The sequence below is a fragment of the Nuphar pumila genome, chromosome 5 (genome assembly GCF_984573655.1).
Source record: "Nuphar pumila chromosome 5, dmNupPumi1.hap1.1, whole genome shotgun sequence".
In the NCBI taxonomy this organism is placed as follows: domain Eukaryota; kingdom Viridiplantae; phylum Streptophyta; class Magnoliopsida; order Nymphaeales; family Nymphaeaceae; genus Nuphar; species Nuphar pumila.
This window is the reverse complement of record NC_143253.1, coordinates 47861413-48005591: the sequence shown is the minus strand read 5'-3', so window position 1 is coordinate 48005591 and position 144179 is coordinate 47861413. Positions and strand designations below refer to the sequence as shown.

Below are 144179 nucleotides of genomic sequence, written 5' to 3'. Positions count from 1 at the left end.
GGATTATTCTACTTGGGGTGATGCTCTTCAAGTATTGGTCTTCTTTCAACTCTTCTACTCAAAATTCTTGTAATCATTATGAAAGAAAGAAACTCTTCCTTCGTCATCTCCTACAAACTCAATGAAAACAATTATTTGATGTGGGCGATGACAATGGGGAATCACATCAAAGGTAAAAAGCTATAAGCTTTTGTTAGTAGTATCACAAATGAACCGCAACTCAAATTGACAAGAAGAGAAGAAGATCAAGTCAAAGCTTTATCCTAAGAAGAAAAAGAAAAAACTTTGCAAGAATATCAAAACACGTTGGAGGATTGAAAAGCGAGCAATGCTCAAATTCTCTCATGATTTATAAATACCATAGAATTCAAGTTTAAAAAAGCATGTAATGCATGAATTTTTCTAAAGAGTACTTTCATCAAAAAAGACATTGCTAGGCTATATTATCTTCAAGACAAGGTACGTAATGCAAAATAATGAGATAAAAGTGTAAGAGATTTTTACGGTATTTTATCTCCTATTTGGGATGAACTGGCCATATAAAACCAAAATGAGAATGTTCAGCTATTGAAATGAGAAGATCTCAAATAGAAAGAGAAAATCTTTTTTCTTTTCTTTATGGCCTCTGGCCAAAATTTGAGCAAATGAGGTCCTCTTTGCTTCATAGGACCTTGACTCCTATAAGTGAGGCTCTTACTCAAATTTGTTAAGAGAAAACAAAACTTGAAATACACAAGTCTAATAATGAGGCTCTTGCCATGGCAAGACGCAAAAATTTTGTAAAAATGTATAAAATACCTCACTTTGAGAGAAAATTCAATGAAGAAGGACAAAATGGAGGAGGATACAAAGGCAAAATCATTTGTCATCATTATAAGGAACGAGGGCATATAAGATCGAATTGTTTCCAATTTAAGAAAGTGGTTGCCTTAAGTAAAGAACCTCAAAAATTAAAGAAAGAGGACAACTTCAATAATTTGACCATTGCCTAAATAGCAGAGGTCGTCGTCTCATAAATTCTTAAAGACACTCCTTTTATATCTGGCATTGTCATCTCCTCTTCTTCTCTTCTAGGTAAGTCTTCTTGGATTTTAGATTCGGGTGCCTCTTTTCACATGACTCGTAATGAGTCTCTTTTATCTGATTGCACTAATTCATATTTTTTATGTGTATCAACCGCCAATGGTACTTTCTTAAAAGTTAAAAGTATAGAAAACCTCAACAATATCTCAAAAAAATTCTTTGTTCCAAAAGTGTGGGTTATTCCAAAATTGGATTTAAATCTTTTTTTAGTTTATCAAATTTTTTATTATAGATGTAATGTATTCTTTTCATGTAAGGCTTGTTAGGTGTAGGATCTTTAGTCAGGAAAGCTGATTAGGCAAGGCCATAGAAGAGAAGATTTTTACTATATGAATTCCTTGTGTTTACCTAAAAACTCATTTTATAATCATGTCAAAGACATTAATATAGATCTTTGGCATAAAATATTAGGACACCCAAGTATATCTAAATTATCTCTTTTTCTATTTTTGAAAAAAAATTGTAAAGATAAAAATTTTGTACGTGAAGATTGTATACTTGAAAAAATGCAAATGACACCTTTTGGATCTAGAACCTTCGTGTCTAATAAAAATTTTGAATTAGTGCATTTAGATGTATGGGGTCTTGCTCCTATTATGTCAAAAGGTAGTTATTTATATTATGTTACATTCATAGATGATTTTAGTAGACATACTTGAATATACTTTCTTAAACTCAAATCCAAAGTTTTTTGTGTTTTAAAAACTTTCATAATCTTGTTAAAAATCAATTTAAAACAAATATTAAAGTCTTTCACTCTGACACTAGGAGAGAGTTTCTTTCAAATGAATTTTAATTGTATCTAAAAACACATGAAATTGTACACCAAAAATCTTGTCCTAGGACCTCTCAACAAAATAACATTTTCAAAAGAAAGCATCATCTCACATTATTGAAACTAGTAGGACCTTACTTATTTCAAAAGAAATTCCAAAAAAAAACTTGGACCGAAGTTGCCCTAACCGCAGTATATCTAATAAATAGAATGCCTTCTTAAACATTGAAAAACAAATCTCCTATTGAAAAACTTTTTAAAATTTCTTCTGACTTGAAGAGTCTAATGGTATTTAGATATAAATGTTTTGTGCTTCTTGAAAAATATAACGAACTCTCTCCTAAAGCTATAAAATGTGTCTTTTTTGGACATACTGAAAATTAAAAAGGCTATTGATGTTATGATCAAACAAATGATAAGCTTTATGTTTTTAAAAATATCACTTTTCTTGAAAATGAAAATGGATTTGCTTTTGAAAAACCTAAGGAAGAAACCGAGTATGCCTTCTTATTTGATTTGTTACCTAAATCAAATAATGAAATTATTGATAATGACATTGGTAATTTCAAGTCTATCAATGACTCAAGTGAAGAAAAAGAATCATCTCATAATCTCCTATAATACTCTAGACAAGATAATGGAGAGCATCCATGTGCGCTTGAAAGATATAATCAATCAACAAACGTTAAAAAAGCTAGTGTTAGAAGATTTGAACGAATACATAGGCCTCCAAATAGATTTGTCTCTTATGAATCATTTTCTCCAAACTATAGGGCTTGTCTTCTAGCCATTTAATCATATCATAAACCATCTAACTACAATGAAGCTAAAAACATAAAAGAATGGGTTGAAGCCATGAAAATAGAATTAAATGCATTACATAAGGCTTATACTTGGGCAATTCAATATTTCTTCAAAGGAAAGAAGACAATATGGTTTAGATGAGTCTTTAAAATCAAAACAAAAAGTGACGGGTCCTTAGAAAGATATAAAGAAAGATTAGTTGCAAAATGGTACTCTTAAGAATATGAAATAGATTATGAGAAAATATTTGCCCCAGTAGCTCGTATGACCATAGTTAGGGCTTTAGTTGCAGTAGCATTCATTAGAAAATGACTTATATATCAGTTAGATATTAAGAATGCATTCTTAAATGAAAACTTAAATGAAGAAGTATATATGGATCCTCCCCTTGGTTTGATTATTGAAAATGATATGATTCTTCATCTTCAAAAAGCTTTATATGTGCTTAAACAAGCCCCCTAAAGCATGGTATGATCAGTTTAGTGGTACTGTGTTGAATCTTAGATTTAGATCTTGTTACATCGACGTTGTCCTTTTTGTAAGATCTACAAGTACCTCACTTATCATTCTCCTTTTATATGTTGAAGATATGATCATCACTGGGAATGATAAGAAGGAAATTGAAGAAATTAAATTATGCTTAAAAAAATCTTTGACCTTGGTTTTCTGAGATACTTTTTAGGAATTGAAGTAGCCTACTCGTCAAGATGGTACATTTTATCTCAAATCAAGTTTGTAACCGATATTGTTGCACATTCGGGAATCACTGACATAAATTATGTCGATACTCCTGAAGTGATAAATGCAAAAATGAGAGTTGAAGACGAGGTGCTATTAGATGATCTAACTCCTTATACACAACTTATCGGATCATTAATGTACCTATCCATTATCAGGCCAAACATTGCGTATATTGTGCACACTGCAAGTCAATTTCAATATGCACCCACATCGGTTCACATGAGTGCAGTATTAAGAATAGTTTGATACATCAAAAAAACTATATCTAAAGGGCTATTTTTATCCTCTTCATCATCTTTAAATCTTATTGCTTATACTGATCTCGACTGAGGAGGTGATCCCCATAACTATCACACAAATACAGGTTTTTATGTGTTTGTAGGTGATTATCTCATCTCTTGGTGATGTAAAAAAGCAACAAAAAGTGTCTTTATCTTTCATGAAAGCTGAGTATAGGGTGATAACTACAACAACCACTAAGGTCGTATGTATGAGAGTACTACTTTCATATATGGGTGTTGATGTTTAAGAACCTTCAAAATTATGCTTCGATAACAAAAGCGTTATATATATAGCCAGCAATCACACATTTCATGAGCGAACGAAATATATTGAGATGGTTTGCTACTATGTTTGTAAAATATATTTGAAGGAAACGATTATTTTACCATATGTTCAGTCTGAGTTTCAGATTGCAGACTTTTTCACCAAAGCTCTTTCTCTACCCAGATTTTTGTATCTTCTTAGCAAACTTTCGATGATTTCACCGTAAGTTTGAGAGAGAGTGTTAAAATACTGTATATATACTTGATTGATATACATATATCAATCTGAGATATTTTGGTTATTTTAGAACATGTATTTAGTACAGTTCATTAGGGACTAGGGACTGAAATGTATTTTTGTCTTTTTTTATTTTTACTTTTTATATAAAAGTGTAAACATGACTATTGGGAGTCAGTGCAACTCACTACAAGTGAGGCTCTAGACTCTAGCCTTGTAATGCATGCTTTTAGAAGCATTTGTGTGAGTTTTATAAAATCCTATTTTTTTCTTATAGGTTTTGTGCCTTTGTGTTATTGTAAAGTTCATATTTTCTCTCTTTTATGAGATTGTGATCAGTCCATTAGAGACCACAGTATTGTTGTGTACTTGTGTAGCCCTTTGTCGGCATTGTATTCATGCACCCTTGATTCATTACACAAGTTTCCCAGCTATGGATGAGAATTGAACGAAGGTGGTCAAACTAAGCTGCTGGAGGCTCTTGCTCATTTGAAGACTCTAAAGGCATGCAGCTGTTTTCTTCAAGTATGTTTGAGTTATTTCTTCTTGTTCTTCCTTTTATATCTTCATATATTTAAGAATTGATAGTTAACAAGCCATGTAATCATATAGCAATAAATGGAAAAAGAGTCTAACAGAGACATTTCTTGCCTTATTTGATGAGTTTGATTAAGGAAATGAAAAATATCTTGTGAATTTGTTAATGTGAAATTGAAAAAGCAAATTTGTAGGTTTGGCCTGTTATGTTAGCTTGATATCTGTGCACACTCTTTGGAGTCTTCCCTGTATTCGCTATTATTGCTTCTTCAAATGCTGTTGGTCGAGTTTGATTTCTTAACAGAAGCTAGTAAATGTTTGTGATGCAATTGTTTCTTTCCTCAACTAAACCAGCTTTCCTTCATCTTTTTTTCTCTTACTGTTCTTTGTTCATGAAGGCTCTTGGTAGGTGGGAGGCCAGTATTGAGTGCCACCAATTTAGCAATTTGGAAGAGCTCATCCTCCTTGAATGTGAAAGAAAAGATTTTGTAGCAAAGATTCCATCTTTGCTGCTCAAATGTTCTCCCTGTCTTTGTAGAATCCTTATCAACAGTAAGTTTCAAGAGAACTATCTCTTGTTAGATACATGCATATATTTGAATGCTGTTGCCTGAGTACTGACTGCATCTGACGTGCCATCAGATGAACAATGTTGTGACTTCCTCTCTTGCCACAAGGACTACGCATTGTCTTCACCCTCTGGTTTTCAACTGCCCAACCTTCGAAATGTGAGGATTACTCTTTTTGATGTCACAGAGTCGGAGGTAAAGCTGGTGGAGTATTTTCTCAAGAACGCAGCATTGCTTGAATCTATAAAAATTACTCTCGGTTCAAGAAGCAAGAATATGTGGACCTTTGTTACTAATGAGGTGCTGCGCTTGCAAAGGCATCATCCGGTCCAAAGGATGGAGATTGTTTTCATCTTACAGTAGGGAATGACTGGTAGGAACTTCTGCAAACCAACTAGGCACCTGATTTTAGTTTTAGGACTGCTTTCGTGGGTTCTTTACCCACACATGAAGTTACTTTTTGAACTTGCAAAACTGTGGCACTTTTCATGTTGGACTAAGTACCGTTTTATGGCTAGTTTTGTTTACTTGGATGATCTAGATAATCTATAATTGTAGTAGTTAACTGCATAGTGATGTGTTCGTTTGTACCTTTTGTTGAGGCACGGCACAACACATGACACAGTGTGTGTGTGCATGTTATTTTATTGATTTTTAATAATTTATAATAGTTTTTAACATTATTTTCAATAATAAATATATTTTAGACACTCAAATATCAAATATATTTTTATTAATTAAATAAAAAAATGTGTTCCTCTTGTCCTAGTTTTTTAGAAAATTTGTGTATTCATATGTCATATCGGTGAAAAGATCAGGTGCAATAAGATTGCACAAATATTTGTGCATTAAGCACCTGATCACCCTCCATCTTGGGGACAGGGCCTGTCACGTGTGGGGCCCAAGACCCGATGGAGGGCGATCGCGTGCTTAATGCACAATTTTTGTGCAATCATGTTGCAAGCCCGCCTGACAATTTACATTATTACAAACGCACGCCTATTGTTTGACAATTTATGAATACCCGTCTGGGTTAGAAAAATGCTACTATGAGGATAATGGTATTTCCTGCACTCTTAAAAAATGCGAACTTTAATTCAGAAGGGACGTATTTATCTTGGTAATGAAATGGGTCTGCTCCGCTTGTATGGCAGGTGCAGTTAGTGGCGTTGCAAGTTCGAATCCCAATTGTATGGTTTTATAACTGGTAGTGGTAGGGGTCTGCCTAACCTAGGGGTGGCAATTTCTGGCACGGCCCGCCAACCCGCTTCTTTGCCGGGTTCAGGTTTGGCTTAAACGGGTTTGTGTCGTAAACGGGTTGACCCACCTAACCCGTTTATTAAACGGGTCAGGTTCGTGTTAGGGGTATGCCAACCCATCAACCCGTTTAATAAACAGGTTAGGTGGGTCGGGTCAACCTGTTTACCCGAATCCAACCCGTTTACCCGACCCGTTTATTAAAAGTGTTAACCGTGTTGTGAATGGTTACCCGTTTAATAAATGGGTCGGGTTCGTATTTGCCACAGCCGACCCATTTAATAAACGGGTCGGGTTCGTGTTGAGGTATGCTGACCCACCGACCCGACCCGACCCGACCCGATTGCCACCCCTAGCCTAACCCCAGCTTTCTCTGCTTAAAAAAACAAAAAAAAAATGATATTTAAACATTAGATCCCTTTTGAACATATCAGAATTAACTGCAGGATTTTTCCTTGGAATAAGAAAATGACATCGTGATTTGGATCTCGATTAAACAATACATCAACAAAAAGATAAGTTCAGGTTATGATATAGTTTTATACTACCAAGCGATAGGGTTAAAATCTAAGTCAGCCGGTATGATTCAACAAAAGAACATATAATTTATAGAATTTAAAAAATTGAGTTTTATTAAGATTTTTTGCTTTTACAGGTTAAAAAGGTTGTTTATTTTAAAGGACACTGATTGGTTTAAAACTTTAAAATTCATGATGTGACAAATCAAGCATGAAAATATGTCTAATATGAAACCAGGTCTTGTGTGTATCGAGTTCGAATTCCTGTCAAGTATAAATTGGGTCAGGCATAAAAACATGTCAGATATGAAATGAGTTCCAAATATAAACCTGTTTACGTAGTTCAGGTTGATCCGAGTGCAGATTAGACAGAACAGTATGCTTCAGAATCCATGGGTCTATTAAGATCAGGACTGATTACACCAAATTTGCTTCCAAACATTGGTTCTTGTTGGGTATAGCTACCCTGATTATCCCCAAAATCTATATCTACCTAATCCTTCAATCTCCCAAATCCAGATTGCCATAGACAATAAAGAGTAAGTTCTAATATATTTGGAGAGTAAAAAAAGGTAATATCCTTGTGGTAACCCAAAAATAGGTTAGTAATAATAGTAACTAGTCTGGCTCGGGCTTGTCCGCTTCCTAAATGAGCCGAGCTTGAACCGGTGTATGAAGCTCGGATGAGCTATCGAGCCAAGCTTGAACAACGTATCGAGCCTACAGGCTCGACAAACTCGATAAGGCTTGGTTCATTGCAATTCCCATATATATAATATCTTTGCAAAAAAAATCAGAACTGCATTGTTACTGTAATGGGTAGGGCATTAGTCTTTATTAAGAACCTGTTGGGTTTGAATCTTGTTTTTTGTGCCTTTTTTCGCTGAGAATTTTTAGTATGTATTTCAGTAATAATAATCAAAAGACATGTTTTGGCTCAATGGTAAGTCCAAGTGTAATTTTTGTTGTATAACTGGTTGGGGTTGCAACCCAGGAGAAAAAAAAAAAGGCAATACCATAAACAAAACTTCGTCGCTTTTTGAAGATTTTTAAAAAGTTAGGTGCATTTTTGAATTATGACAATAGTTAGGTGATATTCTGAAAGTTTCCAAGATATATTTGGGGAGTCCAATGGTTGCAACCAGGGACTTTTTTATACCTCTTTTTGGAGATGAGGCTGTCGAAAAAATGGTGCCAAAGTGCCCTACGTACGTGATCCAAGGGCCCCTATACTCCTTTCCTATTCTGGCTATGGCTACCCACTTGCCTGGAGGTGGCAGGATTGGTAGTTCTGTCCCCCTGGGTCCGAACACAAAAAACCAGTATTTGTGACTCTTCCCATTTCCCCCGGGTCAGGTTTGTAGTGGGTACCGAACCTGAATGCTAGAGTATGGGCATAAAAATTGTCAAGCTGAATATTATCCAGATTCACCAAACCCCATTCGAGTAATATATAGGCTGGGTTTGGGTTATAATATCTAACTAAACCTTGATTGATCCGAATATCTTATATGTATTGTTAGTGAATATAAACTCTTCAAATTATATAGGTCTAATTCGGGATTTCATTTTTATGACTCAACAAAACCTGACCTGAACCAGGATCTGGCTAGTTATTTGGGTGGGTATGGGTATATACCCTGATGGATCGGATACCTCACCTGTTGACAGCCATATACAGAAAGTGGTGGGTCGAGTGCCATCCCGGCCAGATGTCATGTACCACCTTTTTCTTGACCACCCAAATAACCGGAAGCAGCTGGAAAAGATTGCGGCCACCGTGTTCTCTTTAGAATACCAGAGTTAGAACCTTCTTAGTTTCCAACTTCTGGTGCCCTTCATGTTGGATAAATGGAAATTGTATTGAATGTGAAGTTTAGTTTTTCATTGGCAAACTGGGTCGGGTATACCTGACCTGACCCGACCCGACCCGACCCAACCTCCCAAACCGATTATACCCAGCCCGACCTGATTTTAGTGGACCCATGGGTTTGGGTCGGCTCCAAAATATAGACTTGTAACGAAAACGGGTTGGATCTTGGGTACTGCAAATGAATACCCAAACCTGTTTGGACCTGACCCACTTTTTATACTCCCACCCAAATGGTTCTCCATATTGTAGAACCCAGCCAACCCGATTATGTAGCCGAACCCGTTTCGCTCTTCAACTGACTTGAACCCGAACCTGCTTTGTACCCGAACCGACCCAAACCTTAACCGATAATGTATCCAAACCCATTTTTATAATTGGTAGTACGAGAAAAATAACTAAAATAATTCATAAATATTATGTTATATAATCAATTAAATATATAAAGATTGATAAACTTAGAATTAATATGCATTACCTTTTAGTAATTAGTAATCAAGATTTTAATTCATTTTTTTGCATATACTTCCTATTGCCCTTCTGTTATAGGAATTAATGGGTTGAAGTGAATTTCAATTCTAAAGATTAATACTCACGAATTCATTGAATTTGATGCATTTTAAATATGATATATCATTAATGTCTTTTTATTTCAACTTGAAATCATTGGTTGGCATGAAAATATTCTTAAATTTTGGCATTATTTAAAATAGTTAATAAACTTTTCATTTTTTTAAAGGCAAGTTGGCGTTAATCTGACCCCTACCAGTTATACAATGATACCATTGGGATTTGAACTTGCAATGTCCCAACACAAGGTTCCGTGCACTAGCAACTCCAACCAGACAAGCGAAGCACCATGTAATTCTTAATGAATAGTTGATTCAAATAATTTATATATTTTTTATTGACTGAAAATTATGTCAAGAATACCAATCATATCAATACCTGAGCTGAAACCTGAGCCTGTTAAGACTCGAACTTGATAACCCATACGAGTCTTTTTTTTTCAGCCATAACCATACTTGAACACAACCCGAATCAAAATGGGTCCAAATAACCCCAAGTTCAAATCCTTGTTGGGGTTCAGCAATGAGATGCCTAAAAACCGGTAGCGAGTAAAAATAACATATATAAACCAATAAATACAAAAAAGGGATAAAAATAAACAAATTTAGACTCTTCTTTATGGGAGGGTGTTGTGTGTTCTCCCCCGAAGATGCACTGTTTCTACAGTGCGTGTTCGGGAGTCCGAATGAGCGCCACATATATAAGCACGTGGGGATCATATTCCCATGTGTGTCGGCATCACTTAGCATCGGAGTCCAGTGCAGTTGCAAAGACTTAAGTACTCTTTCTTGCTATTCTTGCCATGAAACGACGGTTCAAGAAAATGACAAAAATGTCCTCCATTCAAAAAATAAGAAAATAACGATTTGAGAAAATGACAAAAATGTCCTCCATCCAGAAAGTCGAGGTTGATGTTAACTCTTCAAAGTCCAAACATTTCATTTTTTCCCTAAGCAATAAACTTTTGCACCATCTGCTGTAACAGGAGCTCCCTTTGACGACTCACCCTTTACCGTCGGAGCAGCCTTTGTCTTCATCTCGAGTCCAGGTTCCCACCTTGGTTTTTAAATTGTGTTACAACACATTGCTGCCTTCTTGTTTCTGCCTTGTGTTGCAAAACATTCCTGGGTTCACGATCGACCGGTTCGATCATTGGTGAGCGTCATAGGGGCATTTTTCGGCCATCTCTTTTTACAATCTTCTCTTCTTTTTCGTTGTCGTTAGGCAGTATGAAAGAAAGCAATAACGCACAAACATTCCAACAAGTGCCATTAAGGCGTCGTGAGTACCTTTTCATGTCATCATGCTATTGTTGAAGAACGTATGTCATCGTGAGTGTCATTAAAGCATTGTTTTGTTATTGCAGGTGGATCTTGTCCTTTCGACGATTGGAAACTTAACGATATTTGTAAGACGTTGGGACTTGTTGACAAGAATGCTTGTTTACAGATGCGAGGAAGGGCCTCTACCCCATCCGGTATCATCCATTCACTCAGTATATGCAATGTATTGCAAATCACGGTTTTAGTAACATACTACCAATTTGTGAGATATTGTTTTGTTTGTTAATATCGATTTGTAAGCTATTATGCTGAATTTCTGTATCGATTTGAAATATATTTTGCGATATATATATCGATTTATAAGATATTATGTGTTTTGTAGTGTCGATTTGTAAGCTATTATGCTAAGTTTTTATATCAATTTATAATATATTTTGCGATATGTATATCAATTTATAAGATATTATGTGTTTTGTAGTGTTGATTTGTAAGTTATTATGCTGAAGTGTCGTATCGATTTGTAATATATTATGTGATATGTATATCGATTTGTAAGATATTATGTGTTTTCTAGTATCGATTTGTAAGATATTTGTAGAAAGAATTTTAAAACGTGTGTGTGTGGAAATACAATGTTGTGCGCTTTTGGTGACGATTTTTGTATTCAAATCGCTGCTCATTTAGCGATTTCTATTGAAATCGCTTCACAACGTTGTAGATATAATTAAATCGCTATCGTCAACACATATACGACAAATCGTTTCTTTTATTGGCATGGTAAGTAACAACTCGATGCATAGTATAAGCAAATAAGAAATCGTTGTTGTTTTTATATTGTAATTCATTCAATCATTTTTTTTACTTGCTTAACCTTATCGGTATCCTTTTAACGCAAAATGGTATCTTGCTTATGACAGTGGTGAGCTTATCACCTGGTTACAATAAAGATGATTTATCTTAATCATTGGAAAGTTATGGAGAAGTGAATATGTGAACTAATGATGCACATGATAAGAAGGGTGCAAGCATTGGATTCACGCTTGACTTGAACGTTCCAGCAGAAGAAATGCAATTCAATAAAAAGGTAGACGATCATGATAGTACACTTGATAAAGGTGCAGGCACTGAGAATGAACATGATAGTACACTTGACTTTGTTTTTGTAGAAGGTACGCAATTTAATAATGAGGAAGCTGCATATAAATTTTACAATGATTATGCCTTAAAACTTGGCTTTAGTGTTAGAAGGTATTCTTGGTCAAAAAATGCATAGGGTGTCATGGTGAGAAAGACATATGTTTGTTCTAAGGAAGGTTGGAAGAAGTCAAGTAGAAATCCAACAAGGAGCAAGCCAGATTCAAGATATGGATGTCCAGCGAGAATGGTGTTAAGAAGACTTTCGAATGAGAAATATGTAATTCATACTTTAATCAGTGATCATAACCATGATTTATCTGCTTCATTTATGACTCCTATGTTAAGGTCACACCGTAAAGTAACTGAAGCGCATGCTGTAATTACTGAAATAGCTGATAGCGCTGGCATTGCACCAAGGAAGACATATAATTTATGCATGCACATAAATGGTGGTCGCGAGAATATGTCATTCACACCTATGGATCTAAGAAACCACTTGAGAAGGAAGAGAACAGATAATATGAAGAATAGAGAAATATGTTCTTTGGTTGATTACTTACAAAAGAAATAAAGCATTGACCTTGGTTTCTTTAGTGCAATGCAACTGGATGAAGATGGATATGCTGTGAATATGTTTTGGGCAGATTTAAAGTCAAGAGTAGATTATGAATGCTTCAATGATATGCATGTTTTTTATACGACAATGAAGATTAATACTGAACAGTGGCCATTTGCACAGTTTTTCAGAGTGAACTATCACTCATAGAGTTGTATATTAGTCGACACTTTTTTGTATGACCAGACCAAGAAAAGCTTTGAGTGGTTGTTCAGAGTATTTACACAGGCAATGAATGAGAAGCAACCTGAAGCTGTACTTACAGATAGTGTTCACGCAATTGCGGCTGTAGTGTCTTATGTATGGTCAGATGCATATCATCGCCTATGTTTGTGGCATATTTTTTAAAATGCAGCAAAGAACATAGGACACATATTTAATCAGAAGACAGGGTTTGACAAAAAGTTTACAAGGTGTGTACTTGAGAGCATAGACGAGGTCACATTTATGTCTGATTGGGAGAAAATGATTCAGATGTACGACCTTGAAGATTGTGTGTGATTACAAAATTTATATGTAGAAAAAGAGAAGTGGGTATTAGCATATGAAAGACAATACTTTTGTGCAGGTATGATAAGCACACAAAGAGCTGAATCTATGCATGCCATACTTAAGAAAACCATGTATTCATGTTTAACAATGTTTCACTTTATGAAACAATATGAATTATTTGTAGACGGTCTTAAACAGAATGAGCTTGAACAAGATGTAAAATGCTTCAATACACGCTCTGTAACTTTGGGCATAAAAATATTGATGCGACCTGCAGATCTGTATACACTAACTGTATTTGAATGGATTAAGAAGGAGGTTATACAGGTCATGAATTATAACATAAAAGGACGCGTGCAAACTGAGAATATGCATAAATACCATATTGTATGGGAGGGCGAAGAGCATCAGAAAAGGCAAGAAGCACATGTCACGTACAATGTTGACAACGAAACAGTTGAATATACGTGCAAAAAGTATGAATTCAAAAGTATTTTATGCCATCATGCATTAAAGACACTTAATCAAGTGAAGATACAATAAATATTTGAGTCATATTTAATGCAAAGATGAAGGAGACAAACAAAGATTGAACTGCTGGATACATATAATGTTAGTCAATCTGGTGTTGATGAGAAGTGTCACATAGCCTTCCGTTACCAACAACTACGTAGGTCACTTATGCATGTTGCAAATTTGGCATCAAAAAGTGAAGAAGCCTATGTATGCATGAGAAAAAACGTCAAGAGAGTTATTTGAAAATGTGCAGTTAATTCACCATTAGTTTGTTGCAGCTCATGAAGACCAGTTAAGAAAATGAGAGCGAACAACAGAGGTAAAAATCATGCTTCCCTTGACACTCATGAGAAGTTACGCTGAAGCGTAAACATCATCTTCAACAAGTCAGAAGTGAACGTTGTAGATTATGATAGAAAAATTCACCTAGCGAAGGGTATTAAAAGAAAACCTGCCTCTGATCGCAGTCGTCGGAGAACAAATGGTGCACTAGAATTGGTTGGCAAGAAAAGGTCTAAGAAACAACCAACCTCTAAGCAAAAGCAACCAAGCCATTTGCATGAACATATATGTAATACATTATATTCCTTCCCATGTAAATTATATTACGTGCAGCTTATCAATATCTAACTTATATAATTTTTAACATGCAGCAATACCCTACAGACGTAATTTCCAACGTTGTAACCTTTAATCTTTATGGCCAGTTTTTCTGGAATGATAGCTTCAGTTTTACAAGTCCTTTGGTATATAATCAATGTTGGGAAGATGTTTGCATTTCTTGTGAAACTTAATGTAGTGTCTTATATTGTTCTGTTTCATGATAGACTCAGATCAATTCGAAAGTGAGCTATGAAACACATGAATCACGTGTGAATTTTGTTTAAGTCTTACCATAAAGTTAGTCGTTCTGCCTCTTTGCATGACCCAATTTTTACATTGTCGGATTTGTTAAGAGTTTAACAAAATAGAGGTGAATATGCTTATACACTGGATGGTCTTATTAAGAAAGAGTCTTTGGATGAAGCCATTTTCATGAATCGTGAGCCACAAAAATATAGTTGTTAATATTTTTATGGATCGTTCATGAAAATGGCTTCATCCAAAAAGCTATGGAACATGTATGTAATATATTATATTGCTTCTCATGTAAATTGCATTACGTGCAGCTTATCAATATCTAACTTGTGTAATTTCCAACACACAGCAACACCCTACAGACGTGCACTACAACGTTGTAACTTTCAATCCTCCTGACCAGTTTTTCTAGAATGATAGCTTTAGTTTTACAAGTCTTTTGGTATGTAATCAATGTTGGGAGGATGTTTGCATTTCTTGTGAAACTTAATATAATGTCTTATATTGTTGTGTTTCATGACAGACTCAGATCAATTCGAAAGCGAGCTATAGAACACAGGAATCGTGTGTGAATTTTGTTTAAGTCTTACCATAAAGTTAGTTGTTATGCCTCTTTGCATGACCCAATTTTCACATTGTCGGATTTGTTAAGAGTTTAACAAAATGGGAAGTGAATAAGCTTATACACTGGATGGTCTTATTAAGAAAGAGTTTTTGGATTAAGCCATTTTCATGAATCGTGAGCCACAAAAATAGAATTGTTAATATTTTTGTGGATCACTGTTCATGAAAATGGCTTCATCCAAAAAGCTATAGAATACAGAAATTGCATGTGAATTATGTTTAATAATGTATCTTTCACATGTATAAATCGTTGTAATATGTATCATTCACATGTATAAATCATTGTCTCCTCTAGCTTTCACATATACAAATCGTTATATATATATATTGTATCGTCCATATTGTATGGGAGGACCTCTACCCCATCCGGTATCGTTCATTCACTCAGTATATGCAATGTATCGCAAATCACAGTTATAGTAACATAATACTGATTTGTGAGATATTGTTTTGTTTGTTAATATCGATTTTAAGTTATTATGTTGTATTTTTATATCGATTTGTAATATATTTTCCATGTGTATATCGATTTGTACAACTGAATGAAAATCACAATGTGCATGAGTATAAATCGCGATAAAATTGTAAGGACAAATCATTGTCTCGTCTACAAATCGACATAAAATTCAATAAAAAAATCGAGGTAAATTCGAAGTGATTTACAACATGATACTGATTTACGTTTTATATAGAAACAATATTTTAGTAACAGTTACAAATTAATGAGTAAATAGCAATATTATATATTGATATTGTTCACAAACACAGACAAAGATATATTGTTGTTGCATAGCTTCTTATAAATCGACATTATTTACAACCACATTCATTTATCAAAACTATTAGTATCTAGTTACAATACATCATGACCAATGGTCGAAATGACTGATCAATAGATGAACGAAAAGAAAAACAATAAACAAAGCTACACGATGTATAGACTTAGTAAAGAACAAATCAAGAATAATTCAACGATACAAATTGAGGTAACTTTATTAATGCAAATCGATTTCATTCACAAAAACTAACAAAAGACTTATTGATTTGTACTTTACTAAGTCTAAACATCGTGTTGATTTGTGTACATGTGCATAAAATCCTATAAAATGTAAAACCCTAATATAGATCTATATATAAAACCCTACCCGACCCGTTGTCCAGGTCTAAAACCCTAATCTATTTAACCTCTCTTTCTCTTTCTTTTATGCGGCAGCGTAGCTTCTTCTTCTTCTTCTTCTTTCTCCTCTGCCTTTGTCTTCTTCTTCTTCTTCTTCTATTTCTTTTTCTTCTTTGTTCTTCTGTGTTCCTTCTACCTATGCTTGATAGATGGGGTTTGATGCTGATAACATAGTTGTTTCACGTCGTGAGAAAAGATTTGTACAACGACCAAAATCATCTTCAATCGTTGCCGCCATACCGAAGCAAGCACATATATTCTGCATGATAGGGGTGATGTTGATGTCCATCTATTTGATCTATTCCTACTACTGGACCCTCCATTGTTCGCAAACCATACTTCATAGTTGGAAAAATATCTACCTAATTTTTGATATACTTCATGACAAATATGGTACAGTGCCTGAGCTGAAGTTTGTGAAGCATATTCTCAAGAGTGCACCATTGCTAGAGTCTCTAAGAATCAGCCTCAATCCGAGAAAAATGATACAGTGGGTTGTCATTACTAATGAGCTCATTTTCTTGGAGAGGATATATCCTTAGCTGCACATAGAATCGCTTTGCAGCAGGAAATGAACTCGACGATGAACAATATGGATGTTTTGGTGATCTCTTCTGTAAAAATGAGAGTCTCTAAAAGATAGACATGCGTTTGACAGAAATGTCTTCTCATAGATATTGTAACTAAATACTAATATTTTTTGTATATGAATGTGGTTGGAAATCATATAGATTTGTAGTTACGAAGTTACAGCGAGAATGATATGTCTTTGTTTATTTTTGTGAATGAAATCGATTTGTATTTAAGAAGTTAACTCATTTTGTATCGTTGAAGTAAAACCCAAAATCCTTAAACCTAAACCCCAAATCCCAAAACCTAAATCCTAAACCCTCAACCCCAATCACCCGTAAAAGCGATTAGAAAATATTGTTGACATAGATGTAGCCTTCATACGTCATTGTGTAAATCGTGATGGTACAACTGGATGAAAATCACACTGTGCATGAATACAAATCATTGTAAAAGTCCACGGTCAATGTTTGTGTAAACTGTTTCAGTCGTTTATCAATGTTTGTGCAAATCATTTCAGACTTATATAAACACTTGTTCGATTTTAATTTATGAAGGCCAATCATTACAATGATTTATTCAGTGACATTTGTGTGCTACACTTATAAAATGTCACGTTACAGAAAATAGCTCGTTTCTACTGTACACAACGCTAATCGCTTTTACAATTTTCATTTATGAAGGGCAAACATAACAACGATTTGCCTTTACTATAAATAACAGACCAACTTATTGGCATATTTAGTAAAATTGAAATTTTATTTATTTTAACCTAGAGAGATTTACATAATTTGTATATATAGTCTTACAAATTTTGTATACAAAATTTGGTTTTACAGTCTATAAAATCTGTTAGAAGTCGATGTACATCATATTACTCCTAGGGGGTCGCATCGTTTTGTTGCCTTTTAGATATTCTTGCTGGTTGAGTTTTTTTCTCTTCTGCAATTAGAAACTCTGTCAATTTTTCGCATAGTTCTGTGCGGAATCCAGGTATATCATCCTGCAACAAAAATATAATGTGACGCCAATATATAAATTGAGTCCCCAATAATAAAGGATAATAAAGAGCATACAATGTTGAAATCAGGTTCTCGTCCATTGTATATTGCTTCAATATACTTCATTACAAATACACTACAATCGATGCCATTATTTTGTAAAGAAGCATCGTGTGCTGAGCGAAACCTTCACTCGCCAATGTCGACACCCAAAACATCTTTGACGAATCCCACTTGTGGTTAATGTAGAAGCAAGTAAATTCCTGACCACCGTACATGATACAATACCCTTATAGATGAAAACTTACAAAATGCAAAATGTCACGTTGTACACCAGTGTGAAAGTCCAATGAGTTGTAGCACCATATTCATTTTTTTTGTAAATCCATCACGTATAAGACCCAATGCTGAGCAGTTTGCCAGAGTGTAGGAATCAATATCTACAAATCGATAAAATATCTTGCAAATCGGTAGTACAAATCGTGTTAGGATTGTTATGTTTAAACCTTGGGCAAGAGGTTTCTTCACTTACCTTTTCACTTGACCAAAAGTCTTCGTAGTGATCATCATTACCTCAGTATGGTAGTTCATCTTGAAATCCAATAAACTATGGCAATCGGCGGACGAAACTCTGTTGAATGTAACCGTGATAATAGTAAGGTTAAAACAGGAAGCAACAAGAGTAAATCAAAAAAGAAAATAAATATATAAGAGAACCGATATACTATGAAAAAAGGGGTGATGATGCGTCTAGTATTGGATGTTACGTTGCTTTGAATATACATGATGAAATCAGATATAGTCTGTTTGCAATAAATATGCACGTGATGACATACATACCCATGGTATAGGTAATATATAACTGATAGTGGTTCCATACGTACAAAATTATTGATAGTGTTTCTTTCTGCAAATTCATTTTGCAGCCGTTTGATGTTATCTTGGAGCTCTTTGCTGAGTTTTCGGGCACCACTTTTTGTGGATGTTCCACTGACATTAGCAGAATATTCAAGAAACAATATTGAAATTCCTTTCTACAGTACACAACACAAATCAAATATATGCCATAAAAGAGACAAATTTTGAAGAAATTCATCACGAGGTTTAGAAAATATATGCCTGATTCGCCATCGCTGGTCATGTAGCTATCGTCTTCTCCTTCCTCGTCTCCTTCCTCGACATCGATACCCCCTTTGCGATGAAGCAGGTTATATGTTTGATTTATGAACAAGTCATTTATAAAGGAAATGTCGGTTTGTTTGTTCCTTATTCACGAAGCAAAGCGAAGCGACACCATCCTGAACTTGTGCGACATGTCATTTATATATAAAGGAAATGTCATTTTACATACCGCGATATGTTAGAAAATACCACCAATTTCAAAAAGCGCAAGCAAATAAATTGCATTGTGCATTAATTAAATTAAAAATTATCATTTTATCTACCATTTACAAAACTAGTCGACGCGATAAGACATATCAAACAAATCATGATAGCGTGTATCATTACAATGAAATCGATTTGCAAATAAGTCTTGATTTATAGTTTACTAAGTCTAAACCTCGTGTCGATTTATTTATTGTTTTTCTTGACATATCGTTCACATTGACAAAGCGCGATAGAAAAATCGTTCACATTACCAATAAATATTGTGTCGATTTATTTTTTCATCCTCTTTTTCGCCTTTTAGCAGTCATTGTGTAAATTATGATAGGATAAATCGCTAACATAGACAAAGCTCGTCAAAGTAAATCGCGATAGGACAAATCGTTGTAGTGAAATCAATTTTCAACTTACTTAAATCGTTATCAAGTTGTAAATCAATTTGTATTTAAGAAGTAACCTCGATTTTTACTTTATCTATTCTAAACATTGTCTTGATTTTTTTATTACTTTAGTTTTTCGCCTTTTATTAATCAGTCATTATGTAAATCACGATAGGATATATCATTCACATAGACAAATCTTGTCAACCCTAAACCTAAACCCCAATCCCTAAAGCCAAAAACCTAAAACACAAAGCTCTTTAATAGCGATATTATATATCGATATCGTTCACAAAGACAAACAAAGACATATCGTTGTCGCAGTAACTTTCTAAACCTTAAACCCTATACCCCTAAAACCCTAAAACCTTAAAACCCTAAAACCCTAAAACTAAATCTTAAAACCTAAACCCTAAACACTACAACCTAAAACCTAAACCCTAAAACCTAAACCCTAAACACTACAACCTAAAACCTAAACCCTAAACCCTACAACCTAAACCATAAACCATAAACCATAAACCATAAACCATAAACCATAAACCATAAACCATAAACTATAAACCATAAACCATAAACCATAAACCATAAACCTAAATCCTAAACCCTAAACCCTAAACCCTACAACCTAAACCCTAAACCTTAAACCCTAAACCCTAAAACCCTAAACCTAAAACACTAAACCCTAAACCCTAAACCCTAAACCCTAAACCCTAAACCCTAAACCCTAAACCCTAAACCTAAATCCTAAACCCTAAACCCTAAACCAAAAACCTAAACCCTAAATCCTAAACCCCAAAAACCTTAAACCTTAAACCCCATTCCCTAAAACATAAAACCCTAAACTCGTAAATCATGATAGAACATCGTTCACATAGACAAAGCTCGTAAACACAAATCGCTATAGGATAAATCATTTCCACTTTATGTCCGTTGTTGTACAGATCGTGATAGATTTATAAAACAGTGATAGCGATTTGCAACTTTTACTTAAATATTTATATCAAGTTGTAATCGATTTATATTTTACTAAGTCTAAACGTCGTGTCGATTTGTGTACATGTGGGTAAAACCCTAATATAGATCTGTATAGAACCCTATTCTATGTAAAACCCTACCCGACCCGTTGTTCAGGTCTAAACTCTAATCTATTTAACCTTTCTTCCTCTTTTTTGTGGCAGCGTAGCTTCTTCTTCTTTTTTCTCCCCTGCCTTCTTCTCCTTCTTCTTCTTTTTTCATATATTTTTCTTTCTTCTATGTTCTTCTGTGTTCCTTCTACATGTGCTTGATAGATGGGGTTTAATGCTGATGATACAGTTGTTTTACGCCATGAGGAAAGATTTGTATAATCTTCGATGATGATTATGGTTGTTATCTTCTGTGTATACATCGATATATTCATGACACATACGACTGTGGCGTAATTGTCGTGAAGTATATCGAAGCTTACATAAAATATAACGACCATAATCATCTTCAATCATTGCCGCCATATCGGAGCAAGCACAAATATTTTGCATGATAGACAGGGGGTGATGATGATGTCCATCGTTGCCGCCATACCGGAGCAAGCACAAATATTCTGCATGATAGACAGTTGCACATATAATCATTTTGAGCTCATTTTCTTTTAGAAGATGTATTCGCAGTTGCACATAATGGTAATTTGGATTTTGATGTTAAGATATTTGGTAAAAGTGGATGTCAAAGGGCAGTTGCATATCTTGGTAAAAGTCTATGCATGGGAAAAGTCAAGCAGCTCTTATACGTTAGGAGGAACACATGGGAACAAATTTATGCATAATCAAGAGGTACAAATGTGCTGCAAAAAAAAACTTGCAAAGAGATAAGGACCTCCATTGGTAGATAGATTTGTCTTCTATCATTCCCAGTGACTAGTGAAAGTCATGTATTGTAACTAAATACTCATATATTTTATAAATGAATGTGGTTGTAATGTATCATTGAAGTTAACTCAATTTGTTTATTGTTTTTCTTTGCCGTCTTTTATGAATCAGTCATTGTATAAATCGCGATGGACATATCGTTCACATAGACATAGCTCATAAAAGCAAATTGCTAGAGGAAAAATATTATTATATTATGATAAAGAATTGTGGTTCTAAATAAATTTATATTTATTCGCCTTTTATTAGTAAGTGTAAATCACGATAAGACAAATCGTTGTACATATAATGTATCTGAATCATTATACCAGATATTGTCTCATCGCGATTTACACAATGACGTTTGTATCTTTGAAGTTAACTCGATTTGTTCTTTACTAAGTCTAAACATTGTGTCGATTCGTGTAAATCGCGATGAAATGTATTGTTCGCTTAAACAAAGCTCATAAAGGCAAATCGCAATAGGATATTCAAACGAATTTGGTTTGATTATTTGATGGGTTTTGGTGGCATGGATGTACAGAACGTGATATAGCAAATCGCGATAGTACATAGTCTTTATACATACAAATCGTTTAATTATTTTATCAATGTTTGTATAAATCGCGATATGAAGAATGCTCGTAAAAGCAATTCATAATTTGCATAGTACACAATACTAAATGCTTCTTCGATTTTTTTTTAATAAAGGCCGAACATTACAATGATTTGTTCAGTGGCACTTGTGTGTTATGCTTATTAAAAAAAGAATTATACATTTATAGAATGTCACTTTATAAAAAAGAATTATAGAATTACAACAAAGAATTATAGAATTACAATAAATAAATATCAGGATAAAAAATCATATAATATTTATTCAGTGGCACTTGACGACTTAGATGGACTTTGACATACTTATCGTCTCTTTCTTTTTCTTAGTGGACTCTCTTTCCTTGGTGGCTTCTTGGTTCCCGCGATCTTATTAAAACCACTAGTAATCAGCTCTACCAGTATCCGCATTTGTCTCTCCAAATTCCTCACTTGCTTTTGTAACTCCTTATTGTCCCTCTCCAGCATCTCAAACCTTGTGGCTGAGTCTACCTTTTTTTTTTATGAGTTGTGTTCGCTCCTCATCGTGTACTGCAACTGAGGGAATCGTTGTTATAGCCGAGGGACACGATAGACATGTTTTCTTTACTGGGAGACGACATGATGGGGGATAGAAGGGACGCATGGGTTCCTAATATTTTTTGAAATAGTTGGGGTCATATTTTCATTTTTTATAATCATACGCTATGGCACGAACACCTCCTTTGTTTCAGCTATCCAATTGTTCCCTGAAGCGATCGTGCAAATTCACGTTTCTGGTCTCACCACTTTTCATCTTCCTTCTCACTTTCACATGCTACTTTGGGGTAGACTATCCCAAGCCAGCTTATAGGAGAACTTGACTACCATGCTGCAACTCAGCTTCATAATTGCTAAACAGCCAAATATTACAGGCAGACAGTCTCGCAACCTCAACAACAACCTCTTGGTCCTCGTCCTCCCCATCTATATACAGTCTCCACATAACTTATACATTGAAGATTATGGTTTAGGTATAGACATAATTATTCATGCTAATGAATGCTAAATATCAAAATAGTTTATAATAACGAGTGCTAAATATATTATGATTGTTACTAATGAGAGTTGTGTATTAAAATGATTTACACTAATGAATGCTACATATTACAATGATTTACAATAACAAATGCTAAATGCTAAAAAGATAACGCTTTGTACTAACGAAGAAATAATCATGTAATGATCATTACTTAAGAAAGCTAACCATTACAATGATTTACACGCGATAATAATTTATACTAAGGAATACAAAATCCTGCAACGATCATTACTTAGGAATGCTAACGATTACAACGATTTACACTAATAAAAGTTAAATGCTAAAGCGATAACAATTTCTACTAAGGAATATAAAATCCTGCAACGATCATTACTTAAGAATGCTAACGATTACAACGATTTACACTAATGAAAGTTAAATGCTAAAGTGATAACGATTTGTACTAAGGAATACAAAATCCTGCAACGATCATTACTTAAGAATGCTAATGATTACAATGATTTATACTAACAAAAGTTAAATGCTAAAGCGATAACAATTTGTACTAAGGAATACAAAATCCTGCAACGATCATTACTGAAGAATGTTAAACATTAAAATGCTTTGTACTAACGAATTGAAAATCCTGTAGTAATGATTACTTAAGAATGTTAAACATTTCAACGATTTATACTAATGAATGATAAATGTTGAAACGATTGTAAACAATTTTAAACCATTTACCTCATTTAATTGCAGACCATCTAAAATGAACTTAGCATTATCTTGCTTTACATTTATTCTAGCCCACCAATCGATCTTTGAAAAACCATAAATCGCAGGGCCACACTAAGGATGCAAGATGATAATATGCTCTCACAATCAGGCCTACAAAGTCATATATATTAGTAAGAATATAACATTCAACTATCTTAGTCTACAACTATAAAATATGTAATAAATAATTACCTAGACAAATGGCCAAAACCCTGCAACAGTTTTTCTACCATTACTCGCACGGTAAAGTTGATTGTACAAGTGTGCGAGCATAGCAGCACCCCATGCATAGTTGTCGACTTTATTTAAGTCTTCCAAGAATTGCAGTCACAAGTAACTTATTCTCGAACCAGACAAATCATAAAATAAAGTAAGTCCAAAAAAATAAAGAAGAAAGTTGCGTAACTCTTTGTCAGCTCTTTCAGATGCACATGTAGCAGACCGACCTTCTTATTTATTATGGAAAGAATAAACTTTCATCAATGTGAAATTGCTTCCACCAGAAATACATTGCCTCCAGTCCTCCATCGACATTCCTAGAAGGGCCATGCACTTATCCCTTGCGATATAGTTTGAATCCCGTAATAGGATAACACTTCCATGACACTTAAAGCTCGTAATCCTTGTCACATGTTCTAGGGTCATGATGATCTCAAAAGAATCAAACTGAAATGTGTTCGTCTTATTATTTCATTTATTTACCAGGTGGGTCATAGTGTTCCAACACATTTTAAAAGAATGCTAGTACAGAAGGCTGCTGAAGTACATATTTCACAATCAATCCTTCTGATATTCACTCAGTTGTCCATACCACGACAAAACTAAAGGTCACTAACACCGCCCTCTGAGCTTTTCACCTGGTGCTCTACTTCTCTTGTGACCTCCCTATAACACAAAATAACATATTATTCATATCAAATAAAAAATTAGTCTCATTTGTACTTCTACAAGCTGTTGTACAGAGTAATCGCTATAAATAATAATCATTGCACACTCACTATACATAGTAATCGCTATCACAGTAATCGCTATACATAATCATACCTATAATAATAAATCGTTTACAGTAATCGCTATCACAGTAAATCATTCATAGTAATCACTATCACAGTAATCGCTAGCATTTTAATTGTTATACATAGTAATAACTATCACAGTAAATCATGACAAACATGATCGATTTACGTACATTGGTCACACTTTTCTCCTCTTCATCCCTTCCCTCCATCCTCTGATTTTCTTCTTCCTTCTTTCGCTCCTTTGGCTCCCTACTCTGCTTTTCAATTACTTCTTTCATTTTCATTTCCTTTTCTTCATCCTCCTGCGTTTTCTTTTTCCTTTTCTTCTCTTCATCCTTCTGCTTCTTCCTTTCCATTTCCTTCTCTTCCTCCTTCTGCTTTTTCCTTTCCCTTTCTTTCTCTTCCTCCTTCTGCTTTTTCCTTTCCCTTTCTTTCTCTTCCTCCTTCTGCTTTTTTCTTTCCCTTTTCTTCTCTTCCTCTGCTTCTTCCTTTCTTTTTCCTTATCTTCCGCATCCTCTTTCTTCTTCCTTTGCCTTTTCTTCTCTTCCCCATCCCCCTTTTTCTTCCTTTGCTTTTCCTTCTCTTCCTCGTCCTCATTCTCCTTCTCCTTCCTTCGCCTTTTCTTCTCTTCCTCATCCTGATGCTTCTTTCTTTGCCTTTCCTCTTCCATCTTCATCATTTGCTTTTCCTTCTCTTCTTCCTTCTTCTTCTTCAATTGTCTTTTCTTCTCTTCCTCCTCCTCCTTATTCTTTCTTTGCCTTTCCCTCTCCTCCTCCTCCTCTTTCTTCTTTTGTCTTTCCCTCTCCCTCTCCTTCTTCTTTTGTCTTTGCTTTTCATTCTCCTCCTTCTTCCTTTGTTTTTCCTTTTCTTCGCCATCCTTCTTCTTCATCATCTTTAGTTCTTCCCCATGCTTCCTTTGCTCTTCAGCCTTAATATTTGATGAATAATCCTTCGTATAATACAAGTTCAATGCTTTGTCACTTTCTTTATCATTCTCAATCTTCATTATATTTTGGTACCCTTCATAACACTCATATAGATGGGAACGACAGATTATTTCATTAAGTCTCATAAAATCGAACGGTAGGAGATTTCTTGTCTGACGAGCTTTAGACATTGCTAACATGCACAACACATAAATTTAACTGCATCATTATATGTTACAATCGTCTCCTCAAGTATGTAATATTAGAAATCATCCCATTCGTTAAACAATCACCAACATTATAAATCGTTGCAATATTTGGCTTCATAAGTAAACATCGTTGTAAGATTTAGCAAACTTAAGTACAAATTGAGGTAACTTCATAAATACACATTGCTACTGCTTTAAATGTATAAATCGTCGTTGCTTCAAACTTACAAATCGTTGTAGCAATCGCAACCTTCATAAGTACATATCGTTGTAACGTTTGGGCTTCATGCATAAACATTGATGTATGATTTATCAAACTTAAGTACAAATCATGGTAATTTTATTAAATCATTATTGTTTCAAACGTATAAATCGTTATAGAAATTGCAACCTTCATAAGTACATATTGTTGTAACATTTGGGCTTCATACATAAACATTGTTGTATAATTTATAAAACTTAAGTACAAATCATGATAATTTCATTAAATCGTTACTGCTTCAAACATATAAATTGTTGTTGCTTCATAAGAACAAATTGTGCTAACTGTTTTTCGATGCTCAGAAGGTAGATATATACAAATCGATTTGTTTTAGTATGAAAATAGGTGTTATTTAGCATAAATAGTAAAACCAGTTGTAAGATTTAGCATTCATATTTACAAATTGATTTGTTTACATAATGAAACCTTATACGAAACTCACCAAAACGATATGAGTTTTGGTAATCCGACAGTAGAGGAGAAACACCCAGAACCAGAAGGTAGACACAGTCAATGGTGGCAACGATGCTGACACTGCGTAGACAATGGCAAAGGATGTTCTGGTGACAGCAGTCGATGATAAAGGGTGCTCCGGCGACAACAGACTATGGCAAAGGGTGCTCCGGCGGCAGCAGACGACAGTGAAGGGTTCTTCGGTGGAAGCAGACGATGACAAAGGAGGGTCTGGAGGCAGCAGACGACGACAAAGGGTGCATCGTCAAAGGGACCTCCTGTTACAACAGATGGTGCAAAAGTTTATTGCTTAGGACTAAAATGAAACGTTTGGACTTTGAAGAGTTAACACCATTCTCGAACCGGTGTTTTACTTTTCTAGATGGAGGATCTCGAACCGTCGTTTCACTTTTTTGGATAGAGGACATTTTAATCCTTTTCTTGAACCGTCGTTTCATGACGAGAATGACGAGAAAGGGTACTTAAGTCTTTGCAACCGCACCGGACTCTGATGCTAAGTGATGCTGACACACACGGGGATACGAGCCCCACGAGCTTATATACGTGGCGCTCATTCGGACCCCCAAATATGATGCACTGTAGCAAACAATGTGTCTTAAGGGGGGGGGGCATATAACCTACTTGGCTTCTTTATTGTCTCCAATAAGTTTTGATATGGGGGGGGGACATATAACCTACTTTGCTTCTTTATTGTCTCCAATAAGTTTTGATATTGACGTCTTTTCTGGCTTTGTCAATCATCGCCCACAAGTGCTCTTCTCTGGTATGGGTGGCTTCAAGTGAATGAGATGTCATGAGTTTGAAACCCACTGAAACATCCTTCTCTACAAGGTCGAAGCTGGTTGTGCTGCCTGGTAGGTAGGGAGAAAAGGGTTTTACCAACCGGAGGAAAGCCAATACACAGTCAGTAAAGAGGAGGTTTTCTTTGGCCTAGGCCAAAAAGAAAAACTGGGTCAATCATCCATTAGAATAGGAGAGAGTCCAAGTTCGGTGTGTTGTTGTGTCTTCTGTATTAGCTGATTCAATCATCCGTTTGAGGAATAGTGTACAAGATGGCTCTATTGTTTTGCTTGCCAAACGGTTCGATTTGACGTTGGGAGGGGCCAAGTTGGATATGCTTTATCCTATGGTGGAGGAGATATGGAGAATAAAAGCTGCATCACCACAGAAAGCAAAATCAATGCATAACCAGATTCAATTCTCAGGGAGATACTCTCCCTCCCATCAGAACAGCAGTAAGCATAAGTATTCTCTCCAAGCGATGGAGGTATCTCGGGACATCCATACCAGATGTATATTTTGATCAGAATGACTTCTCCTTGCATGAGGCAAACAAATCCAAGAAGAATCAGAAGGCCTTAGAAGGAGAAGCAAACAAGAACATGAATTTCATCACAATTGTTGATTTGTTCTTAATGCGCCACGTCGGTAGGCTGAGAAGCTTTCAGCTGTGTTTTGATGTAAAGAGCAGGGATGATTGCAACCATGTCAATGCATGGATTGGTCACCTTGCTTCAGTGAGGAGAGTTGAAGAGATCTGTCTCTACCTTAGTGCAGGAGTTGGAGATCCCCATAAGTTGCAGTTTGATTTGTTTGATTGTAGATCCATATTAAGCTTAGAATTGAGGGCCTGCTATTTTGAGTCTCCATCAAGTAATGGATGGCTCTTCTGCTCCCTCGGGACTCTGTCCCTTGGGTACATGTTCTTACCAGGCAAGCTAATTCAAAGTATGCTTCAGGGTTGTCCACTGCTCGAAAGCTTGACTATTGAATATTGCTATGGCTTGATGGAGGTCCAGATTTTTGGTCAGCGTCTAATGAGTCTGAGCTTGAGAATTTGCGAGGATATACACAAATTAGAGATTGCTGCACCATGTCTGAATTCATTCCAGTTCCAGTGTTGCACACTGATCATGGGAGAAAAATGCTTAAAGCTTGTTGAGGATCTTGCTCGTGTTAAGGTCCTTGAAGTTTGTGGTTGTTTTCTTCAAGACATTTCTTTTTCCTGTCTATGCTTTAGTTTCCCCACAGAGATTCATTCATGTATAGCCATGGGAAAATAGTTCCTGAAAATATAATCGACAGAAGCCTTTTGGCAGGAATCACTCTGTAGGAAAGAGTGAGGTAGCCATGGTAAGCTGAAGCTCACATTTCTACGTGGGTGAGTCCAATGTAAATGAAACTGTCATTATAGAATTATTACTTGTTTGGAAGAAGGTAGGATGATTCATGATTTCCTTATAGACTCTGTTTGGGAGCCTGGAATCGGAGGTGTCTTGCGGTTTCCCCAATACTCTCGGAGCAGTGGTGTCGTCAAAGCAATACATTGGGAATGGAGTTGGCAGCTCCAACACCACATCTCAACACCATCCACAAGCTGATGTTTTTGGCAACTCCATTCTCAATACCACATATATTTTTGCAACACGAAAATGATGTTGCCATCCCAATGCAAGGCTCCCAAAGAGAGCCCTAGGTACCAATAGGAAACTTTCTTAGTACCAGTGTCCCATGCCCAAAACAATCTCACATGGACACTACCAGTGTAGTGTCCCGTGTCTACAATATTCTCCGATGGACACGATGTAGAATTGGCAAATAATGAAATCAGAATTGAATGGAACTCAATAGCATCCTTATTTACATGTTTTTAATTTGTTTGTTTCTTGGTCCTTGTGTACGTGTATGTAGATTCTTGGTTGTTGGAGGTCTGGAATTGAGCTTCATCAAATTAGCAACTTAGAACAGTTCACTCTTCTTGAATGTCATGCAGAAGATATCCCAGCAGCCATTCCTGTTCTACTGCTCAGCAGTTCACCTCGACTTCACGACTTGTCATAGAAAGTGGGTTAATTAGCCAACTCTCTCTCTATATTTCTCTGCATGGTCATGAATATCTATTTATTTTTCAGAATTTGAGTACCACCTTTCTCATGCTTTTTTTTTCATCACTAGATGAAAAATTCTGTGAACTCTTTTCTGCTCAGGAAGACAACGGTTTGCGGACATCTGGTTGCCAACTTCTACATCTTCGACATATTGAGATTATTCTTTTTAATGGGACAGAGTGGGGATTAACTTTATTGGAATATTTTATCAAAAGTTTTCCGCTGTTTGAATATATAATTAATGATAACTCTTGGATCAAGAATGAAGAATGAGTGGACTACCATCAACAATAAAGTGCCGCGTTTGCAAAAGAAATATCATCACCTTGCAATTAAGGTTCTTTTTTTTACCTTGGGAGGAAGATGAGGAAGGATAGAAGCTGTTGCAAACCAACGGAGGGCACATGCTTTTATTGTTATGAACCAAATCTTGGCTTTCTTCCTTTCCAATATTCTGCATTCCTTGTCTCAAGACTAACTGATACTTTTGTAATTTTTATAGCTGAATCTTCTTTTAGTTGCTGTCTTTTTTTTGTTGATTGGATCACCAGGATATTTAAATGGTCCTGCCTTTGTTTTGCCTGGGTATTTGAATGGTCTTAAGAAATATGATACTTTTATTATTATTATTTTTTGAAATTCTTTTGATGATGAGGAACCTGCCAACAGGGTTCTGAACAAAAATGAATCACACGATTTTAACGTGGTTTGGTGTAAAATCACCTACATCCATGATACTCCACTCAACACTTTTACGTGTGGAGTTTTTTACTATTTAAAGATATTACAGGATTGTCGACCACACATAGTTGATCTCCTGGTTTTTTCATTTGTTTACATTTGGTACTCTTAACCGAATTATCCTCTTGTTTAGTATTATCAATAATCTCTAGATTATCACTAGTCTTGATCTCCTCCACATTTGCCTCACACGTGTTCTCTTCTAGAGTGTTCCATTTGACTCTATCGTAATCATCTGCAGGAGTCTCACTATGCTCGTCGGTTGCACATTTGTCTCTACCAGAATCTGGTGTGAGAGTCACATTATCATGAGTCCCATTATCGTGGTCTTGCTTGTAACTACACTTGATCATATCGGCACTTCTTATGAAAGTCTTGTGTCTAATATTATCTCTATTGTTAACAGAACCCCTCAAACTGGTCGCGAGTGGAGCAGAGAGATCCAATTTGACTCGAAGATCAAGGAAGATAGTATGCGGCAGAGGTTTGGTAAAGAGATCGGCAAGCTGCTTGGATGATGGCACATAATGAGTAATAAGTGTCTCAGGAGCAACTTTCTTCTGCCGCATGATAATGTGACTCAGCAAGTTGCTTGGATGATGGATATTTAGGATACAATCAGGTGGTCATTCATCCCGAAGACCAGAAGAAGACAACATTCACTTGTCCTTATGACACGTTTGCTTATAGGAAAATGCCGTTTGGGCTTTGCAATGCCCCGACAACATTTCAGTGGTGCATGATGGCAATTTTCTCACACATGATGGATGACGTCCTTGAGATTTTCATGGACGATTTTTTGGTCTATGGCTCTTCCTTTGATGATTGTCTCCAGAAGCTATCTCATGTACTTCAGCATTATAGGGAGACAAATCTTGTGCTCAATTAAGAGAAGAGCCATTTTATGGTACAACATGGGATTGTTCTTGGGTATATTGTGTCCGAGAAAGGGATTGAGGTCGATAAGGCCAAAGTGGAGACCATTACTAGATTATCTCCGCCGACCTTTATGCGGTAGGTGCGATCATTCTTAGGGCACGTAGGTTTCTATCGATGGTCCATCAAGGATTTCAATAGGATTTCTCGACCGTTGTGCAACCTGCTGTCAAAAGAGCAACCATTTGTTTTTTATGATGCCTGTCTGAAGACATTTATGTCTCTAAAGGAGGCCTTGACCACAACTCCTATTCTTCGGTCTCCTCAATGGTCAGTACATTTTGAGATCATGTGTGATACTTCTGATTACGCAGCTGGAGCTATTCTTGGCCAGAAGATAGAACGATGATCTCACGTCATTCACTACGCTAGTAGGACCCTTTTTGATGCACAAATGCATTATACCACCATAGAAAAGAAATTGCTAGCCATAGTTTTTGCTCTTGAAAAGTTTTGTTCCTATTTGTTAGGCTCCAAGGTCATCATTTACTCAGACCATGCAGCATTACGATATCTGATAAGCAAAAAGGATGTCAAACCATGCCTCATCCGATGGATCCTTCTGCTACAAGAATTCGATCTTGAGATTCGAGACAAGAGTGGATGTAAGAACCTTGTAGAAGATCATCTGTCCAGACTGACAGTGGAGACATCCACTGACCAGGGACAGATTGTTGATTCATTTCTGGATGAGCAACTCTTTTATGTCAAGCGTTTACCCTGGTTTGCGCATATCATCAATTTCTTGGTGATCGGTGAGTACCCTGTGCATTGGAACCGCAATGAGAAAGATTGATTTTTTGCGCAGGTGAAGCACTACTTCTGGGAGGAACCAGAGTTTTTTGTTTATGCCTGGATCAGATGATTCAAAGATGTGTCCCCGAGGAGAAGCATGACTCCATTCTATCTTTTTGTCATTCATTGGCTTGTGGAGGCCATTTTTCCAGCCGAAAGACCGCCGCAAAGGTCCTCGAGTCAGGGTTTTGGTGGCCAAAACTTCATAAAGATGCTCACAAGTTTTGTAAAAGGTGTTTGCGCTGTCAGCAGATAGGACACATCACCAAGCATGACATGATGTCTCTTTTTCCTATTTTGATTATTGAGATTTTTGATGTATGGGGCATTGATTTTATAAGTCCTTTCCCGCTGTCGTTCGGATTTATGTATATTTTAGTGGCAGTTGATTATGTCTCCAAATGGTTTGAGGTTGTGGCCACCCAGACCAATGATCATAAAGAGGTGCTTCGATTTATCAAGCACATCTTTAGTCGGTTCGGAGTCCCGAGAGCGATAATTAATGATGGTGGTACGCACTTCCAAAATATGCAAGTAGCTTCCTTACTTCAGAAATACTCTGCTCATCATCGGATTGCCACACCATACCACCCACAGACTATTGGCCAGGTCGAGGTCTCCAATAGGGAGATCAAATGGATTCTTGAAATAACAGTTCGACCAGACCGCAAGGACTGGTCCCAACGCCTCGATGATGCCCTGTGGGCTTATAGGACTGCTTTCAAGACTCCAATTGGCATGTCCTCATATCGATTGGTCTTTGAAAAACCATGCCATCTCTCTGTTGAGTTAGAGCATAGAGCATATTGGGTTATCAAAAAGATCAATTTTGATATGGCCCAAGCTGGTGCTGAGAAAAAATTACAATTGAGTGAGCTTGAGGAGATGCGAAATGAGGCCTACGATAGTGCCAAGATTTACAAGGCTCGAACCAAGCAGTTCCATGATCAACACATTGTGAGGAAGCAGTTTGGGCCTGGTCAAAAAGTATGGCTTTATCATTCGCGCCTCCATCTTTTTTCTAGGAAAATTGAAGTTTAGATGGGATGGACCGTTTATTGTTCATAGAGTTTTCCCACATGGAGCGATAGATATTTCGAACCCTCGAACGGGCGACATTTTCAAGGTCAAGACATTTCTAATACTGTGGTGAGGCAAGACATCAAGGTTGTTGACCTCGTGGATGAATGAGGTAACACACAAGTTTGTATGTTGTATCTTTAGTAGATTTAGTAGATGTTTCTTTATTTTGTTGTGCTTTCTTGTATCTCATGAGTATATTGTTAGATCAGGTATGCATTTTTATGTAATCATAGGACGTGCATTCATATGTCATATCAGGTGACTTCTACTCTTTTCTCCCAATTATCTTGTTCTTATGTGCATTCACTTAGAACCATTCAAGCATGAGGGAGTGCCACTAGGACAATGTCATTCAAGCATGGGGGAAGGTGTAGTTGCACACCCTGATATTTCTGTCTATGTACTTTCACATTATTACACATCAGTCACAAAAAGTTAATTTTTAAAGAAAGAGTTTGAACTTATATGAATGTTGTGCAAAATCTACTGTTTTTAAAGGATTTTTAAGCCCCACAAAAAAAAAGACACAGATCTAGAAAATCATAGTTGTTTATGTGGATTTCAAGGAAATGATGATAGATGCATGCTAGAATTTAGTTTGAATCACAAATATGAATATTCACAATGTTATTTTTGAAAAGCTAAGCAAATGAACAAAATTGCAAGTATGAGCTCAAAAGTGAAAAAGAGTGTGCATTTGGTTGTTTAGACGTGTTTCACAATCCCTAGTAGTTGGTCTTAGACACAAGTTGAAGTGTTTGAGTTGCATATCGATAAGAAAAACAGAAGTCTTCGTAATCCCCAGTCACTAGGATCATACACAAGTTGAAATATTTGAGTCCCATGTCAAACATGAGAATGAAGGAAATCACTTTTGTGTCCTAGTCAATATCTGTGGCCTATATTGTTCAAGCAAGAAAGCTCGTTACACAAACCTTATAGAAAGCTTAAGAGATATTGGCATTGCACAAGGTAGAAAAGTAGACCATACACAAGCCATAAAAATCAAGAAATAGTGCGTAAAAAGAAAAAGTGTGAAAAGTTGAAAATCAAGAGAAAAAAAGAGCATAAAAAGAAAAAGTCCACTGCTTAGAAGCAAGATTGAGAAAACCTGTACATAAAATATATGAGTGAGGATAAGTAAATAATAACATGTGCTTATTTGATTTTCTGAGAATAAAACATAAATAATTATGATATTTAGAAAAGTAAAAGAAATGCTTTATTCTGTGATGGTATATAAAAGACTCTAATTATGTTTTGATTATGTAATGACAAAAAATATTTGGGAAAACAAAAGCTTTAATTACCTACTACTTGTGAAATTGAGTACTTTTATGCATACATGACAGAGATGTTTGTGGGTAGCATTACTGCAAACCCTCACGAGACCTTACTCGTCCACTGGGGTAACCCAGGGGTTGAAAGAGCTTGTTACATGTGCTAAATGCAACTGTGATTCCTATGAAAGTGAGTTAGTTTGAGTAGTTTATTATTCTTGCATTTTGCTTCAGTTTGCTCGAGGACTAGCAAACAATAAGCATGGGGGTATTTATTCATGCATACAATTTCACATTTAATTCATACTAATTTATGCATGATCCATTAGGAAATCGCATTAAATTCCCAAGTTTATCGCTAGTTTTGAGAAACCACACGAAAAAAGAAAAATATCAAAAAATTGTGAATTTCAAGTTATATTTTGCGCTTTAGGGTTTTTAGTAGTTTAGACTTATAGTGAACTCATACTTCCTTTAAAAAAAATCAAGAATTTCAAGTTCATAAAATATTTCTTTCACTATATACACTCATACTTTGTTTTCTTTTAGAGTTTAAGTAGTTTAGAATAAAAAAATGGTAGGATTATGCATTATAGCGAAAATATCTTTTTAGAAACCCCTCTTTTGTAATTTCTAAAAAATTAAGGGAGTGGATTTGAAAGAAAACAACCTTTAAAGCCTCACGTAATGGGAAGAGGGAGGCATCCTCCCATGCACTTGACGCATTCTCCTCTCTTTTCTCCCCTCTCTCCATCTTCTCAACCGGTTTTCCCCCTTTCCCTTCTTCCCTTCTTCCTCCTCTTCTCCTCCTTCTTATCCCCTTCTTTCTCATCAGTGAGAATTCTCCACAACACCAATGTCTACACGGTGAGGACCAATCTCCTCTCAACCCTCCAGCCATCCGGTAAGTTCTTCTTCCTCCTCTTCTCCCTTTTGCTTTCATGCATTTGTCAATCTGTTAAATAATATATATATATATATATATATATATATATATATATATATATATATATATATACATATATATATATAAGATTATGATTTTTTGTTTCCGTTTTACATTGTTCTGATCCTGCATACTCTGCATTCTATTTGTTTTGATTATGTGTGCGTTTTATTGTTTTCCATCTACAATTTGCTTGTTTTGAATATGCATTTTCATTTGCATCGGCATTTGCATTACATTTTAGTTATGCATTTTCATTTTGCAATTCCACATCTGCATTGCATTTTGTCATCTCTGCATTTTAACTAGTTTCTTGTTTCTCATATCTGCATCCCCACATCCGTTCAACATCGCATATCACTTTGCATCTACATCTTGTTTTTGAATCTTCATCGCATCATATGTTCATCGTATTCTCTAATTTTCATCCGCATATCATTTGCATCTGCATTTTGTCATTGATTTCCATTTTGCAATGTGCATTCAGTTTCCTGCATTTTGCATTTTTAATCCTGCGTATCTGCATTTTGTTTTGATTTTTCAATTGCGTTTCTGTGAATTTGATTTTGATTTTTTTTTCTACATTGCGTTTGTGTGTTTTTTGCATCTTTGTGCATCACCACCTCTGCATTTCTTTCATTTCACCGCATCACATTTTCCCTTTTTAATCTATGCATTTTTTTTTGCATTTTGATTCATTTTACTTCTGTGCATTGCTTCGATTTGCTTGCATTTTTCCTGTTCATCGTTGAGTTTTTTGTTTGTTTCATTCGCATCTCATTGTTGTTTTCATTTTTACAAATCGTTTGTTTCAATCTCATTTCATTTCTTCATTTCAATTCGGGTGTTTCGTTCTGTTGCTCTGCATTTTCATTTATTGCATTTTAGTTCATAGCATATCATTCTGCATTTTTCCTGCGTGTTATGTTGCATCTGCATTTTGTTATTTTCCTGTTGCTTTGCATTCTGGTGTGTCATCTGCATATTCATTTTTAGTTTTTATTCATCATATTTTCTCTATTTCATCTGCATTTGCATCCTCTGTTCAACCCATCTACGCATTCATTTCATTGCATTTTCAATTTCGCAATTTAATTTTCATTCTCATTTAGCGTATTTTACTTTGCTTAGTTGTATTCTGCTTTAGCACTGATTTCATTTTCGCATTTTTGTTTCTATAGTGTAGTGCTATTTGTCTTTTGCTGATGTTTTGCGTTGTTTCATGTTTTGCAGGGGAAGTGTGGAGACGATCAAGCGATACTTTCAAGCATGCCCTTGAGACGGGACAAGAAGATGCAAGCGCTGAAGGCATTTTTTTTTCTTTTTGAATAAGAAGTTTTTAATTTCATTTAAATTTGAGGTTTGTAATAAAACCATTTTAATAATTGTTTAAGCCCTCTGCGTAGGGCGGTACTACTTTAGTTAATTGATTAGATAATTAGTCCTTTTTCATACTTTTTGGCAATAAAGCATAGATTAGTTTGTGTGTTTGAATACAAAGTATCCCCCATTCTCTGAGATCGACCCAGACTCCACCACTCGTGCGAGCCGGTTTTTATTTTTGGTGTCTAGCTTTCATGTTGTTTTTACATAAGAATACCATTTCTAAAATCCTTTCACAAAATTGACATCATCAAATCTTGCCTCCATCATGACCTTGAGAGGGTTCTTCAGACTCATCAAGTACTATAGAAGGTTGGTGTGGAACTACAGAGTCATTGCTGCCCCCTTAACAACAATGTTGAAGAAAACACATTTGTTTGATTGGAAGGAGCCAAACTCGCTTTCAAAAAGCTCAAGCGAGCCATGTGTGAGGCCCAAGTGTTTGCCCTGCTCGAAGTATTCATTATGAAAATTGATGTGTGTGATATCAGAATTGGAGTCATATTAATGAAAGAAGGCCACCCATTGGCTTTCATTAACAAGAGCCTTGCCAACTGTGCCAAGACTCTATCAACATATGAGAAGGAGATGCTCATAATTATACTAGCCCTCAAGAAATGGAAGCCCTACCTACTCGAAAGGCACTTTGTGGTTCACACAGACCACAAAAGCCTTAAGTACCTCATGGAGCAACACATCTCAACCATGTTACAACAAAAGTGGGTCACCAAGATAATGGGGTACGACTTCGAGCTTTAGTACAAGAAAGGCCATGAGAACCGTGAGCTGATGCTCTATCTCGGTGAATGAAAGAAGCAAGAATCAAAGAAGCACCAATGAAGGAGATCTTATAAAGACCCTTGCCTAGTGGACTAGAAAATTCTCAAGAGGAAGGGGATGATGGACCCATTTTCTGCGGACTCAGATTCAAATCCAGTCCACCAAGTGCTGAAGCATGAGGGACCCACCCTTGGGGCACCACCTCATCCTTGCAACATTGAAGAACAAGTGCGGCCCATGTAAGGGATGCCCCATCTAGAAATAGGTCATGTGAGACCCAACTCCTTGGTGTTCCCACCTCTTTTAAAGCCAATAGAAGTTGTGTATCGGGTCTTGAAGTCTCCCTAATAGAAGAAAAAAGAAGTCCAAGGGAAAAACCTATTTCGGGGTTGATCCAAGTAGGCTTACCCAAAGTTATCATAAGCTCTCAAGGCTTTATCTAATTTTTTTTTCTATTTATTTCATATGGTAACTTGTGTAGGCTTTAATAGCCCTCCCTAGGCATATATAGATGCCCTTTTTTAGCTTTGGTATGTTGAATGAATTTAGAACTGGACTCTCTCGCATTCTCTCTAGCTCGAGTCTCTCTCTTGACTCGCATCTCTTTCTCTCTTTAGCGAGTCCCTACCCCTTGACTCATCTCTCTCTATGGGCTAGTCCCTTCTCACATCAGGGTGTTCAGATCCTTATTGGGTCTGAGTCACTCACTAGACCAAGTTGCTGCCTAGTCTTCACTCAGTTCAATGGAGTCAATGACAACCCCTTTGTGGTCTTGACCTTTCCAAGCCCAACTCGTGGAACCTAGGCCTTCTCTAGCTGAACCAACATTGTAACAGACCTCACCCACACCCACTCAACCAAACTTCTGTAAGTTGTTAAAACCTGTCCCTTAGCCAATTCCAAGCTAAAACCTCACATGAATTTAATTATGCCCAAAACCAGATTTTTGACATAACCAATTTCTTGTCAGATTTGCATCGTCACCAGCCCCTATAGTGAAAACTTTGGGTCTGAAATTTTGACCCATCCTATCTTAGGATATCTACTTTCAACCCTCTAAAATTCATGATTTTATGATTTCTCAATTGGGAGAAATTAATTTTTCATTTTGGGTCTCCCCGAACCAAAACATAGTCAGTTTGCAAAAAACCTTAAAAAACCTGCAACTTATCCATGTCATATCTCCATGTTCTTGTGCCTCCTTACTCTCAAATTTTACCTAGACTTAGTCCAAGGTGTCTAGAACCACCTCATAAAATTTAAGATTTTTCTATGATGCCGTTTGAGCGTACTGACTTTGACCTAACCCTTGCCCTAACCGAGCCCACCTAAGCCCCTAAAACCTAATCCCAAACTTACAATACATCACAACACCATGTATGACCTCTCATCCATCCATGGCAGCATGTATGGACAACATGCATGCCTTTCCACACATCATCATCCAATCTAAAAGAAACCCAAAAGAGAGAGTCCCATAGCAGAAACTGTCTATCAAAATAAAACCACGACAAATATCATCCCCACTTTAAATACCACGATAGGTCCCGTAACAGTAAGTGCCTATCAAAACAAAGTCGCGACACATCAATCCCAACCTTAAACACTGCTAATTGGCAAACAATGGAATGACTAAATGATAAAAAAGGTGTCTCACGCACATACCATAGTAACACGGAAGCAGATCAGGTGCGTTTTTGCTCATGCCGACATCGTGGCCATCCGATTTGTATTTTAAAAAGCTAAAAAGTCAATAAAGCAACATGGCATTCATCCAAAATGCGAACAGACGGCCAGTATGTAGGCATGAGCAAAAACACTCATGTTCAGCATGACCTGATCTGCTTCCTAGTAACACCCCTCTCACATATCTATGAGAATGTATGGACGGTATGCAAACCCTTCCTCATATCATCATCCAATCTAAAAGAAATCCAAAACATGATCTTCTACACATCTTTCAATCTAAAACAAACTCAAAACAAAGGACAATAGGTGTCAAAATAAAACCAAAACACATATCACTCTTACTTTAAACACCACGATGAGTCCCACAATGATAAGTATCTATTAAAATAAAACTGCAACACATATGCTCTTCCAATCTAAAAGAAACTCAAAACAAAGGACAGCGGGTGTCAAAATAGAACCATCGCAGATATCACTTTCGCTTCAATGAAAAGTGTCTATTAAAATAAAACTGCTACACATATCAACTACAATCTCAAAAACCTATAATTGGCTAAACAACAAACTAAGATGCCATAACCACGTTTACGACACAAATACAAGATCTGAACCCAATCTCACCCCTCCAAATCCATGTGAGATCGAGATCCTACTTCAGTTATGGTTCCTTTGATGGAAAGTGAAAAGAGTCTCTCTCTCCGTGCGAAACGGATTCAGTCATTCTGAATGCCTCGTCTCAATCAGATTCCATGCAGGATGTTCCCGAGTTTGCTTACGACTTCACCCTCACGTTCTCTTCTTCAAATCCCTTCATTGGAGAGGCATCCATTGAGTCGTCCCGGGCGGTTCAAGCCGGCTTCCTTTAGAGTTTCTGCAGGGTTTCAGGTGGGTTTTAACCCTCCCCATTGCGTAGAAATCTATTTGGCTTTGTGGGTAGACTATTTTCTTTGGAAAAAAAGGGTTTTGGGATGCCTTCCTTTTTGAGTACTAGAACCAGAGGACTCGTTTTAGCTCCTCCCAATGTTTATAAATCAAGTTGTTTATTTGGGAACTTTATACTTAGGAGATATGAGTTCTTTGTGTTTTGGCGTGTGTGGACTGAGTTGAACCTTTCGAGAACTTCTTCAAGTTTCGTGGTTGTTTTACCTCTTCCCATGGCTTTTAATTAAATTTGATTGATTCTTCTGTGGTAGAAATGAATTTAGGGGTTGGTTTTATTTTCTGAAGGGTGGGTACAGAGGGCCCGTTCCGAAGAAGGATTGGATTGCCGAGTGGGCTCTGAGTAACGGGGATGCCGTTCGCAGCCTACCCATATACGTCGGCGGGTTCTCCCTCGTTGCTGTTCTTCTCAATCGCACGCTTTCGTCTGTCGCTCCCGTGATCGACGCTAGCAGGTTGGTTTGGTTCAACTCCCTCCTCTTGTTTCAGCATTTTGATCTCGATGATGCTTTCCTTGTCACTCTTTTCATTCACCTGTTATTTTTCATGAATGATGTTATTGTAGTAACAAACATGTTAGGATAAGTTAAGGTTGGTGCAAGTGTGAGTCATGGCGCACATATTTCCCTTGTTCATCTTGTCATCCTTGATGCTGCCGTTGCGCGGAAATTAGTATGAGAGCCACATTGGCATGCTATCAAGTGCAAATGGCATCACATACCGATCTGGTGTCACCATGCTGTTGCGATTGGAGGAACACCGTCTGCTGCTGTTGATTTGATCAGAAATATTTGTAGTGTTTTTGGGTATGCTACCTTAGTGAATTGTCAAATCCCAAGTTACATCTTCTCTTGTTTTGCTGGCCTAATATCAGTCCCAATTAGGAACAGGTTGAAGACTTAGAGGCCATTTCAATAGCTCTTGGGCTGTGCATACCAAACACTTGGTGTGGAGGAAATAGACTGCAGGTGCACCCTTTTATTTTCTCAAGCAGTTTTCCTTTGAGACCTATGAACAAACACTTTGCATTCAAGATTCCTTCAATACCATTTAACAGCTTACAGAATAGAGTCCTTTGGCCCAAACAATTTGCTTGTTCCTTAACATATAAAACCAAACTGACCTAGTTGACAGTCTATAAAGTAATCTTCTGTGTCACCAGCCGCAAAACCCTTGTAATCCAGCATTGTTCCTTTTCTGTTAGTCAGGCATGTTTTGTGGCGCTACAGGGAGACATCCTGTTCCCTGGTAGTGTTGACCACCCTAGACGGTCACTGTTGTTGAGGAGCTTCTTGGAACTTAATTGATGGTCACCGGCATTGAGAGCTCTTGGCTGCAACTTGCTCGTGGTTGATGCCTTTCTCTTTCTTGTGGATGTGTGCTCGTCAGAATCTGTCATGGCTGATAGGGCTATGCATTGGCATCCCTTCGATGACAAGTGATTGAGCCCATAACTCATCGGAAAATCTTTGGTTCTTGGCTGGATGTGAGCCCGAGCTCACCAGATTTTTTTTCTTTGAATGTAGAAGACTTTGGAATAAATTATAATATTTCAAATTCAGTTTCGTGACGATTATTCTGCAGCATCTCTAAGTATTTGAATTTGCATTGTAGTTGTTTTGTTTGAATATTTGTTATTTCATAATCAATGATTATAGCTTTCCGAAAATATTAAATAGCACCTTTCAACTTTTACATTAGTTTGTGTATTTGGAGAATAGTGAATTAAAGAAAACTAGAAAAGCTATTTTGTTATTCTCAAATTACAGAAAGCTGTTTTACTATTCTGAAATTAAAGAATATCTGTTTTCATATTCTGAAATTGTAGAATAGCATTCAAAACTGTTTGGAATTGCATATAATGTAGCAAAATGTTCTGAAATTGCAGAAAAATAGTCAAAACTTCTTATAACTGTATAAGTTGATATTATTCTTTGAAATTTCATAAAGGCTGTTGAACCTTTTTGAAACTGAAGAAAATTGTAGAGAAACTGCTAGATCATTTTAAAATTGCCAAAAATTATGTGCATTTTTTCTTAACTTCTATTTGTGATCGCATAAGTAGTTATTTCCTTTGTTTGATGAAATAATGAGAACATCCCACGTAATTGTTTGCGAGATCGTCTAAAGTGTGTTTGCACACTAAGGCAAAATGTAGTTCATTTGACTTGCATATAATTTTTTATCCAACGCATGTGATATAAAAATGTTCGTTGGCAAGGCTGTATCTAATGAGCTTGCTAAGACTATCAAATTGGGTAGAACCAGTCATAATATGCAGAGATGAAAATAAGGCACATTCTTGTAGAAGAGAAAGTAGCTCACATTTAAGAAATAGATCCTCACTAAAAAGAGACAAATCATTAGAAGTAGAAAAGGCAGAATAAACAATAAAATTTTAAAGAATGATTTGGTTGCTAGGATGGTTGCTAGGATAACCCTGTTAACCTTCATGTAGGATGATCTAATTAGGGTATTTGAGGATTACCCAAAGGTGAAAACGTAGTCGAGCATGCAAACAAAATGTTGTCATGGTAAAAGACTTAACCACTACAAGAGACACTATTTAAAATACAATGCAAGTGCCAACTATATTAAATATTCTCCTATCATCTTGGAAAGTAGTGGCAATCGTTCTTAGGTTGGCCCAATTCCCATTGCTCTTTAAGACTTGCATTCTAATTGGACATTAGAACAAGAGCATGTGAACATGAATATAAGTATGAACCATAGTTTCCACTGGGAATCGAAAATGAGAAGCAGTATAGGAAACAAAATTGGGAATCAGTCATTTTTTTTAGAGGATTCCGGAAATGGGAAACACGTAGGAAGCAGTATGAAGGATTGCTTAGGAAGCGATAAGTGAAATCATATAAAATGTTGATAACTTGATAGAGATAAGAAGGAAACTTTGAAGAAGGGAAAATCACTGTCAAGAAAGATATCATTCTATTAGAAAGTACAAACTAACATAGAACAAAAGTACAAAATATTTAAAAAGTAACACTTAATAAGCTTACTTCGGACACTATACATTGAAATAATAAAGAGTTCATTTAGTAATTTGTGCATATTTTATTTCATATATTACAAATCTATGAAATTCATTGTTTTTCTTCATTTAAATGACAAACTTATGAAGCAATAACAAAATATATTCATATTATTTCAAAATTTCCAAAAGAAATCTTGCATCCAAATAATGTCATACTTATATCACTAAAATTTTACAGAAATTTCTAACATTCAAATAGTCTTATGATTTGGAATCAAGATAACCATGACTAAGAATCTAGTTTCTCATGATAAAAAATCATGATTATTGTGGAATTGGGATTCCCACTTATCTTAAAGGATTTTGATGATTATGTTCCGAACTACTAGTAACCCAAAATCAGAGTGAATCAAATTGTAGATAATTTGATAAGCATAAGGGTAAAGATTCAGAGGGTTGGACCTAAAATTGAGCTTGTGAATAATAACAACAATAAAAGTATGTTTAAACTTGAGGTTCAACTTAGTAGGTTTCAGAAGAGACAACCACAACTTGTTGCTAATATTAATTGCTTCATTTTTGGCAAGTTGGATCACTTCAAGTAAAATTGTCCAACTCATTGCAACAATGGAAGGCAACAAGATGGTATAGACAAGGAGATATCTTTGCATGGTGACATGATGCTTCGTCGCTGATTAGTAAATCAATAGATGGTGGATTGACTCTGGCTCGACACAATATATAGTGAAGCCTAAGAAATAATGATCAACATGAAAGACTACAAGCCTGTATATTATAATATTTATATGGGGAGTAACACCTACTGTGATATACTAGGTGTATAATCATATAAACTCTTCACCACTCATGAAGGCACAATTTGTTAGGTGTGTTTTCTATTTCTATTATGATGTGTAATATTTTGTAAGTTCTTGTGCTAGTAAACCAAAGTTTTGATGTATGCTTCTGATCTGATTCAATAACCATCAGAAAGCATAGTTATGTACTGTATACATGTACTTTTGTACCTAATCACGGACTTCTCATAGTTGTGATTAATAAGAATATTTGATTTTCTTTTGGTTATGATATATGAGCATCATTATGATTTTAATTTCAACTTAACAAGTATAAAATTTAATATTTGTGAATGTTACCTTTTTCAAAAATGGTATAGAAAACCTTTTCCAAAATGGTGAAAAGAAAGAGACATACACTTCAACAAAATGATGAGTGACACTTTCAAATGGGACCAAGCCTATGATGGTTGATGGCTTATGCAACTCTTATCAATGCAATTTAGGCCGAAACACTTAGTACTATAATATGTATTATAAATAACATTTCAATTGCGACTTTAAATCTTACATATTTGCATAGCACAAATAATGTCGATTCTCTTATAATTTTATAAGTTCAGAAGCTACTGTTGATAGCGGTGAACCACCAATTAAGTCTAGTTATCTTGAATATGTTAAAATAGATTTAAAGCTCCTCTATCTATTGATGATGATTACTATGAATAAATGAATCGTTGTTTATCTATTAATGAATTATATATATGATTTACTATATTATTGAAGCTATTAGTTCTTTTGAAGGGAAAGTTTTATAGGACGACTATTAGGCCCGCTTTACTATATGGTACGGAATGTTGGGCTGCCAAGAGACATCATATTAAAAAAATGAGTGTAGCTGAGATGCGTATGCTTAGATGGATGTATGGAAATACAATAAAAGATAAGATTCGGAACGAGGAGACACGTAAGAAGGTAGGCGTTGCACCCATTGAAAATAAGATGAGAGAGAATCGTTTACGGTGGTTTGGACATATTCGGCGAAGGCCTAATGATGCTCCAGTTAGAAGGATGAAGAAATAGGAAAATATATTAGTTAAAAGAGGTCGGGGTAGGCCTAGGAAGACTTGGATGAAAATGATAGGAAAGGATATGAATGCTTTGAACCTCACCGAGGACATGACATTGGATAGAAATGATTGGAGGAGAAGGATTCATGTGGAAGACCCAGAATGATTTTCTTTGTTGGTTCATATCGCCGACCCCAATTGTTTTGGGATGAAGGCGTAGTTGTTGTTGTTGTATTAGTTCTTTTGAATTTGTTGAAGTGGTTAGAAGTCATGAATCATGGGATGTGATTCATAGTGAAAATCAAAGTATGGATTAACAAAATTGCCACAAGATAGACACTAGGATATCAATGAATCCTTAGAAAGAAATACAAGTTAGATAGAATGATTGGCAAATACAATAATAGTTGAAGATTTTCTTTTTAAATAGAGAAAATTGATAATTTTGACACTTATTCACCTATTATCAAGTTTGCTTACATAGGATCCTACTTGCATTGTTTTCTCATTGAGGGATTTATTTTGAAGAGCATAAATGTCATATGCACAAGTTAAAGAAATCCTTGTTAACTTGAAATAGTCATCTTGAGTATGATTCCTAGTTTTTCATGATGCAATAATGCAAGTTACATAAAAAGTTCATAATTATGACATTTGTATATATGTTTTGAACAGTGGGAGAAAATTAACAATGTCCTTGTATGTTAATAATATTTTAATAAGACTAAAAGCTAGCATAGTATACATTTTAAAATGAAAGGCATGAAAGACACATCATCTGTCATAGATATTTAAATTACAGAGAAGAGTAGCTGAAAATTCATGTTCAAGTCAAGATAGATATATTGATTTAGTCCTCAAAAGGTATGGGATAAAAATTTGCAGGCTAGAATCAAACTCTAGGATCTAAGTTAAGTAAATGTGATTGACTGAATAAATGCCAAAAAAATTAAATATGCCATATGCTCAAATGGTAGGTAGTTTGATGGTATGGAGTATGGATTACTAGACCTGATATAAACTTTGTATGAGCCATGACACACATGCTTCCTAAGTGATCATAGGGGATCACACTAGTGGATCCCATGCAAATTGTATGTAGTGGTTTTTTTTTTTGGGTCAAAACATTTTTTTGATAAAGTCTATCATTTTCTTTTCTATGTGTTTTATAAATGGTCTCTTGGTATCTCCTCATTTTGATAATATAAGTTGAATGAGAGAAAATGGGGGTTGTTTCCATTTCAGTAGGACCACTAATATAAAATGAGAAATGGGTGGCAACAATAATCGTCTCAAGAGAGAAACATTTTTGAAATATTTACCAGTAATCCTCTCTTCTTTTCCAAGTGTATTCTTCCTGTCCATCACCCAACGACCTTTAGATGGCACCATATTTCCCTTGCCCTTGCCATGGTGCGAACACTGATACCATAATCACATTAGCTTGCTATTGACTACAAATAACATCATAGATCATCATAATTTTGGTGTTGCGGCAGCGTTAGTGGTGGAAATTTAAAATAAGAAAAATATGGTGCCATCTAACTGTTGCTGGATTGCTGATTAGGAGGGAGACTACACTTGCAAAATAAGAGATGATTACTAGTAATATTTCAGAGGCATCTTTCATTTGAAATGCCTTACTGTTTTTGCTATCTCTTATCTTATAATAGTGGTTTGTGCTGAAACAAAGATGATCCCTATATTTCTTTCATTCTTTTTATCTTATTCAAGTGAGGAGATATGACACACTACTTGTGAAACATACATTTAGAAAAGAAAAGGATAGGTTTTATAAAAAATTGTTGACTCGATAACAATCTACTAGATATGTGGGATGTGGCCCCACTAGCATGAGGCCTTAATTTTTACCTAAAGTACATGTGTGCCATGGCTTATACATGTGACAACAACTCCCACTTGGCCATGAGAGCCGAATAAATGCACCATGACATGTGTAACTCTCACTATTGGGAACTAAGCTAATTATCATGGTATTATCATGAATCATGATATTATGCATGTACCAATGTCTTCACAGATCATGTCTGCAATCACATTTCATTAGCAAGATTATCATGAGGCTATTCTCTATTATGATGCTTTTTTAGGCTCTCCTAATCCAACATACTTTATAGATGTGAATCTCCTTTTTGAGCTATAATTTGGATATAATGATATTTTAAATTGATAGTATTGCTTTTGCAACAAGTAGTTTCACGTTCGATCAAACTGATTGCATCCTTATTAACACAATAAATATAAGGCAATTCATTGACTACTTCTAGCTTGAAATCTGATTATTGAAGTGACTAATTTAGATGAAATTCATGGCTACTACACTGTATGCAACAAAATTTTCCTTATGTGTCTATCTGACAAGTGCTATATTGGTTCTTAATTATCCAAGAATCAATAACTTCTCCATAAACAAAAAATATTTTCGAAAGTTGACTTACTATTGTCTCTACTTTCTGCAAAGTTGACATCAAAGTAGCTTATGATTTTAAGCTTCTTAGCTTGATAACACAATTTCAAACTCTTAGTCTTACTGCATGACATTGAACTCATTCATGGTTTCTATGAGACCTGTTCACATGATTTATAGCAAAGGTAATATTAAAACTAGTAACTTATATTTCATACATGAAACTACCTATCATTTAAGCATGTGGCACTTTAAATTTTTCTTTGCTTTTGCTCGAGCAATCACATTTACTTGGTTCTTTTTGCAATAGGGTTTGATTTTGGCATGCAAATTTTCATTCCATAACTTTTGAGGACCAAATCAACATATCAATCTCGACTTAAGCATGACTTTCTGGTTACTGTCTTTGTAATTTAAATATTTAGGAGATATTATGCATCTTTCATTTCAAAATGCATATTAAGCCAACTTTTAGTCTTATTTTTTAAAATTTCATTATCAACTAATAAAATATCATAAAAATGCATGGACAAAATCTTAATTTGTTCATGTTGTTTAAGATATACAAATGTCATAATTATGAACTCATTATCTAAATTGGATTGTTGCATCATGAAAAGTCAACTACCATAGTCGAGATGATTGTTTTAATCTAACAAGAATTTCTTTAACTTGTGTACTTGACATTTTTGTTCTTGAATAATAAATCTCTTAGATAAGAAACTAATGCAAGTAGGATCCTAATAGATGGCGAATGAGTGTCAGAATGATTAATTCCCTCTATTTGAAAGAAATTTTTTAGCTAACTTTGTATTTTTCAGTCATTCCATATGACTTGTACTTCTTTATAAAGATCCATTGACATCCTTTTGCCTTTTTATCTAAGGGAAAATTCTGCTAGTTCCCAAGCTTTGAGTTTTTATGATGGATTCCATCTCATTGTTCATGGATTCTAGCCACTTTATGTATTCATGAGATTTGAGCACATTAATAATTTACTGGATCATCTAATTCGTTAATGGATAAACAATGTTCTATTTATTTATAATATTCATTTAGATCAGATGGAGGAGTTCTATATCTCCTTTAACCATTTGACATATTCAATGTTAGGATTGGACTTATTTAGTAGCTTCCTACTCTCAATACTAGCCTCTGAGTCTGTAAAATCATAAGAATATCAACATTAATTGGGATATGTAAAGTCTTTTAAATTTGGCATCCTCGTTTTCTATTAATCCTTTATCATGAAGCTATAAAGTTGCACCTAATAGTCTTGCTATCCAATTTACTTCACAAATTATTTGCAATATGCACCCCAAACCTTTAATTAATTAGGGGAAGGTTTTCTACTTACCCAGAATTCACATGGGGTTAACTCTTGAACCTTAATTTGAATCTAATTTTTAATATACATTGTAATACTAAGTTCAACTATGGAAGCTATACATCTTCTTAGACAACTTATTGAAAGATATAGAGAGAGGAACAAAGATTTGCATATGGTTTTTATTGATTTAGAGAAGGCATACGATAGAGTACCTAAGGACGTTCTCTGGTGGACAATGATGAAGAAAGGTGTTTCTCTCAAGTACATTAGTATAATTAAAGATATGTATGAAGGAGTAGTAACCAATGTCCGCACTTGTGGAGGGGTGACAACCAATTTCCCGATAACGGTTGGGTTACATCAAGGATCTGCTTTAAGCCCTTTCCTATTTGCGATAGTGATGGATGAGCTTACGAGATCAATTCAAGAAAATGTACCGTGGTGTATGTTGTTTGCTGATGATATTGTTTTGATTGATGAGTCTAGAGCTGGGGTTAATGCTAAGTTAGAATTATGGAGACAGACATTGGAAGCTAGAGGTTTTAAGTTGAGTAAGAGTAAGACTGAATATATGGAATGTCGGTTTAGTAAGCAACGAAGTAGTGATGGGAGTGTAGTGAAGCTTGGTGAGCAAGATATACCGGTGAATGATTATTTCAAATATTTGGGATCCATCATTCAAAAGTATGGAGAAATTGATGGAGATGTAAATCATAGGATAAAGGTTGGGTGGATGAAATGGAAAAGTGCTACTGGAGTGCTGTGCGATCGTAGAATGCCATTGCGGTTGAAGGGAAAGTTTTATAGGATGACTATTAGACCCGCTTTACTATATGGTACGGAATGTTGGGCTGCCAAGAGACATCATATTCAAAAAATGAGTGTAGCTGAGATGCGGATGCTTAGATGGATGTGTGGAAATACAATAAAAGATAAGATTCGGAACGAAGAGATACGTAAGAAGGTAGGTGTTGCACCCATTGAAAATAAGATGCGAGAGAATCGTTTACGGTGGTTTGGTCATATTCGGCGAAGGCCTAATGATGCTCCAGTTAGAAGGTTGGAGAAATGGGAAAATATATTAGTTAAAAGAGGTCGGGGTAGGCCTAGGAAGACTTGGATGGAGATGATAGGAAAGGATATGAATGCTTTGAACCTCACCGAGGACATGGCGTTGGATAGAAATGATTGGAGGAAAAGGATTCATGTGGAAGACCCAAAATGAATTTCTTTTTTGGTTCATATCGCTGACCCCAATTGTTTTGGGATGAAGGCGTAGTTGTTGTTGTTGTTGTTGTTGTGTTGTAATACTAAGTTCTTTAGCTCAAAATACCTTGGAAGAAGTTGTATGTGCCATCATGGACATGGTCATATTTGAAAGTATCCTGTGGCATCATCCTTTTGCGGTGTGAAAGCCATTTCACTTTCACCTTTTAGAAAAGGTTTTCTACACGAATTTTAAAAAGGTAATGATTGCCAAGTGTTAAGTTTTACACTTGTCAAACTGGAATGAAGTCATTTTCATGATAATTGTACTTGCATTTTAATTAGAAGATTTAGTATCTTTGTTATCGACATCAACAATGTAAGAGTCCATGATTGGTACAAAAGTACTTGTAAAAAAAGCCTGACCATGCTTCTTGATGGTTGCTGGACTTGATTGGAAGAGTACATCAAAACCTTTAGTAGCAAAGAAGCCAACAAAACATTACGCTACAGAGGAAATGAAAAATACATCAGACAAGACAACATCTGAATGATGTTAAAATATGAAATCTCATATCTCATATGTAATCTCATAGGCAGCTCATGTATTTCCTTGTAATATTTTTTCTTTTTTTTCTAGTTAGTTTTTAGTTTGATTAGTTCTAGTTTAAACCCAACTAGAACTAACTTAAATCCTCTTTTTTGGACCTATATAGGCTTTACCTTTTTGACTAGTCAAAAAGGTCTTTTTGACCAAGTAAAAAAGGTGCTGCCCCAAAGGGAGCCGTTGGACTCCCAACGGTAGAGCCGTTGGGAGTCCAATGACTCCCTTGAGGCTTCTCTCCTCTTCCCTATATATATTCCCTCTTTTTCCCCCTTGTATACTTACTTCTTCTTGTATGGGATTTTATCCCTATTCATTAAAGTCATTTATTTTATGTTTTTATACCATTTTCGGGTAGTTTATATTTGAGAGTTCTCTTTGTGAACCTTAGTGGTTCTTATGGTGCATTTGTGAGAGCTTGTTGAGAGATATCTTTGTGGTGTTTTTTCACTTCCTTACATGGTATCAGAGCCGGGTTGGTGGACGTGCATTGGGAAGCGTGTCACTTAAGGTTTTTCAAGAAAGTGAGATCTCTTTGAAGAATTGATTGTGTGTGGCCGTGAAAAGCTTGGAAGGCTACCCATTCATGCTCTTTGTGGTAAAAATATTCCCTTTCTTGTTTTTCTTCTTCCACTCTCTTTCTCAAGATTGTAAAATGGATGACAATGATAATGTCACCATTAAGCCCATAAAACTCAACGATTCAAATTCTGTTACATGGGCTTCTATCATGAAGCATCTCATTTGGGGAAAAGGTCTATGGGGCTTAGTTGATGGAACCGATGAGGAACCTCAACTAACTCTAACTAAAGAAGGAGGAAAAGAAGTACCTCTTTCAGAGATGGAAAAAATTAAGTCTATTTCCACGTATGAGAAAAATTGGAAAGAATGGAGAATGGGTCACACTAAGATCATGTCTTGGCTTATCTCTAGTATGAATATAAAAAAGTGTTGAAGTCTCGCAAAATTTGAATACGCCAATGATGCATGAGAGTATCTTAAGAGAATGTATTCTCTTAAAGATATTGCATCTGCAAGTAAATGTTCGGAATATGATTTAAGGAGAGAAGAGTATTAGGGAATACTATAATAGCTTATCCGAACTATGAGAAGAGTGGACCCTTTTTGAACCAAAGTGGCATTGTCCACAAGATATTGAGCTTCGCCAAAATCAAGTAAATGTGAAGCATTTCTTTCAATTTATCAATGGGTTGAGACCCGAATTTGAAACCACCAAGTCCGCTCTTCTACAACGGGGAAATGTTTCCTCTATTGAAGATACAATTGAGGAGCTAAGTGTGGAAGAGAATAAACTCAAGAAACGAGTCGCCAAGAGTGATGATGATACAATTCTAGCTGTATCAAGATCAGGAAATCACATTCGCACATACAAACCACCACATATTGAAAGGCAAGGAGGCGATTTTGAAAGAAGAAAGATTATTTGTTATTACTGTCATGAACCGAGACACGTTAAAACTTATTGTCCAAAGTTGAAGGAAACTTATGAGAAAAAGGTAGCTGCTGTGGAATCAATGAAAGAATCCAATGAGGTACCCATTGGAAACATGTCCCTGACTCAGCTGGTGGAGGCCCTACAACCTCTTCTTAAAGGATCTTCTTCCTCTGTTGGAGCTGCTGTTTCTTCTGTTGGCATCTCCGATCCAGGTAAACCTCAATGGCTTCTTGACTCTGGTGCTTCTTTTCACGTGACACCAAATTTAAAATTACTGTCACATTGTTATATCTCAAGTGAATCGAATGTTTTGACTGTTGATGGATCATTCCTTGAGATAAAAGGAATAGGAAATTTCAAAAATATCTCTCAAAACTCAAAAGGCTTTTGTGTTACAAAAATTAGATATATCCCTAAGCTTAATCTAAACCTCTTATCTGTCTCTCAATTAACTGATCATGGGTGTAATGTTTTCTTCTCTTTTCATGATTGTCAAGTACAGGATCACCAGTCAGGGAAGTTGATTGGGGAAGGTCATAGAGAAGGATGACTGTATTACATGGACTTTTTGAAATTACCCAAGAAAACATTATGCTGCAATGTTCAAAAATTGGGCTTGGATCTTTTACACCAAAGATTTGGACATTCTTGTATATCCAAGCTTCAATATTTTCCAAACATGGAAAAAATTTATAAATTTGAAACTTTCACTTATGAAAAATGTATTCTTGGAAAAATAAAACATCTACCATACCATAAAATTAGGTTAGCCACTTGGAACATAGGGTCTTTAACTGGTAAGTTGGTAGAGTTAGTAGATGTTATGTGTAGGAGAAAGATTGATATTTTATGTCTTCAAGAGACCAAATGGGTAGGTGAGAAAGCTAAAGTGATAGAACCTTGGGGATATAAGATTTGGTATACAGGAATAAATAGGAATAGGAATGGAGTAGGGATTGCTATGAGTCGTCAGTTTATAGATAATGTAGTTGAGGTCCGTAGGAAGGGTGATAGAATTTTACTTATTAAATTAGTATTAGGTACGGATATTATTAATATTATTAGTGTTTATGCACCTCAAGTAGGTTTAGATGATTCCATTAAGCATCAATTTTGGGAAGATTTAGATGGAGTAGTACAAGAGACATCTTATGGAGAAAAGCTTTTCATCGGCGGTGACCTTAATGGACATGTAGGCATTAGTAGGGATGGATTTGAGAATATCCATGGAGGCTATGGTATAGGAGAAAGAAATGAAAGTGGAGAAAGGATTTTAGATTTTTGTTTGTCCTATGATATGATCTTAGCAAACACTTGGTTTAGGAAGAGGGAGTCTCACCTAGTAACATTTAAAAGTGGGGTTAATACGAGTCAGATAGATTTTTTCCTACTTAGAAAGAGTGATAGGGGTTGTTGCATCGATTGTAAGGTTATACCAGGAGAAAGTGTAGCTACACAACATAGAGTCTTAATTTTAGATCTTAGAATTAGACAATGCCGCAAAAGGGATAGACATAGGATAGATCCTAGAATTAAGTGGTGGGCACTGAAAGGAGCTAAACAAGGAATGTTTGTAGCGCAGGTAGTTAAGGAAGTTGATTGGTGTCTCGAGGAGGATTCAGAATCAATGTGGAATAAGATAGCGGGTGGTATGAGAAAAGTAGCTAAGGAGGTATTGGGTGAGTCTAAAGGCGGTGCACCACTAGGTAAGGATACATCATGGTGGAACGAGGATGTCAAATTAGCTATTAAGGTTAAAAGAGAGTGTTATAGAAATCTAAGTAAGAGTCGTGATAATGAGAATTTGGAGAAGTATATGATAGCAAAGAAGGAAGCTAAAAAAGTTGTTCGAAACGCGAGGGCTAAGGTATATAAGGAGGTTTATGACAAGTTGGATACCAAAGAAGGCGAGAAGGATATTTATAGGCTTGCAAAGATGAGAGATAGGAAATCGAAGGATTTGGGTATGGTTAGATGTATCAAAGATGAAACGCAAAGGGTTTTAGTCAAAGATGAGGAGATTAAGGAGAGATGGAAAGATTATTTTGATAAGCTATTTAATGATAGTCATGCTCAAGATCTTGGAGACTTCTCCATTCCTTTTCATGAGATAAATCGTGACTTCATGCGCAAGATTCAAAAGAAAGAAATTGCAGAGGCTTTGAAGAAAATGAAATCAAGAAGGGCAGTTGGCCCAGATGGTATACCTATCGAGGCTTGGAAATGCTTGGGAGAGAAAGGTTTAGAATGGTTGACAAATCTTTTTAACTTGATTTGGCGAACAAATAAGATGCCTAATGAGTGGAGGAAGAGTACTTTGGTGCCTTTATATAAGAATAAGGGTGATATACAAGATTGCACAAACTATCGTGGTATAAAACTCATGAGTCATACTATGAAACTTTGGGAGAGGGTGATTGAGTCTAGGTTGAGGAAGGTTGTCATGATATCGGAGAATCAATTTGGTTTTATGCCTGGAAGATCAACTATGGAAGCTATACATCTTCTTAGACAACTTATTGAAAGATATAGAGAGAGGAACAAAGATTTGCATATGGTTTTTATTGATTTAGAGAAGGCATACGATAGAGTACCTAGGGACGTTCTCTGGTGGACAATGATGAAGAAAGGTGTTTCTCTCAAGTACATTAGTATAATTAAAGATATGTATGAAGGAGTAGTAACCAATGTCCGCACTTGTGGAGGGGTGACAACCAATTTTCCGATAACGGTTGGGTTACATCAAGGATCTGCTTTAAGCCCTTTCCTATTTGCGATAGTGATGGATGAGCTTACGAGATCAATTCAAGAAAATGTACCGTGGTGTATGTTGTTTGCTGATGATATTGTTTTGATTGATGAGTCTAGAGCTGGGGTTAATGCTAAGTTAGAATTATGGAGACAGACATTGGAAGCTAGAGGTTTTAAGTTGAGTAAGAGTAAGACTGAATATATGGAATGTCGGTTTAGTAAGCAACGAAGTAGTGATGGGAGTGTAGTGAAGCTTGGTGAGCAAGATATACCGGTGAATGATTATTTCAAATATTTGGGATCCATCATTCAAAAGTATGGAGAAATTGATGGAGATGTAAATCATAGGATAAAGGTTGGGTGGATGAAATGGAAAAGTGCTACTGGAGTGCTGTGCGATCGTAGAATGCCATTGCGGTTGAAGGGAAAGTTTTATAGGACGACTATTAGACCCGCTTTACTATATGGTACGGAATGTTGGGCTGCCAAGAGACATCATATTCAAAAAATGAGTGTAGCTGAGATGCGGATGCTTAGATGGATGTGTGGAAATACAATAAAAGATAAGATTCGGAACGAAGAGATACGTAAGAAGGTAGGTGTTGCACCCATTGAAAATAAGATGCGAGAGAATCGTTTACGGTGGTTTGGACATATTCGGCGAAGGCCTAATGATGCTCCAGTTAGAAGGTTGGAGAAATGGGAAAATATATTAGTTAAAAGAGGTCGGGGTAGGCCTAGGAAGACTTGGATGGAGATGATAGGAAAGGATATGAATGCTTTGAACCTCACCGAGGACATGACGTTGGATAGAAATGATTGGAGGAAAAGGATTCATGTGGAAGACCCAAAATGAATTTCTTTTTTGGTTCATATCGCTGACCCCAATTGTTTTGGGATGAAGGCGTAGTTGTTGTTGTTTGTTGTTGTTGTACCATTTAAAGAAAGAACTTTTGTTTCTACTCGACCACTCAAATTAATACATTCTGATGTTTGGGGTCCTGCACCGGTTATATCAAAAGGTGACTTTCTATATTATGTAATTTTTGTAGATGACTTTACACGATATACCTGGATTTACTTTCTCAAACACAAGTCTGAAGTGTTCTCATTTTTTCAAATATTTCATAGTATGGTCAAAAATCAATTTAAAAATGATATTTCTATGTTTCGCACTGATTCAGGGGGAGAATTTTTGTCTACTGAATTTAAAGAATATTTGAATTCATATGAAATTTCACACAAAAAATCATGTCCCTATATACCTCGCAACAAAATGGGTTAGCTGAGAGAAAACACAGATATATGACAACTAGAACATTACTCATCACACATCAAGTCCCTAAGATTTTTTGGGCCGAAGCCATTTTGACTGCGGTTTATCTTATCAACAGAATGCCTTCATCCTCGATTAACAATATTTCTCCCACTGAAAAGCTTTTCAAACAAGCTCCTGATTATTCTAGATTGAGGGTATTTGAGTGTAAATGCTTTGTTTTTACAGATAGGAATGATAAATTCTCTCCCCGAGCTGTCCCCTGTGCATTTTTAGGATATGCAAGTCATAAAAAAGGATACAAGTGTTTTGATCCTAAAAATAATAAGTTATATGGCTCAAGGAATGTATCATTTCTAGAAAATAAAAGTTTTTTTAAAAACAAAAACTCTACTGAAATAGATGAATATTCCTTGTTGTTGGATCTATTCCTAAGATATACTGAAAGAGAAATTGATCTAGATGATCAGATCGATGTGACTGGTTCTGATCCTATTAGCAACAGTCAGGATTGCATTCAATACTCTAGACGAGGAAACCTAGAAAAACAGTGCGCTCTGGATAAATACACAAGAGAACAAGAATATGAGATTTTATCTAGAAAATCCACTAGGATTTCGAGGGCTCTTGAAAAATTTGTATCATACAAGTCCTTTTCACCAAAACATCAAGCTTTTATTGCCTTAATTCATTCTTATGAAGAACCTTCTAGTTATGATATAGCCAAGAATAAACCTGAATGGGTCAAGGTTATGAAAGTCGAATTAGAAGCCTTAGAAAAAGCAAACACTTGGTCTATTCAAGACCATCCTCCAAACAACTAGAAACCTATTGGGTGTCGTTGGGTGTACAAGGTAAAAACTAAGAGTGATGACACACTTGAAAGATTCAAGGCCCGATTGGTGGCAAAAGGCTACTTCCAAGAGTATGGAATAGACTATGAAGAGACCTTTGCTCCAGTAGCTAGAATGACCACTGTTAGAATTTTAATAGCGCTTGCATCAATAAAAGGATGACATATTTTTCAAATGGATGTCAAAAATAATTTTTTTAATGAAAATTTAACTGAAGAAGTATATATGGACCCACCACCAGGAATGAATGTTCCTAAAGGGAAAATTCTCCGTCTGAACAAGGCCTTGTATGGTCTCAAACAAGCTCCAAAAACTTGGTATGACAGGTTTAATAAGGTTATGCTTGATTTTGGTTTTCGTTTTTGTCTTACTAGCACAACTTTGTTTGTTAAGAATTCTAATGCAGGTATTATCATCCTTCTACTTTATGTTGACGACATGATCATCACCGGAAGTGATAAACAGAAAGTATATGACATTAAAAAATTTCTCAAAACACATTTTGAAATGAGTGATTTGGGTTTCTTGAAATACTTTCTTGGTATAAAAGTTACATACTCACCTAGGAGATACTTGCTAACTCAATCTAAGTTTGCATTGGATATTGTTGACAGGTCAGGTATTTCAGATGAAAGACACATTGATACTCCTAAAATTGTGAATGTCAAGATGAAGATTGATGATGGAAAACTACTCGAGAATCCAACTCCATATAGACAACTTGTCGGGGCTCTATCGTACCTATCTATCACACAACCTGACATTGCACATGCTGTTTATACAGTCAGTCAATTTCAGCATGCCCTAACTTCTGTTCATTTTATTTTTATCTACTTCTTTTAATTTAGAATTGCTTGCTTATACTGATTCTGATTGGGGTGGTGATCCAAATGACCGCCACTCAACTACAGGATTTTGTGTCTTCTTGGGAGAATCCTTGGTGTCATGGCGATGCAAGAAGCAACAAAAGGTCTCTCTCTCATCAACATAAGCTGAATATAGGGCAATGACCACAACCACTATGGAATTAGTCTGACTTCGACGTCTCCTTTCTGATATGGGAGTTGAAAGTTCAAAAGTTTCAAATCCGTGTTGTGACAACAAGAGTTTTATCTACATTGCAAACAATCAGACATTCCACGAACGCACCAAGCATATAAATATGGACTGTCATTATGTTCGAGAGGAATTCTCGCGCGCCACCATCAATCTTCCCTATATTGCTTCAGAGTATCAGTTGGCTGATTTCTTCACCAAGCCTCTCGTTGTTCCTAGATTTCACTTTCTCATAGGCAAACTTTCGGTTATCCAACTGTAAGTTTGAGGGGGGAGTGTTAAAATATGAAATCTCATATCTCATATGTAATCTCATAGGCAGCTCATGTATTTCCTTGTAATATTTTTTCTTTTTTTTCTAGTTAGTTTTTAGTTTGATTAGTTCTAGTTTAAACCCAACTAGAACTAACTTAAATCCTTTTTTTTGGACCCATATAGGCTTCACCTTTTTGACTAGTCAAAAAGGTCTTTTTGACCAAGTAAAAAAGGTGCTGCCCCAAAGGGAGCCGTTGGGAGTCCAATGACTCCCTTGAGGCTCCTCTCCTCTTCCCTATATATATTCTTACTATTCCCCCTTGTATACTTCTTTTTGTATGGGATTTTATCCCTATTCATTAAAGTCATTTATTTTATGTTTTTATACCCTTTTCGGGTAGTTTATATTTGAGAGTTCTCTTTGTGAACCTTAGTGGTTCTTATGGTTCATTTGTGAGAGCTTGTTGAGAGATATCTTTGTGGTGTTTTTTCACTTTCTTACATATGAGAGTATTAAGAAGACTTTATGATTCAACACTTAATACATCACAATAGGTGTTATTCCCCGTATAAATCTTTTGTTCTCTAGGCTTACAGCCTTTTATGTTGATAATTTTTTTAGACTTTGCTATATGTTTTGTCGAGTCAGAGTCCATTTATTATCCATCGATTTCTTCATTAGAAATAAGGCATTTAGTTACCATGCAAAGATATCTCTTTGTGCACAACATCTTGTTGCTTTCAATTGTTATGACAACTTGAATAGTTCGCACTGTAGTGCTCTAGTTTGCCACAAATGAAGCAATTAATTTTGGTAGCATATGGTGGTTGTCTCTTATGAAGCCTACTAAGTTGAGTCTTAAGTTTGAACCTATTATTGTTATTGTTTGTGAACTTATTTTTATGTTCAAACTTCTAAACCGTATTAAACTATTTATGACTTGGTTCACCTTGATCTTGGGTTACTAGTAGTTCATACTTAGATTAACATTTTATATGTTCTTGTTGTAGTGCCAATTTCAAGGGTAAGCCTAAAAGCGCAATGGGAGTTAAGCTTAACATCAGAGTAACTGCCACTACTTTCAAGGATGTTGGGACGCTATTTAATATAGTAGATTGCTTTAGAATAGTATTCCCTACAACGTCTAAGTCTTTCATTATAGCCAATATTTTATTCACATGCTCGACTGCATTCACTTTTTTTCATTTTAATGGAGTTGTATTGTTCCAACAACTGAATATGGGTTCTAGAAGTGGTGCCTTGTATATATTTGCTGCCTTTATGGCCTTAGCTGTTGGATAACCCTCAAATACTCTTATTAAATGGTCTTGCATGAAAGTTAACATGACTGTCCTTGCAGCTAAATCATCCTCTACAAATTTATTGTATTTTGTCTCTTTTTTTTCCTTTGATGAGTTGTTTACTTTTTGTAAAAGATCTATTTATAAAATGTGGCAATTTTTTCTTCAATAAGGATGTACTCTTCTTTTTCTCCACATATTATAATTGGTTTCATCCAAGTTTGTGGTCTTAACAAGTTTGATAGCCACAACCTTGTCACCTATCATTTTGATATCATAGATTTCTGCTAAGAAGTTTGAGAATTCCAATAATATGCAAATCATGTAAGCTACTTTTTGCCTTAATATGCTAACACACTTAGATGATCTCGCAAACAATAATATGAGATGTTTTCATAATTTCAAGAAACAAAGACAATAACCACTTATGCGATCATAAAAAACATTACATAATATTATGCGATTCTAAAATATTCTAGCTGCTTCTGTATATTATTAAAAAGTCGTAACAACTTTTCTGCAATTGCAGTAAGTTCATGCTGCTATAATGCAATTTCAGAACTTCATAGCAGTTATACTGCAATTTCAGAAAAGCAGGACAACCTTTCTGTAATTCTAGAACAATAGCACAGCATTTCTGCGATTTCAGAACAGTATGATCACAGTTCTGTAAATACAGAAAGAAGAACAGCTTGGTTGAGAAAACAGAAAACTAAAGGTACCAATATTAAATTCAGAGGAACATAACACTATGATACAATTTCAAAGAACTATAACCACTAAGATTTAATATCAAAGGTTCAAAACTATTAGTATGCAAAAGACAGGGAAACAAAGACTGTGAAATGCAAAAAAAAAGCCAACAGTTAATCAGACCGCGATGATAAGGTTGATTAGAGCATGTTTCTGCTATTTCAGTTAGTTTGCAACTTTGCATGTGTTATTTTTTATGGGATTAACCACCAATATGGATTGGTTCTGGGCTCTTTGTTTTCAAGTTGGCTATCTAGTGTATTGGTTAAAATGTTATCATTTTTCTCTCTGAATTCAATGTCTGTCTTGTTTTAGTAATCTGCTCCTAGTGTTGGGACTTTTTTTCAATCTCTTCATTTTGGTACATGAAACATTCTAAATTGAGCCGGCCAACCTTGACAAATAGAGGTGAAGATCTCTGTTTATTTGAAGAATATGAAGTTCTGTTGAGGATTTCAGATTGTAATATTATCACCAGTACAAGGTGCAGCTCCATTCAGATGCAGATTTGGCCAAAATCATTTGAAAATGGAAATGGAGAATCACGTTAGTTGCAATTCCTAGATGACATGGAGGAGAATTTACCTTGCCAATTCTCGATTTCCTTTTCAAATGGACTTTGTGCCACTATATCCAAAGACAGCCTTGCCTTATATCAGCAGTAATATTACAGCCCTAAATTTTCAAATGAACTTCGTAATACTCAATAAGCAGAGACAATACCAGTACCAGTCACCAGAAGGAGACTACCAAGTACAAGGTACACACACGTGGATGCATGCACAATGGAGATCTCCATAGATGCGAGCTTTATATTATCAATCTGGCCAACATATTGTGCTCAACATAATTTTTTTATTATGATCACAATTGGGATCAAGCGGTTTCAACGTAAAATCTTGATTTTTGAAATTGTGAAAATTGGTGCAGTGTGGCCATTGATTTTTGAAGCCCTTAAAAAACCTGTTTATGAAACATAGTTACCTGTATCATTAAAGGTAATTTCTCGGCGAGTGTATTTCTTGGAGAGATTTTCAAAGGTTGATAAATCTCGGAAATATCTCAGGGTAATATAAATAACAACAAAAAAGCTAAGAAAATAATAATTTTTGCATTATTTTTCTTCCAAAAATATAAAGACACATGTTTTAAAGGTTTTAAAATATAAAAGGAACAAAAAAATAGGAAATGCAAACTTAAAATAGAAAAAAGTTTTTTCCAAAAAATAACCTGATATTATCATGATAATATTGCGATATTTTGTCGTCTGGTGATATTTTGAAAATATCGCGAGATATTACCTTCAATATCAGCTACCTTAAAATATTGCTATTTCTCGTGATATTTTCAAAATATCGCCGATATCGGTGATAGCAATGGGATAATTGAAAACATGTTCTTGGCTAAACAAAACCGTGTAGGTCATATCCATGGGGTTTTTGTCTGTAAAAAAGAAAAAAGGCGAAGAAACAGGTAGTTTCAATTAGAGAGTATGGTACAGTCGGGTGTAGCCTATACATGTGGAGTTGGGAAGTCAGTGAGTGATATATTTCTTTAACATCTTATTTTTGTTAATTCCTCTATAATTTGATTGTTTTACATACATTTCCTGTTTGTGCAAATGATCATGAATCAGAAGTGAAGAAATTGTTTATGGTTGATTGTTAATGCAGGTTCATTCTAAAAACAATCGCTTTCATATTTGTGATTTCAATTTTAATGAATAGAAAATATTGGTCCTGGTATGTTTCAATTTGTTAACTATAGAGTTGACATACCTATTTCCTTGTCCTCCATGTTTTCTTTGTTCAGTTTCTTGTATAAAGCTTCCTATCCTTTTTCTCTAGTCACTATAGGAGATTGCTAGTTGATCCAATAATGTCTTCTAATTTTTCAATATAGTTTGAGCTTCTTGATCTAGTTCAAAATCTGTCATGTTTCATTCTTGTTTTCTTTGTGATATCTGCTTACCTGGAGTAACTACAAGACCTTTTCATATGGCAGTTCACAGTCAAGAACAGACATATTAACTCTTGCTTTGGCCGTTACTAATCTTTTCACTGGCCTGGTTTGGTTGTCAATTCGTCCGAAATATGTACCTAAGGTTAGATATTTTCACATTTTCTTGGTAACGTTCATGGATGCAAAAAAGATGTTTTCCTCATTTCAGTTTCATTTCTTCAGGTGAATCCACAAGGTGTTCAATGTCAAAAGATAATGCCTGACTTACCACCTGCTGTAGCATCTGAGATTCTATGGTGCTTTCTCAATCATCTTTATGAAAAACTGTTTTCTTACATTGTTTTTGAAGAAATGATCTCTCTTTTGAATAATACTAGCAATTAGTTTATAATATGTTTGCAAGATTCTGATTGATATTCTCAACGAATGGTTGTTTCCTTGGCATCCAAACACCTTTACTAGTTCCCTCTGTAAAAATGGTATTTGAATCCAAGAGCGCACCAAATAAAAATAAATAACTTTTATTAAGTTTCTCACGAAGTGCTTTTAGCAAAAGCAAATATACAAAGAAGCTTAAAGCTTCTATATATACACAGCAGAGACTAGCTGTTAGAGAGCTTTAGCTAACAACTAGTAAAACCCAACGGCTAGCTATATTACAAAATGCCCTTATTCAAAAGGGGTACAAAAAACAGAAAATAAATACAGAATAAAAAATTAAAAATACAATGAAATACCTATGTACATTCTATGTATATAAAGGACCAAAATTACCAAATGCCCCTAAAACTAAAATTACCAAATACCTGTATAGATTCTAACACCATCTACCCAGAGCATCCTAGGTGAGTTGGTTTTGAGGCTACTGTACATACATCCTGCTAATACTCATGTGGTTCAAGCTCATATGGTTTCCTTTTCTTATCAAATTGTTTAGATGCTTGATTCCTTTATTCCCTGTTTATGTGAAATTGAGAATACAACTTCAAGTATAACCTAAGAACCAATATAATCTTGTTTGTAATGCCAGTTCCTCTTTAAGTAGGTTGATTATCATGGAGAGGATTGTAGGGCCATATACTAAGTAACATATATGCTAAGTTTTTTTTTGTAGGCTTGGTTTGATCCAAGGTTGCCAGACTAGGAAGAGGATGTAAGGCCCAAGATTTTTAGAGAGAAAAAAATCGGACCCGGGTCGGATCCGGATCCGACCTGGACCTGAACCCAGGTACCCCCTTTTCCCCATGCCTATTTAAAGGCACGCAAGGGAAGGGTTTTGCAAACACAAAACCCTCCCCCACCCTTTCTCTCTCCCTTCTGTCGCCCTCCGCCCCCCTCCTGCCTCCACCCCCTGTCCCTTTTTCTTCAGCAAACCGGCAAGGGTGTGCCCCCTGCCCCTGTCTCTTTTGCAGACCGGACAGCGGGTAGGGGCTGCGCCCCTACCCCTTCTTTTTCTCTCTTCGTATATCATGCTAATGTTTTGTTTTTTTGCAGCTCGCACAACTGAGCACGCTCGCGCCCCGCGGCCCTAGATATACGTCACATACACTCGAAGATGTACACAGTGCCGAAACTCCCCAAGGTAGGGAAAAGTTGCACAAAGGACAATGAACAAACTAAAATAAAGCAAACAAAAATTAAAACGGAAAGGAAACGACAATGGACGAACTAAAATAAAACAATTAAAATTAAAATTAAAATATATATATATATATATATATATATATATATATATATATATATATATATATATATATATATATATATATATATATATATATATATGCCTTTAACTCAAGGATGCGGTTTCACGATCCTTATCCTTTTTACTTTCCTGTCTTTACTGTTTTTTGTTGCCGCCGCGCTTGATGTGCATAGGTTTTTACTTTCGCATTTACTTTCCTGTTTTTACTGCTTTCTGTCTTTACTATTCCTACCTTTACTTTGCCATCACGCTTTATGTGCACAGGCTTTTGCTTTCGGAGATTACCTTCTATTCTTTACTGCTCTTCTGTCCTTTCTGCTTACTGTCTTTACTTTGCCACCACTTTATAGTGCATATGCTTGTTCTTGCATTTACTATTTGGTACTTGCTTTGCTGTCGCGTTTTAGTGCACGGGCTATTGCTTTCGCTTTATTGCTCTTGTTTTTTCCTGCCGCTGCACTTAGAGCACAAACTTACATTTTTCGGTACTTGCCACTCCTTAAATGCAAGTCTCACAGGGAACGCAAGGCCGTGTACCATTTTCGCTCTTTTGCGGTTGCTGCTGAGGTTGTTGTTGATGTTGTCCTTCGCTTGCAGTTCGTCTATGCCAGTATGCTGCCTTCTTGCGATAATTTTGGGTGTAATGCCCCATCTTTCTATAATATAGACAACCTCTAGTGTCTCAGGGGCATGGCCGTCAAGGATGGACATAGTTGCACTTAGGGCATATCTGCTTTGGTTTTATTGCAGCTCAATTCCTTTATCTTGATTTTGCTTCTTGAATGGAAGTTTCTATGTTTTGCCATCGGTATGTTGTCGCTTGTTGCCTCCACCATTCCCAACAGACTTTCTGTTTTGCTCACCCTTAACTCGTTCCCAATCATCGTTCAAAAGGGTGGCTGCCGCAACTGCGACAGAAAGTTGAGGGCATACTGGTCAGGACCCGATGACGGAGTCTTTCCTTCAGTCCTCAAATAATTTCTCGACCCGTTTACGATCGTCCTCGAACAGGTTGGGACAATAGTGCTGAAGCCCTTAAAACTTGGCGATGTAATCACTCAAGCTCGAGCTGCCCTGGCAAAGCTCCAAGAACTCCACTTTCTTCTTCTCCCTCACATGAGGGGGAAAGTAGTTTCCTAGGAAAGCCCTCTTGAAAGCTTTCCATGGAATTACTGAAGCCCCCAAAAACTGCACGTCCCGAGTCATGTCCCACCAGTCGCAGGCGTCGTTTTTGACTCGGAAAGTCCCGAATAGTGTCTTCTTATCGTTCGGGACTGACAGAACTTGGAACACTCGTTCTACTTCTTTAACCCAATTCTCAACCATATCTAGATCCACCTTGCCACTGAAGGTCGGGGGATCGAGCTTCAAAAACTTCTCGTAAGTCATTGTCGGGCTCGACTCAGAGAAGGGAGCTTGATCCTAGTGCGAGTGAACCTGGCTTCGAATAGCCTTGGCCAGTGTGTTAACAGAATCCATCACGAATCCCCGTTGTTCGGACCATTCATCCGCCAAGTTATCGTTCTAGCTCCTCACCATCCTTTAGTTAACCAAAGGATACAAAAGTCAAAATGCAGAACTCGAGATAAACACATAATAATTCATAGTATTTTACGCATTACAAAAGCAATTCATACAAAAATCTCGCGGTGCTGGTACACAAGCCAAAAAGGAAATTTATCCGTAATAGTGAAAGAGTTTACAGACTCCAATAAAAAATTTGACAGGTACTAACTCCCCTTAGGTACGGCTAGTGAACTACCTAAGGTACTCCTTATTATTGCTCGTGCACCTAAACTTGTGTGGAGGGGAAGAGGGAGGTAACTCCTCATCGAAGGTCTCTTGCCCATGGAGGGGTGTGGCTGGTGTATATTCTGACGAGTCTAAGATATAAATCAACGACTCAGGTGTGGGTGTATAAGTGGGTGAACCATTTCCCGCAGCGCCTACAGAGTGTGGTAGCTGTTTGTCCGTCGTCGGAACTTCCAAGTCTTCCAGGACTGAGGGAGTTGTGCCCTCATGTCCCTTTACTGTTGTCGTCCTGTCGTGCTCTGCCTTGAGGTGACAGGCATCTAGGGCGTGCCCTATGTCTCCATAGAAGACACACTCTTCCTAGACCTCTAAGGGGGCATCCTCTTTTGAAGGCTCAGGCATGGCGTGTTGGTCAACCTACAGATGTGACGGCACACGCTCACCTTCTCGAAAATAAATTGCAGCCCAAGTTGTCGCCAAGGGCGTCTGGTAGGCGACCGGAAGTGGAAAGCCCCAATCATCAATAAAGGTGGGTGGGGGTGGTCGGTTGGTACAATAATCCGACCAGGACGTCATATGTTCGCTCCTTTCCACGAAGGGGCCCCTCTCCCTAACAGAACGGCCATGCATTCGACGCATGCCTCTTCTCGGCCCACCACCAGCACCAGCCGGAGAGTCCATAGCACAATTTGAAAAAACTTCAGCAAAAATATACATAAATTCAGTTGAAGTATGCAATGAAAATTCAAAGGAAAAAAGAGGAGGTTTCACTGCCCTTAACTACACTGATACCAAGTTGTAACACTCCAAAATTTCAAACTTGTAAACTTTTGAAAATACTTGAAAAACTTTTCATTTTTTAGAGTTTTTATCAGTGGAAATGACTCTTTTGAAAAGCCAAACAAGTTGACAACTTTGGGCACGTTGGAGTAAAGATCCATCATTGAAACAATTATTATAAAAAACATTTTAGCAAGACAATTAGCGAGCCAAATATATATTAATGATAAACTTTCAGTTGTACAAAATTTAGGGTTTCCCCTTATACAAAATTCAAAACCAAAACAGGTAACCCAGACACAAAACTGCGATCAGAGGAGTGAGATCTCGAGCCATCTCACATTACGCCATCGGTTGTCTGGTAAACCAATTCATCACCTGTACCTATTGTTGAGAATAGGTGGTTTTAGGTTAAGTTCTCTTATATTAGAGGTTTTCTGAAATTTTGTTCTCATAAGGACTTAGATGTAATTTTTCCTTTTTGCCTCTCTCTATTTAATATAGAGAGAAGCCCTAATCTAAGATAACAAGATTTAGTTTTCTGTGCAGCCGTCTCTCTCTCTCTCTCTCTACACAGGTGGCTGCTCCCTTCTACATGGTATCAAAGCCCTCGTTCTCGGGAGCGTGATCACGAAGAGGACTGATCTTCACCAACGAAAAAAAAAATTCAGACGGCGTGAAAATCAGGTTTGCTGTTGCACTAGTGTGGAAGATCTGATAACAGATCTGGGATGTTACCCAGATCTGCCGTCAGATCTAAGGATTGAGCTCCTGTCATGATTTCCTGGAGCCGTAACCATTTCTTTTGAATATGTTTTTTTTTTCTCTCTTCGTGGGTTTTTTTTTTTTTTTGTCATCTCCTGTCGTGATTCTCTGGAGATTGACGAGTTCCTGCTGGTGCGTGCCTGCCGTGATTGACGTGCCGTGATTGACTAGTTCCTGTTGTTCCTGCATTTCCTGCTGTTTGGGTCACGCAGCAGGCTTCTGTGCTGCTGCGTGCCAGCCGTGAGCTGTTGGCTGTTCCTGCTGTTTGGGTCACACAACAAGTTTCTGTGATACTGCGTGCCAGCCGAGATTGTCATGTTTTCTGTGCTGATTGCGTGACTGCCGTGATTCTGGAAAATTTTTTCTGTGTTTGTTGCGTGTGATCGAGATATGATTGATCTATTTAATTGTCTTCTGAAGACTTATTGGCCGTTATGCTTTATATGTTTGGGGAACAACAGTTGTCATGTTCATCTGTGTTGCAACTGAATATTATTGTTGGTTGTGATGTGTTTGGGTGCAGCAATGGTCGTGACTCTCTGCTGTGTCGAGTTTTGTTTCGTGCTATGTTAGTTTCAGCTATCCCTTTGTCGTGAAAGCAGCAGGAGTGATTACCTGCTGGTTGTGGGCTTTTTTCTTTTTTGGAAACAGCAGGGCTGATTCCTTACAGTGTTTGAAAATTCTACTTGAATACTTGCTGTTTTAGTGAGCAATATGGCTGAAAATTCAAAATTTGATTCTAAAATGGAACAGATTGGGGAGTATAAGGCTTTTGCCAACCCCTTCTCGTATGGCTCTTCCGTAAGGTTGAATGAAACCAACTATGCCAGGTGGTCCAGAACTTTTATGATGTCGGTATCTGGACATCGTCGAAAACACATTTTGTTGGAAGGCGAACCCACTGAGAAATTGGGAAAATATGTTACTTGGGATGAAGATAATGACATAGTTATGTCATAGATCATGAATAGTGTCGAACCCCATATTACAGATGAATTGATCTACTATAATACAACCAAACTGATGTGGGACAATCTTCGTGATACATACTCACAAGAAACGAATGTGAGTCGTATCCTGCAAGTCGAACAAGAAATATATAATTTGCAACAGGGAGACCAGACCTTGGCCCAGTACTATGCCTCTGTCAAGCTGCGTTTGAAAGACTTAATGCTCACATGCCTCTTTGTTGCTCAAAGCAAAAGGATCATCAAGAACAAACCATGGTTGCTCGTTTTCTTACATGTCTTTCTTCAGATTTTTCTGTTGCAAAAGTTCAAATGTTGACTGGATCAGATGTTCCCACTCTTGCTGATGCTTACAATCGTCTGAGTAGACTTGCGATCTCTCTGCCACAATCTCAGCCTGTGACTCAATCATCTGCTCTTGTTGTCCCATCTAGTTATGGGCGTGGAAATATTCAGAATATCAGAGGACGAGGACGTGGACGTGGTATGGGAGGCAGAGGAAAGCTTCAATGTGCATTCTGTGGAAAATCTGGACATTTAGAAGATCGTTGCTGGGATAAGCATGGTCGGCCAACCTCTTCTTCATCAAAGTCATATACTCCTAAAGCAAATGTGACTACTATCGAGGCAACAAATTTACAAAAGAATATCGCTGAAAATGAAAGTAGTATCACCCTTAGTCGTGCGGAATATGATGAGCTGATAGCTCTTCGACCTTTGAGTTCCACTCTTCCTGTAGCTGGTGTTGCATATTCAACCGGAAATCATCTTCATCCGACTGATAGTAAGTGGGTTATTGACTCTGGTGCATCCAGACATTTGTGTGGAAATTCACGTGTTTTTTCAGATCTAAAGGATATTAAGGCTTAGCTTGGAGTCTCCTTAGCCGATGGGAACTCCTCCCCGGTTGTTGGTCAGGGAAATATTTCTATATCCTCCTCATTACAGTTGAAAAATGCTCTTCATGCTCCAAACTTTCCTCAAAGTTTACTCTCTGTTAGTTGCCTTATAAAAGAACAAAACTGTAGAGTAATATTTGATCCAATGGGTTTTCATTTTCAGGATTTGCTGACGGGGAAGAAGATTGGTGGAGGCTATGAAAAAAATGAAATTTACTACCTACATCATCCAATGGGTACTGTTCATGCTGCACTGGAACATTCATTCAGTCCTGTTCAGTGGCATTGTCGTCTTGGTCATCCTTCATTGTCAAAGCTTCGGTCAGTCTTTCCTCAGATTCCTTCCACCACATCATTTCAGTGTGAAGCATGTCAGTTGGGCAAGCATCATCGAAGTTCGTTCCCTTCGAGTCAGAGTCAGTCTAGTAATTAAGTTTTTGAACTTCTTCATGCAGATGTATGGGGTCCTAGTAAGATTCCTACTAGGACTCAGTGTCGTTATTATCTTGTTATTATTGATGATTTCTCTAAGTTGTCATGGATATTTTTAATAAAAGAACGATCTGAAGTTCCAAGTATTATCAAATCCCTAATTCTTGAAATAAAAACTCAGTTTGAATCTATTGTCAAGATTGTTCGCACTGATAATGCTCTCGAGTTTAAATCAAAAGGTCTGTTACAATTTTACCAAGATCATGGCATCCAACCCCAAACTTCCTGTGCCTATTTATCTCAACAAAATGGGATGGTTGAGCGAAAACATCGGCACCTTCTTGATGTTGCCAGGACCATTATGATTCATTCCAATGTTCCTGCGTTATACTGGGGTGATGCGATTACCACTGCTTGCTATCTGATCAACCGCATGCCTTCGTCTTCTGTGGGTGATCAAATTCCATTACATATCCTAAAACCTAATGCTCCACTTTTTTCTTTATCACCAAAAATCTTTGGATGTGTTTGTTTTGTACACAAACTTGGCCCTGACCGTGATAAATTAGCCGCTCAAGCTACAAAATGCATATTTATCGGTTATCCAAAAAATCAAAAGGGCTATCGATGTTATGATCCTATTTCTCGCCGAGAGTATGTCAGTGCAGATGTATCTTTCCTGGAATCCTCTCCATATTACTCTATTTCCGGTTCCCCGCTGTAGGTTGATCCAGCTGAGTCTTTTCCATTACCTATACCTCATTTTCCTTTGGAATCTGTGCCCTCATTACCGAACCAAATTTCATCCTCTTCCAGATTTAATAATCCTCCATTGGTATATGTGCGTAGAGCTCCACTTCCGCAAGAGCCTTAATCTTCTTCTTCTTCTGAGGTAAGTTCTACTGACAATCGTGATCTTCAGGATGATGATAACAGGCCTATTGCTCTACGAAAGGAGACAAGACAATGTACCTTATATCTCATATCTCATTTTGTCTCCCATGCCAGAATTGGACATCAGATGAAGTCTTTTATTTCAGCTTTATCTGCTGAAACTATTTCTTTGAACTATCAATAGGCAGAACTTGATACTCGCTGGAAGCTGGCTATACAAGAAGAAATGACAACTTTAGTATCTCAGCATACCTGTGATCTAGTTGATTCCCCAGCAGATGCTGACATAGTTGGATGTAAATGGGTATATACAATAAAGTACAAATCTGATGGTTCTATTGAAATATACAAGGCCAGATTAGTCGCGAAAGGGTATACTCAGACATATGGAATTGACTTCTTTGAAACTTTTTCTCCTGTTGCACGGATGGGTACCATTCGTCTTGTTCTCTCAGTAGCTGTTCAGCATGGTTGGAGCTTGTGCCAATTAGATGTGAAAAATGCATTTCTATATGGGGATCTATCTGAGACCGTTTACATGCAACAACCTCCAGGATTCGAGGTTGAGGGGGAGTGTCAGAAGGTGTGTAGATTGAGAAAGACGATTTATGGCTTGAAACAAAGTCCTCGTGCATGGTTTCAAAAGTTGTTTGAAGTGATATCAAGCTTTGGCTTTAATAGATCAGCAGCAGATCATACACTTTTTATAAAGAAAACTAGCTTTGGCATAGTTGTTATGGTGGTATATGTGGATGACATCATTCTTACAGGAGATGATGTGAAAGCTATTGAAGCCACAAAGGCTCATCTTCAAAAACACTTTGTTACAAAAGACCTTGCTTCACTCAGGTATTTTCTGGGTATAGAAGTTGCTAGAAGCCGTGAAGGGATGGTTTTGTCTCAACGGAAGTATGTTCTTGACTTATTAAAGGAAACATGCATGTTGGGAGCTAAACCAACAAATATTCCCATGGACCATAAAGTTCAGTTGTTTGAAGAAGGGTCAAAACCAGTTGATAGCAAAAGCTATCGCTCCCTAGTAGGGAAGTTATTATATGTAACTGTGACCAGGCCGGATATTGCTTTAGCAGTAAACAAAGTTAGCCAGTTTATGGACAAACCAACTGAGGTACACTGGAATGCAGCCATAATGATTCTTAGATATCTAAAATCCTCTCCTGGAAAGGGGTTATTGTTCAGGAAAGGTGGAACTCTGGATATAGTAGCCTATTCTGATGCTGACTATGCTGGATCTGTAGTAGATAGAAAGTCTACCACAGGATTCTGTGTGTTTTTGAGAGACAACTTGATTTCATGGAGAAGTAAGAAACAAAATGTGGTTTCCAGGTCGAGTGCAGAATCAAAATATCGGGCTATGTCCCAAACAACTGCTGAATTGATATGGGTTCGCACTGTTCTTCATGATCTCCAGGTGAAGGTTTCCTCTCCAATGACCATGATGTGCGATAACAAAGCGACAACATATATAGCAAACAATCCTGTCTTTCATGAGAGAACAAAGCACATTGAGGTTGATTGCCACTATGTAAGAGATATGATTCAAGCTGGTCATATCACTACCAAATACCTAAAGTCAGAAGACCAAGTTGCAGATATGTTTACAAAGCCTCTTGCTAGGCCAAATTTCTCAAAATGTTGTGACACGCTGAGCATGATTGATATCTATGCTCCAACTTGAGGGGGAGTGTTGAGAATAGGTGGTTTTAGGTTAAGTTTTCTTATATTAGAGGTTTTCTGAAATTTTGTTCTCATAACAACTTAGATGTAATTTTTCATTTTTGCCTCTCTCTATTTAATATATTGAGAAGCCCTAATCTAAGATAACGAGATTTAGTTTTCTGTGCAGCCGTCTCTCTCTCTCTCTCTACACAGGTGGCTGCTCCCTTCTACACCTATAAAATGGATCAGTTTCATGAAAAACTGGTAGGTGCACAAGTAATATAATATTAAACAAAAATGAAGCATTGCATGTTGTTCTTAACATGTTAAGTGATTTCAACTATGTCATAGGGACTCGGCTAGCAGGGTACTGCACCCGCGTCGACGCGACTCGATGCAGGTGCGGTCAACCCGACCCTGGGTGCGTTGACCGCACCCAGGGCCATTTTGGTCCATTTTTTTTGTTTTTTTTTTTAAATAAATTTTTGCCCTATGAAATGGGCTGCGGAATTTCAAAAAAATTTCTATGGGGGGGGGGCGCTGCCCCCCTATAACCCCCCGCCGCACCCCCTCACCCGGACCCCCCTTATATATATTACATTTTTGCCCCTGCCGCAGCCCCGCACTCGGGTTTTTTTGGAAGTGCCGAATCCCCGCACCCGCACCCATGTGACATAGGATTTCAACAAGTACTAAGTATGAGCAATAGATTACACATGCAAATAAGCAGTTAACTATTACAAGATAAGCAGTTCATAATCACAAGCTATAAGCAGTTAAATAACACAGATAAACAGTTAATTAACACAAGAGGCTCAATCACAAGTATTGTGAATAAAACTAACATACGCATCAAATGCATTCATGATACGTAATTCAACAAGTTAACGTGAACAAATCTAGATTTGACAAGTAATATGAACCAAGGTTGCCAGACTAGGCAATAGAAGCGGGAAACGACACGGGAAGCGAAAGCAAGAAGCGATGCATTTTAAAATGTTTAGGAAGCGGGATGCGAGGAATAAAAAAAAGAAATATAATAATTTAATGTGAATCATAATGAAACACAAATAAAAACTAAAATAGAAGTGACTAATATTAAATTTCATGATTTTTTAGTGTAAGAATTAAATTTTTAACAAAATCTAAAAATGATGATTACCAATTTAGAGAAAGCACATGGAAGTGAGTGAGAAGACTGAGCGAAAACACATAAAAAACATGAAAAGTTGAGTAAGAGAATATATAAGATGAATAAATGAAGTGTGTGGAAAGCATATGAGATGTATGGGAGAATCGAGGTTCTCATCAAGTTTCAAAAGCGAGGAGTATCGCGCTTCCGAGGCGAGTTTCCGGAAAGTGAGCTTCCCATATATATAAGAAGCTTCTGGTAACTCTAATATGAACTAATCTAGATTCAACAGTAATGTGAACATAATAACTTTTGTTTTAATATTAGTTGGCCTTGCAGGTACGCACAAGGCACGACACGTAGAAACAACTAAGACTAATCCGGGGATTTATTATGCCATGCATTTTCGATACCCCGCTTAGCTAGCTGAGTCCGCTCCTAAGGGGACGACCAATGATTGAGAGAGAATTCCCCAAAGGCCACTTGTTCAAAGGATACATCCAACTTCTGCAGAAGTCCATGAGATCTACCACCTAAGATAATTTTCGATAGTCCCGTCCCCTAACTCCGATGACTGGGAACACCGAGTCATTTGTCCGAGGGGTGGTAGTTAACAACCTGTTCATCGGAGTTTTGTACCAATCCATCCTCTCCCTTGATAAAAACAGCAGGTCGAATGGGTGCATCAGGTGTTATTTAATTGAAGACCCATTCTATATGCTTTGGTCTTTCAACTCACTCGAGCATCTTGCCTGTGAAGACGAATCATCACTATTTATGTGATTTTCATTTCATTATTGTGCTTTTGCACGTTGCGAGGTTACCATAAACCTCTCATCCAATCATCGTAGTAAAAACATATCATACCTATCTAAAAGTACGACTATGATGAGAGGGGTATGAGTTTCTCAAAAAGAAATCCCAACACAGAGTTTCACAAGTACATGATGTAAGTAATTTAAAATTTAACATGCCTAGTCTTGCGAAACAGGAAACAACATACATGATTTAGAATCTCCATGAATCTAAAATGCTTCTCTCAAATGTACCAACTTGGAGGAAAGCTAGTTGCAATTTGCAACCAACAACATCTTCTAGGAACTCGAGAAGCCGGGATCCGTGCAAGGAATCCTCTTCTCGAGATTGAAGCGCCTGTACGCAAATTCGCGAAGAGAAGTGTCTGGCTGTGTCTATACCACCATGACAGAACAAGAAGACACTTTAATAGTTTTAAGACTTTTTGTGATTCATTATAAATTTTGCAAAAGTTTATCAATGAAATCATGTATGAATTTTATTGAGACCGACTTTTAGCTCAAAACTTCTCTAAGAAACTCATTATGAGTTGTCCTGATCACTTTAAACGCTTATATGTCTGGGATCACACATAAATGTTGTGCATCCTCGTCAATACCGACCAACTAAGACTACGATCTCTACAGATAACCTTCTCTGAAAATTTGGAGGACAAAATTCTTTTAAGGAGGGTAATATGTAAGGCCCAAGATTTTTAAAGAAAAAAAAATCGGACCCAGGTCAGACCCGGATCTGACCCGAACCCGGGTACCCCCTTCCCCCGTGCCTACTTAAAGGCATGCAGGGGAAGGGTTTTGCAAAAGAAAAACCCTCCCCCGCCCTTTCTCTATTGCTTCTGTCGCCCGATGCCCCCCTCCTGCGTTCGCCCCTGTCCTTTTTTCTTCAACAGGCCGACAGGGGCGTGCCCCTATCTCTTTTGCCGACCAGACAACGGGTAGGGGCTATGCCCCTATCCCTTCTTTTTCTCCCTTTGTATATCATGCTAATGTTTTGGTTTTTCGCAGCTTGCGCAATGGAGCACGCTTGTGCCCCGTGGCTCTAGACATACGTCACGTACACTCAAAGGCGTACGTAGCGCCGAAACTCCCCAAGGTAGGGGAAAGTTGCGCAAAGTATAATGGACGAACTAAAATAAAGCAAACAAAAATTAAAATGGAAAGGAAAGAACAATGAATGAACTAAAATAAACAATTAAAATTAAAATGAAAAAAAAGGACAACGGACCATATATATATATGTGTGTGTACGTATATCTATATACCTATGCTTTTAACTCAAGGATGCGGTTTCACGATCCTTTTCCTTTTTACTTTCGTATCTTTACTGCTTTCTGTTGCTGCCGCACTTGATGTGCATAGGCTTTTACTTTTGCATTTACTTTCTCGTTTTTACTGCTTTCTATCTTTACTGTTTCTGCCTTTACTTTGCTGCCACGCTTTATGTGCACAGGCTTTTGCTTTCGCAGATTACCTTCTGTTCTTTACTGCTCTTCTGTCCTTTCTGCTTATTGCCTTTACTTTGCCACCGCGCTATAGTGCACATGCTTGTTCTTGCATTTACTATTTGGTACTTGTTTTGCTGTCACGTTTTAGTGCACGGGCTATTGCTTTCGCTTTACTGCTCTTGTTTTTCCCTGCCGCTACACTTAGAGTGCAAACTTGCATTTTTGTGTACTTGCTACTCCTTAAATGCAAGTCTCGCAGGGCACGTATCTTTTTTACTGTTAAAAAATCATGAAATTTAATCTTGTAATTAACTGTTTATCTATGTTATTTAACTGCTTATAGCTTGTGATTATGAACTGCTTATCTTGTAATAGTTAACTCTTATTTGCATGTGTAATCTATTGCCCATGCTTAGTACTTGTTGAAATCCTATGTCACATGGGTGCGGGGATTCGGCACTTTCAAAAAACCCGGGTGCGGGGGTGCGGCAGGGGCAAAAATGTAATATATATATATATATATATATAGGGTCCGAGGGTGCGGCGGGGGGTTATAGGGGGGCAGCGCCCCCCCCCCCCCCGTTTTTTTTTTAAAATTCTGCAGCCCATTTCATAGGGCAATTTTTTTTTTATAAAAAAAACCAAAAAAAAAATGGACCAAAATGACCCTGGGTGCAGGGGTGCGACAGGGGCAAAAATGTAAAAAAATATATATATTACTTGTCAAATAAAAAATTATCTTAGGTGGTAGATTCTATGGACTTCTGCAGAAGTTGAATCTATTCTTTAAACGAGTGACCTTTGGGGAATTCTCTCTCGGTCATTGGCCATTCTCTTAGGAGCGGACTCAGCTAGCTAAGCGGGGTATCGAAAATACATGGCATAATAAACTTTCGGATTAGTCTCAGTTGTTTCTACATGTCGTGCCTTGTGCGTACCTGCAAGGTCAGCTAATATCAAAACAAAAGTTATCCTGCTCGCACTACTGTTGAATCTAGATTAATTCATATTACTTGTCAAATCTAGATTTGTTTACATTAACTTGTTGAATTGCGTATCATGAATGCATATGTTAGTTTTATTCACAATACTTATGATTGAGTCTCGTGTTAATTAACTGCTTATTTGCATGTGTAATCAATTGCTCATATTAGTTATAGTTTATTACTTGTTGAAATCACTTAACATATTAAGAACAACATGCAATGCTTAATTTTTGTTTAATATTGTTTTACTTGTGCACCTACCAGTTTTTCATGAAAGTGACCGATTTTATGGGTACATGTGACGAATAGGTTTACCTGACAGCCGATGGCGTGATGCGAGATGACTCGAGATCTCACTCCTCTGCTCGCAGTTTTGTGTTTGGGTTACCTGTTTTGGTTTTGAATTTTGTATAAGGGGAAACCCTAAATTTTGTACAACTGAAGGTTTATCATTAATATATATTTGGCTCACTAATTGTCTTGCTAAAATGTTTTTGATAATAATTGTTTCAATGATGGATTTTTACTCCAACGTGCTCAAAGTTGTCAACTTGTTTTGCTTTTCAAAAGAGTCATTTCCACTGATAAAAACTCTGAAAAGTGAAAAGTTTTTCAAGTATTTTCAAAAGTTTACAAGTTTGAAATTTTGGGGCATTACAGAGGATGCGGGAAACGATACAGGAAGTGGAAGCGAGAAGCAATGCATTTTAAAATGTATAGGAAATGAGAAGCGATGAATAAAAAAAAGCAATATAAGAATCGAATGGGAATCAAAATAGAACACAAATAAAAACTAAAATAAAAGTGACTATTCTTAAATTTCATGATTTTTTAGTTAAGAATTAAATTTTTAGCAAAATCTAAAAATGATCATTGCCAATTTAGAGAAAGCACATGAAAGTCAGTGAGAAGTTTGAGAGGAAACACATAAGAAACATGAAAAGTAGAGTGAGAAAACATATAAGAAGAATAGATGAAGTGTGTGGAAAACATAGGAGAAGCGTTAGAGAATCGAGATTCCCATCAAGTTTCCGAAGCGTGGAGTATCACGCTTCCGAAGCGAGTTTCCAAGAAGTAAGATTCTCACATATCTAAGAAGCTTCCGGTAACTATGAATTGATCAAGCCATGGTGTGACTACACTCTGCATGTTATTTAAAGCTAAATCGATACTGGAACAACTTTTGTTTGTTGATTTCTCTGGCTTGAACGTTCTAATGGTGCGTAACATGAGCCAGTCATAAATTGAGTGGATTCCTCTCCAACTAGATCATCTTTCCTCATAAAGTCCATAATAATCATTTTCCAGGTATTCTTAAAATGCAGTAGTTTGTTTTACTTGTGAATGGTCATATTTTGTTTTCATTGGTCTGACCATAGACTCTTTTAAAACCTGCTTCTTTATGCGATCATTTAAGGGAAGAAGATTGTTACTTCATCAAGTTTTTAACTACTCTATTCTCATTGTTTCTGTGAACAAGTAGGCTATGGCAATCTCTCGAGGATGTAACGTGTTGCAGGTCATTGGTGATAGTGTATGAAAACACTTGTGTGCTTCAAATTGGTGTGGCAGCTGAATCTTCTGTTAAAGATGGGGATGCTGTCCTTGTAGACGCTGCAAATTTTGTTCAATGTCCAATTTATGAAAATGTCAGAAAATCTTCAAAGCGTAAGTCTCACATATTCTGCTCTTTCTGGTTATACAATAGGTTTATTTTCCTTATACTTTTGTATGTTTCTTGTTTGCAAAACATAATCTGCAGAAACTATGGTATTTGGGTGCAGAAATTTACTTGGCAAATCTTTCTCTTTATCCTGGTAGGTCTGAATTGCCATTTCTACCACCGAATACCCAGGTACATGTGATTAAAATGCAAGTGATTTTGTTCAATACATTATTAACTTTGATATATTTCTTTTAGTATATAGATAATTATCTTTTTCAAATGATGCTTCTTCTTTGTCATTGGTTTCATAATGTCGTGTATATATTAGGTTGGAAACCATAGCTACCATATGCTTTGCTCTAAGTTCCATGCATTAAAGCTTTTACTTTTCAGAATGTTCTCAATGAAAAAATTATGTCCTTGAGGCCTTGACAAACAGTAGTAAAGTACAGATAGCAGAAAAGATACTGTCACAAATCCATCATTTCTAATTGCTCTATAGTCTCTTTTAGCCATATGTCATCATACTTCACAAAAGATGCATTTATCAAATATTATAGGGGATTTATTGTAAAGTGAGTAGAGTCACCAAATAAGAGCAAATGTCCACCAAAGTATCCAAATAGATGCACACAAACAGCCACTATGGGCACACTCACAAAGGCCACTAAGGGCACACACCAAGAGAGCTCACAAAATATAAAAAATATTTTATTTATCTTTACAAAAGGTATGCTAGAAGTATACTTACAAAGGGGATAAAATCCCTTATTTATACACAAAAGGAGGGAGACTAGCCGTTAGACTAGTTCTAATGGCTAGATTTCTAGCCGTTAGACCTAGTCTAACGACTAGTCAACTCTAGTTGACTTAAATAAAAGAAAAGAAAAAATAGAAGAATAAAAATGATAATATATATACGCATATATATATATATATACATTTTAACACCCTCAAAATTATAGTATAATGATCGAAAGTTTGCTAAGGAAGTGGAACCTAGGAGATGGGAGAGATTTGGTGAAGAAGTTTGCCAATGGTTCTCTGGTGTGACGTAGGACAAATCAATATTACTTTGAAGATACTACTCTCGAACATAGTGACAATCCATTTCTTGTTCTCTCATGAAACGTATGGTTGCCGGTGTAACGAAATGAGAGGCACAACCCAATGGGGTTCATACAAGAGACAAGATGATCACTCACACAACCCAAATATGGGTTCAAACACAAAAGACCACTAAGGGTCAATACAACAGTATAAAAAATTATAATCTTCCTTTCATAAAATGCACACAAGATGCATACCATACAAGGGGCAACATGCCCCATATATATACACAGATTCTAGTTGTTGGGAAGCCCCCAACGGTCATGTTGTCAAGGGCAATAATGCCTTTGACAACACCTATAAAAGACAATAAAAAATAGAAAAAGAAAAATAAAGAAAATAGAAAAAGTATCAAGACAGTTCTGCCCCTAATGGGCAGATCCTATTACAAGGAAAAAATATCAAAATACCCCTAAAGGATATTACCTATTACATTTACAAATAATCTATAAACAAAAATATATAATGTATATGTACATTATGTATATCAAAGTTGTAAGTATTGTATCGTTATCCATATCGGTCGGGCCCAAAGTAACCCCGTATCGTATCGTAAACGTAGCATAATTTTTTAATAAAAAATACAAAAAATCAAGAAAAATAAAAAAAAATTAGAAAACATATATTACATGAAACAATGATGAAATGCACAAAATACAACTATAAAATCACATATGAAGCATTTATGTCTCTATGAGCTGCATAAGACATCATCAAACATCAATTATCTCACAAGAACAATGCAAAATATTAAATATCTTGCAATTAAGAAGATGCCACAAATACTTTCATATTATATAAACAAAAATATTATGACAATAGTTGCACTCGATTTTCAATTGGTTTTCACTCATTACTTGACTGCCCCATTGCCATGCCGGATCATCTGATGCCATCTTTGTTGGAGTGTGGAGCCTGATTTTTACCTTGATATAAATCTTTAATTTTCGCGGATCCAACTTCGTGGTATGTTGGCAGGGGGTTATAGGAGGCGGTGCCCCTCGAAGCAAATTTTTTTAGAGTAGTTTTGTAATTTTACTCGAAATACACTTTTTTTTACCTTAACCCACTTCTTTGGGTGAAAAAATGGTGGAAATGCACTTCTAATGGCCTCTAGACAAATGCAGAAGTCGGCCTTCAAAAGGTATTTAAAACCCAAAATGAAAAAGTAATTTTTGGACTTTTTAAAGTGTGTGAAGGTGTTGTTAATATATATATATATATATATAGAGAGAGAGAGAGAGAGAGAGAGACTATGTCACAGGGACTCTCCAACTAGGTGCCGCACCCGCACCCGATGCAGTCAACCTGACCCTGGGTGCAGTCAACATACCTAAGATCATTTATGTTCAACTTTTGGACTTTATATATATATATATATATATATATATATATATATATATATATATATAATTTTTTATATTTTTGCCGCACCAGCACCAACACCCGCACCTATGTGACAATATACATATATATTATATATATATATGTATATGTGTCTATCTAAATATATTTATTGTAATTATAGATCTATGGCTGCTGCTACTGCCGAAGTCACATGGATCAGGCATCTACTAACTGAAGTAGGAGAAAAGATTTCCCACACTACTTTGCTATGCGACAACCAAAGTGCAATCAACATGTCATTCAATCCAGTACATCACAGTCGTGCCAAGCACATTGAGATCGACCAACACTTTGTGAGACAGAAGGTTGAAGAGAAAGAGATTGAGCCTGAGTTCATCAATACTGAAAGACAAGTTGCAGATCTATTTACCAAAGGGTTAACAAAGGATCGTTTTTGGATGCTTAAAGGCAAGTTGTTCATGGTACAAAACCATGATCAACTTGAGGGGGGGGGGGTGAAAAAGGATCCGGATCCGATACGATCCACGTATACTTATGCATTGTAACTCACTTTGACTGTCGGGTCTGGATACACCAGACCCAGATCCATACCTATATGTTGTAACATTATAAAACACACTATTTAGGTCACGATTCGATATGAAAAAAAAATGGTAACAGCCGAAAGCTTTGGGTTTTCTCTTCGTTTCTCTCCCTCCCTCTCTCTCTTTTCTCTACAGGTGAAAAAAACTTTCATGGTATCAGAGCATAGATCCGGCCAAGGCTGATAAGGATTCCGGCAAAAGCGAAGTTCGGAAAATCGAGTTTAAGGATTCCGGCATGAGCCAAGTTCGGAAAATCAAGGTTTTTTTTTGTCTCCCTCTCCCTTTTCTTCTGTTTCTCTCCATTTCCTCCCCTTTTTGCTCATTCGTTCCCTTTTTTGAAAATCCATTTCCATACCTCTTGACCAAATCCTCCACCCCCTCACATATTGTTCGAACTGCTCCCTGTCCAAGCTCCACAGCCTTCAACATCTCCTCGGTCAGAAAATCACAGTAGCCCTTTTTTGAAATCTCCTGTGTACCCACACCTCACGTGGGTTTCTTTTCTTTGAGAAACCGTGATCCACGTGAACTCTATTCACGTGGGTTTCACGTTTGGTGAATCTGCGATTCACGTGCACCATTTTTACGTGAACACAGACTGTGGGTGACTGTGTTTCACGAATCTTCCCCTATTTTTTTTCCTTTACCTAATCTCCTCTAAGTCTGTCTTTGCATATTCGTCTATTTTTTTTATGTTTCTTTACTGCTATGCCATGAATCTTATTCCTTGAGTATCTATATCTATTCTTGTCAAAAAAAAGGGGGGCGGGTTCTTTCAACGTGTGAAGGCATTCTTCATCACAAAAACTGATTTTCCTGAATTCGACAACCTGCGATTCAAAAAAAAAATAAAAAAAGGAAGAAAACGGGCTGAACTTTTTGCGAACACTCTGGTTGACATTCTTACTGTTTTTCATTCTCAAATGGATCCTTACCTCTCTCAATCAAATCTTTCTTCAAGCTTTCTCAACCAACTCGTTTCTGAAAAGTTGAATACCTCAAATTTCTTGATTTGGAAGAGACAAATTATTCCTCTTTATAAGGAGTCAAGGTCTCGTCAAGGTCTCTTAGGTCACCTGGATGGAACCACTCTCGTTCCACCAGAATTTGTCCCGAGAGAAGAGAAAGATGATCAAGGGGTGAGTTCGATCGTGTATGTCAAAAATGTAGAATTTCTCAATTGGGAAAGGAAAGATCAATCAGTTGTCGCATACATCACCTCAACCTTGTCTCAAGAAGTTCTAGTTGCCATTCCCGACAATTGTACAACGCTACAACTCTGGGAGCGACTGGTTCAGACGTACTCGCAGGTTTCTCAAGCAATGATGGTTTTCCTAAAAAGGGAGTTTCAGTTGTTAAGAAAAGAATCCATGACCATCATAGAATATTTGAACAAGATAAAGACCATCACAGATCAGTTTGCAGTTATAGGATGTGCCGTAAGCGACAATGACATGGTGCAACAAACTCTGAGTGGATTGGGATCTGACTACAATATGATAGTCACTTCACTATTGTGTCTCCCTACTCTTCCTTCCTTCGATGCATTACGAGCGAAATTGATTCAGTATGAAATGACTCTGAAGGGATTCTCTGAAGAAACTCACATCCACATAAATTCTCAAGAAGTTTTTGCCACAGGAGTGACTTATGGTAGAGGACCAGGACGAGGAGGACAAGGGCAAAGTGGATACGGGGGGCGTGGTCTGCTCCCCACTCCAAATATGTCTGCTCATGCACAGGGATCAAGATCCATTCCCACTTGCTTCTTTTGTAACAAAAAGGGGCATATCAAGGCGAATTGTTGGCACAATCCAGAGAATAAAGGAAATGGTCCACAGACAGAAACGAAAAGAAAGTTCACCAATACCAGAGATAGTGGAGAGTTCAAAGATCTACTAATATCTGCCTTATCAGAGTTGAAATTGAAGCAGAATGATAAAGGCACTTGGTTTGTGGACTCAGGAGCAGCGACTCATGTGACAGGTGATGCAAGTAAGATTTCTAATCCTATTCCTTATTTTGGAAAAAGTAAGATTGTTACTGGAGATGGATCCCACCATCCTGTTTCTCATGTTGGAAAAACTGTCATTCCTATGTCACATTTCACTCTTACTCTCTCTGACGTTCTTCATGCTCCTGACATTAAGAAAAACATTGTCTCTGTCTCCAAGCTTATTGATGATAATAATGCTTCAGTTGAATTTACTCCCTTCTCTGTGCAGGTCAAGGACCTACGCACGAGGGAAACATTCGCTGAAGGAAAAAGACGAGGCAATATGTATGTCTTTGAAGAAGCTCCATGTCATGCTATCCGCCTTGCTCACCTGAATTCGAAGCCTTCATTAGAGTCGTGTTCATTTTCTTCTGCTAATGTTTTTAGTATTTCTGAATGTAATAAGTCATTCTTATGGCATAGTCGGTTAGGACATTGTGGGAGTCATTTTATTGAGAAACTTGTCTCTAATAATCTCATTCCAAAAGAAAGTCTTAATGGGAATGAGAGCAGTCCTAAGTGTTCCATTTGTCTTTCATGTAAGTCATGTATTGCCTTTCCATTTCATTAATAAGAGAGCTTCAAAACCTTTTGAGATTATTTGTTCAGATGTATGGGGACTCGCCCCAATTGTCTCTGGATCTGAGAGCAGATACTATCTAATCTTTGTTGATAGTTATTCTCAATACACTTAGATATATTTCATAAAGAATAAGTCGGAAGTCTTCTCTTTGTTTCAAAATTTTCTTTCCTTGGTCAAAAATCAATTTTCTGAGTCCATTCAATTTTTCCAATGTGATGGAGGTGGGGAATTCTCATCCCGTGATTTTGTTTGTTTTCTTCGAAATAATGGAATATGAAGAAGGGTGTCCTGCCCCCATACTCCTCAACAAAATGGGATTGCTGAACGAAAACATAGACATATTGTTGAAAGTGCCATGAGTATGCTTTATGACAACAATCTTCCTATCAACCTATGGACAAAAGCCTTTCATTCTGCCGTGCATGTGATAAATAGACTGCCCATGTTTGTTCTGGAAAATAAGTCTCCTTATCACTGTCTTTTTGGAGTCCATCCTAGTTATCATGATTTGCGTGTTTTTGGTTGTGTTTGCTATGTGCATATTGATCAGTCTCTGAGAAACAAGTTTCAGGACAAAGCCCAAAAATGTAGGTTTGTGGGATATGCAGATGACTACAAAGGATATAGGTGTTATGAGCTCACCAACAAACGTATCAAAATCTCAAGAAATGTTGTCTTTGATGAACAAAACTTTGATGACGAAGCTGATGCAACGAATATGCCAACTGAAGTTTACTATCCTTGGTTGAGTTCAGAACTTTTTGTTAACTCGAATGAAGCATGCTCCTCAGATTGCGTGCAGCAAGAAGAAGAGAGTTTTGAAGACACTAGGATGTCGAGATCACAGAATACAACAGAAGTACCAGGCAGATACAAAGGCATTGTCTACTCTAGACAGAGACCGACAAAATCAAGCCATTCAGATTATGTCTCAGACGGCAATCCGACTACTTCTCATACTCTTGAGGTCAGAAAATCAAACCGCATACGACATCTCATTGACAGGTGGGTTAGCTATAACAATTTCTCATTGGATCTTCAACTCTTCTTAACTGCTCTCAATAAGGAAGATGAGCCTATCATGTACTACCAGGCAGCCACTCTACCAAGTGGGTAGAAGCCATGAATGATGAAATGCAAGCCTTGCATGAATGTGGAACCTGAGAAGTTGTTCCCAGACCACCTGACAAAAATGTTGTCGGATGTAAATGGGTCTACAAAATAAAGTACAAGCCAGATGGAACCATTGAACGATACAAGGCACGACTTGTGGCAAAAGGATTCACTCAAGAAGCAGGGCAAGACTATGATGAGACCTTCAGTCCGGTTGTAAGAATGGGAACAATCCGAATTATTATTTCACTGGCTGTTGAACATGGATGGAAGTTGAGTCAGCTTGATGTAAAAAATGCATTCTTGCATGGGGATTTAAAGGAAGAAGTATACATGGAGCAACCCCCTGGGTATCAAGAACAAAATTGTAAAACTCATGTGTGCAGGTTAAAAAGAGCTATCTATGGTCTGAAGCAAGCATCTCGCTCATGGTTTGATAGCTTCTCGCTAGAGATTCAGAAACATGGATTTTCACGTTCCATGTTAAAGAAAGAAGAGTTGGAACAAAACAAGTTGGATATCGGGAGAAGTGTTTATTTTGGATCATCAACCGGCGATAATGTGAATAAAGAAACTAGTGGATCAGGTAGTGATGCAAAAACAAGTGCAGTTGGTCCTATGAACCTTTTTGTGAACACAGAAGCACGCCAAACCACAATAAACACTGCTTTCAAAAGATATGAAAGAAAAAATATATGTCGTGTCATTGGTAGATTTTTTTATGCAAATGCCTTATCATTTAATCTTTGCAACAGTCGATATTTTGGTGCAATGGTAGAAGCTATTGCAAAATATGGACAGGGGTTCAAACCACCTTCTTATCATGAGATCAGAACGTGGATTTTGAAGGACGAGGTAGATTGTACTCATGAAATTTTGAAAGAGTTCAAAGAAGAATGATCAAAGATTGGTTGCAGTATTATGGCAGATGGTTGGACAGATGAAAAAGGAAGAAACTTAATTAATTTTCTTATGAACAGCTCATCTGGGACAATATTTTTGAAGTTCGTTGACATCAGCGACATGGAAAAAACTGGTGCAAATTTGTGTAAGTTGTTTGAAGAAGTTGTTAAAGAAGTTGGTGAAAGTAATGTGGTGCAATTCATTACAGATAATGCATCAAATTATGTGGCAGCTGGAAATATGTTAACAGCAGAAAAAACATGTTTTTGGACACCATGTGCAGCCCACTACTTGGATCTTATGTTAGAAGATATTGGAAATATATCAATTTTTAAAGATACAGTGGAAAAGGCAAAAAATTACAAGATACATTTATAGTCATGCATGGGTATTAAATTTAATGAGAAAATTCACAAAGAAAAAAGAACTTCTGCGTCCAGCCGTCACTCGTTTTGCCACAACACATCTTACACTTCATAGTATTGGATGTTATAAGAAAGAGTTAAATTCGATGTTCTTATCTTCAAATTTTAGAACATCTAATTACTATAAGAAATCTGATGCTTAGAACATTTCTTATATTGTTCTTAATGATCATAAGTTTTGGGCTGCCATATCATATGCAATTAAAGATACACTACCTCTCGTGAAAGTGTTGTGACTCGTTGCTGCAGACGAACCTGCTATGGGATTTTTGTATGAGGCAATGGATAGAGCGAAGGAGGAAATTGCTTCAAACCTTGACAATGTCCAAAGAAAATATAAACCTATTTGGGATATCATTGATAGACGATGGGACTTGCAACTTCATAAGCCTTTGCATGCAGCTGCCTATTATTTAAATCCACATTTTCATTATGCTGACAACTTCAACCTTGATGGAGAAGTTATGGGTGACTTTTATGATTGTGTTGAAAAATTAGTTTCTGATGCAAATATTCGGTTGAAAATTACAACAAAAATCGATGCATTTAAAAAAGCAAAGGACTTGTTTGGCAGAGAGGCAACTGTTACAACAAGAAAATTAAAAAGTCCTGGTAAGTTTGCAATTATGTTGTTATTTTTCAATATTTTTTTATGGTTTTGTTAATTATGACATTTTTAATGTTTTTATCAATTTTTTATTATTTTATTTGAATGCAGCTGATTGGTGGAGTTCATTTGGGCACGAAAATCTTGAGTTGATGAATTTGCAATTCGAATTTTAAGTTTGACATGCAGTGCATCGGGCTGTGAGAGGAATTTGAGTACTTTCTCATTGGTTTGTGACTTTGTATTTTATTTTTGAAATACATTTTTATATGTTTAATTATCTTATATTTGATTATCAATGATTTGAAATTATAGGTGCATACAAAACGAAGGAATAGACTTGAACAAGAGAAGATGAATGCATTGGTTTTTGTAATGTACAATATGAAATTAAGAGAGAGAAATATGAAGAGGAGGGCTACCAAAGACCCTATATGTCTAGATGATATAGACTCTGACGATGAGTGGATTGTGGAGAAGGAAGATCCAATGTTGCCAAGTGATCCCAATTGGTTGGAGGATTCATGGTTGGATCTGAAGTTCGACATAAATGCCATTGAGCATGTGCCTATTGAAAAAGTTACTTCACCTCATGTTTCACAAAGTGGTTCTAGGCAAGACATGTCTTCAAGAGATCGATGTAAAGTTATATTCCTTTTACCTAGCTATGAATATAAATGTATTTTTTTTAATTACATAACATAAATATTTAATACATGATTTTTTATTGAAGGAAAAAAAAAGCAAAAGAAGTAATTGAGGACGTGGATGAAGAAAGTGTAGATGATGAAGAGTCAGAGAATGAAGATAAAGAAGAACCTATTTATATGGATTCTTCAGATGATGATATTGAAGACTTAAATATTGATGATGACGAGACACAACAAGAGCCTAGGCCCTAATTCATATCATAGAGCTATTGACCATTTATATGTTTTTTGGGACTTTCAGTTGTAATTGTGAATGTTAACACTCTCATTTTGAAGAATTCTGGACAAATACATTAACATTTGGTTGTTAATGCTAACATGCTTTTTTTAATTATGACATGATGTTGTTAGTGCTAATATGCATTTTTTTGTTAATGTTAGTTTTTTATTGAATGAATGCTCATATTTATGGAATTAGATACTTATATAGATCAAGTTGTTGCATTAATGTTACTTTTACATGTTAATCTCATATTTTTTTCGTATTTATTTGAGATTTTTTATTTCGTGTTGGTTGACGCTTCATCAATAAAGCATTTCTTATTTATTTATAATTTTAGATAATTTTTATAGTTTTTTTTAAGTTTAATTTTTTTTGAGGCTTACGCTTTGCGCCTCGAGGCTTACGCCTCGCCTCAGATTTTGGTGAAGCGCCTCGCTACGCCTCAACGCTTTTCACAACACTGATCAGAATCAAGTATCCAAGAGGTCTCACCGGGATCAATGCATGTGGACATGGCCGCACCAGAGAGAAAAGATGCTTGATTTTTGAGTAGTGGTTGAAGAGCCTCAATGAGTTATGCTAGCGACATCAAGCCAACACTTTTGTAGCCTTCATTTATATTACACTTCTCAAAATATGACCCTACAAAAGCTACTTTTTTGCCTTCTCTTCTATTTTCTCTTCTCCTCTTTGGGTAAAAGGGTTTGATTTGACCCAACTCATTGTAATAATGACATGATCCTCCTTGAATCATACTTAGATTCATACTTGTAGTCATACTCATTTGTGTTTCTTCCAAAGTGAGGAGGTTTGTAGTCTCTTGTATGGTTTCTGAGTCTTGACATAGCTAGAACCGAGTCTTCATCCTTGGAAGAAGTAATTTCTTCTTCAACCTACTCTCTTTCATAGTCGATTCTTCTAATGTTTCTGCTATGGAAGGAACACCTCCTCTATGCAAAAGTGACCTAGTTCCCTGAAACTCGGGTCTAAGTCCATTTACAAAATGATAAAAGTGCTTCACATTAATTTATTTTTCATGGAGTTCTATGTCCAAAGGACAATGCCATTTAGGATCTATGAGAGCCTATTCATCCTAAAGGAAAAATAGAGTATTGTAGTATTCTCTTATACTCATGTCTCCTTGGGTCATAGCCCCAACCTTATATCGAAGATTACATACATGAGCAATATCTTTTAAAGAATACATGTTCTGGAGGTATTTCCTATTAAGATATGCATATTTGTATATGCATGTTTGTACATATATATATATTATCATTGTAATAGTTAAATATCGAATAGGGGTATTTTAGTCTTTTCATAGTCTTGTAATATAAAATAAATATATTTTATATTTATTTTTGTAGTCTAGAGTTTTTAGTTATTGTTAGGGGCATTATTGTAAAGAACCCCATTGGGACCTCTCCAACAACTCTATTTCTAGCCCTTGGGCCCAAGGGTTATCAAGGGCCTTGATGTGTATATGAAGGGGTGTTCCCCCCTCATGTAAACTCAATGCTTTACTAAGCATTTTGGATATGTAAATCTTTATATTTTTTATTGGGTTCTTGGCTCGTAAGTGTCCTATGGTGCATGTGTATATGTGCCCGTGTGCTTTTGAAAAGTGGTCCTTGTGCTTTTGAATAGTGTGTTCTTGTAAGCCCATAAGAGGTACTTTCTTGTTCTTGTTTCATTACATTTTCATGCATTGCTTGCAAAATCAAATTTGGCTAGGCTAGAATATTTTTTGATATCAACACTAATGAAGAGCCATGCCATAATCTTGGAATAACCCATCCTCTTTTCCTTCTATTTCTTCTCATATTCGGCAATGGATTCATTCATGTCGTCTCCTTGGAGCGACACTTCCTTTCCATTGTTGATTTTGGTAAGTGAGAGTTTGGGGTCCTTCTCAGTTCCATCTACCAAACCTCATAAACCTTTGCTCCAAATTTGATGTTTGACAATTGATGCAAACATCACATAGTTTCACGGGAATGGTAACATCGGTCTCTTTATCATCTTTCATTGTAAGGCCACAAGAGAGAAAAAGAGGGAGAAAGAGAGGAGAACAGAAGAGAGAGAAGCATCAAATAACTTTCATGAGCTCCACTTTCCTACGATCCACGAGTTCACGTTCACACAAGCAAAGAGTCTTCAAAAGTTGATTCACCAAAGCTCTGAAACCATGTAATGAGATGTGAGCGATCTCACAAAGCACAACCCACTAGGGTTCATACAAGAGACAAGATGATCACTCACACAACCCAAATATGGGTTCAAATACAAAAGATCACTAAAGGTCAAACCAACAATATAAAAAATTATAATCTTCATTTCATAAAATGCATACAAGATGCATATCATACAAGTGGCAACATGCCCATATATATACACAGATTCTAGCTGTTGCGGAGCTCCCAACAGCTTGATTTCTAGCTGTTGGGAGGCCCCAACGTTCATATTATTAAGGGCAATAATGCCCTTGACAATACCTATAAAAGTCAACAAAAAACAGAAAAAGGAAAATAAAGAAATAGAAAAAGTATAAAGACAGTTCTGCCCCAAACGAGCAGATCCTATTACAAAGAAAAAATTATGAAAATACCCCTAAAGGCTATTACCTATTACATTTACAAATAATCCATAAACAAATATATATAATGTATATGTACATTATATATATTCTATACATGTATATGATAGAACCATATATATATATATATCATAGTCACCTATATCGTTCAGGGTATTACCTCGGCGAGGATATTTCTCGAAGAGATTTTCAAAAGTTGAAAAATCTTGGAAAAATCTTGGAAAAATCTCAGGAGTTTAAAAAATTAAAAATATAAATAACAAAAAAGAAAAAGAAAATAAAAGCATCGACATATTGTTGAAAGTGCCCTATTCATGTTACATGCCAGAAAAACTCCTTTATGTCTTTGGATAGAAGATTTTCACTCAAGTGTACATATTATAAATATGTTGCCTATGAAGATTCTAAATTACAAGTCTCCCTATTATGCACTATTTGGAAAGCTTCTTGATTATGATTCTCTACAAGCTTATGGGTGTATTTGCTATGTTCATATAGATAAATTCTAAAGAAATAAATTTGAACCCAGAGCTCATGTTTGTAAATTTGTTGGCTATATTGATAGTTATAAAGGATTCTGGTGCTATGATATCAAGAATAGATGTATTCACATTTCTAGAAATATAGTATTTGACGAAAGCTCTTTTGAGTATGATTCTACTACAAAATAGGTTCAAAAAACAAATGAGGGCAACATTGAATATTACTAGCCATGGTTAAGTGAAAAACTGTTTTCAAGATCTAATGAAAGTTCTATATCACAAGAAGTCCTAGAAAGCCACATGCAGGAAAGGGAAGTTTCTTCCTTCTCTGAAGGAAATGCAGCTATGGACAGGAGATATAAAAAATATGTATATACCAGAAGAAATATAGGAATAATTAGTTTTGAAGTTGGGGCTCAAAGGGAAGCTAATAATGAAATGGGACAAGAATCAGGAAACATGGGTAATCATGAAGACACCATCAGCCTCTGTGATGAAATCATAACCTATGTAGTCAAAAGCCCTGACTAGGCACCGACTAGTTTGCGTAGTCGGTCTAGGCTAAGTAAAACACCTAGGCTTTGCAATTCCTAGGTGGGTACCTTAAAAGGTACCAATTTTGCCGACTAAGCACCGACTAAGGCTCCTAGTCGGTGACTAAGCTGCCTCCGCCTAGGCACGATGGCAGTTTAGCTATTTATTGTTCATATATATTTTTATTTTTTGTATATATATATAATTATATGTATGTGCGTGTGTTTGTGTGATTTGTTATGTGAAATCATGAAAACATGCTTAGTTATTATATTTATATATGTGTGTGCTACTTTGCTTTTGAGATTTTTTCTTTGAAACATTGAAAGCATGCACAATTAATTTTAATTGATTATGTTTTTTATATATGCATGTGTTGCTTTGTTTTTGATGAATTTTTCTATAAAAGCCTGAAAGCATGTTTATCATTATGAATTATGTAATAGGTTATTTATATATGTATGTGTTATTGTGCTTTTGTGAAAGTTTGAAAGCATATTTTGTTGATTATACTGAATATGTTTTGAATAATTGAATATATATATATATATATTGTGTGTACAATTATATAAATGTATATTCTGGTTATGTATAGTAATATATTTTGTGAAAGCATGTGTAATTTTGTACTTGTGTAATAAAATCATCTTATTAGTAAAAGAATTAAACATATTTTTATGTATATTTTGTATACTTTTTTATATTTAATTGGGGTACCGACTAGTCCTGCCTAGTCTTCGACTAGTCTTTTTAGGGGTCTACTGACTAGGCACCACCTAGCGCTTTTGACTACGTAGATCGTAACACAACCAAAGTGCAGAAGATCAAATAGGGTTAGACATTCTATTGACAGATAGGTAAGTTATGAAAATTTTAGCACACATCATCAGGCTTTACTTATGCGAATAGAAAAACAAGAACCAATTTCTTATTCTCAAGCTATTCGAAATAAGAAATGGGTTGAAGCCATAAAAGATGAAATGAAAGTGTTGCATGAATGTCAAACATGAGCAGTTGTTAAAGGGCCTCCAGATCATAATGTGATAGGGTCTAAGTGGGTTTATAAGATTAAATATAAACCAAATGAGACTATTGAAAGGTATAAGGCTCAACTTGTTACAAAGGGTTTCACACAAGAATATGCATGGATTATGATAAGACATTCAGCCCTTAGGGGACAATACATATCATCTTGTTTCTAGCATTAGATTATAGTTGGACGATGAACCAACTTAATGTTAAGAATGCCTTCTTACATAGATACTTGAAAGAAGAGGTTTATATAGAACAACCACATGGATACACTGAAAATGATCCAATTGAATACATGTGCAAACTTGAAAAGGCTATATATGGCCTAAAGCAAACCTCTCGTTCTTAGTTTGAGAGTTTTTCTTTGGAAATAAAGAGACATGGATTTTGCAGATCTTCACTTGATCACTCCTTGTTTATCTACAAAGGTAACAAATATATGACTATTTTGCTAATATACGTGGATGACATCATTGCTACAGGGAGCTCAGATAAACATATTCAACAAATAAAAGAAGTGCTGAATAAAAGCTTTAAAACAAAGGATCTTGGTAAGTTGAAATACTTATTGGGAGTTGAGGTTGATAAAAGAAAAGATGCTCTAATCTTAACTCAGCATATGTACACTATAGATCTCTTATGCAAAACAGGTATGTCTGATTGTAAGCATTTGTTAACTCTTGTCCCAATACACCAACAATTGAGTGTTAATGATGAAGAGTTGTATAGTGATCTTATTGGATACAGGAGTATTATTGATATGTTACAATATCTTACCTTCATAAGGCCAGATGTTGTGCATGCAGTGAACCAAGTATCTCAATTCATGCATCAACCAAGAACTACCCATATGAAAACATTGAAGTCAATTCTCAAATATTTAAAAGGTACCTTGGGGGATGGTTTGTTCTATAAGAAAAGAGATCATAGGGAAGATCTTCTCATAGTTATGGCCTATTCAAATGCTAATTGGACAGAGGATCTAGATGAAAGAGGATCAATTTCAGGTTATTTTATATTTGTTGGAGGTAATGTAGTTTCTTGGTCCAGTCGTAAACACGGGTTATAGCACGATCAAGGACAAAAGCTGAATATCAGGCCATGGTAGCAACAACCTAAGAGTTGACATGGATAATAAGTCTGATACATGAACTAGATGAGACAATCCCTAGATCGGTTTTATTTTGTTACAATCAAAGTGCCATCAAATCTCATTGTATCGTGTTTATCATGGAAAGCATACAAAATTGATCAACACTTCATCAAAAGTAAAATTGAAGATGATGAACTTGAAGTCAGATTCTTCGGTTCAAAAAATCAAATTGCAGATCTCTTCACCAAGGGTTTGACAAAGAAAAGGTTTTGGTATTTGAAGTCCAAGTTGTCTATGGTGATTGCCATGTACAGCTTGAGGGAGGCTATTGAGAGATGACGATATTGGATCTGGGTTTGGATTCAGATCCAAACCTAGATCCAATTCAATAGACGTTACACCTTCGTTTCCTTATTGGGTTGGGTTCCCTATTGTATTGGGTTTCATTATTCCAATATTACCCCTTGTAATTTCTATTTTGTAAAGTGTGTCATGGGAAATATGGAAAGCCCATTTATATTGTTTTTTATATAATGCAATGGACAAATTCACGTTCCCTCATTGGGAAATGTGGAATAGGAGCAAAAGCCCCAATCCTCTCGTCTTCTCTTCTTCTTTGCCTATACTATGGATCATCGTAAGGTACCAATTCTAATACTTTGAAAGGAAAATTACGAACTTCCTCTTATCTCAGATAAGGCATGTGTATACCAAACACAAAGCCCTAGATGCTATTTCACACGGGTGCGGGTGCGACACGGGTGCGGCACAATTTCAAAAATTTTGGACACGGATATATATATATATATATATATATATATATATATATATATATATATATATATATAATCCAGTGTGTGCATATATGTGGATATTGTCCTCTAAAGTTTGGCACCAGCATGAGTGTTTTTACTAACTTTACAAATTGTACTTTTTGCAAATCTAAGTCATTGTTGGTGCTTGAGCACTGCCATGGTATCCTTTGAATTGTTAAGAACTTAATTTTGCTGAACTTGTTGATGTTCACTCATAACAAAGGCTGGTAATGGTTTCCATTTGCTATGGTTATTCTAATGGTAAAGTGATGACAATGTCAATATACAACCACCATTGAGGAGGATTGTCTTGGTGGGTGTTACCTTTTTTACTGGAACTAGTTGTGTTTTTCATGGTTTCCTGCTGGTTCAAAGAGTATTCGAGTTTTGTGGTCAAGGTCTGGGCTCATCGATAGGGAGGTCTGATGAGTTGTGGAGCTTGATTCAGAGTTTTTGCCCTTGCAGAAAGGGGGGTCTGGGGGCTCCCCCCAGTGCGGGTTCCGTTGGTCGTTCAGTGGGCGGGGGTCCAGGGGGCCGCCCTTGGCGGGGGGTCGTAGGGGGGCAGCGCCCCCTGGAATAATTTTTTTCTGGGGCTTATGTTTGAGACCCGATTTCTTATGGATCAGACCTGACTTGTTTAGGTTTAGGGTTGTCGCCCTTGCCTTGTATAAATTCTTTCTTTTCTCTCTTGTTTATTGTTTCCTTCGGTTGTTTCTTGCTCGCGGTTTGCGTAACAAGGTCCCCCCTACCCTGAGTTTGAGTTTCCATGTGAGTGCTCCCTTTCTGCAAAACAAGCAAGAGGCCCCTTAGGATTGATTAGGGCCCATGGAGTTTCAAGTCATATATGTGAATATATAACAATATAAAAACACTCATGCTATATATATATATATATATATTAAAAAATATATAAAAAGATCATTTTTTTTGTTTTTTGCCTTAAAAAATAGACAAAAATAGACTCAGTCAAAGTTGACCGAGTCTATAAAGTGGACGGACTCAGCCCCGGTGTGTTGACCGAGTCCGCCCCGTGTCCGCACCCGTGTCGGGGCATGTCGACGCGGGTGCGTCGACCCCCTAGCCGAGTCCGTGTGACATAGCCTAGATGGTAGTGTAATCCTGTTTGTCTTAATGTTCCCACCGTTTGTCCTTTAAGGCTTTCTATGTATAATTTAACAATCCATGGCGCTCTTGCTGTTGCTTCCTCATGTGCTCTTGGTTGCTATGGCATGAATTTGCTTCCTAGGAGTAACCATGCATCACAGTATAGTGATAATTTGCCACGGCTTGACATTTCTCTCTGGCTTTCAAGAAAATAATGTGGCATAGGGAAAGAAATATAATATCTCTTGCCTTGTACTTTATTGCTGGATTTTCTTGCTGTGATCATTTGTGGATATAGACTGTTTTATTTATCAAATGGAATGGTGGCCCATAGGCTCATTTTCTGTCCTATTTCTGGTTTTTATGCTACTATTTTTTAGGCACTCATTTTGCAGCCAATTGGTGAAAATGGAATGATGGTCATAGGTGGAGACAGGATTAGAGGATTCACCAGTGCTGATCAGGTTTGTGTCATGTTTCTGCTTTCTAATTGTGCCATTGGAATATCAATGGTGGTACCTTGACCTGACGTGTTTCTGTTTGGTCAGTGTGAATCATTCTACTGTGAAGAAATTAATGTGTATTAGTATCTAAAATAAGAGGGACACAAATCTTAAAACAAGATTCTACATATCCAGTTTTTTTTGTCATGACCTTGAATCTGATATTAACTTGCAGTACTGTAGGAACTATCTATGTCATACCAATAGACTGTGAAGTAGAAACATGATTTATGTATCTTCAAAATAAAGCTCAGTTCATTTTTTCAGAAAAAGAAAGATCTCATTTCAACAGTTCCACTTCATATTTTAGTTCAAAGTAGTTTTTAATTAAACCATTTTATATTTCGATAGTATAAGTTTTGGCCCCACTGCTACAATAGCACTGAATGTGTAGCCTAACTGGCTTCCCTTATATCAATGCAAATATCATTAGGGATATTTCCAATTCCACTCCAGATGTGACGTGCTGAACACAATTGAGGTACATTGGAGTGGGTGGATAGCGTATCCTTCTTGGGATCCTTTCATTTAACACCCCAATAGCTAAGAAATGGTTGATGCATAGTCGAGTGTATTTGATCACAGTGGAATATGTGCTGTGCATGTGCATGAGTGTGTGTGTGTGTGTGTTTTCAATTAAACTTAGGTTGGCTAGTTTGCAGTCCTACCTGCAGATTGGTATTTGTTAATGACTTAGGTTGAAGCATAGTTTCCGAAGAGGGAAGCGAAAGTGGGAAGCAATGCAGAATTAGAGATTAGGAAATGACAAAATCAGATTTTAAAAGGACCCAAAAAGCAGGAAAAAAATGAAGCAAAGTGAGAAATGGTTATAGGAAACGAAACAGGATGCATGTGAGTGATGGAGAAACAAAGGGAGGGAGAAAAAAAATAGATATCATAAACTGTAATCTATATTAAGATATTCTAGTTTTTTCTGTTAAAAAAGTGAAAATATACATGCAAGTCACAAAAACAATAATTATGTGTGCAATTCTTCAGACAAAGATTAGGGATGTAAGCGGGGCTAGATATTAGGTTCAGATATAGGCATTTCTGAATCTGACCTAATGGATATTGCCTAATTGGATTTAGAGTCCGAGTTTGATTCAGATGGATAAAGCTAATACCAAATTCAAATTTGACTTGCTTAAATAATTAATTGGATATTGCCTTTATTTGTTACTGGATTCATATGTCTGTCAAACTTGAAGTCAGATGTAAAACTCTATACTGAATCTGATTATTAATTGGATACACTTTACTCTACCGAGTCTGACTTAACAGTTTAGGATTCAGTCTGAAGTCTCACCCAAATCCGAAACATTGGCATCCCCAACAAAGATGACATTGATGAATAGTAAGCTTTGAGTGAAAATAATAAGAAAAAATTATGCAACATTCAGAAACATATTTTACGCGATCTATTAACAGATTTATATAAACCTTATAGCTTACAGTTAATACTATTTATTAAATAAAAAATGCAATAAATTTTTTGTGTTGATTGCTTTTAAAAATGTCAATTCTTATACCCTGGAAACTTGATTGCTTGATCTTTTGAATCGTGATTCGTAAATGATGGAGAATGATATGATTTCAAACCCAAAAATCTTGACTCTTGACCACTTCCAACTTATTTAACAATGGAGTGGCTCTCCATTTCCAAATTGGGTTTCTCATTCTGGCTAAGCATTTTTGCTGACTATGGGTTAACTTTTTCATTTTCTTCCTGGTTGTTCATTGATTTCTCATACATTTACCGTTTTGTCTTTTTGGTAGTCATGGATCACTTTACTTGGTGAAAAATTAGATGCTACATTATCGAAAGCATGGGCTGGTAGTTGTATTCCAGCGGAAAGATGAAGTCTCCATTCCACTCCTCACTTGCAAATTATTTTTAAACGCACAATAGGGTGCTTTGCAAATGGGATCCTTGATTCAATCATATGTTTTCCTACAACACGGCAAGGGTATCAGTTGTTGCTCAATGTAAGATAAACATTTCATGCCATTTACCAATTTTCCTTTTTGTTTTCCTTTATTATGATCGTTTTCATGAGAAGAGCAGTTCATTATCTGATTCCTGGTAATTGACGAACGAATACTTTAGGATAAAGAGTTGGAGCAGTTTTTTGAAGGTCGATTTGGTAGATAATGAAATCTTGTACTTGTAGCCCATAGATTTCCTAACCGGCATTTTATTCATGCATCTCTTTGGATGTGAAGCTGCAGGTTTGTCACATTGGGTCTGATCTTGCTTGCTTCTTGAGTTGGTATTCTTCACAGCTTAAATTCTTTTGATAGATATCATATGAAGAGTCCTTTCAACAGCAGACAAGGCCGACTGTGACTGGGATGCTTCATACAAATAGAGATTTTTTTTTTCTAACTTTTGTACATATGTAAGATGCACATTGTGGATTTCATCACCAAAGCATTGAATTACAAACTATAAGTAGTATCACTAAAACAAGACATTCGGTATAAACTTCTGATTTGTCTTGGGAGTTTTCAATGTCTGTTCTATATATTGGTCACTTGAAGAAAAGAACTGAAGTGCAACAGTATGGGATGCAAATTGGGACCTGTTTTGCTGTCTGAAACTTGACTCTAGAAGACATTGGGACTATGATCAACTCCGACCACCAAGGATGAATTATCCATTGTGCTTTTTTTCCGCTGAGAAAGCTGGGGGAAGCCCCCCTTCTATTATTGGCGAAAAACTATACAAAAATACCGTATGTACATCACAAAAAGCACCACCATTGGAGACAAAAAAAGAATGGTGGGGGTACCCAAAATGGGGGACAAAATTACAAAATGAATGTAGTAGTGGTAGAGACCATTATGTCTCTCCCACCTCCTACCTCGGTCAACCGGGATCAGAAGTATCCTTTCCACATTCTCTGCCAGTTTATAGTTCAAAACAATGATGTTGCATGTCACTTGAACCGAAATGTAGTAGGCTTAGACTTGGTGGTATGAGAAACCAGTTGAGGCCTGTTTTGCTCACGGCTCATGACAATTGACCCACGAACAACTCTCTCTCCCTCTCTGTTGCCATCTTGGTTGGTGATTTAATGCGTGTTATGCCTATTCTTTTTTTTATTATAAATAATTACAACTTTCTTAGTTCATGACATGGGCGATGTGAAGCTAGTCTAATTTGTATGTGTTATGGTAGCAAGAGATTTATTATCTATAACATTGCTACACAGTAGCCCAGTTAGATTCTTGAAAGGTCTAAGGAGTTTCTTTCATGTTAAGGTAGCCTAATCCTGCCTGTTCCCAGTGGCTGAAACAGATTCTTGAAGGCTCTGAATTTCTTTCATGTGAGGTAGAAGAGGGGACTCTTAAACTGATAGGTCTGAAATAGAAGCTATGTGAAGAATGACACTTAGGGCTGGTAAACTAACCGAGCAGCTCATGACTCGGCTCACTTTGGCTTGTCACAAAATTGTTTGTGATCGGTTCGTATAGTTGGTGAGCCAAGCCACGAGGAGCTCATTTAACTTAAATGAGTCAAGCCCGAACACAAGGTGTTCAGCTTGGATCGGCTTGATAGTGCTTGTATAGATAATATATATATTTTTATGGATAATATATATTTTGTGTAATATATAAAAGGAAGAATGCATAAAATATATATATAAAAGAAGGATGAATGAAAAATATATACATAAAATATGGACTATTAAGTGTAATTTATAAAAAGTTATATATATTTTTAAGTATGGTATATAAAAATGTATATACTATGTATCAATAACATGGAATGTTTTTACACGAGCCAGCTCGTGTTCTCCTAGTCTCATTCAGGGATGAGCCGAGCTTGGCTAAACACGAGCCGAGTCACGAGCTCAATGCACTAGTAAACTAGCCGAGCCAGAACATGCCCTGTTCAGTTCGTTCGGCTCGTTTACCAGCCCTAATGATCGTGTATTTCAATTCATAATGCCATTATCTGCGCTCAAGTAGAAGGGAGCACTGTTAACTATTTGATAGGCAGAAATAAAACTATGGGAAAGAATGGTAGTGGGGTTCATAATACCATTATGTAAGCTTGAGGTACAAGAGGGGCTCTTTTTCTTTTTTGGCAAATAAGGAAGCTTATGTGGAAAAGATTATTTGAATTAGTTTTTGTGGGCGCATTTCATTCTCATTTTCTTTTGTAATAATTTGTCTCCTTATGGTCCCATTTGTTTACTGGTGCATTGTTGGTGGTTGACCTACTCACCTCAGAAAACTGAAGTATGTGCTCATTAAGTAGACGTCATACTCGTTTGTTCGTAGATTGGTTTTATGTGGAGGTCATTGGCATTTCTCTTACATGAATCAGCAATTATTGGATAGGATAATTCTTGAATTTCTAAGCTTAAAATCCAGCAACAGTTCCTTAGAGTTTTAGGAGCAGGATCTTAAGGTTGATAACATAAGGATGTATATGAAAAACTAGATTTAGAAATCAAGAATTCTATCAATTTCCAGGAATTTAAGAAAACTGCATTAGAAGTAGAACCATCTCACCAAATGACCTAGTGTAAACCTTTGATTTCCCATGATACTTTAGGTGGTTGGGATTTTTTTTTTGCCTTTTCTTGTCATTTGTCTCTTTCTTGATAACCCAGATCTCTTACATGGGATGGGCTGCAACAATGTTTGACTACCAATTGGAGGCTGCAGGGTTAGCCACCACCCCTGCCTACAGTTCAAGCTCTTGCAAATAGTGGGAACTTCTGCTAAAGTATTATTAACCCAGCACATCACTGCAGTGGGAACTGCTTTAGACAAGACGTTTACTAGATCAAATTAAATAATCCATCAATACAGAAAAACAAAGGTTCTCACATTGAAAATGACAGCAAAGATTTGACAGGACACTCCTCTTGCATACGATGTAATGATACAAAGTTGGAAGAATGAAGATTATTCTTTCCATCCAGATTCCAGACTCCAGAGATCATATCAGGTCAGGTCTTGCTCCCAATGGATGGATTCTACGCCTTCTAGATGGGTCCCATATTTTTTTAGGCATTTAAGGTTTTTAAAATGAACGGCTAAAAAAAAGAAAGGTTCCTCCATGGTATTTGGGATGAATGAACGGCATCAGAGAAAGCACCGACGGCTGACCTTATACGCACTCCATCAATAAAAGCTACCAAGTTTAAGCTAATATTTCTCGATTGCAAACAAGATTACGTGGATCTTTTCGTTATAGCTAGTCTGATGCCTATCACTTGTACCTTTGGTGCCAATTATTCCAGTAGTTGCATTTGTTTCATACCGATCTTTAAGAATATGGCATGTGCAGTATGAAGCTCTACTAAGTGAGAAATGCATCGAGTGCAGTGTACGTTGACTTGATTGATGACGTGCAGTGATAGCATGGCACACACAGAGCCGTACCTGTATTTTATGAGGCCTGAGGCAAAGAGAAAAAATGGGCCCCTAAAATTTTTTTGGGCCCAAGCCTCATTGGCCTCTTTACAGGTCCGGCTCTGGACACACGATAGGCAATAGTATCGTCGTTAATGCATCACTGTATGACGACACATACGTAGAGCATTGTTCGGTTAAGCAGTGTCAGCAGATCTGAGGATGTTGCCTTTGGAGATTTGGTTAAGGACCTCTCAGTTTACAAGATGTCCCACATGTAGCAGTTGGACACATGGGGGTACGTGTGGGTTAGGGCTAATTCTCCTAGGGATTACATTAGGTGGTTCCAACCGAGTATGGTGACTCAGGGTTAGGCGAGTAAATGCTTAGGCACCGGCGAATGAGTCTGGGTGGTGCTCTTCGCTATGGTGTTTAATTATCATTTGGTCTTCGGACTGGGGGGCGCTTAGTCTTGTTATTTTAGTGGCAAGGTTTTGCTGTAGCGTGCACATAGAGTTGCAATACACTCCATGTCACGTAAGGATAAGACCAGTTTGTGCCTCTTTTGAAAGTGATAACTGGTATGGGACGGCTATGCACTAAGTGACATGGATTAAATGTAATTTGTATTTGGAAATGCGCTTGATTAACTTCCGCTAGGCAGCTGCGCACGGGGTGGTGAGCAAGGCTAATGAAAATGATTCAGCACATGTAAAAGTGTTGGTGCACGGTCTTTGGCCGTTAGGCTGGCCAGATTGGGCAGCTTGGTGTGTCACGGGTTTGCGAAGCATTCTATATTCGTGACATAGCGATAGAAAGGCTTGCGGCAGTAAGGAATGACCGTCGCGCCGTACTGACTTATTAAAAAAAGTAAGCCCGTAACAAATTGGCATCAGAGTAAAAATATTCATAGAGACCTTATTGTTCATTGTGTAGACACTGAAGAGGACAATAGTGTTTATCTTGGTTATGCAATTTTGTGCAGCTGAAGTGTGGTTGACCAAGCACAGAAGCAAGATGTTGGCAGGTTGGTATGAGTCATCTTGTCAATGATAAACAAAAGTGTAAGGTTGTTGTTCAGTTGGCTAAGAGAACGTAGATAAGTCAAAGATTTCTACTAGTTGTGCGTTAGGCTCACAGGCGGAGCGTGACATTTGCCTTGTGCATGCAGAGAATACACGTTGGATTCAGCTGGATGGATTTATACCTTTATGTATGAGAGACTCAACTAAACTTTTAGATTCTCTCTCAAGATTATGGGTTAGCGGAGTACCCACGTTGAGCAGAATGCTCATTGTTTTGGTCCCTTGACTTGGCAGATCCTCTATAGATTGTCTGTACGAAAAAAGTTGTTGTTCGTGGCTTGTCAATTCTTGCAAGAACGTTTTATTGACTCTAAGAGAGAGTTACAATATACTAGCTTTAGGAGAAGAGTTGAAATGTTGGGCCAAAGGTACTCATGTGAGGACGAGTGCCCAAGAAGACACTTTAAATGACCACTTTGGGGTGATACACAAGATGGCGTCCCTCCTCTTGAGGACTAGTCTGGACCATTGAAAAGCTGTAAGTTGGTGCTTATGAAAGTTGACATCCTCGTGGTACGCATTGGTGGTCGTCTTTCTATGCGAGGACCACGAAGGGTTTGGAATGGTCCTTACTCGGGTTGAAAGGCACCCCAACCATGAGCATAAAGATGACAAGTTTGTCGTGCGGGCGAGGATGAGCCGTTTGTGTTTGAGACTGCACTAGGGTCTCACGAGCAAAAAATGCTCGATGTTAATAAAGCGAAAGACCATTGTTTAAGTGATCAGAGATGCGTTAAGATATGAGACTTGACGTGTTAAAGGTTGCGTCGATGGTGAATGAAAACCAAAACAAGTTGAGTAGGCTGAAGAAAAAGAGTAAATCAAAGATAAGTACAGAGGAAAACTGACATATCAGTGAAGACTGTGTTCTTACCTGCACCGACATTATCGAGGACAACAATAATTTTGGGTGAGGGAGAATGTCTTGGACTGATCTTTCAGAATAGGGCATGTGCAGTGCGAAGATCTGCTGAGTAAAAAATGCATCAAGTGTAAGAATGCGCGATGTGCGTTGGCTTGATCAGTGACGTGCGGTGATAGCATGACATGCGATAAGCAATGTTATCGTCGTTAATGCATCACTGTATGGTGGCACAGACGTAGATCATTGTTTGGTTAAGCAGTGCCAGCAGATTAGAGGATGTTGCCTTTGAAGATTTGGTTAAGGACCTCTCGGCTTGCAAGATGTCCCACACATAGCGGTTAAATGCACAAGGGTGCGTGTGGGTTAAGGCTAATTTTTCGAAGATCACATTAGGTGGTTCCAACCAAGTATGGTGACTCGGGGCTAGGCGAGTGAATGCCTAGGCACCGATGAATGAGTTTGAGTGATGCTCTTCACTATGATGTTCATTCATCAACTGGTCTTCGGACTGGGGGACCAGATGATCTTGTTCTTTCAGTGATGAGGTTTTGTTGTAGCGTGCGCATGAAGTTGCAATACGCTCTATATCACGCAAGGCTAAGACAAGTTTGTGTCCCTTTTGAAAGTGATAGCCGGTATGAAATGATTATGCACTAAGCGACATTAACTAGATGAAATTCGCATTTGAAAATATGCTTAATCAGCTTCCACTAGGTAGCTGCGCACAGGATGATGTGCAGGACCCATGAAAATGATTCAACACATGAAAAAGTGTTGGTGTGCGGCCTTTGGCCGTTAAGCTGGTCAGATTGGGAAGTTTGACGCATTGCGGGTTTGTGAAGCATTCTATGTCCGTGATAGAACGATAGAAAGACTTGTAGCGGTAAGGAAAAACCGTCGTGCCACACTGGCTTATTGAAAAAAATAATCCGGTGACAGCATTGGTACATGCCAAAATATAAAGTTGAACAAAAAAACAGATATGTGGAATACTTGAAACTTTTTTAACTCAAGAAGACCATGTATTTGTCTGCATTAACACAAGATTTCATTATAAAAAGGAAAAGTAAAAAAGTTCACTAAAAAACTGCTGAAAATGACATAGCTATGGAAAATAACATATATTTTAGCAAATTTTCATTATAGTGTAATCTTTGTTAAGATGCCTAAGCCAACTCTCCGTTCCATTTGAACACATTTTCTTTAATGTCAAATCTTATAGTGAAGGGAAGGATGGCACAGTGGGCTCTGTTTCGGAGTCGGTGTTGGAGAGGACCCATCTCCCAAAACCTGTGGGGGTAAATGGGGGCAGTTAGCGTTTGTTAACTCCCCATCTTCCCTCCCATCTCCAGCTCCCAAACAGGAAGATATTAAACACAGGAAGAGTTTATAACTGCATTCTAGTTGTCGTACCTAAGTTAATTCACATGTTCTTGACATGGATATGTTTTGTTTTGTGGTTTGTTATTTATTCATCATTACTAGGGGTGTCAACGGGCCTGGTTTACCCGGACCCAACCCAAACCAAACACTATAGGGTCCAGGTATGGTGATAAATAATAAGACCCGATTAAGACCCAAAGGTCCGATTAATACATGGACCCAGGTATAGTTTGTTATATTTTATACCAGACACAGACCCGACCCAAGTTCCGATTAAGACCCGCAAATTTTCAATGTAAAAATGATAAAAAATATGGTTTTGACAGGTATGGCCCAGGTCTGGTTCATGTAGTTCTTATCGGGTCAGGGCATAGTTTTTCTTAAATCGGGTCCGGACCCGATAGCATACCTGAAAACCGGGTCCTAGTCTGGTACCACCTGGGTCCGAACCAAACCCGACCCATTGACACCCCTAATCATGACACGTCTATTGAGGCTTGTTATTTATTCATCACGTAATAGCATAAAAGTTTTTATTTAAAATGTATTTTAAGTCATTTTACACAAAATATTCTTTATAAATTTTATATAAAAAAATGCTTAAATTTCTTTTATTAACAAAGTCCATTTTTTCAAGATGAGGTTAAGAAGGACGAGGTCCAAGGCTTTCAATAAGTACCAAGAGAAAGATGTGTAGAGAATGGCAGTCATCCCAACATATTTTTGTTTTTGTGCTTCTTTCCCCATTAAAAAAAAAAAAAATCACCGGCATAGAAAGAGTTAGCAGTTGGTGATCTACAAATACATGTTTAACTACAAATCTCATTGACAATCTTTTAAGTTTTGGGTAGTTTCTTCGTAGGGGCCCACCTTTTACCTGAAATTCCTAAAAAAATCTTGGTTTTTTCTTACAATGGTCAAATAATGATGTATTGGAACCTACTTTTGCTCCCAACTAGTTAACCTGAGTTAAACATTTTAAAATGTCAAAAAATGCTCTTCTACCCTTTTAACCTGAGTTAAATATGGGTCAGATCTAGTTCTAGATTCGATTTTGAAGGCTGGTTCTAGTTTTACACCTGGATACGAATCCGGGTTTCACACTCAAGTCCTGGGTTTGAAAAAACTCGAGGATATTAGCTAAATTTTATAGTTCTCAGAATAGTCAGTAAAAGGAGAAGATAAGCCTCTCCCTCTAAAGGTAGTATATGTTTGTTGTAAGCATGAGGACCATCCATGATACGTCCCTAGAGTACGTATAACTTCTCTGGTTTGTTATTTATTCATCACATAGTAGCATAGAATTTTTTTAAAATGAATTTTAAGTCATTTTACACAAATTGTTCTTTTTTAAAATGAATTTTAAGTCATTTTACTCAAATTGTTCTTTTTTTAAAATGAATTTTAAGTCATTTTTACAAAAAAAGATACTTAGATTTCTTTTATTAACAAAGTTCATTTTTCAGGATGAGGTCCCAGGCTTTCAAGAAGTTATAAGGGAAAGACGTGCAGAGGAGGACATAGTCATCCCGATCACTGACAATCTTTTGAGGTTTGGGTAGTTTCTTCATACAGACCCAACTTTCACATTGTCTGGCAGGAGCAGTTAGTGTACGTCCCCTTCTGTTGGGAAGCAGATCAGGTCATGCTGAACATGAGCGTTTTTGCTAGTGCCGACATCGTGGTCGTCCGATTTGCATTTTAAAAAGCTAAAAAGTCAACAAAACCACATGGCATTCATCCAAAATGCAAACAGACGGCCACGATGTCGGCATGAGCAAAAACGCTCATGTTCAGCATGACCTGATCTGCTTCCCTTGTGTCGGGACGTTGCAAGTTTGAATCCCAATGGTATGGTTGTATAACTGGTAGGGGTCTGCCTAACCCCATCTTTCTCTGTCGAAAAAAACAGAGTTAAACCTATTGATTTTTATGTGAAAAATGGGTTAGGACACAAACCAACTATGATGCTTATTTGCTTTTAACCTGAACCTAAATATATTTGTCCTTAATCCCAAACCAAAAATATTGTAAGATTTATTTCGGACTTGGGTTGGAAATAATTCAAACTGTTCCGTTCATTCGTAAGTTCGGGGAATATAAGTTCATAATATGTCAAAGGGTAGTTCGATACTTCCATGGGTTTTAGAAGGGAAATCATATATCCTTGGAGAATAAAGATAAAATTGAAACTTTCGAACACTTGAAAGGTCCTTATTTGACCATTGCCAGAAAAATTTAGGACTGTCTCAAGAATTTCAGAAAAGGTAGTGCACATGGAATTTCAGGTATTGGGTTGTATCAGAAAATTACCTTTAAGATTTGTAAGTTTTTCATGATTGATTGGGCATAATAGATTGGTTTTGTTAGGATAAGTCAGTTGGAGCGGGTCATGCAACTAGGGATGGCAGTGGACCGGGGACAATGGGGCCCTGCCCGGCCTCGCCCCGTTTGGACCGGGGATGAAACGGGGATGGAGGTGGGATGAAGGTTAAAATCTATCCCCATGCGGGGATGGAGGTGGGGATGGACTTATGCTTTCTCCCACCCCGCACCGCCCCGCCCCGCCCCCAATCCTTCAAGTAATGACTATATATAGACCGAGGGGACACGGGTTCCCGCCTCGCCCACGTTTGGACCAGGGATGGAGGTTAAAATCCATCCCCATGCGGGGATGGAAGCGAGGATGGAGGTTCGGATTTTGAGACAGAGCGGGGGTGGAGACCTTGTCCCCCGCCCCGGCTCTCTGCCATCCCTACATGCAACTACATACCACAGCCACATGACATCCTTGTGATGAAAACAGTCCATTTTTTGAGGAGAAATGAAGCTAGCATTTTTTTTTCATCCAACCAATCTTACAATGATCTTTTAGTAGGTGCCTATTGTTTGGACAAAAGGTTAGGTGTTGGCTGGCCCAGAAGAACAAGATCATTAAAATATTATGAAATGACTTTACGTGAAGCAATTACACCAACAATTTCAACTAGTGTGGATTTTATACTGGAACGATTCCTTTTTGGACAAAGTCTATGGGTGCTATCTTTTAAATCACATCCAAGTTCGTGATCTCCAATGTGATCATCTTGAAACTTGAAGTTCATGAACTTACGAGCATTCGATTCTTCATTTCCATCGTGGAAATATTAGGGTTCGTGACCTTAGTCTTAATCATGTTTAAGATTATTGATGTAACCACGTGAGCTTCATGAGTAAGGATTTTAATGAATCAGAATTTATACGATATCTGAGCGAATTCGATTACATTTAGTTGCATTTGGTAAGCCGAAACCATATCCTATTATTATTGGATGCAGATATGATTTTGATTTTTTGCTAATGAATCCGACAAGTATATAAATTTGATGGATATTTACATGTACAAAAGGGGATCTGGCATGAGCTTTTCACCATCCGAAACCGAATCTGAATCCAATAAGCCAACATCTGATTAGTCAAATATGGTATTGGCCACATTAGTTCAGAATCTGAACCGTTTACATCCTATTCATGAGGGCAATTTACTTACCGGGGTATGAGAAATTTCTGAGGTTTCAGTGTCCAAAGTTAAAATTCATTGAAGTAAAACAACTGGTGTTCATGAACTTGGTGATGTTTCATTTGATGGAAACACCATCATCTTTGTTGGAGTTAGCATTATGAAGTGATGGCTTCAAAATCAACCATAGATATGGTAGACAATAACCTTCTACAAGAAAAGAAAACTCCAAGCAACCATAAATTAACCCCACTTTGGACAACAAATAAATGATGATGGGAACACCTAACTTCAACTGTGATGCTTCACTGGGATTCTGAAGATGGAAAGGAACAGCATCCATTTGTGTCACTCAGATTTATTTATCTATTCAGTCTGTTGTCCTGTTAATGCCAAGCATGGATAAGATAAGCCTTCCCAGTTCGCATAAGGTGTGGCCATTGAGTAGCCCATACCCCCAATCCCACACACGCACAAATTCGCAAAGATAAGGTGCTCCTGGACTACCTACACCTAGGGGTGGGCATCGGCCCGGCCCAGCCTGGCCCAAGCACATTTAGGGTTCGATCGATCGGGTTTTAAGTGTTGCCCGGCGTGGAGATGGCCCGGCCCATTTACTAATGGGCCGGGTTTTGACCCGGTTCTTAATGGACTCGGATTTGAAGAGCAGCTCATGACCCGGTCCATTGGCTCAATGGGTCAATGTTTAGTGGGTCAGTTCAGCCCGACCCAAATTCATTGGTACATTATTTTAGAATGTCACCAACTTTAATTCTTAAATAGCCAATTATCTTTCTATTTCCTACAAAATTAATGCAACTAATTAGGTAAATAGTAATAATCAATAACTTGTCATGCACATAACTAATTCTATTTTTATTTTTTATAAGATTTATGTAATGGTAATAGTTACCAAGTTACTATATAGTAGTCGGCTAATTTCTTTATTTTTTATATTACTAAAAAATTAATTAGGTAGCTTAGGCCCATCGCCCAGCCCATGTATATAACGGGCCAGGTTTCGTAGCTAATGGTCCCAGGCCTAAAACCCTGACCCAAACCTGGCCCATCATGGGCTAGGTTGGCTTGGCCCACTGGGCCGCGCCCATTGCCCACCCTTATCTACACCCATTTACAGATATGACCTATATACATTTTTTTACTAGAAAACAAGTTTTGGATCATGTGATTGTGTCCTGCATGTTGGCTTTTTGTGAACCTTAAATTTCAACGGATCACAATGTATCAAAATTCATGAGTTGATATATTTTATGTATAACATCTTATCCAGTAGAAAGCACCATTGTTCATTTTTTTGGTAGATGAGACCCTAGAAACGTGATTTGCATGATTTATTTAGTTGATAATAGGTTTTGGATCATGTGACTGCGATGCGTAAGCAAGTTTTCAATAACTAAAAAAGAAAGCACCATCAATGGTGCAATATCTACATAGAGATCATACTGTAAATGCATCTATGGGTTCAGATTGCCTAGATACAGCTTGCATCCATGAATTCCAACTAGGTAGGATGGTCATGTTAACATGATCAAATGTGTGTAAATAAGGTGACATAGTTCATAACCATCCATTTAGCCTACCATCATACTTCACCTTAATTGGGCTAAAAGAATGAAGACGCCAAATATAGCTGGTAAAACAAAGTTAGGAGGCTACGACCTCATGGATATGAACAAAAGGCCATAGGGCACCACATTTTTGTGCAGTTTCCCGTTACAAATTATATATAAAGGGACATGACACGGGCATAGGGGCGAACTTTTGCGCCAGTAAAAATATTATCACGGTGCACTTTTGTGTAGTAAAAACTTTTACTGTCGAACGCCAGTGAAAGCTTCACGGACGGAGCTTTTAGTGGACCACAAAGAATGCTGCGCCAGTAAAAGCCCTTTTTCCTGTAGTGATGGCTCGTACCCATGTCGGATGCGGCCAATGCCAGATCTAACTAAGTGGATGTTGGCTACACAAATTGGATTCAGATATTGATAAGCTCATATCAAAACCGATTTTGCACATGCAATTGGAATCGGGTATCTGTTAACCAAAAATCTATTGGATTCAAATCAAAACCATATCTGCATCCCATTATGATCAGATATGAGTTTGGCTTACCAAATCTAACTAAATAGAGCTAGATCCAGTAGGATATAAGATAATCTGATCCGTTGACATCCCTATCAGTGTTGCAAGTGTTTAAATTTCTTTGCCGTTGGGTTGTACTCGGTCGGATAAAGATCTGACCCACTTGCACCCTTATTAAGTACTGAGAGTGTCGTGTTGCATGTACTGCAAGTGTTTGTTTAATTTACATGCACATGCACACAAACCTTTTCCAGAAGGAAAGATACAACATAAGCAACAGAAATGATAAAGTAAAAAAGAAAGCACCCATACATGGTGGAAAAGATTGAAAAGTAAACCATCTAAAGGATACATATACATTGCCTCTTGATTGGACTCTTTCCTTGTCCGTCCAACCACAATCTTATTAAAAAATTGGCCTAAATTTTGAAAAAAACCAAAAGAAAAACGGAAAAATAGCAGCCAATGAAACTGAAAGATAACCAACGTATAAAAATTTACACAACAATTAATCAAAATTATAATAGAAATGTGAACCGAATATGCGAAGCCGACGGTGGAGGCCGACTCCTTCCCCCACCCTTCCTTTCCTCATAATATAATCCTTTAGAATCCAACTCAAAGAGAAGACCAACCGTAAACAAATCAAAGAGTCAATCATAACATTACCATAAAAAGGTCCAGAGCTCCATCTTCTCATCACCTTTCTGCATTGCCGCCAGTACTGTTACCACCGCCGATATTATCACCACTATCATCATTATATCATTATAATCAATGTCTTCTCGTAGTTGTTCACAGTCCGGCAACAATGGTCACAACTCCCGGACATGTACCGAAAATGGGTTAATGCTTTTCGGGGTACGTGTCCTGACGGATGGATCCATCCGCAAGAGTGTCAGTATGAACAATCTTTCGCAGTATGAGCATGCGGATCACCACCAGCAGAATATTGATGCCGCCGCTGCCTGCTACACGTCTGATGATGCCGTACATGCATCGACCGGAACCCGAGAAAGGAAGAAAGGTACTGAGCTTCAATCTGTATCTGATCAATTCTTCTTTTCTCTCATCTGCAATTCATGGATCTTGGTGACATGAAAGTCAGGTCTGTTTCTTATTTGATGTGGGTTTTTTTTTTTGTAGGAGTGCCATGGACAGAAGAAGAGCACAGGCTTTTCCTCATTGGATTGCAGAAGGTTGGGAAAGGAGATTGGAGGGGAATTTCCAGAAACTTTGTCAAGACCAAGACTCCAACTCAGGTTGCTAGCCATGCACAAAAGTACTTTCTCCGGCGCAATAATCTTAACGGGAGGCGGCGACGATCTAGTCTGTTTGATATGACGACTGATACAGTAAGTAATTTCACACACTTGCCATCAGGTTCACCTTTTTAGCATTGTTCGATCCTGTTTTGACAATCTGTTCATTTAAGCCTTTATTTTGATTTTCGTTTCTTTTTTCAACTGATGATTTTGTAGAATTTCGATGCTCGTCTGATGAAAGTTTAGACCAGTTGAGCATGAGTTTCTGATTTAGTATCTGAAGTTCATGGTCGGATCTGTGGGGTTAAAAAAAAGGTTTTGATGGGAAAATCTAGAATCCATATATTTTTTGTACTGCACATATATCCATATGATCATTACTGTGATTGATCCGTGATGAAATCCTGAAATTTTGTGATCGAGATTTATGATGAAATATGCATATGCTATAGTGCTGTTTATAATTCACATGTTTTCATGCCTACAACGACAAGTTTATGATCCATCTATCAAATTGGTAGTCCAGATTCACAGCTTGACTGGAGTTCTTGTAATCATTCCCTCGCTTTCCTTATTATCTATTTGGTTTGATTGAAGTTGGAAACATGTCCTGTAGTTCCTTTGTTTACCTGTGGAAGAGGGAACAAGCATGGAGAAGAATCCAAGTCATAATCCAGTGACTGGTGGTTTGGATCACTCATTGGAGAGTTTACTAGTTTCTCCAACCCCCATGGATTTGGCTGAATAAACCAAAAATGTAACAAGCCAACCAGAGGAATCCATGGAAGCCAAGATTGTGAAGCCTGTTCCAGTGTACGCAAGCGTGCCTCTAGGACTGGTTAATTCGGATCCTGGGTTCGGTATGTCGCCATCACCATTGTCTGCGAGACTTTCTGAGCAACATAATGGCAGACATTCTGCTTTTCAGGCAATGACAAGCTTCAGTAGTGGGGATCTGGACAACAAGGGCAGTATCATCACTGTGGCCTAAGATAGACTCTGCAGGGGATAAGAGGAAACAGAGGGCAAGGTTCAGAGGGAGATGCGGTATGCATACTTTAATTTATTGTAGTTTAATTATTAATTTTTCTAATGGATTTCAATGCTTATTTGTTCTTGAAAGAAACGTATGTAAATATTTTGTGTGTGTGGCTTTGTCTCCATAATATGTGCAAACTGCAAAGATAATGTATTGAGAATATTTTCTCCTACTAGTGTATGCAGAATTCTTTAGCTCATGAGAGAGAGAGAGAGATTTACTGAAGCTTCATGTTCTACTGGGGAGTCTACCAATTATTTTTTGCTTGCTTTCCTCCAAGGCAAACGCTTCTTTCTGAACTTATACATCCATGTCATATTCAATGACTTTCTGTATTTTTAGAATTACCAGGCCTATTGGCTCATCAGTTTATGCACCAAAAAATGGAATTCAATAATTTAATCTACAACCAGCCACCAAATCAAATTGATGATGTATAAGTTTCATACCCATGTGAGTATTTGGCAAGATATGTATTTACGGAACTGTCTACAAAATCTGTATAATAATAGTGGTAAAGTTATCATGTGCAGTTTCTCCTAAATCAAGTCTATACCATCATCTAATACCAAGTCAATAATGAATCTTGGCATAGTTACGTGGACACTTAATTATAGAATTGACACTAATTTCTGCAAGATAATGCTATTTCATTCATCAAATTCTTTTCTAGGGTTATTTGGACGTTTGTGGTGATTAAGTACTAGTAGACTGAAAACTAGCTTTGTTACCTATTCCGCTGGGAACCACGTATTTTTGGTGCATCACATGCCATGCGTTTGTGATGCGCAAACAAACAAGGGTACGGATTCGGTGTCGTCACTTCTTATGGTTTGTCAGTTCTCTGCAAATTGTCTTCCAAGTGGTCATTCAAGAAGTTGAAAAAGAACTATGTTTTGAAGAGCTTTCAGATATTTACCGCTCCAGAAACTTGAAACCATTTGAATGCCAAAATTTGCTGTTCTGTTCACTTTCCCAATTATTTTGTTTCTTTCATCCTTTTTCCAGAGAAGAAACTCAGAAAGGAAACATCCTCCAACGACTTCATAGCTTTATTAGAAATGCTGAAAAATGAAAGGCATAATTTGCATAACATAATTTGAATGATCCAAAACAAATGATGGAATGGAAGTCTCTATCAATACCAGTTTGCCATAAATAAATACCCAGTAAAGTCGGCAAGGAAAATTGCTAGTGGGCAAGAATGAAGCAAACTGAGATTATGCGACACTTTTCTTATTTGAAGCATGCGTACGCACACAAGCTCAAGGAAAAAAAATGTGAAACATGTAACAAATTAGGAAACTAGCAAGTTTAAAAGCCTTGATTTGGTTGCCATATAGAAAATTAGTACAGATGTTAGGAGCATTAATTACTTAGCAATGAATGAAAATTTCCATAGCCTTAATTACAACAATGCATGAAAATTTCTACTTTTTTTTGGCTAGGTGAAAGGAAAACCCCCTTATCAGAGAACATTGGCAAGCCTCTGCTTGGTAAAACTCTTGAGGTTCTCCTTGCTCACAAAAGAGTATACCCAACTTCAACCTTGTGGCAAGAAACGCCCCTCGTGGGTGACATCCCATGAACATGGTGTCGTTCAAAAGTTGCTCCTGTTTGCATAAAATCAAAAGAGAACGCTACTTACCGAAAGCCGTCATCATTGGTCTGATCGAAGCTTACATAAACATGGGTGGTCGGCGTTTTGCTCAGCCTATCGATGCCCTTGATGAGCCCAAGCCGTCAGGTTGAAAGATGAGCAAGACCCTTGAACCTAATGAGAGAGAGATCACCTTGGTTGTTGTGAACACCGCAAATTTTTTTGCGACTATTTTGTATCACAAGAATGAATCATTAAAGTCATGAAGATGAACACATGTATACGAGATCATATTTTCATGCACTATAATATTATTCATTTTCAGTGTTTTAACATGTTGAGATTACTTTATGAATGAGTTGGTTTCTAACTCATTCTATTGGTCTTTTTAATATTATTATTATGTTTTTCTCTTCTCAAATGAAAGATACTTTACACATAATCAATAATGCACAAAACTATAGAGAACCAATTTAGTTTTATAAATGTAATTACATATAACCATAATGAAGTATCATACATCAGAAGAAATTAAACAAACTCACCCCCATTATATGTTGGGAATATAATCCCAGTGATAGCCCTTTAATAAAGAAATCCATAATCATTTTTTTTATACCGATTGTATCAATACACACTAAATGATTCTCAATCATTTATTTAACAATAAAGTACTTTAACTTCATGTGTCAACATGAGGTGGAGTTCTTGTTATTATTTGAGATGAACACAATCATTTCTTTCATACCGATTGTATCAATACACACTAAATGATTCTCAATCATTTATTTAACAATAAAGTACTTTAACTTCATGTGTCAACATGAGGTGGAGTTCTTGTTGTTATTTGAGATGAACACAACAACTTCATTATCACACAAGATCTTTAGTGTTTTCTCAATAGAGTTCACTATATCAAGACTCATAATAAAGTTTCTGATCCATATGGCCTGAGACGAAGTCTCGTATAGAGAAATAAATTTTGTCTCTATAGTGTGAGCTACAGTTGTAGACTGCTTTCTACTTTTCCATGATACAACACCACATGCATCTTACCTATAACTTAAGGAATAAATGCTAAAATTCAAAAAAATTACTATATATAAGAAATATATATACCAAAATAGAAGTCTAAGCATCCCCTTTGTAAGAAAGCAAAAATGCACGCCAAGTAAAAAATATAAAGGTATTTGATCAAGATCCCATGTTCTGATTATGTGCTTCTCACCCTATGGGTTGGCCATACCTATTAATGACAACTTTATATCCTCCTAGCTACTATATTGAAAAGACATGCATTGATAATTTGTTAGTTACTATACCAAAATAAACCAAAATTACATCAAATAAAAAATCATAAACAATAATGCATTGTTAATATGACCATAGAAAATACCTAAAGACTCAGCAGACATTTTAGACTCCCGCATCAGTGCTTGTGATGATACACGTCTAGAAAGTATCTGTTGAAAATTGAACCATAAGTTAACAACATTATCAACAATATAAGCATTCAAAATAAATAATAAAAGATCTAAAATAGACAACTAGTTAGGCATACTGATAAACATATGTATACTATCACAAAAAAGCACAAATATATCACTAAACCAATGAAAACCTATCATTATCGTGTAGACATTCTAAAGCATACATGAAAAAAAATGATTTAGCATGCATTCACTCAATAAATTATAAAAATATGAATTAAAATGCAAAACCCCTAAAATCTAAAGTATTCTTGAAAAAAAATAGATTTAGCATGCATTCACTCAATAAATTACAAAAATATGGATTAAAATGCAAAACCCCTAAAATCTAAAGAATACATAAAAATATATATATTTAGCACTCATTCACTCAATAAATTACAAAAATATGGATTATAATACAAAACCCCTAAAATCTAAAGCATATATGAAAAAAACAGATTTAGCATGCATTTACTCAATAAATTACAAAAATATGGATTATAATAAAAAACCTCTAAAATATAAAGCATGCATAAAAAAATCGGATTTAGAATGCATTTATTCAATAAATTACAAAAATATGGGTTAAAATGCAAAACCCTAAAATCTAAAAGCATACACGTAAAGAAAGTCAGATTTAACATGCATTCACTCAATAAATTATAAAAAATTATGGTTATACTACTAAAAAATTTATGATTATTTAGTTATTTTTATCCTAGCTTAAAGATTTGGAAACTCGACTATGTAGCTTAGGCAGTTAATTTAGGTCGAATTGACTTCCTAGGTGATAATGCATGAAGTACATATCACTTTATCATACATTCATGCATTTATATGTAGTTTTATGGCTTAAGTGTCCATGTTTGTGATGTTTTAGGTGCAAAGAGGCTTTGGTTCGAATTTCACTTGAAACCGAGTTAAAATGAGAGATAGAGCTATTTCATGGTCATGAAAATGGTTTTCAAGGACATTTGGATGCAGATCTAACCTAAAGCCTTTACCACAGACTTTGGATCATATCCATACTCAAACCCATCTAAGATCCAAAGATCCAAAATGAGAAACTCTGATTCACCCTCAAAGATGGCGCCTAGAGGTAAATTACAAATTTTAATAATTTAAATGTGATTCTTGAAAATAGCTTGAACTAAGGGCTGTTTTAGAAAATAGGGTAAAATTTTCATATAAAAATAAAGCTATAGCAACCCTAAACTCATCCAGCAGCCTTAAAAGTCATGCCTTTCTTCTCCCATCTTCTTCTTCATGTGTTTCTCTTCTTGTTTTTCTTTTCTTTTTTCTTTTCTTGTAAATCTTTGTATTCTTCATGTCCTCTCTATTCTTCTTGCTGTATTTTGTGTCTAATCATTGCAGGTATACTCTTTCGGAGCTTCAAATTGGATTTGGTGTGAAAATACCAATTACCTTCATTGACCGACAGTCAAGAATCACTACAACAAAGTAGTGGATTAGCGACGCCCTCATTCCGTCGTTATTTTGTCGCTAACCAGCTTAGTGATGGATTAGCGACAAAGTAGCGATGGATAGCTTACGTCGCAATTTTTTCGATGCTAACTGACGGCGGAATAAATCTGTCTCCAGTTTCATCGCTAATTGCGACAGAATAACGAACGACGGATTCCGTCGCAAATCCGTCAGTACTAAACGACTACCTCGGCTTGGCGACGGATTTACAGCCATCGCTAAATTATATGTATAGCGGCAGATATATCTGTCGCTATTCCGTCACAAACAAGAAAAATAAAATAAAATAAAAATTAAATATCGAGAACGCTACAATTTATATTTCCTGTACAATTTATATTTCCTATAAATAAAAAACAAAGTACATATAAAAGGAATCTAAAACAAGTAATCGTTTCACTTTAAAATTAACAAGTTTAATTATTTACAATTCAACAATTACATTTTCAAAACAAAAAAAAATAGAACAAATTCAACACATTAATCTAATCATCGCCAAGATTTTATGCGTCTTCTTGTTCATTGCCTTGATCTGTCCCTTGAGCTCCGTTACGTTGATTATCGCTAGCAACTTACACAAGAAAAGAAGAGTCAGTATTGATAAACAAAATATATTAAAATAAATTATACACTATATGTGATTCTATCATGTGCTCATATGTGTTCTAAGGCAGTAAAAAAACTCTATATGTGATTCTATCATGCTCATATGTGCTCTAAGGCAGGCAAAAAACTCTATATGTGATTCTATCTTGAACGATATGTGTTCTAAGGCAGTAAAAAAAATCTATATGTGATTCTATCATGCTCATATATGCTCTAAGGCAGGCAAAAAACTCTATATGTGATTCTATCTTGAATGATATGTGTTCTAAGGTAGAAAAAAAACTCTATATGTGATTATATTATGCTCATATGTGTTCTAAGGCAGCCAGAAAAACTCTATATGTGATTCTACCATGCTCATATGTACTCTAAGGCAGGTAAAAAGCTATATATGTGATTCGATCATGCTCATATGTGTTCTAAGGCAGTCAAAAAATTGAATATGTGATTATAACATGCTCATATGTGTTCTAAGGCAGTCAGAAAAACTCTATATATGATTCTATCATGTTCATATGTGCTCTAAGGCGGGCAAAGCAAAAAACTTTATATGTGATTCTATCATGAATGATATGTGTTCTAAGGCAGTAAAAATTTTTTATATGTGATTCTAGCATGCTCATATGTGTTTTAAGGTAGTCAAAAAACTGAATATGTGATTATAGCATGCTCATATGTGTTCTAAGGCAGTTAAAAAACTGAATATGTGATTATAGCATGCTCATATGTATTCTAAGGCAGTCAAAAAAACTTTATATGTGATTCTATCATGCTCATATGTGCTCTAAGGCAGGAAAAAAACTTTATATGTGATTATAGCATGCTCATATGTGCTTTAAGGCTGGCACAAAACTCTATATGTGATTCTACTATGCTCATATGTGCTCTAAGACAAACAAAAAGTTATATATGTGATTCGATCATGCTCATATGTGTTCTAAGGCAGTCAAAAAACTGAATATGTGATTATAGCATGCTTATATGCGTTCTAAGGCAGTCAGAAAAACTCTATATGTGATTCTACCGTGCCCATATATGCTCTAAGACAGTTAAAAAGTTGTATATGTGATTCTAGCATGCTCATATGTGTTCTACGATAGTCAAAAAACTGAATATGTGATTATAGCATGCTCATATGTGTTCTAAGGCAGTCAAAAAAACTGAATATGTTAAGGCAATCAAAGTTACATGAAATCTAACGACATGCAATATATTGCATAAAACTTTTATACCTCAGAGGGACCTGCAATCGAAGTTCTCCTATTCAGCAAAAAACTGTTGAACTCAGCTCGGAGAACGTCGGCGATGGTTTCATGGAAGTAGTCACGCTCCTTAACGATCTGGCGTACATCATCACCGGAAAGAATAGCCTGCTGCTTGGAGCTTATGTTTATGGAAGAAGTCTGTGAGTCGTAACTGAAAGAAGCAATAACAGATGAAGTGTTCATCTTACTCCCAAACCCAAACACACGACCCTTTTTGGGTTCACCTGCTGCAGTCACCCATGCTGCAGGATCAAATGATGAATGCTGAGTAGCATCATCGCCATATCGCTCTACCATTTGTTGCTCATATGCCTTCTACAAAATAATGTTTAAAGTATGCAATAATAATTAATGATAACATTATGATAACTTGCATATTGCAATGATTATTAATAGAATAAATACATACCGTTGTCGTTCTCGCCTTTTCTGATACGAAGTCTCCCATGGTCTTCCGTTTATGTGTTTCAACAAACACATGCTTATATGGTACAATGCCTCCTTTTTCTGCTTCCTGCGAAGTTAAATGATAAAAGATTTAGTTAACAAGTTTGCAACAATACTTATAAAATTAATATTATATATTGATGAGTTACCATTTTCTTCATATGGCTCCCAAATGTCTTAGATTCACCTGCATGTAGATAGGCTTCAGACATTTTCGCTTGATTTTATGCAGCCTTTGCAGAGCGATTTCGAAATGCATCCCCCGCCCACTTATCGCACATTTCATCCCAATAATCTCTCATGATAGTAATAGGGCCATGACCCTTCCACTGTAGTGGATCATCTATTTCGCCAGATGCTTTTTTTGCTGCAGTCTTCATATTATGCAACATGTCTGCAAATCGATTGACAGCCACTTTCTGCCACACCTTCCTTGCATAATTTTTCTCCACCGAAGTTGTGAAGCGATTCGGAGCCTACAAATATTTTCAGAAAGTTAGTAGACATGACTAAAAAAAATTTAAATATGAAACACATTAACTATGAGATAAAACTATATACCATGAATGAGGATCACAATCTATCTATCACCTCTTTTGGATACTCTTTCCATTGAGTGACTGGTCCTAGTAGATGTTAAAGAAGTGAATTTCTAATCTCGCGTACTACTTGTGGCTCAAACCTCGTGCTGTGTATGAATTGGTACACAATAAATATCAATATAAAATATTTATAAGATATGCAATAATTGAAAATAAAATACTTACGGTCGATTATCGATATACACTATTCGAATGAGTCTTCTTGTGCCAGACTGAGAAGACCCCGCATCCTGTGTTGGCTCCTGACTTGTGTGATCAACTGGTGTAGGTGGGTCGTGTACAGGCGAAACATCATCTGTAAAAAAATATGTTAGAAATTCTCAGAATGCACATTTCAACTAATCAAGCATCCAATTAGTTAAATGATATACCTATCACAAGAGCCCATGAAGATGAAGGTTGGGCCTGGCTACTACTGGATGAACGACCACTGTAACCTCCACAAACCATATTCTAACAAATAACAAATGTCATACAATACATTCAAATAATTCGCATCAAGTATTACAATACATTCAACTCATTCGCATCAAGTACTGCAATACATTCAAATGATTCGCAACAAGTATTACAATACATTCAAATAATTCAAATAATTCACATCAAGTACAATACAACCCATTCATTTGCATTAAGTATTACAATACATTCAAGTCATTCACATCAAGTATTACAATACATTCAAATTCAAATCATTCACATCAGGTATTGCAATGCATTCAAATCATTCACATCAGGTATTGCAACACATTCACATCATTCACATTAGGTATTGAATTGCATTCAAATAATTCAAATCATTCACATCAAGTATTGCAATACAACCCATTCATTCGCATCAAGTATTACAATACATTCAAGTCATTCACATCAAGTATTATAATGCATTCAAGTCATTCACATCAAGTATTGCAATGCATTCAAATCATTCACATCAAGTATTGCAATGCATTCAAATCATTCGCATCAAGTATTATAATACATTCAAATAATTCAAATCATTCACATCAAGTATTACAATACATTCAAATAATTCAAATCATTCACATCAAGTATTGCAATGCATTCAAATCATTCGTATCAAGTATTACAATACACTCAAATAATTCAAATCATTCACATCAAGTATTGCAATACAACTCATTCATTCACATCAAGTATTACAATACATTCAAATAATTCAAATCATTCACATCAAGTATTGCAATGCATTCAAATAGAGGTTTGTATTACAAGATTTTGCTCACTAGCTTGAGAATTCTTCCTCGTCACTTGTTTGACTTTCATATTCTTCTTTTTCTTCTTCATTGTTTACCCATTCACTTGGTATATCATTTGGATCACATTCTTCTATTAATGTTTCATCGGCCAATGGAGATATGACATGCATATCATGCACAACATCGTGACCATAAACGAAGTCATAGATATCATCTGATTGATAGTAATCACTGTCTTCAACTAACTTGTCTTCCTGTAACTGATCATACTCAGGGTATAGTTTGGACTTCACCTTGCAAACTGCCCACCATTCATTTCTATCTGACTTTTTTATACTTAGATATGAAGTATAATAAACTTGTTGAGCTTGCGAGGCTAATATGAATGGTTTATATGTTCCAAACCTTGATTTATGATTCACCTCTACAATGCATGAAGCTTTGTCGAATCTTGTTGCAGTTGGATCAAACCAATGACACTTGAATAAAGTTACCCTATTATTTATGCCTAAGTAAGTCAACTCCATTATTTCCTCTATAACACCGTAGTAATCATGTTCATTTTCACTGTAGCTGCTACACTTGACACACGCCACTATTCATCATTGATTTGTTTATACCGTAATCTTTTGTATGGAATCGATAACCATTTACGATGTACCCATTGTAGCATTGCACAACTTTGGTCAGACCATTTTCTAAATCACATATTCCTTGATCTTTAACATCACCATGGCGGACCTACGCACAAACATAAACAATGATTATGATCACGACCAATTAAGTAACTTAGTGTTGTTTACAAGTACAAAATTTATGTTAGCGTCCTTACCAACTGTTTCAACCACTCCACAAACTTAATTTCACGTTCTTTTTGTACTTCTGCATCAGTGAGATGTGAAACTTCTCTTTGAAACTCCAGATCAAATCATCTGCAAACCACAAATACTTATATTACCGAACCATGTATGCACGTATAGAACATAAAAAGATTTATAATTGTGTTGCATCTACATATACTTACTCGATGTATGGGTCGATCGTTGAGAAATTAAAAAGAATATAGATGTGTGCTGCGTCTTGCTCTCGATCTGTCAAGAGCCTTGATCGGCAACTACCAAATGCATGCCCAAGTGGTTGAAATATCGACAGCTTGTCAGCTACAGTTACTTGTTCTCCATCATCGTTACGAGGCGGGCATGTGTAACGTGTTGGAATGTGATGTTCAAAGTACATAGATGAGAAATTTGAAATCTCTTCTAAAGTGTACGCCTCACAAATAGAGCCTTCTACTCTTGCTTTATTACGAACCTTTTTTTTAGGTCAAACATGCATCTGACAAAAATATACATTTCAAATTTGAAATATTTGTCATTAAAGAGAAAAATATAAAAAAAAATATACCTTTCAAATGGGTATATCCATCGATATTGCACAGGGACACCAACCCTTAGTTCATATGGCAAATGTATGATCAAATATTCCATAACATCGAAAAATGCTGGCGGAAATATCTTTTCTAGTAGACAAACAGTGGTGATGACAGAGTCCGCGAGATTCTTTACATCAGATACTATGACTTCCGATGCGCACAATGTTCTAAAAAATTCACTCAACTCAGACAATACCCCCCATATAGGTTTGTCCAACATATCATGGAATGCTAGGGGTATCAATCGTTGCATAAAGATATGACAATCATGGTTCTTCAACCCATATAACTGTTCAGCGTCAATCTTCACAGCCCGAGCAATGTTAGAGACATATCCATCTGGAAATCTCAATTGTCTCAACCATTGACATACATGATTTATTTAATCAGGTCCAAGTACATACTTTGCCTTTGGTTTCAGTACTTTGCCATTATACTCTTTGAGCTCCAATTCTGGTCTTTTACATATTACTTTTAAATCCATACGGGCCTTCGGATTATCCTTCGTTTTTCCTTTAACATTCATTACTGTATTGAACACATTATCAAACACATTTTTCTCCACATGCATCACATCCAAATTATGTCGTATCAATAGGGTCGGCCAATATGGTAGTTCCCAAAAAATAGATTTCTTTGTCCAATTGTGATCCTTCCCAAATCCACGGAAGGGTGTAAGACTGCGGGCATCTGTTAATACATCTGGAAAGTATCACAATTTTCTTAGAATCTCTATGCCAGACAATCTTGTGAATGGACCTTTCATTTCAGTTGTGCCTACTCTAAACGCATTCTTTTGTCGTCGGAACGGATGGTCACTGGGTAGAAATTGACGATGACACTAAAACCAGCAAGGCTTCCTTCCATGCACCAATCTAAAAGCTTTGGAATCCTCCATGCAGTACGGACATGCCAACCTCCCATGTGTGCTCCAATCAGATAGCATATCATATGCAGGGAAGTCACTGATTGTCCATAGAACACCGGCCTTCATATTGAAATTTTGTTTTTTGTTGGCATCATTTGTGATAACACCGTCATCCCATAGTACTTTTAGTTCATCAATCAATGGCCTTAAATATACATCAAGATTTTGGCCATGTGAGGTCGGACCAGGGATCAACAGAGACAAGAAAAGATTTGGACATTTCATACACAAGCTTGGTAGAAGGTTGTATGGAGTTACAAATACTGGCCAACATGAGTATGGAGTTGATCTACCCCCAAATAGATTAAATCCATCTGTACATAGACCGAGTCTAACATTTCGCACTTCCATTGCGAAGTTCTGATGAGTACGATCAAAGTACTTCCAAGCTTCAGCGTCAATAGGATGCATGATCTTGTTTTCATCGTGTCGAACTTTATTTGCATGTCATCTCATGTGTTTAGCTGTCCTTGAAGCCATATACAATCGTTGCAATCTAGGAGTGATAGGAAAGTAGCAGAGCGACTTGTATGAAACTTCCTTTGATCTCGTGCTACCATTGCCTCTTGTATTTGGCTTGAACCGAGGATGCCCACATGATGGACATGATATGTTGTTTTCCTGATCCTAGAAATACAACATGCAGTGATTTGGACAACCATCAATCTTTTTATACCTCATACCTAGAGCGTTGATCATAACTTTCGCACGCTAGAAATTTTGTGGCAATTTCTCATCTTTGGGCAACATACTCTTCACAATCATGCACAAACGATCAAAACATGATTGACTCAAATTATACTCGAACTTCAAATTCATTAGTTGAAGAACTGCAAACAAGATAGTGTGACTCTCGGAACCGTTCCAAAGTGGCTCATCAACATCTCTAAGTAAATAATAAAATCTACTAGATGCATCGTTTGATGATTCTTCATCTACGATAGTTCTTACATCACTAGGACTCATAGCAGAAGTTCTATTCCTGCGGCATCAAATATTAAATCTATATATGGATTATCGTGCACCACATTCACCCGTGCATCAAAATTGTTTCTAAATTCTTCTTCATGAAACGTCCAATTTTGATAATTACTCACAAAACCCTTTCTGTATAGGTGATGTCTAACGCCATGAGGTTCTACAAATCGATTATTTTTAGAAATCTTGTAGAGACACCTAATCCGACCTGTGAGATCTACTCTACTGACACTTGTCATTGCAAATTCAATAAAACTTTCAACACCATCCATATATTCATGCGATAACTCATTGTCCATTATCCTACGGTATATCCATTCACGGTTTACAGTCATTTTCTTATGGTGTTACAAATAATAACCTAACCAGTTAAAAGAGAACCATCAGAATGCTATGATGAAGAAAATATCAAATTTATCATGCAATATATGATGTCATACAATAACAAGAATTATGATGCATGCATTGATAACTTAATATTTTCATGTGCAAACTATTGATGACACGATACAATCATTTGAAGCATGCTTTCATTATACAATTTCACATGGAAGCCATAATCAAATTGAAAGCAACTACATGCAAGCATGGATACAATTACATCAAACATTGCAATATATCGTAATCATTCATATCAAACAAATGACAAACATGTACCTGCAGCAAACACACTTCAATATTCCACTAACTACTACCATACCTAGCATGGAATCCGTACTCCAAAAATAAGAACACTTCTATATTCATACATTAAAATCATGCTCAACATGATCTCCGAACTTCAACAAAGCAACCCTAGATATCAACAACTAAGTGAGTGTGTGAACAATAAAGTGTTACATCTAATAAATTAAATAACATGTGATGCGCTTGCATCACTTACTCACCACGGGTATTTACCCGATTTACAATGTTTTTGTCACTTACTTACCACGGGTGGATGAGCATAAGTGGGTTCCGTTGAGAAATCTGCAAAAAACATTGTTTTAAAATGAAGTCACTACAAAAAAAAAAACCCGAGGCAAATGAAAACATCTTGCATAGGCCTTGAGAAGCCCAATACCCAATGACCTACCAAAACCGCAGGGGGTCAACCCCCTGCAGGAACGCAGGGGGTCGACCCCCTGTCGGAAACCGCAGGGGGTCGACCCCTTGCCGGAACGTCGGGGGTTGACCCCCTGCGTTTCGGTAGGGAGGTTCCCCCTGCCGGAACAGGCAAGGGGTCGACCCTCTGCCGGAACAACAGGGGGTCGACCCCCAGCCGGAAACGCAGGGGGTCGACCCCCTGCCGAAAAACGTAGGGGGTCGACCCCTGCCGAAAAACGCAGGGGGGGCGACACCCTTAAGGTATTTTAGAAATTACCTATCTTCGGGCGGCGGCGAACGGCAAATGGTGGGGCCACCGAACGACGAAAGGCTGGCGGGAGCGAGAGCAGCCAAAGAAGAAAAGAAAAAGAGGGTTGGGATTAGGGTTATGCGACAATTCGCGATGGATTAATTCCGTCGCTAAGTCGCCGTAAATCAAAACACGTAAATGGCGACAAAATATATTCCATCGCCAATTCTGTTGCTAATTAGCGATGGAAGATTTTTCGTCGCAACCGCCGTCGCTAAATGTTGCATCCGTTACGACAAAATATTTTGTCGCAAAATTCGCCGCTAATTAGCGACGGGATATATTCTGTTGCTATATTCGTAAATTTCATTGATTATAGCGACAGATGTGTTTCGCTCGTTAATCCATCGCTAACTAGCGACGGAATAATTCCGTCGCTAAATTCCATTGCTAATAACCTATTTTCTTGTAGTGAATCCCATCTAGCAACCGTCGACCATCTTTTCTTCTCCATCGATCTTCCCCTTTATAGATTCAGTTTTGGGACATGTGCAACAAGAGAATATTAACATGCATCAAGAGAATGAATGTAAGTACATGTTTTTAAGTAAGGTGAACCTCTCTCTTCTTCCTAAAATTCGTCGAACTACCCTTGAGGTAAGTCTTGTCACTCAATGCTTGTAGTTAGGCATAGAATAAATTTAATTCTATTAGACGTATAGTTTATTGTAAATTTATTAAATCGATTTTTTAATTAAATTGTTTTCTCGTATTTTAGAAATATTATTTAGATTAGATTAATTAGAATTAGATTTACTTGAATAGCGTCAATTGATATAGCGTGTCCTACGATTTTATCGCGTCCTAGTTAATTTCGATCGTTTATTAATTTTAGTTCAATAGTAGTTAGATTAAATGTATTTTCATCTAGTTGTTTCGTCAGATTCTGTTTTCATCCACGTTTTTAGGATTAAATTAGTCAATTTTAGCCGAGTGTTTGCTTGAGTTAGCGGTAGATCATTTAGCATGCAGTTTAGTTTTTTCTTGTATTTTTAATTAATTTCCAACATTGCATCATCATGTTAGTGATTATTTTTTAGTTTATAATTGATTTTAGAATAGTCTTCATTCTAATTAGTATTTAATTAGATTGATTTGCATTGTTTTAATTAAATTTTAATTGCATTATCGTTAGAATTAGAAATCGGTAAAGTGAATTTTGTGTCTTACTACATCATTTCATGTGAATTTTTTTAGAGATTCGTCTAGGGACAAGGCATACACATAACTAGAGGATATTGGCAAGGTCTATGCCAAATTTGAGGAGATTCTGATCTGTTTTGACCATGCCCATCCTCTTTCCAAAGTTGGCAGGTCCTACCGAGTTCAAGTTTTCTTTATTTGCAATTCAGGTAGAATAGTTTAGTGTTTTTTTATTGTTTTTGGGTGTTGCTTTGTGTTATTCAACATATTAGTGTTAGTTAGGTCTGGTCTGTGTGTGTGCGCGTTGATTTTTGTCAAGAAAAATAAATGTGTCTTTATTTAGTTTTCTTTTTAGTTGTGACCGCTAGTATAATCTTCTTGTTTTTATTTTACTTTTTTTGAGTAGTGTTAAATTAGATAGATTTATTGTTGATTATTTGATTAGTTATTGATTTTCTTTCCGTTCTCAAATTTAGTTAGAATTAATTTGTTTGAGTTTTTAACTGTTAGCCCTGCAGGCTTTTTGTTATTTTGATAATGGTTTTGTTAGCATATGTATAGTTATGTATTTTATTTTGCAGGTATTTTCTCTTAGAGGTTGCTTCTTTGGAGACGAGAGTATCTATCATTACCTCTTTACTTGAGCCCGAAGAGAGAAAGTCCCAAGCTTAGTTTAGGATTTGCTTTCATTTTAATCGTGTTTACTTTTATTGCATTGTAATTGCAGAAATAGTATAGTTCTTTTTATTTTCTTTTAAAGTATTAATAAAGTGGGTTTTTTAAGTAAAATAGTATGCCTTATTTCTCGTTCCCTGAGGAGATGATCTGACTTGCCATTTTACATGAGTGCAAGGGTTGGTTTTAAATTTATTATTTGGTGTAAAATTCTTATTTTAAATAACCATTTATAAAAAATTCACCAAATTTTTGGCACCGTTGTCAAGGAACGACATAGATAAGGTCTAAATTATTACTCACTTTATTGATATTTTTGTTTAGTTAGTAAATATAAGCTTTAACTTAGTTAGTAAATATAGGTACATGATCTTTTGTATTATCGTATTTAAGATTATTTGTTTAGAATAGTTAGTGTACTCATACCTGACACAGACGTCAATGTATGCAAGGATATAGATCTTTGGGCTTCTTTTTGCATCCTTTTATTGAAGATCCTGAGAGACTACTTTGTTCTTCTCGAGGTCAAAGCAAAATGGATGATCAAATGGAGCCTACTGAACCTACACACTCTTTGAGAGAGTACTTTCTACCCACAAAGTATACCCAAGCATTATACATCAAGAGACCTGATGTAGGGGGCGTCACATTACAAGATTAAGGCCAGTGTCATTCAGATGTTACCTTCCTTTTATGGCATTAGTCAAGAGGATCCCTATTAGCATTTAGATGAGTTTCTCGAGGTATATTCCACTATAAAAATTCTGAATTTTGAGGATGATGCCTTAAAATTGACCATGCTCCCATTGTCATTGAATGATAAGTTCAAATATTGGCTTAAGTCTTTAGATACCATAGAAATAGAGTCTTGGGATTAAATGTAGAATGAGTTCCTCAAGAAGTATTTTCCAATATGTCATACTAATTAGTTTAGATGAGCCATCACGAGCTTCACAGAGTTCGATGGTGAACAATTTCATGAGACCTGGGAGAGAATAAAAGAACTCCTTAGAAAGTGTCCCCACCACCAGGTACCGAAATGGCAACTAGTTCAATGCTTTTATGACGGTCTATTTGAACGAAATCGTCAGATGATCAACTTTTCATGTGGGGGTACTTTCATGTTAAACAGTGAGAATGAGGTATAGCGTCTGTTTGACACCTTGAGTAAGAATTTGTTACATCATGCCTCCACCTCACAAGCCAAGAGGTCCACACCAAGGATCGTAAAAAAAGGTGGTGCTCTTGAGGTGGATATAATGGTTGAGTTGCAGAGCAAAGTGGACTTGCTCACTCATAAATTGAATTAGCTTCTTGATATCCCACCACCTACTCATGTGCGCTTTGTGCGCTAGCCTAACACATGTTATTACTAAGTGTCTTTCGGCATCTCAGTATCCTGAATTTGTCCAAGAACAAGTTTAGGATGCTGAAGGATTCACCAAACCCATGAATAACACGTTTGCTTCTACTTATAATCCAGGTTGGCGAAACCATCCTAATTTCTCATGAAAGAATCTATGAACTTTGGTCTGTGTACTTCCAACACAACAAGTTAGGCTTAATGCTTTCACTTAGACCTATCAGAGGCTAATCTATCTCCAACCCTCTCCTATGTTTCCCACAGTAGCTTCGCAGGAGACTATCCAGCAGTTATTCTTTCAGGAGAGACTTCTTCAGGCATTTTAGCAGGTGAAAGCTTCCAACCAAACTGCCTTTGAAAAGTGCAGTCAAGTACAAAACTCCCACACACAGTACATAGCTAAATTAGAGATACAAATGAGACAGTTAGCAGAAGCATTGACTAGGAGGAATGAGTGTAGTTTACCAAGCCAACTTATAGTAAACCTCAAGGGAAAAGATCATATATCTTCTAGCCTGTGTATAACAGATCCTCACTAGTAGCAGGCTAAGGTAGTTATGACCCTTAGGAGTGGACAAGAGTACCAATCAATTCTGAGATAGGCGACAGTTAAGCCAAGTGAGATTGTGCCTTCTACTTCTGCTCAATCGTCTACCCCTGATAAAGGCAAAGATAGAGGTGAGTCTCCTCAGAAGGAAGAGGATTCCTCAGTGTATGTCCCCAAACCACCCTATCCTAGAGTCCTAGAGTCCCTAGGAGGCATTAGCAAGTAAGGGTTTAAGATGAAAGAGATGCTCAAAAATTTTAAGCAAGTACAAATCAACCTTCCCCTGCTTGATGTCATTCAACAAGTGCTTGCCTATGCCAAGTTTCTAAAGGAACTGTGCACATAGAAGTATAAATCAAGAGGCAAGATTCCTACCAATGTCCTCCTAACAGCAGGTGAGCTCGGTACTTCAGTACCAAACTTCACCTAACCTCAAGGACCCTGGTGCTTCTATTATCTCATGCGTCATAGGAAATATCCAGATTAAGAGAGCGTTGTTAGATCTTGGTGCAAGTGTGACTATCTTGCCAGGGTATTTCTATTATTCGTTTGGATTAGAAGAGATAAAGCTGACTCCTATGACCCTACAACTAGCAGATCATTCTATCAAGGTTCCAAGAGGAATCCTTGAGGATGTGCTAGTTAAGGTAGATGAGTTCTATTTTTCAGTCGGCTTCATTATCTTGGATATAGAGGGCATAGACAACCAATGCCAGACTCTGATCATTTTGGGCCAGACATTCTTGGCAACGGCTAATGCATGTATCAATTATCGTACAGAAGTGATGTATATTTCATTTGCCAACAAGAAAGAAAGATTGAATATCTTTAATGATGCCATGGGACCCGCTGGAGATGAGGCTTGTTTTCATGTGGATATTGTTCAGGATTTGAGGAAAGAAGACTCTGACTTGTTATTGATTAGAGATCCACTAGTAACTTATTGTACAGTAGGAGATAGCCTAGATAGGGAGTCCTTAAATGTGTCATCGATAGTTTCCAATACCTTTCCTTGGAAAGAAGCATTTGAGTCTCTCCTTATTTTAATTGAGACACTGGCTAAGTCTTTAATAGAATGTTCCTCAGAGCTTGAGTTGAAGCCCTTACCGGCTTCACTCAAATATGCATATCTCAGAGATAACCATATGTTTCTTGTGATCATCTCTGCAAACCTCACACAGGATCAAAAGACCAAATTGATTGAGGTTTTATAAGAGCATAAAATAACGATAGGTTGGGCGGTGGTAGATCTCATAAGAATAGCTCATTCCTTTTGCATGCACAAAATTTATTGTGAAGAAGGATTTAAGCATGTGTGATACATGCAAAGGAGATTGAATCCCAACATGAAGGAAGTTGTCAAGAAAGAAGTGGTTAAGTGGCTTGATGCAAGGATAATTTACCCCATCTCGAATAGTCAGTGAGTGAGTCCAGTTCAGGTAGTCCCTAAGAAGTCTAGACTCACAATAGTTAAAAATGAGAAGGGAGAGAGTATTTCTATGAAGATCACGACAGGGTGGTGAGTCTGCATAGACTATAGGAAGCTAAATGTAGCAACGTGGAAGGACCACTTTTCGTTACCATTCATTGACCATCTCCTTGAGAGACTTGTTGGACATAGCTACTTTTGTTTTCTGGATGGCTATTTAGGATACAATCAAGTAGCAATACACCCTGATGACTAGAAGAAGATGATATTCACATGTCCCTATGGCATATTTGCTTTTAGGCGTATGTCATTTGGACTTTACAATGCCCTAACTACATTTCAGCGGTGCATGATGGCAATCTTCTTTGATATGGTGGATGATGTTATGGAGATTTTCATGGATGATTTTTCAGTGTATGGCTCTTCTTTTGATGATTGTCTTCATAAGTTGACCAGAGTGCTAAAACGCTATATGGATACAAATCTTGTTTTCAGTTGAGAAAAGAGTCACTATATGGTCAAGAAGGGGATTGTGCTCGAACATATTGTATCCAATAGAGGGATTGAGGTGGGCCGAGCCAAGGTGGAGTCAATCTCATGATTGACCCTGCCTACTATTGTGAGGCAGGTGTATTTTTTCTTAGGTTATGCGAGCTTTTATCAACAATTTATTAAATCGTTGTGTGCTTTATTGGCCAAAGAGCAGCCCTTTGATTTTGATGAGGAGTGCAGGAAGGCATTTGAGACACTTAAAGATGCCTTGACCATTGCATCAATTTTGAAGTCTCCAGATTGGATGCTCCCATTTGAGATTATGTGTGATGCGTCCAATTATGCCATAGGAGCCAGTTTAGGATAGAGGATTTATAGAAAGACTTATGTGATTTACTACGTCAGCAGAACTCTTTATGATGCTCAAATGAATTATACTATGATAGAGAAAGTATTGCTCGTTGTAGTGTTCGCTTTGGACAATTTTAGGTTCTATTTACTTGGTTCCAAGGTTGATGTCTATTCTGATCATGCAACATTAAAATACCTACTGAGTAAGAAAGATACCAAACCTAGGCTCATTTAGTGGGTCTTGCTACTATAAGAGTTTGATCTCGAGATTCGAGACAAGAAGGGCAACAAGAATGTAGTAGTCAACCATCTTTCCAAGCTGATTATGGATTCCACAATGAATTATAAACTAATCAACGATTCTTTCCCAGATGAGCAGATTATGGCAGTAAGATTATTGCAAATGCCTTGATTTGCCAATATTGTAAACTATTTGGTGACTAGACAACTACCTGTGCATTGGGGTAGGAAGGAGAGGGATTGATTCTGAGCCCAGGTTAAGCACTATTTCTGGGACGAACCAGAGTTGTTCAAGTATTATGCAGACCAAGTGATAAGGAGATGCATCCTAGAAGAAGCGTATGAGTCCATTCTTACTTTTTTTCATTCTCTGGCTTGTGGAGGGCATTTCAGTAGTAGGAAGACTGCAACCAAGGTTTTGCAGTCTGGATTTTATTGACCCACCCTCCATAAGGATGCTCATAAGTTCGGTAAATGCTATGTTTGTTGCCAGCAGTCAGGAAACATGTCCAAGAGCGACATGATGCCCTTGCTCCCCATACTTGTAGTGGAGATTTTTGATGTTTAGGGTATTGATTTTATGGGTCTGTTTCCACCATCGTTCAGAAATGTGTATATTATTTTGGCAGTTGATTATGTTTCCAAGTAGGTCGAGGTTGTGGCAACCAATACAAATGATCATAAAGTAGTGCTTAAGTTCATTAAACACAATATTGTTAGTCAGTTTGGTGTGCCCTGGGCGATGATTAGTGATAATGGCAAGCACTTCAAGAATGTGTAGGTTGCTTCTCTTCTGAGAAGATACTCAGTGCACCTTAAGTTTGTCACCCCTTATCATCCTCAGATCAGTGGATAGGTAAAGGTTTTAAATAGGGAGATTAAGAGGATTCTTGAGAAGACAGTTCAACCATATAGGAAGGATTGGTCTTAGCGCCTTGATGATGCATTGTGGGCCTACATAACTGCCTTTAAGACCCCCTATTGGCATGTCACCTTATTGTTTAGTCTTCGAGAAAGCATGTCACCTCCCAATCAAGTTAGAACATAGGACCTACTGGGCATTCAAAAAGTTCAATTTTGATATGACCTAGGCTAGCAAGGAGCGGCGATTGCAGTTGAGTGAGGTCGAAGAACTTAGAAATGATGCATATGAGAGTGTGAAGATCTATAAAGCTTGAACCAAGGCATTTCATAATAAACACATTGTCAGGAAAGTGTTCGAGCCTGGGCAAAAAGAGTGGCTCTTCAATTTTCCTCTTTAACTCTTCTCAGAGAAGCTCAAATCAAGATGGGATGGTCCATACGTAGTGCATGAGGTCTTTCCTCATGGTGTAGTGACCCTGTACAATCCTCGCACACGAGGTACTTTCAAGGTCAATAGGCAAAGACTCAAGCACTATATTTCAAATGGTTCACAGGTAGGAGAGTGTGAGGTCTTGGATCTTGCTGAGAAGTAGGACTTGAGCAAGGATTTTATATCATAATCATAGATTAGGAATAGATTAGATTGCTTTACTTTTTTTTTTCTTGTTAGTTAGTCTTTTAATAAACTGTCATGAATAGTTGCTTTAATCTTTTGAGCTTTTAGTGTTTATGAGTTACATGTTACATGATAACATAAAACCTTGAAAGAAGCAATTCATATGCCAAACCAACAGGAAATCGTGTCTGTGTGTGCATGGTGGTGGAGCACAAACAAGGCAACATTTAGCTCATTGGGTTCTGCACAAAAACATGTTATATCTTTCCTTTCTCTCATCTTTCTTTTATGTTTCTTAGGTGTGCATGAACATTTGCGTTCTTGCATTGTAGTATGCCACTAAGGACAATATCATTCAAGCATGGGGGGAGGGTATGAGATGCACACCCCAAATTTTTTTTTATCCATATATCGGTTTTTGGTAAAAACTCATGATGTTAGGCTTTTGATAGTCAAGTTTTAGCATTATATGAATGTTTTTACATGATCTGACAATTTAGAGGATTTTTAAGCCCCATATGATTTTTTTTCCTGAATACAATTTAGAAAGAGTGGTTATTTATGTGGATTTCAAAGAAAAGATAGGAGATGATTGTTAGAGTTCATTTTGAATTGCATGAATGAATATGAATAGTTATTTTATGAAAAACTAAGCAGTAAAAATATAAAGTGGTAAAAAAAAAAGAGCACATGTGTAGTTTGTCTTGAAATTTGTAGTTGTTCCTTAGTAGTTGGGTTCAAGCACAATGCAAATTGCTTGCATTCATGCGAATAGAGCAACTAAAAGGCTCAAACTTCTTTGTCTAGTCAACACTGGTGGCCTGGTGGGTTCGAGCAAGTAAGTCCGATGGGTACACTTGGTGTCTTAAAGTTGTTTGGTTTGGGAGTTACTAGCCCAACACTCGTTACATAAAGCCATTAGAAAGCCTAAGAGGTGTAGGCATTGTACATGACAGAAAGAAAACTATGTATAACTATGAAAATCTAGAGCTTAGTGACTTGAGTGATTAAGTCTGAGAGATACTTTATATCTGGTGCCCTAAGGTCATCTGGCCTAAGAGTCACTGACCTAAAGCTTGCTATATGGGTTGTAAAAGCTTGAAAATTAACATAGTGCTCGAATTGAAAAAAAAAGAAAAAGAAAAGAGCTTAATGAAAATTCATTGCTTAGAAAGAATTTTGAAAACTGTTCAAAAAACATACATGTGAGGATAGATGGGCAATAATATGAATGTTCTTGATTTTCTGAGGGAAAAGCATAGATAATTGGAAACTCTAAAAACGTAGAAGGAAAATCTTTATTATTGTGGAGGCGTGTTAGACTCTAAACATGTTATGAGAATACATTTGCATGAAATATATGTTCAAACTCATTTTCTCGAGTGCCTAATTCTTTTTAGAAAAGACTGTATATATTCATGACAGAGATGTTTATGGGTAGCATTACTGTAAACCCTCATGAGACCAAACTCGCCCACTAGGGTAACCTAGGGGTTTAAAGGGCTTATTGTGTATGCTAAATGCAATCGTGATTCCTATGAAAGTGAGTTAGGCTAACTAAGACTTGTACTTGTATTGCTTTTAAATTTATGCATTGCTATTTCGAGTTTCTTAGCATATCTAGTTAGAGGTTGCTTAAGATTGGTTTGCTCAAGGACTGAAAAACAAGCAAGCATGGGGGCATTTGATAATGCATGAAATACATATCATTTTATCATACATTTATGCATTTATATGTGATTTTATGGCTTAAGTATCCATGTTTGTGATGTTTTAGATAAAAAGAGGCTTCAATTCGAAATTCGCTTGAAACCGAGTTAAAATGATAGAGATAGAGCTATTTCAAGGTCATGGAAATGGTTTTCGAGGAGATTTGGATCCAGATATGACCCAAAACCTTCACCATGGACCTTGAATTAGATCCATACTCAAACTCATCCAAGATCCGAAGATCCAAGGTGAGAAAGTCTGATTCACCCTCAAAGATAGCGCCTAGAGGTAAATTACAAATTTTAATAATTTGAAGGTGATTCTTGAAAATAGCTTGAACTAAGGGCTGTTTTAAGAAATAGGGTAATTTTTTTATATAAAAAAAAGGCACAATAACCCTAAACTAGTCCAGCAGCCTTGGAAGCCATGCCTTTCTTCTCCCATCTTCTTCTTCACGTGTTTTTTTTATTGTTTTCTTTTTCTTTTTCATTTTTCTTTGTGATTCTCTTGTAAATCTTCATATTCTTCGTGTTCTCTCTATTCTTCTTGTTGTATTTTATGTCTAATCATTGTAGGTATACTCTTTTGAAGATTCAAATCAGATTTGGCATGGAAACGCCAATTACCTTCATTGACCGGCGCCCGAGAATCCCATCTAGCAACCAACGTCCATCTTTTCTTCTCCATCGATCTCCCCCTTCATAGATTCAGCTTCAGAACATGTGCAACAAGAGGATATTAACATGCAACAAGGGAAAAAATGTAGGTACATGTTTTCAAATAAGGTGGACCGCTCTCTTCTTTCTAAAATTCATCGAATAGCCCTTGAGGTAAGTCTTCTAACCCACTACTTGTAGTTAGGCATAAAATAAATTTATTTCGATTAGATGTATAGTTTATTGTTAATTTATTAATTAAATTTGTTAATTAAATTGTTTTCTCATATTTTAGAAATGTTATTTAGATTAGATTAATTAGAATTAGATTTACTTGAATAGCATCAATCAATGTAGTGTGTTCTGCAATTTGAATTCTAGATGGTCTGCAACCATGTAAATCGAGAATAATCATCTACTATAACAAAAGCGTACTTGCTACCATTCAAACTTTGAATTCTAGATGGTCCAAATAGATCTAAATATAAAAGTTCAAGAGAACGTTTTGCTGAAACTATATCTTTTGCTTTAAAAGAACTCTTGATTTGTTTACCCATTTGACAAGCATCACATAAGTGGTCATTTTTATATGATATTATAGGTGGGCCTCTAACAAGATCATTCTTGGATAACTTAGAAATTATTTTAAAGTTAACATGTCCAAGTCTCTTGTGCCATAACCATTGAATTTCATTTGAAGCGATAAAACATTTTTCATTAAAAGTGGGTAACTCATCTAGATAAACTTCATATACATTATTTCTTCTTTTACCTTTAAAAATGATCTTTTTAGATTGAAAGTCAGAAATTAAGCATAAATCATGTTCAAAAGAAACATGAAAACCTTTATCACATAATTGACTAATGGATAACAAATTATGCATTAAACCATCTACTAAAAGAATATTTTCTATCAAGAGAAATTTTGGATTACCAATGTTACCAATACCGATTACTTTTCCCTTGTTATTGTCACCAAAAGTGACGGTTCCTCCATCCTTACTTTGGAGGGTGGAAAATAACTCCGACCTTTCAGTCATATATTTGGAACAACCGCTGTCCAAGATCCATTTGCTCCTTATTTTGTGTACCTATAACAAAATTAGAAGACAAAGCATTTGACCCCTTTCTATTTTGGGGTCCATGAGAGTTAGTCTTAGGAACCCATATCCATTTGGAGTTTGGTTTTCTTTGAGAATAAATATTCTTTCTATAAAAAGATTTAGCATTTCTAGAGTAATCATGTCTAGGCTTATAAGTTTTATAAGTATCATGATTAGATGCATTTCTATTATAACTAGAAAATTGAGTTCTTTGAGAATTTTGTCTTTGATTTTTCACTATATAGTTTGGTCTGTTTTGATTATCAAAGAAGCTATATCCCAAACCAGTTTTGTTAACCGAGCATCTTTGAGAACCAAGAAGTCTTTCTAGATTATCTTGTCCATTAGTGAATTTGGTCACTATAGAAAGAAGATCATTTGATTTTTCTTTTAGACTTGTTATTTCTTCTTGTAAGAGATTAGTTCTAATTCCAATTTCTTTTATCTCAAATGCTTGACAAGAGTTTTCCTTCTTGAGATTTTCTATCTCTTGAAATAACACTTTGTTTTGAGAGTCAAGAGTTGAATTTTTAGTTTTTAACTCTTTGTTTTTAGAACTTAGACTCTTAAATTTAGCATATAAATCATCAAATGCTTCTAATAAATCATCATACTCATATTGACTTACTGAGTCTTCTTGTGCTACAAAGCACATGTTGGCGACTTCTTCATTAGATTCTTCATCGGAAGAGGAGTCATTATCATCCCAACATGCTTGAAATGCCTTTTTCGTCTTGAATTGGTCATTGGGCTTCATTTTGAGAAGAGGACAATCTTTCTTGATGTGTCCAACTTTTTTGCAGTTAAAGCACTTGACTTCATTAGGATTGGAAGAATCTGTTTTCTTTACCTTTCTTTGAAATCTTCCTTTTTTGATGAATCTTTTGAATTGCCTTGTGATGAGGGCAATATCTTCATCTTCTTCTGAATCTTCAGAGTCAGAAGTGACCTTGAAAGCAAGAGATTTCTTCTTGGATTCTTCTTTTTGTTTATCTTGAAGTTGAACTTCATATACCATTAAGTTATCAACTAAGTCTTCAAGAGAAAGGTTATTTAAATCATTGGCTTCCTCTATAGCTGTGGTTTTTCTTTCTCATTCAGGAGTTAAACACCTCAGAACTTTTCTAACTAAATCCACTTACGAATATTCTTTCCCAAGGGATTTGAGAGTATTAGTAATATCAGTCATTCTTGTTACCATGTCCAATATAGACTCATTTTGCTTCGTTTTAAATAATTCAAATTTATAAACCAAAGAAACAAACTTAGATTCCTTTACCTTTGACGTACCTTCATGAGTAATGAGAAGAGTATGTCAGATTTCATTTGTTGTAGAGTATTGAGAGATGCGATTGAACTCTACCTTGTCAATGGCACAATACAACGCATTCATAGCTTTGGCATTGAGTGAAACAATTTTCTTTTCTTCATCGGTCCATAGGTTGAAATCAGTTGATGGCGCTTGGTATTTTTCTGAAACAACTCTTCAAATTTTAAGATCCATGGATTGTAGGAATATTGTCATTCTTACTTTCCAATATCCATAGTTTGTTCCGTTAAAGAGAGGAGGACGAACAGAGGAGCATCCTTCTTTGTGTTGAGATGATGTTGTTGCCATGCTAGATGATGGTAAAATCAAAATATAGCAAACCTGCTCTGATACCAAATAAAAGTGCTATATGATCGAGGCAACGAGTACTAAAGGGGGGTGAATAGTGATTTTAAATATCGTCTTTGAAATTTTGAAAGATTTTGAGATTCGTAAAGCATTCACACAAAGAACACAAGAATTTATCCTGGTTCGGTCTTCCAGACCTACATCCAGTCCCCAAGCAAAAACCTGCTTGAGATTTCCACTATCAACCTTGTGTCACCACAAGAACATACATACCAAATCCGGTCCCACTTTCAGTAACAAACCTACTGAAAGCAAACAACTTTTTTAAACCAAGAAGTCCTTTCCTTTTACAGAAAATAATATAAGTAAGCAACTTACAATCAACCTACGATCCTTTCTTATGAATGCAAATGGAATGCAATTGGCTTTTGAGGTTGTTGAAATACTTAACTCATGAATTCACTATCTCTCAAAAGAATTTGAGTGAAAAACTAGAGTGAAAATATCAAGTGAGTGAGAAAATGAATATGAGTGAAAAACAAAGAATAATTCAATGTAATTTGATTGGATTTTATATTTTTGAGTGTGAAATGCACTCATATTTATAGTTGAAAGATTTCATACATTGAGGGTATGAAAGGTGTCAAAACAATCACATTTGAATGATCAAAATGTTTAAAAAATGAAAAGACACGCCTTTTAAAAATTTCAGAAAAAACGACAAAATTAGTCGACTAGAACAGTAGTTAGTCGACTGAAATCAAATATTAGCAGACTGACAATTATCGTCGATCGACTAATATGTTTATCATAGCCGTTTGAAAATCTAAAGTTTTGAAACTTAGTCGACTAAAAAAAAAGTTAGTTGATTGATAATATCATCAATAGACTGAAAAATCTTTTAGTCGACTGCTGCTAAAATTTTCTGAAAACACAAGTTCTGTCTGGTCGACTGATAAAACCTTCAGTCAACTCGTGCTAAAGTTTCTAGAAAACTGGCATTTTGTCCGGTCGACGAATAAAACCTTCAGTCGACTAATTCAGAATTTTGGCGTTTTTGCTTTGGAAAATTGACACGAAAAAGTTGATCGACTGGTGAGTCTGTTGGTTGACTAATAAACATGAAAAATTAAGTAAAGAGTTTTCTAAAATAATTTTCATGAAGGGTTCTTTTAGAAAAAAAATTCTAAAGACTTTTTAGGTGAAATGCAATCGAAATATGTACTCTAAGTAAGCCTCTTACAAGAATCTAAGACATTTAATAAATTTTACATTTTCACACTAGTCTTCAAAGATTCTTCATTGAATTCTTCAATTCTTGTCATCTTTCTTCATTGCCTTAGCTGAAATGCAGTTGATTCACTTGTTCATCATCAAAACCTTGTACTTAAAGTATCTTGTACGGCTTCATTGTCGTAACACTTTTGTACTCACGAGTTAAACCATTTAGAGTGAACTGAACCATATCTCTATTAGAGACTAATTCTTCAAACAATACAAAGAGAGTCCGCAAAAAACTTAACATGATTCAGATATTTTATCATGCTTTGTCCTCCTTCTTTACGTTTTTAAGGTCACATTTTAACTGGAGGATCTTATGACTTGACTTAAATGCTTAGGATTGTTCAAATGCAATCCATGCATCCTGAGCATAAGGAATTCTAATGATTTGCCCCAACACGAATTCAATAATGATGGCTTTGATCCAACTCAATGTGATTTGGTCTGCCTAGTTCCAAATGACATATTTAAGATTAATTTTGAGCTGGTTACCTTCAGTCACATACTGACAGTGTTGAATACGATTCATCCATAAACTTGATGAGGTCCTGGTTGCACATAACGAATTATATTTGAGATCACCATAACTATTAGTTGTTATAATCGAGTTTAACAGATACCAACAAGAAAAATGCATTCCATTGTATGGCAGAGTTAGGAAACAGGGGGGATGAGCTTAATGACATTGGCACTAGCAGGGGAGAGACAAAACTATCACACCAAACTCGGTGGAGCCTGTAGACTCTGATATCATGTAAAAATGTGGATCTTAAGAGTTCTCTCACACACATACACATACACAAAAAAAAAAACTGGATTTTAAAATGGTTCAGTCCAACTTAGGTTCCTAAGTCCAATATGGGGTCTCTCTCTCTTTTTGTTTCATGCCCAAGAGAGAGGGTCTCTCCCTTTTTTATTAATGGGCCCAAGGGTTACATGTTTTTGGAACTTCTCCATGCACAAGGGGACCCAATTACAACTAGATTCCATGTGGTTATAAGTTTTCTCTTTACAGGTCTTCTTCTCGGAAGATTGAGTACTTTTTTACTTTAGTTACCTTGTTGAGGCGGATTCCTTATTTAGAATAACTATCCAACTGAGAGATGTGGTTAGGATACAAATTTTCTGCGAGATGATCCACCTCCACATGTGGGCCAGGGTCCACCTCAACGTGTGAGTCTGGCTGGTAAGGATCCTATATAATACGACCTAGACCTGGACCTTGTGAACCTAGATCTGGATCTTTCTTCAAAGTTTAGATGCATTTTTTAAAGCGCTAAAAATCAATGGCCCATAATACATTGTCTTGTAAAGTTTTAAAAGCATTGTGAGCCATCATTTTTTTTATGTTTTGAAAAACATGTTTGTATGTCGTAAATATGTGTAAAGCATATTTCTTGCTAAATAAATTATAAAGGACAAATATATGAGATCTGATCGATGAGATGCTTAAGCCTTGGAGAAGGGGGCTTCTGATCATCGTTGGTTGTAGATTTTGAACCTTTCTTTGGTTGAAACGTACCCTTCCATATATATATATATATATATATATATATATATATATATATATATATATATATATATATATATATATATATATATATAACTGAAAATATGACAACTAGAGTGTGAACTGAGATTTTTATGAGTTGCTTTTTCTTAATGCTGACCATATGGATGTGATCTACATAAGCAGAACTTTTTAAGGCATAAAAATAAACAGCTCAGAATTTTCATAAATATTCAAACATCTGAAAATCTTTTTTTTTTATTGAAAAAGCATAATATTCCTAGCAAATAGATCAAGTTGAACACCTGTAGGGTCGAATACCTACAGTCAAAAATACCTAGTTCACACTCTAGTTCTCATATTCTAGTGTGAGAGAGAGGGAGCTAAAAAGGATGTCTGTCAAGTTTATGTGCAATATGAAAGCGCTGGAGTTCTATAAGAATTCAATGTCCTAAGGATCTCTGTCAAGTTGCACGTGAAAAAGAACAAAAAGCAAAAGGCAGAGAACGTGCAACATCAAGAAAATGCAAAGAGATAAGGTTTTTGTGTGGAATGAGTTGTTCCTGTGGAGATCACAGCACGAAATTGACAGAGCCAACCGTCTGACAGCAAGTTCCAAGGGTTTCTGTTTGCGTGTAGCCCACAGTCAATTTAGCCCCAAGGAACTTCCATGGAAGGTTCTAGACTATCCATCCTACCATTCCCTCAATCAACAACAACCAACCGACGAGTATTCACTATCTAATGAGTATGGGTTATTCATTCAAAGTTCCCAAAAAATGTTAAATTCACGTTATAATCACGGTAAATTCAATTTATTACATTTTTCATTGTATCACGGCTTTAAATATTTTCTGTGTTTTTTTATTCATTTACTTATTAAGTTTGCATATCTTGCAAGTTATGTGATAGAGATGCGTGCTTCTGGGCCTAATCTCCCTCCCTGGTGACACAAGCAGCCATGCTGATTTGGGTACGGATTCGTATAGCCACTATAGTAATAATTTTTTAACAATTATTTATTACTTATTAGTTATATTTCAATGAAAAGCATTTTAAAAATTAAATTACCAAGAAATATTTTTATTGATTAAATATTTAAAAATTTTGTGTTCTTGTGTCTTATTCTTAAAAAAAAAACAAAAAGCTTATTTTCAACTTGCTAGTTGAACCCACATCCTGTGTCCTGCCCACGAATCCTTGTGACATAGGTTGCAAGGGAAGGGAGTGAAAAGCAGAGAAGTTTTAACAAAGATTGAAAATTTACAAATCTAGGCGACTGGGATAGGTGAAATTATGGTCTTAATTAGCATGTTTAATGTGGACCGTTCATCGTAAAAAGTGGTTGATGATCCAACTTTGGGACACAATCTTTCTGGAATGTGCCCCCACCAAAATGTTTGTCACGCTAAGACTCTTTAACTTTCAAAGTCAACCATCATGTGCACCAACAGGGGCGTGGTCAACCACACTTTTGAGGGTCTATTCTTTAGTTTTTTCGTCCTCTACAAGTAAGCTATGAACCCAGTCAACCCAACGACCAGTCAATTAAGGCAGCAGCAGTCAATACACAAACTGAGTCAAGTTGGCCCTAGTTACCTGAACTATCCGCGTAGCCGTTAGATGAGTTTCATGCTCTTGACCACAAACTTGTTTGGACTATATATTTTTTAAAGCCAGGCCTACAGTCGAGCCTATTGACATAAAAAAATCGTTTGTTAATCTAGAACGTTAGATTTTCAATACGGACGGCGATATCATGGAACCATATCCGTCACAAATATCTCTGTGAAAAAATTGAATTGCACATGCTTTTTAAATTCACAAAAAATTAAAATCTTGATAAAACCCCATTTATTGCCAATTTTATCATGATTTTTTTCCTATTTATGTTTTCAAATACTTATGATATTTTTATTTATTTATATTCTTAAGTTTACAAATGTTTTCTCGATATCTCCCAAAACTACATATCTCTCTCTCTCTCTCTCTCTCTCTCTCTCTCTCTCTCTCTCATATTATTCCTAAGGATAGGGATGGCAGTAGATCGGGGACAATGAGGCCCCGCCTCGCCCCGTTTGGACCGGGGATGAAGGGCATGAAACGGGGATGAAGGTTAAAATCTATCCCCGTGCGGGGATGGACTTACGCTTTTCCCCACCTCGTCCCCATCCCAATCCCCCCCTTGCCCCATCCCCAACCTTCGAGGGATGACTATAGACCAAAGGGAAATGGGGCCCCGCCTCGCCCCCGTTTGAACAGGGGATGGAGGACATGAAACCGGGATGGAGGCGGGGGTGGAGGTTCGAATTTTGAAACGGGGCGGGGGTGGAGACCTTGTCCCCCACCCCCGCCCCGGTCCACTGCCATCCCTACCTAGGGATGGAAACTGGGTAGGGTTTCGGATTCCAAAATACATTAGAGAGTCGGGTCGGGATCCCAAACAACCAAATTTTGCAAATTCCTGTTCCTGAATATGACCCATTTGCAACCCTAATTATTCCCCCCTCTCAGTATTCCCATGTTCGTATAGGTTAGTTCTTCTAGTCATTAAAATACCGCAGCCTT

The 144179-nt window shown here is 36.6% G+C and overlaps 3 protein-coding genes across 6 annotated transcripts; all 3 read left to right on the top strand.

Annotated features, from left to right (window-relative positions):
* Positions 1-28094: 28094 nt before the first annotated feature.
* On the top strand, positions 28095-29553 carry LOC149837527 (F-box/FBD/LRR-repeat protein At1g13570-like). The gene is made up of 2 exons (XM_090008057.1): positions 28095-28682; positions 29404-29553. Exons 1-2 carry the CDS (start codon positions 28095-28097, stop codon positions 29551-29553), a joined length of 738 nt encoding a protein of 245 aa, XP_089864183.1.
* A 10313-nt stretch (positions 29554-39866) lies between these two features.
* CCB4 (cofactor assembly of complex C) lies at positions 39867-98515 on the top strand. Of its 3 annotated transcripts, none has more exons than XM_090006097.1 (9): positions 39867-40118; positions 40461-40627; positions 62310-62409; positions 62490-62563; positions 78004-78188; positions 78305-78375; positions 95845-95928; positions 97747-97956; positions 98200-98515. In XM_090006097.1, the coding sequence occupies exons 1-8, from the start codon at positions 39960-39962 to the stop codon at positions 97828-97830; spliced, it is 924 nt and encodes a 307-aa protein (XP_089862223.1). In that variant the 5' UTR covers positions 39867-39959; the 3' UTR covers positions 97831-97956; positions 98200-98515. The 3 variants fall into 3 exon arrangements, with proteins under 3 accessions (XP_089862223.1, XP_089862222.1, XP_089862224.1); XM_090006096.1 differs by having other exon boundaries at positions 98194-98515; XM_090006098.1 differs by lacking the exon at positions 95845-95928 and having other exon boundaries at positions 98194-98515.
* Positions 98516-110893: 12378 nt separating this feature from the next.
* LOC149837525 (transcription factor MYB1R1-like) lies at positions 110894-112754 on the top strand. Of its 2 annotated transcripts, XM_090006095.1 has the most exons (4): positions 110901-110956; positions 111080-111305; positions 111425-111633; positions 112160-112754. In XM_090006095.1, the coding sequence occupies exons 2-4, from the start codon at positions 111128-111130 to the stop codon at positions 112289-112291; spliced, it is 519 nt and encodes a 172-aa protein (XP_089862221.1). In that variant the 5' UTR covers positions 110901-110956; positions 111080-111127; the 3' UTR covers positions 112292-112754. The 2 variants fall into 2 exon arrangements, with proteins under 2 accessions (XP_089862220.1, XP_089862221.1); XM_090006094.1 differs by having other exon boundaries at positions 110894-111305.
* The last annotated feature ends 31425 nt before the right edge of the window (positions 112755-144179 follow it).

Coding starts and splice junctions, on each gene's coding strand:
- LOC149837527 (XM_090008057.1), top strand. CDS start 28,095: ATGAATTTCATCACAATTGTTGATTTGTTCTTAATGCGCCACGTCGGT. Junction 28,683..29,403: donor CTCGTGTTAAGGTCCTTGAA/GTTTGTGGTTGT, acceptor ACGTGTATGTAG/ATTCTTGGTTGTTGGAGGTC.
- LOC149837525 (XM_090006094.1), top strand. CDS start 111,056: ATGTCTTCTCGTAGTTGTTCACAGTCCGGCAACAATGGTCACAACTCC. Junction 111,306..111,424: donor AACCCGAGAAAGGAAGAAAG/GTACTGAGCTTC, acceptor TTTTTTTTGTAG/GAGTGCCATGGACAGAAGAA. Junction 111,634..112,159: donor TTGATATGACGACTGATACA/GTAAGTAATTTC, acceptor CATGTCCTGTAG/TTCCTTTGTTTACCTGTGGA.
- CCB4 (XM_090006097.1), top strand. CDS start 39,960: ATGCCTCGTCTCAATCAGATTCCATGCAGGATGTTCCCGAGTTTGCTT. Junction 62,410..62,489: donor GTCCGAAATATGTACCTAAG/GTTAGATATTTT, acceptor TCATTTCTTCAG/GTGAATCCACAAGGTGTTCA. Junction 78,376..95,844: donor TTCTACCACCGAATACCCAG/GTACATGTGATT, acceptor ACTATTTTTTAG/GCACTCATTTTGCAGCCAAT.